The sequence below is a fragment of the Lynx canadensis genome, chromosome B4 (assembly GCF_007474595.2).
Source record: "Lynx canadensis isolate LIC74 chromosome B4, mLynCan4.pri.v2, whole genome shotgun sequence".
In the NCBI taxonomy this organism is placed as follows: Eukaryota; Metazoa; Chordata; class Mammalia; order Carnivora; family Felidae; genus Lynx; species Lynx canadensis.
Window position 1 is genome coordinate 141167408 of NC_044309.1, and position 140499 is coordinate 141307906.

The following is a 140499-nucleotide window of genomic DNA, read 5'->3' on the forward strand; positions in this document are numbered from 1 at the left end:
TTTTATAAACACTATTCAAAATAGAATTTGTCTATTTTTTAAAGTGTTATTTTTCCATTATAAAGAGCACACGGTCATCATGGGAATTTTGGACACTGCGGAAAATAGAAGGAAGATAAAAAAGTTCTCATATCAACTCAAAGACAACTATTGCTAATATTCTGGTGTATTTTTTCTAGTCTCCTTTCTCTCTCTCTCTCTCTCTCTCTCTCTCTATATATATATATATATATACTGAAGTACAACAAACATACATCCACCCTGGATTTTACATTCTGCATATAGAGAACACAGTTATTTTGGGATGTCAATGAAAATATTTCAACAATAGATCATATAATAGGTGTGATGCAAAGCATTCAGCTCTAAGAGAAAATACCAGGGAGACCGATCTGATCAACTAGGGTACGAGGTGTGGAGGCTGGCTTGGCTACTAGAAGAAGGCTACTTGGAACATAGCAGGCTCCTTCCCTTGGTCCTGGTCTTGGGTGCTTGGACTTTGTCCTCATGACTGCCTGAAGGCTGCTGTGCCTCCTGGCGTCGTGCTCAATTTCATGCCAAAGAAGAGCGCGGACAAAGGGGCAGGCAGCTGGTCTTGCAAGAGCCCCACTGAGTGCCCTGGTGAGGAGTGGGAAGGGGAGAGGCACTGGGGGGAGGAGAAGCTGGTGGAGACCCAAACTCCAGGCCTCCCTGAACCATCACCTGAAGGTTGGGGAACAGGAACATTTACCTGCTGGCTCCTGGCCCCCACCAGTTGAGAGCTGCCCCAGGAGTGTGCAGCCCACAGGCAGGCTGAGAGCAGAGTGAAGAAGCAAGTCCTTTTGGGATGGCCCAGCCAGCCACAGCTGAGGTCAGAAGGCCTGCCCCCAACTTCTGAGCCTCTCCAGCTGAGCAGTGTTTCTGACTTCCTCAAAAGAGGCACAGAGGGCAAACCCCATGACCAGGGAGCCTGGCGGAAGACCCCCCTCCAACTGCCAGGTGGGGATCCAAGACCACCCCCGAGGATGAGGGCGATGGGACGTGGATGGCACTCTCTCTGCAGAGGTGATGCTAAGGAACACCGCCTTGGTGCTGAGCAGAGCCAGGGCACCGGGCTCCTCGTCCCCAAAACCGCCGCCGTGAGCTGGCCTTGCCTGGCTTGCAGGTGTGGACACAGGTGTGGCGGGACCTGCACGAGTGTGAGGTGTGTGGGGGTGGGAATTGGCACATAGCATGGAATCTCTCCCCGAACATGCCCCCCACCCTGCGTGGATCATGTCCTGTGGAATTGGCACATAACCCAGAAGACAGGACCCGGCACATGTCTAGCTTCCACTCCCGAGGTCACACCCACCAAATCCAAGGTCAGCTGCACTGCTACTGCTCCCTCACACCTGTGAATGAAGTCCTTTCATGCGCAGAACTTCGCAGCGAGGAGGATAAAACGGGCTACCCAAAGCTGTCTCAGCCTTCATTTGAGTTGGTGGCAAAAAGGAGAACTTTGCTTTTATTTTTTATTTCTTCATGAGATTTGGAGCAGACAGGAGCGGCTGGCTCCTGGCCCCTGCCCTGTGCAAGGCCCCACCCCTGCAGAACCCCACTCACCACCCGGTGGGCCCAGGACTAGACATCCTTCATCTAGACAGAACATGCCGACCCTGGAGGGCACGACCTGCGCTCCTTTGGGGCATCCTGCATGAGGCTTACACGCAGAGGAGGCTGACCACCCTGCACTTGTGGGCAGCAGAGGGGCATGGAGGAAGCTCCTGGGAAGGGGACCAGCCACCAGGACGTGCCCCGTTCTTCCCCAGGGACCTCCAGGTAGGGACTGGACTGTGCAGCCCACATGGGGGGCGGGGGGGCGTCTCAGGGGAGGTGACCTGTCCAGTCGGCGTGGCAAAGGAGACGGAGGAGGTCAGGCTGTTCAGACACAGCTCGTCTCCCAGGCAGGCCCCCCACCCAGGGGTGGCAGGGTGGGCACAGGTGGGCCCCCAGGGCTGTGCCTCATGTCTCCAGGAAGCAGTGCCCCGTCTGCTACCTCAAACACAGCACATTATACTGAATCTCTGGCAGGGACCTGGATGGCAGGGACCAGTCCTCTCTCCGCCAGCCCACATTTGCTGGGATTATGGGGGTGGGGGTTAGTATTTAACTTCCTTCTGTATCAGTTAGGGTTTTGTGGTCACAACCAAACTATAAAAACTGACTCTTGATAACTTAACCAAAAGGAAATTTATTGGTGGGGGGGGGGTGCTGGAGACTCCCAGGGGAGAAAGGAAGGCAAGACAAGGGGTGCCCCAGAGGGTCAGGGGCTACCTCGGGAATGGATGGGCAGCAGCTCTGCTGTGGGCAGATGGACCGACCCCTTTCTCGTGTTCTGTGGGTTTCCCGCACCTGGAGACCCATGTCTGAGTGGGGCAGGGTCATTGGACTGACTGTCCTTCCCTTGGGGTTAGAGGGGGCTGCAGTCCCAGTAGGGCATTGGGTATTCGCTGGGGAGGGGAGGGCAGACTCTGGGCATCACGTTACAGGGTTTGCAAAGTGATGAGAAAGTGTTTCCATTCTTGCTGTGGAATCCTGGGCCAGGCCACCCCCCACCTGTTCCCTCCAGGGCCCTGGTTGCGTGTCAGCTCAGATGGCACCCTAGACCCCTCTTTCTACCTTGGGTCCCTTTCTTCTGAGACCACCTGAGGAGAGAGACTCCGTCCTCCCTCCTTGCTGTGGGGTGTGTTGTGCTGGGGGCAGGGAGAGGTCAGACCTCACCCCGGTGGCTGTGACCACTCAGAGGAGGAACCAAGGAGGCTGAGGGGAGGCATAAATAAATGCACCCCTCCCTCTGTTATTGCTAACCAGCCCTGGGGTCAAGGACAGGACACACTGGACAGTGGACAGGCACTGTCAGGGTGCAGCAAAGTGAGGTTACACTTAGTGTTACGGTTAGAACATGATTTGTGTGAGCACAGAGAGCCTGATAGTGTTTCTTACCTTGGACTGTGGCTGCAGGCATTGCCTGGGGAGCTCTAACAAGTGCACGGTCCTTTTGTGATTAAAAACATTCAGGGAAGAGGCGAATTTAAATATTAGTCCACGAACTGTCACTTTTGCTCCCCCTTCTGGTCACTTGGGGGACAGGCGAGTAAGGAGTGGGTGATGGAGGGGAGGGGTGGTCTCCCTGAAGGCGCTCCTCTGCTCCAGACACCTCCTCTTCCTTCCTAACGCACCTGACGGGAAACTGCAGCACCAATGTGTTTGTTCTGTTGGTTCCAAGCACACATAGCTCCTTCCAGAAGAGACTGGGTTGCCTGAGGAAGTCACTCTGTGGGAATGGAAAGCCGCCAGCCTGGTGAACGGATGAATCTTCAGCTCACAGGAAAAGGAGCTGTTTTTTTAATTAACAATAGCAGAGAAGAATGGGAAATGCAGGGATGGTGCAGACAGCATTTGGGGCCATGACAGGTGTGTGCACGAATATGTGTGCAGGCCTGTGTGTGCTGTGTGCTCACATGTATGTGCTAGTATGTGTGCGTCTCTGTGCATGTGTGCATGTTTGCAAGTGTGTGTGTACAAACATGGGCATGTGTGTGCACAAAGACTGTTATGAGGAGGGTGCCTCCCACTAAAGCAGCGGAAACGATGCCAAACAAGCATTTCTGCAAAAGCATCAGAGCAAAATCAAAAGTAGGGACCAAGTGAGTGAATCTGCTTCTCTCTCAAGCCTTGGGTGCAGAGGGTGGGTTTCAGCACCCTCCTCAGATCTCCGCCAGCAGAGAAGCATCCCTGATGTATTCAATTATCTCTGCATCCTCTCATGATTATGCTCTTATAGGACCAAGTACTCTCCCGTTGTGCTATTTACCAGCTAAATTCTCATTTCTCTCAAAGTATAAAAAACATGTGACAACGGAAGTGTGCACCATGTTTCCACCCTCAAGTTAGAGAACACCTGTAGCTCCTGAAGTTTCCCTAGTGTCCTTTCCCAGGCAGTAGCCCACATACCCACCCTCCCCACAGGAGGAGGGATCCTCTCATGCTGGAAATCCAGCCTGAGGTCTCAGGGTTGATACTCATGTCCCTTGGGAAGAGGGGTGGGTCCCCTCTGGCAATCTGCACCCCAGCACTATGCACAGCCCTGGGTGGCGGATAAACTACAAAGTGTGCTCCTCACCCAGGTGGGCGGCAGGCCTGGTGTCGTGCCTGGGTATTAGCATTTCTGTGGTTCTTGTTCAGTGTTTCGTCTTCGGATGCCATGCACAGAAGGTGCCTGCTTCAGTTCTCAGTCCTCACTCTGAAACCAAGGCACCTGGAGGTGACCGTGTGTCCCACTGGAGGAGAAGCTGCAGGCCGCAGGGGTGCGGCACGCCTCGCCCATCTGGGGCCAGTGCCTCCACTCCGACCACACGTGCACCTGGGCCCTCCTTATGCCGGCGTCAACGGCTGCAAGGGCCCCCAAGGAAACCACTGCCCTGAGGGGGCAGCCCTAAGACACTGTGGGATCTGGGGCATGGTCAGTGCAGCACCAGACCAGACCAGAAGTGATGGGAGGGCCACATGGAGAACACAGAGTGGGCCTCAGCGCTCTGCAGCCGACACCATAGGCTCACTCTCCAGGTCCCGTGCACTCATACGCGTGGCTGCCATACATCCCACTCACTCGTCTCATTCCAGCAGGACCTCTTTTGGCTGAAAGTAACATGGCCCACACACACTGGCTTTAACAGGTAGGGTTTATTATACTGTGAGTTCTAGGAGGTAGGTGGCTGGGGACACTGGTTTAGCAGCTGCACGATGTCTGGTCAGGGGCAGCGATAGCACTGCTCCACCCTCACTGCCCCAGAGTAGGAATGCTGGAGGGGACCCAAGGATCCTGACAGACTGGCCCCGACCTTTCACTGACCAGGACTCTTAGTTACATGCCATTCCTGGACCACTCACTGCATTGGATTGTGACTGGCTCAGACTGGGTCAGGGAGAGCCCGTACGTACCTCCTACTCAATGGGTCTCTGACCACCACTGGAACGGTGGGGGTCTGTTAGGGAAGGGGACGGCTGCCTTCTGGGCCTTGGCCACCCAGACAACGCTCTTCTCTTTGAGCCAACAGTGAGGGAGCATAGGCTACAGTGCGGCTCTGGAGGCACACGGGACCTGACGTCGGCAACACACAGGGTGATTCTGCACGGGCCCCACACTGCTGCGTGAGTCCTCTCTGCTGGCCTCACAGGGGGACAGCCAGGCCAGCATGCCAGGCTGAGGGATGAGGGGTACTGGGTGGGGAGAAGGGCAGACCTCAGAGGGTACAGGACCACTCTAAGGGAGTGAGTTTGAATTTAATTCTGAGCACGATGGGAAGTCTGCAGAGTTTTGGGCAGGAACCAAACCTGATGTCTGTCTTTTCTGGGTGGAGAACGCTTGTCTGAAGTCAAAGGAGGAGGAGGGAGACGGGAAGTGTGTGGGAAAGCGGAAAATGCAGAGCTCTGGAAGGGGCAGAGGCAGGGCCCGGGGTCCATCTCAAGAGCTTACCTCCCCTGATCTGCACCTGGAATGTGCACCTCATCACCTGCCTTCAGACAGGCTTCTCCTAAGAGCCCACGGTCCGGTTATTGAGCCTCCAGGTACGCTTCCTCCAGGGGACACCTGGTGCTCACGGTGGCTTGGCAACTTCAGGGTCTTCTGCCCACCACACCTCACACCCACCCCACCCTGTTCCTGGCACACAAAAGCACTCAGCACAGCTCTGCATGAAGGGATACGCTCACACTCAGGACCCAAGCTTGCATGCACTAACACATACAATCACAAAGGTTGTGGGGCAGCTCCCGGAGGCAGGATGTTTGGGTTCAGATCCCAGCCCAACCTCTTACTGGCTGGGTGACCTCAGACAAGTCGCTGGATCGCTCCATGCCTCAGTTTCCTCATTTGTAACACGGGCAGAACAGCACCTACCTCGGGGTTATCGCGAGGATTAGAGGAATTATCACACCTGTAAGTACCAGCTGGTGTTATTAGCATTATCAGGTACAAACTGCCTCCACACACCCGCACCACAGCAGTCAACCATCGCGTGCCCGGGTCAGGCGAGGGGCCCCCCCTCCCCCGGCTGGCCTGCACCAGTGCTGTCAGGGCTGGGGCTCTGGGCAGTGGCAGCAGGATGGCCGGGGGGTGCAGCTGGGCTGACAGCAGATCTGCAGGGCAGGGTCCTCGCCCCGGGCCATCTGGCTGGGGCTGAAGGTCAAGGCAGCATCAAACTGGGCCTTAAGCAGCTGAAGCTGCTTTAGTGCCTGCAGCGCCTCGGGCGTGACCTCAGCCACGCCTCCCAGAAGGTTGTAGTTCTCACCAGGGTCCTCAGACAGGTCGAAGAGCAGCGGGGGCTCGTGGGCAGTCAGAGGACTAGAGGCGTGGCAGGCAGGGTCCGCAGTGGTGTCGCTGTGGGCAGAGCCTGGGGAGGGGGGGCATGTCTGTGCAAAGGGCAAGGGCGAGAGGAGGGACCAGGCTCTGGGGCAACAACAGGGTTGGCAGGGTTGGGGGAGAGGAAATTACCCTGGGTGAAGAAGTGCGCTTTGTACTTCCCACTCCGCACAGCAAAGACCCCGTGGACCTCGTCTGGGTAGGCCGAGTAGAAGAAGAGAGACTGCCGGGGGCTCTGGGGGCAAAGTCAGGGATCACAGCGTGGGCGGGGCCCTCCAGCACTGGTGTGCACGTACCCAGAGCCATCAGCCTGGGCCCCAGATGCGTTGCTGCCCCCTGGCCCACCCGGGAACACCACTGGCAGCACCACTTGGAGGCCACTCGCCAGAGGGTCTGTGGGGTGGAGCGGGGGGGCCGGGGTCTCAGCCTTGCTGGCCCTACCTTGCCTGTACCCAGCAGCAGGGGGCTGAGGTCAACACCGTCCAAGGTGACGTTGGGCAGAGGGGCCCCGGTCAGGGCTGCCAGGGTTGGCAGCAGGTCCAAGGAGCTGGCCAGCTCATGGGTCACACCTGGAGGCAGAGGATGACCGCTCCATGTGCCACCAGGGTGGGGGAAGTGGGGCCAGGGGTTCGTGGGGGGGGTGCCTAAGACTGACCGGGAGCGATGTGGCCTGGCCAGAAGGCCAAGGCAGGCTCTCGGACACCCCCCTCAAAGGTGGTCCCCTTCCCGCAGCGAAGAAGGCCAGAACAGCCGCCATGGGACATTCTCATGGTCTCAGGCCTGGGACACACAAGGAGGTCGTCAGTGACGGGGAGCTCAGTGACCCCTGGTGACCCCAGCCCCAGAGTTACATGCTATGCATAAAAACGGCCAGCGTGTGCCCGTCCCCTCTGTGTCCTGCCAAGACCAGCACGTGGCCCCTAGCCTCCCACGTGCCCTGTAGGTCACCGTGATACAGCCAGCATCTCCCCAGACACCCTTATCCTACCACGTCCTCAGCCAGTAGTCAGGATGGGAAGACCCCAGTGACCCGCGGCGAGGGACCAACCAGTATTTCCCCACCCCTTGCCCCCCTGTCAGCAAACCCATTGTCTGCAGTGAAGATGACCAGTGTCTCTCCGAGCAGCCCCAGGTCCCCCACTGCTGTCATCAGAGCCCCCACCGCTGCATCCAGTTCCATCAGGGAGTCCCCAAATGGCCCTCGGCCTGAGCGCCCCGAGAAGCTCTGCCCGCTGAACTGGGGGTAGTGGGTGTGCTGTGGGCAGAGACAGGAGTTAGCACTGGGTAGGAGTCAGGGGCAGCCCTGGGGGGTGGGTCAAGGTCACTCACGTGAGAGGCGTAGTACAGGAAAAATGGCCGGCCCTGGCGCTGGGCATCAGCCATGAGGTCACGGGCGAAAGCCACATAGCGGGCCTCAAGTCCAGGCAGCCAGGGGGGCTGTGCCTCCACGGACAGGTTGGCCAACAGCGGGATAGGGACCAGGCCCTGGTCACAGCTGCCATCACAGGGGGTGGATGGCGGAAAGCAGGTCAGGTTCTGGCAAGGGCCCTGGCGGAGCAGTTCCATTGAGGAGTCTGGGCTGTGGGGTGGGGCTCAAGGGGTCAAGGGGAAGGGGATTGTTAGGAGGTAGGTAGGAGGGTGTCTGAGGGCCCTGGAGGTTCCTACCTGATCATGGGAGTATGGGATGCCCAGGAATCGATGGAAGCCCTGGTGGGGGGGCAGAAAGGCCCCCTCAGGCCCCACCCCAAGGTGCCACTTGCCAGCTATCCCTGTGAGGTAGCCCCGGGCAGCCAGGACCTCAGCCAGGGTCACCTCCTCCAGGGGCAGACCCCCTCGGGAGCTGGGCTCCAGAACTCCAGGGTACAGGCCCATCCGAACTGGGAGTCGGCCGGTCAGGAGGGCAGCCCTATAGGACAAGTCACAGACTCCGTGAGACAGAGAGAAACTAAGGCTGAAGTGGACATGTGGAGGAGGAAAGACAGGGGAGAAAGATCGAGAAACGTGAACTTCTCCAAAGAGACAGAGCCTTTTGCCTCCCCCACAGGAGCCCAGAGTGAATTTGGGAGATGCTGTATGGGCTCCCCTGGCCCCCTCACTTACCGGGAGGGTGTGCATAGAGATACGGGCACATAGAAGTCGGTGAAGCGCAGCCCCCCCGCGGCCAGCTGGTCCAGGTTGGGGGTGGTGGAGCTAGGATGCCCGTAGGAGCCCAGGTCCCCATATCCCAGGTCATCAGCAAAGATCAGCATGATGTTAGGTGGGCCAGCAGTGGCCAGGTCTATGGCGAAGGCCAGAGCGAGGGCCCACAGTACCACCATGGCACACAGCACAGATGGGCCTATCACAAGAGACCCTTGGGAAGGAAAGCAAACTGGCTCCAGAGAGCTCTAACCCAAGACCCCTAGATCCAAGCACTATCTTCCCCTGAGAACCCAGATCTCGGTACTATCCTCCCCTGAGACTCCAGGCACTGTCTCTCCTGAGACCCCAAATCCAGGCGCTATCTTTCCCCTGAGACCCCAGATCCAGGTACTATGCTCCTCTGAGACCCCAGGCACTACCTCTCCCCTGAGACCCCAGACCCAGGCACTATCCCCCTCTTGAGACCCCAGACCCAAATACTCCCGGACCCAGATAACTCCCTTCCTGAAGTCCCAGAGGACTTCCGGACTTTCCGGAGACCCCTGACCCCAACAGAACCCAGGAGACCGTAACCTGGGATATAACTCCCTGGAGACCCTCGGGGACCAGGACACCTGATTCTCAGGCGACCTGACCCTCTTCACCAGAGGTCGCAGGCTCAGGCTCGTGGTCAGAGACAGAAGTCACATGACACTGACCCGCGGGATCTGGCGCGGCTGGACGAAGGCAGTACCCGGCGGAGGAGAGGCGGGTCGGGACCGCTGGCAGCAGTGCCCTCCGCGGGCGCTTCCGCCTCGGCCCCGCCCCGCCCCCGGTCCCCGCCCCCCGCCCCGCGTCCCGTGACCCTCTGCGCGCGGCGGCCGGGGACCTCGCGGGGCGGGGACGGGGCGGGGCCTCGCGGGGCGGGGACGGGGCGGGGCCTGCTCACGCTAAGACGCGCTCCGGGTTCGGCTTCGGGTCGGGGTCGGGGTCCGCGTCTGGGGCGCGGGGCGCGTACTCGGTCCCCCTCTGCACCCCGAGGCCGTTGGCGGGGTTGGCGCGGGTCAGTCTGGGGCGGCGCGCGGGTACGGGCGGGGCGAGGCCCCCAAACTCCGGGACTGGGAGACTCGGGGTCCTTTTTGAAAGGACCCGAGCACCTGGGTGTTGTGGGCATCGCTGGATGAGCAAAGCGAAATGAAAGCCGCGGAGTCAACCGTCTGCTGCTGACTTTTCCTTCAACGTTACTTTTGGTGCTTTTTCGAAACACGAGATTGCAAATTCTTTCAGACCCTTTCCCCTCCGTGCATGTGTCTGCGTGTCAGTGTGTGTGTGTGTGTGTGTGTGTGTGTGTGTGTGTGTGTGTGTGTGGTGTATGTGTGTGGTGTGTGTGCATGTCTGGGTGTCGGGTCTGGCCTGCCTCCCGCTTACACACTGGGAAGAACCTGTCTGCGGAGATGACTAAGCTCCATCACTGGATCGCCTTGGACAGATGACTTCACCTTTTTGCTCCCCAGTTGGTTTAGCTGTCTCAGTGAGAGGGAGCGTCCGAAGAAGGCTAGGCGGGTGTCACTGGGTGTAGTAATGGGGGCCCCCCAGCCAGCAGTTGCCCCCCGACTGCCAAGGGCAGCCTTCCAGCCTCAGGTTCCCCCACAAACTCATGTCATCCTTGTGGGACCTCTGGCCTAAGGAAGACTAGGACCTGGGTTTCCGGTTGGGGAGGCTTTCTGTGCTTCCTGACCCTGGAGCCAGCGGGACAGTGGATAGGGCCCTGGCTCGGCCTCTGGGGACTGGGGTGGGGGACCAGAACACAGCTTCCTTCCACTGGAGCCCAGCCGCCATGAAACGTAAAAGCTCAAGACCGGGGAGGGTGTGGGGGAGCAAAACTGAAAGGGTAAGAACTCTCAGAGATGCGGCTGGACACTGGGTTGGGGTCAAGGCTCTGCTGACGTTGTGGGGAAAGGAAGGGGCCAGTCTCTGGCCACCCATCCCCTTGGTGGCACATTCCAGGGTGGTTTCTGGGCCTTTGCGTGGGAGCGGTATGGGGTCCGGTGGCCAGGACAGAAAGTTTTTCCATGGCCCAGAAATCTTTGAACCTGTAATTGGAGCTATCACAGCTGGTCGGCGCTGTGAATCGGAGTTTAAAAGGAGTCGACCAAAAGCACTTTCTTCCCTTTTAACTGCAAGCTGGGAACTACCCCAGGCAGCTGAGGACCTGCCCTTATTCTTGGGAAGAGCCTGCCTGTGGTTGTAATGTTATGCAAATGACTGGCACTTTCCCTGTGGTTTCCGGAGGCTGCTCAGGTGTGCGCACACGGGACCGCTGAGCCAGCCCAGCCCTGACCTCTAGGTAGGGGGAAGGTCTGTGTGCTACCAGCTATGTTTGTTCAAAGCCAAGCCTCTGCAGGCGTCTGAGTCTTTTGGAGATGTGAGTTCTTTTTTGGCATTGCTGCAGGAGCTGGCAGGAGGGTCAGCTTGGGATAGAGCCCTGATGGGGGGCAGCCTGCCAGCGCGCAGGAAGTGGCTCTGGACGCCTGGGACATTGCTAATTTGGAACTGACGCCCACAGTTAGGAGAGGGGCCTTGCAGTGAGTGGTGCTGGTCTTGTCTTTCTGTACCTAGGGATAAGAGGCCTCCATCTCCTGGGCCTGCGTGGGGTGGGTGGGGTGGGGGAGCGGCTTCAAGTGCGAACACCCAAGCTTGTATGAAGGAATTTTGTGGTGGTTTCTGGGACTGGCTGACTGTCGGGCCCCGGACACCGGAGGCCATCTGTGCAGGCTCCTTGCCCTCAGCTGTCGCTGTTCCCGTTTGCTTCCCCGCAGCCACCCTGAGGTAGTGTGATTGGTCCTAGTTCCAGAAGGGCACTGCTGGTGGGTGCATGTCTCAACCAAGGGGCTGAGCTTTGGTTTGCTTGACCAAACTTTAGTCAGGCCCCTGAACCTTCTTCTAGGCCCATCTGCTAAACCCAGTTTTAGCAAGAACCCTCCCCCACCACCCCCAGCTGATGTCTGATCACCTGGCCTGTCTGGCAAGAATCCTGGTAGATGGGTTTAGCCAGAACCCCTCTCACCCCTGATTGCTTCTTCTTAGTGACTTTCTGTCTACTGGCCCCCTCCTACCCTTTGGCTATTGTAGGTCAAATTTTCCTTGACCCTCATAGGGTCCCTGGCTGGGTCTGAAAATTAAACGGACAAAGACAGATTAACTGGAGAAGCCCACACATTTGTTTAATTTTATAAGTTTTACCTGACATGGGAGACTTCATACGGAAACGATCCAAAGAAACAGTTAAACTTGAGTATTTTCTGCTACGTTTGATGAAGACTGGACAGCTGTGGAGGAATACGACAGGTTAAGGAGTATGAGGTTAGTATAGTAAACTGAGGAAACTCAGCAAGGCCAGTTTGTTGGGATTCTTTCCTTTGTATGTGGCATAAGGATGCTCCTTTTCTCCTGGCATAGGGAGGGTACCTCTCACAGGAAGGTTTGATGGCCTGTTTCAGGGGGGAAGGGAGAGAGAGGTCAGAGTGACCGTCTCAGTTCTGCTGTTTTCTCAAATACCTTCAGCTTCAAATATTCATTTTGCTAAAGTGTCGTACTTTGGGGTAGCATGTTCTGAACCCTATCACTATCAGGTCCCACTTGCCCATGCTGTAATCAGAGTTGAGCCCCTGCCACATAATTTTATCACAGTGGTCTGGGTACCTACTGAGATGGTCCTGAATAAATGAAGTCTGCTTTGCCACTTTCTTTAATTGGTTAAATGTATTCTTTAAAAAACAAACAAACTGTAGTTAGCTACCATACAGTGTTATATTAGCCTCAGATATACAAGATAGTGATCTAACAATTCTTTTTTTTTAGTGTTAATTTATGTATTTATTTTTATTTATTTATTTATTTTTTGTTTATTTATGTATTTAGACAGGAAGAGAAAGTGTGAGCAGGGGAGGGGCAGAGAGAGAGGGAGACAGAATCCCAAGCACGCTTCACGGGCTCATCATGACCTGAGGCTAAATCAAGAGTTGGTTGCTTAAGTGACTGAGACACCCAGAACCCCTAACAATTCTTTAAAAAATGTTTTTAGGGGCGTCCTGGTGGCTCAGTCAGTTGAGCGTCTGACTCTTGATTTAGGCTCAGGTCATGATCTCACATTTTGTGGGTTCGAGTCCCACATCGGGCTCTGTGCTGACAGGGTGGAGTCTGCTTGGGATTCCTTCTCTCTCTCTCTCTCTGCCCCTCCCCTCTCTCAACATAAATGAATAAGCTTAATTTTTTTTTAATTTTAGAGAGACAGAGTGTGAGCAGGGGAGAAGGGCAGAGAGAGAGCGAGAACCTCCATGCTGAGTGTGGAGCCTGATGCGGGGCTCAATCTCACAACCTTGGGATTATGACCTGAGCTGAAATCAAGAGTCAGATGCTTAACTGACTGAGCCACCCGGGCACCCCAGTGACCCAACAAATCTATACATCACCCAGTGCTCATCATTATAAGTGCATTCTTAATTCCACCCATCCCACCTACCTCCCCTCTGGTAACTATCAGTGTGTTTTCTATAGTTAAAAGACTATTTCTTGGTTTGTCTCTTTTTTATTTTTTTGTTTCTTAAATTCTACACCTGAGTGACATCATATGGTATTTGTCTTTGACTCATTTCTTTTTTTGTTTTTCTTTCTTTATTTATGAGGGGGCGGGCAGGGGCAGAGAGGGGAGGACAGAGGATCCAAAGCAGGCTCTGCACTGACAGCAGTGAGCCCGATGTGGGTCTCAAACTTACGAACCACGAGATCACGACCCGAGCCAAAGTTGGATGCTCAACAGACTGAGCCACCCAGGCGCCCCTCTGACTGACTCATTTCACTCAGCATTATACCCTCTAGCTCCATCCATGTTGTTGCAAAAAGCAAGATTTCATTCCTTTTTATGGCTGAGTAATATTCCATTATATATATCCCACCAGCTATATAATATATAATATCTACATATCTATATCTATATGTATATATATCCCACATCTTCTTTATCTGTTTGTCAGTGGACATAGGTTACTTCCATAATTTGGCATTGTGAATAATGTTGCCATAAACAAAAATGTACGTATATCTTTTTGAATTGGTGTTTTCTTATTCTTTGAGTAGGGGAATTACTGGATCATATGGTGTTTCTACTTTTAACTTTTCGAGGAACCTCATACTGTTTTCCATGGTGGCTGCACCCCGCCAACTGCTTACCCACCAACTGCTTACCATTTTAACAAGTGTCATGAATAATTCTTTCTTTTTTTTCTCACTGTTTTTATTTATTTTTGAGAGGGACAGAGAGACAGAGTGTGAGCAGGGGAGGGGCAGAGAGAGAGAGGGAGACACAGAATCTGAAGCAGGCTCCAGGCTCTGAGCTGTCAGCACAGAGCCCGACACAGGGCCTGAGCCCACGAGCCGTGAGATCATGACCTGAGCTGAAGTTGGATGTTTAACCGACTGCGCCATCCAGGCGCCCCCAAATAATTCTCTAACAAGGTGCTGACTGGGAGGTTCTCATGGCATCCACTGGAATGGAGCGGGAGGCAGGAGGGCTCCCAGGAAGGGGGTGCTGTTCTGGGCAAATAGGAGAGGGGTGCCCAGGAGTGCTGTGGCTGGCATGAAGTGGTATAGCTTTGGATGGCGCTGTCCCTCGGCCCCCTGCCCTTGGCATCTTCTAGTCTTGCACCTCTGACCTTGCTCCTCCCTATCTGAAATTCTTGACCTTGTATCAGCATGGCTGGCTCCCACGTCCTTCAGGTCCATTGGGGTTTCTCTTTCAGTGAGGCTTTCCCTGGTGTCTGAGCTCCCTCTCCCACCCCTCTGTCTAGTTGTGAGCTGCTGCCCTTGGCCTCTGTTGGTGGGGGAATAAGCTAATTGACACAGGCAAGGCTTAGCCTCAGCTGGCATGTAGCAAATCTGTATTATTATTCTTACCATTATTGTCCTTATGTAGTGGTGCCTGGCCAGGACTATGAGGACTTTGGCAGGGAGGGTCTTTCACAGGGGCCACAGGGGGCTAGGGAAGATAAGGCTTATCTGGGTGACAACAAGGTGGAGAGACGAAGACAACTTGCATCCTTAATGCCTGAGACCACTTCAAAGATCCACTCAGGGCAGGAAGGAGAATCACCACACTAGTCACACTAGATACAAAACAACCTCTGGTTACAGATCACTTATCCGTGAATGACACTCAGCTGGGCTAGTGACTGGTTTCAGAACAAATTATGCCATCAGTAAAGTTCATCAGATCATTGCATGTGCATATTTCATCAGGAATGATGATTTCTTCCCAGAAGGAAGTTCTGCACAGACCAGGTGGGGGACAACTTTTCCTTGCCAATGCTTCCAAGGAACTAGATGAAGCTCAGAATGAACATCTTCCAGAGCAGATCCAATACTTAGCAGCAGACTCTAGACCCCATGTGTATGGCAGCTGGGACACCCACTGCCTGGTGCAGGTCTGGCTGTGGGGCTGGGAGGCAGCTGCTCCTGCACGGGTCCATGGGCTTGAGGGGGATAAGGTTGATGTGTGAACTTCTCAGTTGGTCATAGTGTAGCCTTTCAGAGCAAGACAGGGGCAATTTAATGTAAACACAGGAACAGAACACTTAGGCACCAAGATAATTGCACCATTTTGCACATCTTCTGCAAAGTCCTGATGGATGGATATTGGAGGAAGATGACCCTAAAGCCGGTGGGACTGACAGTGAGCATCGGTTCTGGATCTGAGGGGCTGGGATGGTGTCGACTGTGCACTAGTAATTAAAACCAGGCCTCACACTGGCCCATGTGATGGAGTTGAGATGCTGCAAACTCCTTGGTTTAATGGTGTTGAAAAACAAAATTCAACAGAATAAATTTAAAGATCTAATGATCTTTGTTCAGTGATTCTTGGATGGGGCAGTATCCGATCCAGTAAGTAGAAAGGAGCTCCAAGGAACTGTACAAAATGGAAGGATTTTATAGGCAGAAGGAAGGGGGACAAGGAAGTTAAAAGAGTGGAATGCTTTAGGTAAGGTCACCTTTCCTTAGGGAAGGCAAGGGGTCTTATCATGCAGATGATCTCACTGTGCTGACTAGGAAATTGCAGATTCATTGGTTTGAAATTCCACTCCTGGGAGAGGCTGAAACTGCCATTAGGTTAGGTGATAAGTCTTGCTGGGGCTTAGCAAAAGTGACTCCATCTTGGGGCCTGCTGTTTCTTTTGAGCAATGGAGAAAAAGGCATCCAAAGACTGAGACAGGAAGGTATTGTGCTTGAATTGCTCAGTTGTCCCCTAAGTGTGTCCTCTGAGGGGGCCTGGAGGACACCCTGTCAACAAGACATTAAGGAGTGTAGTTTGGAGTAGACAGGGGAACAGCAACACCCTTGAAAGGTTCTGGGAAAGTTGGCTGCTGTAGGGAGGAAAAGGAACAAGGTGAAGAGATATTGGGGTGGCAGAGGCTACATGGCCAGGCAGATGTGGTTATCATGATGATCAAACAAAATGGTGTGGACTCAGAGAACATTGCCTCATTGCCTTGGAGTCACCCTCCAGGACACAAACAGAGGGCAGTGCCAGTGGAGGCTTGGGTGGTGGTGGAAAGACCCTGGGTCTCAGGAACTGGCCTGTATTGACTCACAATGCAGGAAAGTCCCTCCAGCTCCTCTTCCAATTCCTGGACATGAGTCATTCAGAGACCTTGAGCCTTCTGCCAGAGGGAAAGACCTGGCGGAAACACCCGAGGCCATGCAAAGTCTTCCCTGTGGCCTCCCCTGCAGGGAGGTGCAAACTTTTGCCCAGATTGCCATGCACTGGCGAGTGGGGCAGGGGGTGGGCTGGGGAGGGACACTTGAGGTTTTCAGGGATTGTTAGGTACTGATTCTGAGCTAATGCCAGACACTCTGATGCCTCCAAAGTCTACTGATCAGCAGGGTGCTTTGGAGGTCAGGTGAGATATGCATTCTGGACCAGTTCATCTTACAATGGACACAGTGAATATGTGACTTTATCTTGTATTAATTTCCCCAGTTCTCAAAATATATTGAGCAGCCAATGTAACACTATTTGCTGGTCCAGGCAAGGACTTCCAAGGCAGGAAGCCCATATGGGTCATTGGGAGGCCTCTAGGGCTCCCCCCTTATATCAGTTGAGGAAACATCAGCCACATTGATAACTGAATCTCCAAGTCTCAGAGACTTAATGCAACAGATGTTTATTTCTTGTTCACAGAAAGTCAAGTTTACAATATTGGCAGGGACTGGGGAGTCTCTGCTCCATACAGTCATTTAGGGACCAGGGCAAACGAAAGGCTGCCATTCTCAAAATGTGGATTTAAGGTCATCTTTTTTTTTTTTAATTTTTTTAACGTTTATTTATTTTTGAGACAGAGAGAGACAAAGCATGAACAGGGGAGGGGCAGAGAGAGAGGGAGACACAGAATCTGAAACAGGCTCCAGGCTCTGAGCTGTCAGCACAGAGCCCGACGCGGGGCTCGAACTCACGGACCGTGAGATCATGACCTGGGCTGAAGCTGGACGCATAACCAACCAAGCCACCCAGGCGCCCCTTAAGGTCATCTTTAATGCCTGGATCCTGGATGCCTACACCCAGCAAGCAGAAGGGTGAAGAGAAAGCATGCAGGCTTGAGCAGGAGGTATTTACAGGTCAGGCCTAGAGCAGCACATATCATTTCTACCCAGATCAGTTCCAGAACTCTGTGACATGGCCCGACCTAGATACAAAAGAGGCCGAGAGGTGTGGACTATTGGTGTTGGGGCACCAGCTTTTTGACATCTCAGTTTGCCAACTGTGGCAAAAAAGAGTAACTCCTTAGGAGACCAGTTCTATGGTGCTGCTGGGGGAGAGTATATCTCTAGAAGTTCAGACTAGATGCTTCTCTTTCAGTCCTTCCAATGACTTTGTAGGCACTAATTCCGGTATTAAATCCTTCTCTGCTCTAATTAGCTGTACACAAGTCTATAATCTACATCCAAACTCTAGCTTTTACAGTCAGTGAGATCAGAGGTAACTTAAGTGAAAGGCTACTTTTCAAAAAAGAGAAATAAAAGATTTTGTAACAATTTTACCACAGGATGGAAATAAAATCTTTCCTCAGAATTCATGAAGTATAGACTACCTTCAAATGAGTGTGTGTTTTAAATCTAGACTACCTGGGTGGTTTGGGATTGAGTTGAAGTGGTTATAGTTTGGCAGCATTGGGGCACCTAGCAGGAGCAAATGCAAATCATCAGTCTGAACTCAATTTCTCCAGGTTCCCACAGGTTGGATTAGCCAAACATGAGATCACAATCTAAAATCACAAACCATATAAGTATGCTAAAAATGTTCACAGAGAAAAAGCAGTTGAAAACCTAAGTAAGAGATGAGAAACAATCAGAAAAGATCAGAAAAAAACAGGGAAAGGGAAAGAATCTGATAGATCTGAAAATGAACAGAATATAACTTTAGAAAACTGTAATTGAAATTTCAGTGGGCAGATTAAATAGCAAACTAGACACAGCTGAGAATTATTGAACTAGAAGATGGGCCTACAGAAATTACCCAGAATGCAAAATAGATTAGGAGATGAGAATATTTCAGAACAAGAGGGTCTAACATATTTAAAAATTTTTAATCTTTAAAAAAATTTCACACTTTACAGTTTCATTAGATATATTCACAATCTTGTGGGAATCATTACCATTGTCCATTTCCAGAACTTTTTTATCATATAAAACAGAAACTCTGTACTGTTTAAATAACAACAACCTAGTCTCTCCTTCCCCAGCCACTGGTAACCTCTAGTCTGCCATCCGTTTCTATGAATTTTCCTATTTGAGATACCTCATACGAGTGATCATATAATCGTTGTCCTTTTATGCATGGCTTATTTCACTTCATGTTTTCAAGGTTCATCCATGAGATCTAACATATTTTTTAATAGAGGATACCAAGGAGACACAACATTAAAAAAGATAAAAGTAGTGAATTTCCAGATTTGATGAAAGATATAACCCCTAAATTTGGGAATCATAACAAATCCCAAATAGGACAACTAAAACTAAAATAACACCTACACATATATTGAAATTGAATTATATTAAAGACAATAGGTTCTTAAAAGCATCCAGAAAGAATAATCTACAGAATAAATAACTTAAAACAGCATATATTTCAATGTCAACATAGAACCCAGATGACAACAGCATAGGAGGTTTAAAACGTGGAGTGTACATAACTGTTAACCTAGAATTGTATACGCAGGGTGACAGATTGCTAGCTGCCTATTCTAATATCCATCATGTTTTCTTCCTTATTAACAGAGCCCCGATTTTGTAGGGGATCAACAATGTGTTCACCTAAGAAAGGACTTCACTTCCTAGGCTCACTTGCAGCCAGACTCAGTTCTAGCCAATGAGATGAAGCAGAGTCATCAAGCAAGATTTCAAAAAAGTTCCTTAACAAGGTCAGACATCTGTTCATGGTGAAAACTCTGCAAATGATGGCTAGAAGAGGACCTTCTAAATCTGATAAAGGCCACCTCCAAAAAAACGTTCAGGTAACATCGTACTTAATGGTGAAATATCAAACATTTCCTCCTATGACAGAAAAACCAGGGTGCTTGCTCTTACCACTTTTATATAACACTGTACTGGTGGTCCTAGCCATTGCAACAAGGCAAGAAAAAGAAATAAAAGGCCTGACAACTCAAAAGGAGAAAATATTTTGCTATTTGCTGTTGACCTGATTCTTTATGTAGAAAATCCTAAGGAACCCATAAAAATGCTATTAGGAGAAACCGGGTGGCTCAGTTGGTTAAGTATCCAGCTTCGGTTCAGGTCATGATCTCACAGTTTGTGAGTCTGAGCCCCATGTCGGGCTTTGCACTAATAGCTTAGAGCCTGCTTCGGATTCTCTGTCTCCCTCTCTCTCTGCCCCTCCCCGCCTCTCTCTCTCAAAAAATAAATAAATAAATATTAAAAAAAATAAAGATGCTATTAGAACTAAGTGAATTTAACAATTTTACAAACTACAAAGTTTATATAAAAAAATCAGTTGTATTTGTGTATACTAGCAATAAACAATTATAAAATAAAATTAGAAACAAAGTAAATAAACAAAGGAAAAAAGAGACCAACAAAAAACAAGAGTCCTAACTGTAGAGAGCAAATTGATGGATACCAGAAGGGAAGACTGTAGGGGGATGGGTGAAATAGGTGACAGGGATTAAGAGTACACTTATCACAATGAGCACTGAGTAATGTATAGAATTAGTGAATCACTATATTATACACATGAAATTAATATAACACTACATGCTAAAAATAATAATAATGAATTCTAAAAATAAAGAAGTGAAATTAAATTTTCATTTGCAATAATGTGAAATAACAAAATTCTTAGGAATAAATGTGACAAAAATGTGTAAGAACTTTACACTGAAAACTACTAAGCTTTGCTGAGAATTGCTGAGATAAATTAAGGACGACCAAAATAAATGAGGGGATTTACTGTGCTTAAACATTGGGATATTCAATATTGTTAAGAATCCATTCTTTCTAGATATATATTTTAAATGTTTATTTATTTTTGAAGAGGGGACAGAGAGAAGATCTGAAGCGGGCTCTGTGCTGACAGCAGAGAGAGCCTGAAGTGGGGTTCCAACTCATGAACCACGAGATCATGACCTGAGCTGAAATCAGACGCCTAACTGATTGAGCCACCTGGGTGCCCCTTTTCTAGATATATTTATAGATGTAATGCAATATCAGTCAAATTCCTATCAGGTTTTAAAAAAATTTTTGTAGACATTGACAAGTTGATTCTAAAATTTATACAGAAATGAAAATGACCTGGAATAGCCAACAAGATTAAAACAGAACAAAGTTGTAGGGTTTATACTACTTGATTTCAAGACTTTATAGAAATTAAGACAATCTGGTATTGAAGAAAGTATAAATATAGATGGAAGGAAAAGAACAGAAAATCAGGAATAGATAGGCATATATGTGATCAACTGATTTTCAACAAAGGTGTAAAGACAATTCAGTGGAAAAGGAAAGCCTTTTCAAAATGGTGCTGGGATGCCTCTAAAGCAGCAAAATCTACAGAGGCAGAAGACAATAGTGGGGCTGAGGAGAGAGGAATGGAGAGTTAATGTGTAAAGGCACGGTTTCCATGCGGGATAATGAAAAAAGTTCTGGAGATAAATAGTGGTGATGAGTGCACAACACTGCAAATGTACTTAATGCCACTGAACTGCACACTTAAAAATGGTTAAAATGGTAAGTTTTATATTATATATATATGTATATATATATATATATATATTTTACCACAATAAAAATATGTTGAAAAAAATTTTTTTTTTATTTTTTTTTTCAACGTTTATTTATTTTTGGGACAGAGAGAGACAGAGCATGAACGGGGGAGGGGCAGAGAGAGAGGGAGACACAGAATTGAAACAGGCTCCAGGCTCTGAGCCATCAGCCCAGAGCCCGACGCGGGGCTCGAACTCACGGACCGCGAGATCGTGACCTGGCTGAAGTCGGACGCTTAACCGACTGCGCCACCCAGGCGCCCCTGAAAAAATTTTTTTTTAAAGCTTATTTTTATTTATTTTGAGAGAGAGATAGAGAGCAAGCGGGGAAGGGACAGAGAGAAATGAAGACAGAATCCCAAGTTGGCTCCATACTGCCAGCACAGAGCACAATGTGGGGCTGGAACTCATGAACCGTGAGATCATGACTTGAGCTGAAGTCAAGAGTTGGAGGCTTAACTGACTGAGCCATGTAGGCGCTCTCTGAAATAATTTAAAACGTGGCCCGAGGGGTACCTGGGTGGCTCAGCCGGTTAAGTGACTGACTTCGGCTCAGGTCATGATCTCAAGGTTCATGGGTTTGAGCCCGCGTCAGGCTCTGTGCTGAACGCTTGCTCAGAGCCTGGAGTCTGCTTCGCATTCTGTGTCTCCTTCTCTCTCTGCCCCTCCCCTGCTTGTGCTCTGTCTCACTCTCTCTCTCAAAAATAAATAAATATAAAAAAGAAAAAAAAAGTGGCCCGAAGCAATTGGACATCCCAAAATGGAAAACACAAACAAAATCTAACTTGAAATTAATTGTAGACCTAAATGTTACAACTAAAACTTCTAGATGAAAACATAGAGGTGGGGGGCACCTGGGTGGCTCAGTCCGTTAAGCATCTGAACTTAGCTCAGGTCGTGATCTCACAGTTCAGGAGTTTGAGCCCCATGTCAGGCTCTGTGCTGACAGTGCAGAGGAGCCTGGAGCCTGCTTCAGATTCTGTGTCTCCCTCGCTCTTTGCCCCTCCCCCGCTTGTACTCTCTCTCAAAAATAAATAAATATTTTAAAAAATTAAAAAGAAAGAAACAGAGGAAAATTTTTGTGATCTTGTGGTAGGCAAAGATTTCTTAGGACAAAAGAATATTTTTGTGTCCAGAATATACGAAAAGATACTAAATTTCAGTAATTCTAACTACCCAGTTTTAAAAAAATGAGCAATAGACTTGAACAGGCATGTCACAAAAGAAGACACATGAATGGTCTATAAGCATATGAAAAGAGGCTCAGTATCATCAGGGAAATGTATATTTAAACACACAAGGAGATACCGCTGCACATCTATTAAAATGGGTAGGATTAAAAAAAAAAAGTCAATGCCAAGTATTGGCAAGAATGTGGAGGAAAGGAAAAAGTTGGAATTTAAAACGATACTACCATTCTGGAAAAACGGCTTGCCAATTTCTTAAAAAGTTAGCATACATACATCTACCATAAGACATAGCCATTCTAACCCTACATATTTACCCAAGAGAAATGAAAGCAGAAGTCCACACAAAAACTTCTACACAAATGTTCATAGCAGTTTTATTCATAACTGTCCCAACCTGGAAACAACCCAAATATACATTTCAACAGATGAATTGACAAACAAAATGTGGTATTTTCATAAAATGGAATATTCCATAGAAAAGGATGACCTGAGTGAAGTCCATCCCTAGAAGGGCTTCCCTTCAGGACAGAGGGCAGGGATGAGCAGGTGGAAGGCTACTCTGGCAGAAAGGAGGCCAGGGCTGCCCTGTCATTGAGGAAATCCAGAAGGGGGGGCTGGGAATCACTTTTTAAATTAAATTAAATTAAATTAAATTAAATTAAATTAATTTCTGTTAATTAAAAAATTAATTAAAAATTTTTAATGTTTATTTTATTTTTAAGAGAGAGAGAGAGAGAGAGAGAGAGAGAGAGAGAGAGAGACAGAGCATGAGCGGGAAAGGGGCAGAGAAAGAGGGAGACACAGAATCTGAAGCAGGCTCCAGGCTTTGAGCTGTCAGCACGAAGCCTGAAGTGGTTCACTCCCACAAATCGTGAGATCATGACCTGAGCTGAATTCAGATGCTTAACCGACTGAGCTACCCAGGGGCCCCTAGAGACTCCTTTAAACTACTATTCCATTTACAATCCATGTGCCTGTCTTCCAATACTGGGATGGATTTATGATTTAAAAATATACATCATTCTTTTTAACACTACTGTATTGTATACCTAAAAATGATTAAGATGGTAACTTTGATGTTATGTATTTTTCACCATAATAATAAAAAAAACCTACATAGTTCTTGATTTGTCAGTGATCTTTGGTTAGGGGGAATGGAGCAAACATGTGAGCAAAACTCAGTCTTGCAATAAAATGTCATTGGAATCCTAATTGTGAAATTATATAGGCAGATATTTCTAACTTTTAATTTCACTATTAAAATGCTATTTAAAATCTAATGCTCTTTCTAAGATTATACAACAAAGATCAGTCATCCCCACACATCACTCTGTTTTGCCACTATGTATGAAAATGTTCACTAGGATGCATTCCTTGGGTTGAAATGACAGAAACCAGATCTGAACTCGCTTTATGATGCTAATAAAAACTCGAGTGTTTATGTTGCACCACGCCCATGGTCAGCACTTCACGTCCATTTATCCCATCTAGTCCACACAATGGCCCAGGAGGCCAGAAGCCAACAACCTGTGAGCCTTGCCTCATACTCAGCAACTTGAAACAGGACCTGGCATGTAGTCAGAATGAATGAAGGAATGAAATAATTCCTACCATTGTCCTCAACTTACCAGAGCATGGAGCTGTGCTCTGGAGACATAGGAAAGACATAGGAAAGCCAGGCCTACCCAGCTAGGCCACCCAGGTGTTTGGAGGCAGAACTGGGACTTTAATCCAGGCACCTGCTATAAGGACAGCCCTTCAACCCGTCCATTATGTGGACTCTCAACCCAGAAGGGAAGTGTATTGGGTCTCCAAGAGAAGCAGAAGTGCTTTCAGATTTCAGGCACTGTTTAGGGACTTACCCTTCAGAGCCTTCCTTGTCTCCCGTATCTATATTTCTCTCAGTGTTGTTGTCTTCTCAAGGCTGGAATCTTGGTCACCAGTAGCTACTGAGTTCAGATCTCTCTTATGTATCTCAAGAGTGGAGAAACAGTTATAAGAGGTAAAATCCCAGGGCAGGATTGTCACTTGCCCTGGTGGATCACATGTACACTGCCATGGTTCAGGTCCTGGTTTCTACTGTCTAGCCATACGTGACTTTGGACAAGGTAAGTTACTTAGTCTTGATGGCTTTTGTTTCCTCATCTGCTAAATGAGAACAATAACAGGGGCTGGCTAGTGAAGGACATGTAGTGCTCAAACACCTTAGTAAGTAATTTATTTTCATAATTCTTGTTACATATTTCCTTTTTATTTAAGCAATTTTCATAAAGCCTTGTGGTGGTCTCTCTGTAGAAAAGTCTCACTGTGAAGTTGTAACTATTGCCTGACCCCATAAGCTTTGGAGTTTGGGTTATTTCATTCTTTGTAGTCCCCAGGACCACCAAGCTAAGAAATTACCACCAAGCTAAGAAAGTAGTCCTGGAACATTAAAAAAATAATAATAAAAAAATTTAAAAAAGGGGCACCTGGGTGGCTCAGTCAGTTGAGCGTCTGACTTCGGCACAGGTCATGATCTCTCTGTCTGTGAGTTCGAGCCCCGCGTCGGGCTCTGTGCTGACAGCTCAGAGCTGGAGCCTGCTCCAGATTCTGTGTCTCCCTTGCTCTCTCTGCCCCTCTCCCACTCATGCTCTGTCTCTCTCTCCCGCAAAAATAAATAAACATTTAAAAAAATAAATAAAAAAAAAAGTAAAAGTAGTCCTGGGATAGGGGCACCTGGATGGCTCAGTCAGTTGGGTGTCTGACTTTTGATTTTAGCTCAGGTCATGGTCTCACAGTCATAAGGTCAAGCCCTGCTCTGGGCTCCGCACTGATTCTTGAGCTTGCTTGGGATTCTCTCTCTCCCCTTCTCCCCCTTTTCCCCACTCAAGCATGCACACATGCACATGCTCCCTCTCTCTCAATAAAAGAAAAAAGTTAAAAAAAAAAAGGAGTCCTGGGATAGTGGCACTTCTCTGAAGGGACACATTTAGGCTGCTTAGGATTCCCTCATAAATACAGGCCCAATTGAGTTCATGGCCCCAAATTACAAAATTTTCACAGAAATAATCTACCATGAGTGACAGTCAGTAGACACCACAAAGAGCAAGATTAGACCCCCCAAAAAAGTCATACAATGGAACTATTGCCTAGAAATTTAAAAATAAATAGTTCTAAATGATTAAAGATAAGAGAAGACATTTTTTAAGTTGCATTAAATAAAAAAGAAAAACCCATATAAAGGAAGAGAAAGCAGATTTGATAATGCACCAAACTGAACTTCTAGAAATAAAATCAATAGTCATTGAAATAGAAAACTATATGGAAAAAACCCCCAACTATATGGATAGAATTAACAGCAGATTAAACACAAAGAGAATATTAATGAGGTGGAAGTCAGAATTGGGAAATTATCCAGAATATAGCACACACAGAGGAAAAAAAGGTACTGAGAGGAAAATAATTGTCAATTTCAACTTCTACATTGCTAAATTTTCATTCAAGAAAGAGGGCAAAATAAGAAATTTCAGAGACTGAAAGAATTTATCACTACCAGACATTCATTAAAAATATCTGAAGTGTGTGCTTTCAGGAAAAAGAAACTTCAACCTAGAAGGAAGAGTGAGTGAAGAAACAGGTTCACATATGGCCAAATCTAAACCAGTGCTGACGGCTCCACAGTGAGAATAACAATGAAAAACATTAATTTGGAGGTGAAATGGCAGGGACAGGAACCTAGAGGATGAGGGAAATGATTGCAGCTAAAGCGTTCTAGTTTTATCATTACACAGAAAAGAGATAGAGATAGTAAATGACTTTAGAACTTGTTAATTATGCATGTTGAAAATTTAAGTGTATTTATGAAAGTGATAGGCAATGCATAATTTCCAAACCAATGGAAGTTGAGGGAAAGGGAATTATAGAATACTCGATCCATCCAATTCAGGACAGAAAGGGAGAAAAAAGAAGCATAGAGAGAAAAGGTAGACAATACAAAGGAAGGCGGTAAAAATGAATTAAAGCATATCATCAAACATAATAAACACACCATTAGAGGTTTAAAATTGTAAAATTGATTTCAAAAATCTAGCTACACAGACTGTACATCAAATTCATACCTATGATATAAGGAACATAATGGAAAAAGATATATGAGGTCAACACTCACACACAAAAAGGACTGTAGTATACTAATTGGTGGAAAAAACAAAATTAAGGCCAAAAGCGTGATTAGGGATAATGAGGGGTACTGTATAATGACAAAAAGAATAATTTATCAGGAGGCTATAATAACTCTAAAGCTGTTAACAGTTAAAAATAGTCTCAAAACATTTAAAACCCAAACTGGCAAATTTCACGGAGAGACCGCTAAAACCACTATCATAGCAGTGCGATTTTCACCCATTTCTCTTGGTAATTTATAAATCAAGTAGACGCAAAATTAGAAAAGGCATAGACTACTGTAATAATGCAATTAACAAGCTTGATATAATGGAGATTATATATCTCCATGCATCCAACAATTCCTATTAAACAGGAAACTTGGGGCGCCTGGGTGGCGCAGTCGGTTAAGCGTCCGACTTCAGCCAGGTCACGATCTCGCGGTCCGGGAGTTCGAGCCCCGCGTCAGGCTTTGGGCTGATGGCTCAGAGCCTGGAGCCTGTTTCTGATTCTGTGTCTCCCTCTCTCTCTGCCCCTCCCCCGTTCATGCTCTGTCTCTCTCTGTCCCAAAAATAAATAAACATTGAAAAAAAAAATTAAAAAAAAAAAAGTTTACCGTCTTAATTCAGCTTTGGCTTAAGCCAGAACAGATGGTAAAACTTAAAAAAAAAAAAAAATAAATAAACAGGAAACTTGCAGGGCATGTATACCACTATAAAGAAAGTCTTCACAAAATCCCCAAAGATCAGTATTATGCAGACCTCCTCCTTCTCCCACCATAATGCAATAAAATAAGAAATCAGCAACCAAAGTTTAGTCTTCCCTCCAAAAAACCTAGTATACATTTGAAAATGTAGGGGCGCCTGGGTGAAGTGTCTGACTCTTGATTTCAGCTCAGGTCATGATCTCAGGGTTCATAAGTTTTAGCCCCAAGTTGGGCTCTGCACTGGTAGGGTGGCGCCTGCTTGGGATTCTCTCTTTCTTTCTTTCTTTTTTTTTTTTTTAATTTTTTTTAACGTTTATTTATTTTTGAGACAGAGAGAGACAGAGCATGAACGGGGGAGGGTCAGAGAGAGAGGGAGACACAGAATCTGAAACAGGCTCTGGGCTCTGAGCAGTCAGCACAGAGCCCAACGCGGGGCTCGAACTCGTGGACAGTGAGATCATGACCTGAGCCGAAGTCAGATGCTCAACCAACTGAGCCACCCAGGCGCCCCGGGATTCTCTCTTTCTTCCTGTTCTTCCCCAATTTATGATCTTTCTCTTTAAAATCAATAAAAATGTAATTTTAAATAAATAAATAAAATAAAATAAAATAAAATAAAATAAAATAAAAAATGGGGGGCATCTAGCTGGCTCGGATCAGTGGAGCATGCAACTCTTCATCTCAGAGTTGTGAGTCCAAGCCCCATGTTGGGTGCAGAGATTACTTAAAAAGTAAAAAAAATCTTGGGGTGCCTGGGTGGCTCAGTTGGTTGATCATCCAGCTCTCGATTTCAGCTCAGGTTATGATACCACAGTTCGTGGGTTTGAGCCCCGTATCGGGCTCTGTGCTGACAGTACAGAGCCTGCTTGGGATTCTCTTACCCTTTCTCTGCCCCTCCCTCCGTCTCTCTCTTTCTCAAAATAAATAAATAAACATAAAAAAAAGAAAATGTAAGTGAGCATACTTTCAGCAATTCCCAAGCCAAAAAAATAATTGATATTATAGGATCAGAACAACACGAAATTAAAAATACTACTTATCAAGACTTAAGGGACATAACTAAAGTGGCACTTGGAAATGGACAACCTTACATGCTTATTGTGAGAAAAGAGAGAGACTAAATGTTGAGTTAAATATCCACTCAAAAATTGGAAAGAGTCATAACACAATAAAAAAGTAGAGAAATATCACAGAATAAAACAAAATAGAAAATAGAGATGATTAGCAAAATAAAAAAAAAAAAACTGATTCTTTAGAAATAGCTTGTATTCCCAGAAATTAAAGTGAACAAATTAGACTCAGGATGAAATGGAACCTAAATATACTGATAGACATTAAATAACTAGAAGCAATAAAAAACCTACCCACAAAAAATACACCAGATCCAGACAGTTTTACAGTCAACCCAACATTCAAGGGTTCCTGCCTCATGTGTCCTGTGCTGGAGTCTGGGAGAGGGTCTGATGTGAAAACAGAAAGGTGGGTGTGAAGAGCCTGTGGGTTGAAGCTTTTATTTATCCACTCGGCAGATATACGCTGCACATCTATGGGGCACCAGGCACTATTCCAGGGCTGTGGACACACCAGTGAACCACAGGAGCCTATGTTCTCATAGGGCAAGACAGACACTAAACAGTAAGGAAGTGAGTACGTTAGAAGAGGTGCTGCGGAAGAAAGAGTAGATCAGAGGAAGGGGCGCAGCAGTGAGGGGAAGGAGGGTACATTGAAGAGAAGGGCAGTCCGTGGAGGGCTATGAACAGAACACCCCACCAAGTTGTCATGGAAACCAAGGGGGAGTCTGGGGAGCTGGGAGAGGGCCCCACAGGAGGGCAGGGTTGGGATTTGGAAGCGGGCCCCAGGAGTGTAAAAGGAGGGAGGGGCACAGTCGAGCTGAAAGGAGGCAAAAAACTTTGTCAGGAGAGAGCCTGCCACAAAGGCCAGGAAGGTGTGGACCACCAATGCTGGGGGGGGCTTAAGAATGTCAGGGTTTGGAGTACCAAGTCAAAGGTGACAGATGATTGATGTTTGGGAGGCCGAAGGAGCATGTGTGGTGGGAGTGGGGGACGGGAGGCGGCATGGTTGTGGGCAGGGGCCCATACCAGAATGAGTCTGCCCCGTGCCAGGCATCGGGCCAGGCGCTTTGCCTACATGAATTCCCCCAGGCCTTATGAGGCCTGTTTTGCATCTGAATATGTGTGGTGGGAGAATGTGGGAAAAATATCTTTCTGGAATCTTGGTCTGGATGGAAGGAGTGGGAAGCAGAGGGCTATAGGCCTGGTGACCCCTCACCTTCGAGGACAGACATAGGCGTGCAGAGGGGGCTCGGCTGGGCTGTGGAGGGGGGCAGTGGCAGGCAAAGGGTGGCCCTGCCTGAGAGGTGGAGTCAGGTGGAACCCCGGGCTGCTCGGGAGTCTAGGGGAGGTGGTGAGGGGCCTGGTTCTTTTATTCTCAACGAAATGAAGGGCAAAGACACCCACTGTCCTTTGCCTTCCTTCTCGATAAACCCATCATGTTGCGGGGATGGAAGGACATAATGTGGGTAACGTGCTTCTGGGTATTGTTATTTTTGCTGTTTGCTGGGGTGGTGGCAGAGCTGGGGGGATGTGCAGGCTTGGAATTCATTCATTATGTGCCCACCCCAAGTGCCAGGCACTTTGTGGAACCAGCACAGAACTGAGCAAGGCTCTGGTATCTCCCGGGCAGTGCCAGGCCCAGCCGAGCCTGGAGACCATAAATCTGTTGGTTGCTGATCAGCAGATATGAGGTTTTCTCCCCAAAGGTTTGACGGCCACGGTGCAGGACTAGAGTGGGACTCACCCTGGGCAGTAGGTTGGTAGAGGGAGGCCTGGGAGGGGCTCCTGTGAAGTCCAGGCTGGGTGGGCATGGTGGCAGGGCCAGTGCAGAGGTCTGGGGCTGCTCCTCTTGGGCTCCTTCCTTCATCCACCCAGAACTAAGGGCTCTGCTGAGCATGTTCATGGCCTAGCAGCCAGCCACAGCAGGATGAAAGGCTGGGAGCAGGAGTGAGGGCAGGTGGGGGTTGTGGTGGGAGGGCTGGGGAGGGCAGGGTGGGCAGGAATTGTGGGCCTGGATTGCTTGGTGGTGGGGGGTGGGGTGGGGCAGGAAGATAGTGGAGACAGGAGAGGGGCTGGGAAGCATTAGTTTCCTCTCTCCAGGGCTGGGCCACAGGAAATCCAACCCTCGCGCTTCCCAAGGTGCTTCCTGAAGATAAAAAGTAGGCTTCTGACTGCCCCTTCCTGCTCCCCCCTTTCCCCAGCCCTCCCATCCTGCCCCCAGCCCCCAGGGGACCATCAGCTCTAGCACTCAGGCCAGACCAGTGGCCTTGGGAAGAGCCTGGACAGGGGGGGTGGGAGGTCTGGGCATCCTGGGGCCACACTTCCGGGCAGCGTGGGTCCGCCCAGGCTTGAGGAGAAAGCAGGACCGACCCACAGACAGCGCTGGATCCTGCTCTGTGGGGTCAGTGGGGAGTCCGGGGAGGCAGAGATTTTTCCTAAAGGGGTAGTAGATGAAAGAGGAGAGAGCCAAGGCTTGTCCTTGGGAAGAAGGCCTTGCTCTGGCTTGATCAGAGACTGTTCTGGGGGCAGAGAGGTGGGTATTGGTGGGGAGGGGGCTTTGTGGTGGGAGACAGTGGTTACGGTGGCTCTGTAAAAAGGGGGTCTGTTCTTGGAGGGGTGCCATGCACTACTCCTGTGGGGTCAGGAGGTTTCCAAGTTGTGGTGGGGAGGAGTAGGGAGGTTTTCTGTGTGTGTGTGTGTGTGGGGGGGGGTTCATTCAAGTTTATTCCTGGGACGCTCAGGGGATCTAAGGCTGTTGTTCTTGGAGGAGGTTTAGAGAGGCTGGTGGGGGGGGTGGTGGGGTGCGGGCAGGGTCTCTTTCCACCAGGGAACAGAGGGTATGCCCATGTTTGGTTGTTCTGTGAACATAATCAAGTCTGTTCAGTGAAAGGGTAAGCAGTTCCGCTATGGGGGTCAGGGCCTGCTCTTTGGGGGCATGGTCAAGGCATGTTGGGGAGTTCTATGGAATCAGGAGCTGTTTCTCCGGAGATCAGGGATATTTCTACATTTAGGGGCTGCTCTTTGCTCTCGGGGGTCTTGGGGGCACAGGTTTTGCAGCACTGGGGTAGTTTTGGGAGGCTTATCAGTGTTGGGGGGGTGCCATGCTCCAATGGGGCGGTGGTGCCTGAGCTAGTTTCTTGACTGCGCTCCCCTCTTCTCCGCCCACTCATCACCCCCTCCCGCGTTGCCACGACAACGTGTAAAACTAAAATTCACTTTCCCGTCGCAGGTGGAGACTAGTAGCGCCCCCTCCCCTAAGCCTGTCCTCATAGGTCGCGCCCCCATCCTGTCGTCGCTAAGGTGACGGGGAGGGGGCGACAGACATTGGATCTAGGCAGACCAGGGGGCCTGGAGAGTGGGGAGGAGGAAAGGCGGCCTCGGAGTCCGGAGCGAACTCCCCAAACTCGGCCGGGGATGCGGGAAGCCGCGCTGAACACTATTCAGCGTGGTCGTAAGGGTTAAGTCGGAGGGTTAATTGGCTCCGACCGTGGAAGAGCCCTTGGTCCCTCCCTGGCCCCGATGTCTCCTCCGTCTCACCCCCCAAGCCTGGGGCAAGGCTGGTCACCGTCTCCCCCGGGCCTTGAGTGGGGTGGAGAGGTCGGTAGAATGGGGGGGACGCTGCCACCCCCGGAAATTAATTCTGTTTTTTCTCTCCCCTTCCTGCCTCGTCTCTGGTCCTTGTGCCCAACGCGGACCCCACCCCAGCTTCAGGACCCCCTCCTCTCAGAATCTTCTTCGGTGGTCCGCGGATGCTCGCCCGCAGCCGAAGGGCGGCGCGGCCCTCGCGGTTCAGCCACTCCCCCCACGCCGAGGCCTAGGATTTCCCCCCCCCCCCCCCCCCCCGCCGCCAGCGAGCAGCCCCCAGGGCCCCCGCCCTGTGGGGCGGCTCAGGCCCTCCGCACGACCCCTCCCACCTCACCCCAGGACCGGCACGGTCCCCCTCGCCCCCGGTCCCCGACTGGCCCCGAGCCCTCCCGGCCCCCGCCTCCGGCGCAGCCCCCTAGCCACCCCCGCTTCCCTCCCGGCTCAGGCCCCCTCCCCCCGCCGCCCCCGCCCCCGGGGAAGGCAGGCGCCGCGCGGAGCCGGGGCCGATGCAGCTGAGCCGCGCCGCCGCCGCCGCCGCCGCCGCCGCCCCTGCGGAGCCCTCGGCGCAGCTGTCCCCCGCGCCGGCCCCGGCCCCGGCCCCCCCCGGTCCCCTCCCGCGTAGCGCGGCCGACGGGGCTCCGGCGGGGGGGAAGGGGGGGCCGGGGAGCCGCGCGGAGCCCCCGTGCGCTCCGCTCCCGGCCGCGAGCCTCCCGGGCCCCGGCCGGGGCGCGGGCACGGGCGCGGGGATGGACGGCCCCGGGGCCAGCGCCGTGGTCGTGCGCGTCGGCATCCCGGACCTGCAGCAGACGGTAAGCCCCACCGCCCCGTCCCGGTAGCGCCCCCGCCGTCCTCGCCCAGCCCCCCACCCCTCCTTACACCCACCCCACTCCCCCACCGCGCGCTCCGAGGCGGGCGCGGGAGACCCCAGGCCCGCGGCTACTCACCCCTCCCCCGCCGCCTCCGCGGAGACCCTCCCCACCGGCCGGGCGGGGGCGGGTCCCGGGGAAGCACCGCCCTCGGGGCGGGTCCTCGCCCGCCGGCCGCGGAGGCGCGGGGTCCGCGGCTTGGGCTGGGGAGCCCGGGACTCCTGCGTGGGGGGTGGGGGGGAGTTGGGGTGGGGGGGGTCGGGGGCGCTCCCGGGACCTGGTGCTCTGCGCGGGGTCGGGCCGGGCCGCGCTCACGAGCTCGCTCCGCTGCAGAAGTGCCTGCGCCTGGACCCGGCCGCCCCCGTGTGGGCCGCCAAGCAACGCGTGCTCTGCGCCCTCAACCACAGCCTCCAGGACGCGCTCAACTACGGGCTCTTCCAGCCGCCCTCCCGGGGCCGCGCAGGCAAGTTCCTGGACGAGGAGCGGCTCTTGCAGGAGTACCCGCCCAACCTGGACACGCCCCTGCCCTACCTGGAGGTGAGCGGGCAGGGGCGCGCGCAGGGCACCACCACAGGGTTCCGTGGCAGGAGCAGCGAAGGGCACGGTAGCGACGGACGCGGACGGGAAGAGTTAGTGTGGAGCTGTGTGTGTGTGCGGGGCGGGGGTGGGAGGCTGTGTGTGGCCAGCGCAGTGAGCGGTACGTGCAGTGTGAGTGCGGTGCGCAGTGTGGTGTGTGTAGCGTGTGAGGTGCGAGCCTTGTGTGTGGTGTGCAGTCAGCATCTGTGCGTCGGGGGCACACCGTGGTTCTGCAGAGTGGGGTGTGAGTGTGCAGAGCGGTGTGTAGAGCGAGCCGGCGCGTTACCTGTACGCACATCTGCCCCCTCCCCTTCCAGGGGGTCTCTGAAGGCAGACCCGGTCATAATGGAAAGGATATTGTATGCGCCGTCAGGCGTGGGGACGCAGGCTTGTAGTTTGGGGCGGTGGTGGCAAGTGCCATGAGCATTAAAATATGCATTATGGTGGCTGAGCACGAAGTGGCTTGGCCTTTTTGGTGTCACAGGGAAATAGGGTTTGTTCTCCTCAGAGAGGACATATCTAGGAAGGTAAGCCTGGAATCAGGTCTTGGGAGAGGAGCGGGATTTTCCAGGGGATCCTGGGGATGGGAAAGAGAGGGAAAGGGTGGTGCAGGACAGCAGGCATTCATCCCATCTGAACTTGGGGTTGGCTCTGTGTCACTGGCAGCATGAGCTTTGTGTGGCTGGCAGGGTGAGTAAGCAGGGCTTGGTTTTGTCGGTGCATTTGCTCACTCAGCCCAGGTGAGTGCCTTTTCTCTGCCTTTTTTTTCACCTGAGCAGTTTCGATACAAGAGGCGAGTTTATGCCCAGAACCTCATCGATGATAAGCAGTTTGCAAAGCTTCACACAAAGGTAAGGAGGCAGCCACGGAGAAGGGACTCCAGAGTTACCTCCTGACCCCCACGAGCAGTGTTCTCTTCACCCCAGCCTTGGCTGGATTTCGTGATATTGAAAATGTCCTTTAAAAATTCTCGAGAGCCCTCCTTCTGCTCCTAGCACCCTCCACCCTGGCTGGGGGCTGAGCACAGTCTCTCTAGTTTGCCTCAGTCTGTTTTCTCCTGTGTCAGGGGTCCACAGCATGTGCTGGGGCTGCTGGAGGGCTGGGTGCAGCTGTTGTGTGGGTGGTCTGGTGATGGGCTCAAGTCAGGTCAGATTCTGGCTGACCCCTCTGGTGGGCTCCTGCGGGGTGATGGTGGTGGGATATGACAGGGCATGGTGTCTTGGTGGGAGCCTGGGTGGGGTGAAAATGAACAAGCACCAACCAATGTTCTCATTTAGGGGAACCGGGCGGGGGTGGGGGAGAACAAGGGGCCTAGCATTTAGTGGTCGCCCAGTGCTGGGCACTAATAATTGGGCATCTCATTAATTTTCTCCTGGGAGGGACTATTATTATCCCACTTCCCAGATGAAGATACTGAGTCCCAGAGAAGTGAAGTGACTTGCTCACAGGTGTGTAGACAGTGAAGCTGGGGCTGAACCCTGGTCTGTTTGGCTCTGGGTCCCTGTGCCTAGGCACACTTGCTGAGCACCATTGCTAGGTAGGCCTGACCCTGAATATTCTCTGAGGGGCACCTCACTGCCTTCTCTGAATGTAGGAGAGGCAGTGTGGGTGCCGCAGCCCCTACCCACAGGCTGACTCTCTCAGCTCCCACCTCAGGCTCCAGTGACCAGCGGGCATTTGCTTTCTGGACACTTCATTGACAATCCCTGGAGCCTGTCTCCTTCTAGGAGAAGGATCTGAGCACTATCACCCCTGTGTCCCAAGGACCCCTCTGTGACCCTCGGGCCTCCATGCCAGGTCTCTCTGCTGCCCCTGGGGCACACAGGGGTCAGGGGCCATGACTCCGGCTGGGCAGAGACTGTGGTGGAAAGGTCTCCCTCTCTCTCCACTCACCCCAGTGTGACCCTGTCGCTCTGGGTTCCTCCCAAAGTGCTTACCTCTTCTCTAAAACTGTCCCAAGCAATCCCTAGGACATTGGTGACTATTGGCCTCCAATGAGTCCCACTTGCTTTTAGAGCGAGTTTCAACTCCTTACCCCAGGCCCGTACCTGCCTGGCCTCTGACCACCCCCCACCATCATACCATCCACCCTGGGCCTGGCTGAGGTCTCTCCCCTGTCAGGAGCACCTTTCCTCCTGTGTCATTGTCCAGACCCACCTTGGTTCCCATTTATGATGTACCCTGATTGTTTCTAGAAGACCTGGGGCCTCCAGCCAGGGCGCCGTGCCTTGTGCGTGCAGCATCTGTAGCACCAGCCTCAGTGAGGCTTTGGATGAGTGAATTTTGCTGAGTGAATTGATGCATGACTAGGTGAATGAATGAAAGGCAGTCAAAGTCAGGAGGTGCCGCTTATGGGTGCGGAAGGGCCTCTGGGGTGGCGGTCTGCCTTTGCATGATCTCATGAGGAAGAAGGAGCAGGCTACCTTGGGGGTGATGGGGACTTGGGGGTGACAGGGACATGGGCTGTGGTGAGGGTAGCTCCTGCCTGGGAGCCTTGGGCTGTTCCGGGCTGGGCAGGTTGGCGCACCAGGGCTGGGGGGAGGAGCCAGGGGTGAGGTTGGGGTAGGGAACTCTCAGGGGGGCATGGCCAGGGCAACGTGGCCTTGATGAGGGGCTGGGTGGGCTGAGACTAATCATTGCGGTGGGTGTGGGATGCAGGGAGGGACTTCAAGCAGCAGGAGGGCCCGGTTGAGCTGGGAAGGGCCATGGTGGGGGTGTAGGGCTTGAGGTGGTATGAGGGGGCGACAAGGTCATGATGTAGGCTGACAGGTCAGACTGGGGGCATGGGGCAGTAGATGCTCCACAGGTGGCCTGAGGCCTCCTGGTGGAAGGTGGGTGACAGAAGATAGTAGCTGTGGGGCTGGGCTGAGTAGGATGGCTGCGTGTTCCAGGCAAACCTGAAGAAGTTCATGGACTACGTCCAGCTGCACAGCACGGACAAGGTAGCCCGCTTACTGGACAAGGGGCTGGACCCCAATTTCCACGATCCTGACTCAGGAGGTAAGAAGCAGAGCGGGAAGGGGCATGGCCTTGGAATGGTTGGGACCTTAACCTTCATCTGTCCCTTGAACCCAGAGTGTCCTCTGAGCCTTGCAGCCCAGCTGGACAACGCCACGGACCTGCTGAAGGTGTTGAGGAATGGTGGTGCTCACTTGGATTTCCGCACCCGCGATGGGCTCACTGCCGTGCACTGTGCCACACGCCAGCGGAATGCCGCAGCTCTGACGGTCAGTGTGGGTGGGGCCCTGGCCTGGAGGGGCACGTGGCCCAGCAGGGGGAGGAAGCTGGGCCCCGCATGAATGCTGAGGCTCCTTGCCCTCAGACTCTGCTGGACCTGGGCGCTTCACCTGACTACAAGGACAGCCGCGGCCTGACGCCCTTGTACCACAGTGCCCTGGGGGGCGGGGATGCCCTCTGCTGCGAGCTGCTCCTTCACGACCATGCTCAGCTGGGGACCACCGATGAGAACGGCTGGCAGGAGATCCATCAGGTAGGCAGGGAGTGTGAAGGTGGGGAGTGTCTGCTTCTGTCTGGGGGTAAGGGTGAAGTTCCTGGCTCCGTCAGGGAGTGGGGGGGGAGGGGGTTTCCCGGCCCTATCTGTAGGATTGAGGGTCCTCTCTGTTGCTCTGTTCGGGGACCCAACAGCACCTCCCTCATCCCCCAGGCCTGCCGCTTTGGGCACGTGCAGCACCTGGAACACCTGCTGTTCTATGGAGCTGACATGGGGGCTCAGAACGCCTCAGGAAACACAGCGCTGCACATCTGTGCCCTCTATAACCAGGTGTGACTACATGTGTATACGTGCATGTGCGTATACAGGTGCCCCGGTACAGTGCTTACGTGTGGACGCATGTTGGGTCCTGTGTGCTACTTCCTGAGTGCATGTCCTGTGTCCCGCCGTGAGCTGTGGCCTCGTAGGCCTATGTGTGCACATCTGTTCCCTAAACGAACAAGTCACATGTCTGAGTTGTGCACATCCGGGCTTTCTGGGTCAAGTGGACTTGTGTGTGTTGTGTGTACCTGATCTGCCAATGCCTATGCTATGCACATGTGCACGGGACGTGGAGGTGTGGGTGTATGTGCCCTGCACCCCCGTCTGTGCCCTGGTGTGTGTGCATGCTGTTGTATCCTGACCCCACCCTCCAGCTGCCCAGTTGTGACCCCCCACTCCGACCCTCCCAACAGGAAAGCTGTGCTCGAGTCCTACTTTTCCGTGGAGCTAACAAGGATGTCCGCAATTACAATAGCCAGACAGCCTTCCAGGTACAAGAGTGATTTACAGGAACATGAGGCTGACCGCTGGGTGTCTGTCTCTGCGTGACTTGATCTCTCTGGGCCTTGGTTCTTCCCCTGTAAGGCAATAGCAGAGCTCCCCAGGATTGGCCCAGGGTGAGGTAGAGGAAGAGGGTGGGCCAGTGCAGTGCCCAGTTCATGGTGGGGGGAGGGCTTCACTGTGGTTGGTTTCCTTGTCTTCCTTCCAGGGAGAGAGGAGGGTCATAGGGCTCTGGGGTCAGGGGAAAACCAGTGTGGGCTTGACCTGCCAGAAACAGGCCGGGTACAGAGGCCAAACCAGGGGTGAGAGGATTGGTTCCAGTCCCTGACTTAATTCAGGTGATGTTTCTGAGCCCCTTCTCCAGTTGGGTTTGGTTCTTGGCACTGGGATGACCACATGGGTGGGTCTCTGTATGACCTGGAGTTTGTGGGTGGGGGAGACTTTTGGGCCATGGAGAGAGCTGGGATTCTCTTCTCAGCGAATGTGAGGGCCTTCAGAGGTCTTGTCAGAGATGTGAGGAGAACAGGTAGGTCCTCCCTGGGCATCAAGTCAGGGGGCAGACGCAGTAGCAGAAGAGCCTGGTAGGTTTGAAGGAGTCTGGAAGGGCCTGTTAGGTGACTAGATGCAGGGGTGGGGGAACGGAAGACGGAGGGTAGCAGGTGTGAGGCCATGGCTGACGCTTGTGCGCTGGTGTGTGCAGAGGGGCTGTGACGAGGATCACTGGGGTGACCTGTAGGCCCGGACTGTCCTAGTTTTAGCTCTGAAAGTTTCATGTCCCAGGAAACCTCTCAGTCCTAGGCAGAATAGGGTGGTGGGTTAGACAGGGGCCACAGTCTGAGCCTGGGGACCCCAACCAAGGAAGATCCCACACAGCAGCCCAGGCAGAATGCACAGGGGCCGAGGGGGGCAGATTTGGCATCCCTGAGCCCCCCTCGCCCTCCCTCCTCAGGTGGCCATCATCGCAGGGAACTTTGAGCTCGCAGAGGTCATCAAGACCCACAAAGACTCGGATGTTGGTGAGTTCTGCTCAACCCAGGTCCCTGTTGGATGTGGATTTGTGGGGGTTGTCGGGGCTCCCACAGGTACAGGGGTCAGTGGGGATGGTACAGGGGAGCCCTTCATACCCTGAACCTCTTCCTCCCGGCTCTACTTTGGTCAGCGGTCCTGAGGTGTGGGGACTGTGCTGAGGGAGGGGCCTGTGTAGAGCGGACAAAGGGTCTGAATAAGAGTCGAGAGTATGGTTAGGGTGGGGACACTGCTGGGTTTAGGGATCGATTCAGGTTGAGAGTGGGGTTGAAGTTAGGGTCAAGATTCTTCTCCTGTTAGGTCGTACAAAGGGCCAGCAGGGGACATGGGGCAGTGGATCTCAGTCATTGACCCTCAGTGTGTCATTGGTGCCTGGATTAAGAGGCAGTTTAAGTGGCCCATGGTGTGCTTCAATATGACAAGATCACGTAAAGAAAACAAAACACAGTGGTGGGGATGCGCTGAGTTCTGAACCAGTATGCCAAGGAGATCCCAGTATATGCCTGACTCATGGTCTCAGTAGGAAAACCAGGAGATGCCACCGGTGGCAGAAGTATGGGCAGAGCCATCACATGTGATGGGTGTGGAGCCGCTCTGGGACCTGTCCTTAGAATCCTGCCTGCTCTATCCTGTGTGAAGTGGCTGGGGCTATGGGAGAGGGTAGGCCTCCCCTCTGGAAAGGCCACCCCTCCAGCTACCTGGCCACAGAGGGGCTCCCTTCTCAGCTCCCTTTGTCCTGGGTGGACCAGGTTTTCCCTCCCATGGTTCTCTGTGGAACACAGACTCCCAAGCTCCCCTTTTTGCGATGGGTACAGTGTCCTCATTTAAAAAAAAAAATTATAAGTGACGTTGGACAGCAAAGGGCTAGGGTTGGCCTTGGTTCTATTGTGAGGTTACAGTTGGGGCTGGGGTTGAATTTGGACTGGGGTTAAGATTAAGGTCAAATTCATGTTTAAGAATTCTTCCTTCTGTAGTGTCTTCCCTGAAAAGACCTTCTCAAATGAGGCTTGGTTATGAGCCTGTCATGTCCCAGGCAGGCCAGGGGACCATGATGATGGACCAAGTCTCTAAGAGGGGAGGGGTGGACTCAGCAGCTGCAGAAGCTCAGTGCAGCGAGCATCAGTAGGTGCTTGTTGGAGAAACGGCTGGGCTGATGACGTGGTGGAGAATTTGGGTCCAGGTTCTGGTGGGGAGAGAACCCCGATGAGCTCTGAGGTTTGAATTAGGGACAAGAGACAGAGTGAGGGCTCAGTTATAGTCTGGCTGGGACTGGTAAGTGTTTTGGAGGTAGTTGTTAGCCTGGGAGAACCGTGGTTTGTGGACATGGGGATCCTTTCATATTCTCGTGATTGACCATGGGAGAGCTACTAAGTAAGGCCTCTGTGCCTCAGTTTTTCTTAAGTAAAATATGGTTATTTGCATACCCTTCCTATCTCTGACCTCCTGTGGGATTTGATTCTGTGTGTCTGGACTCTGGCAGGTGGCCTTGGTCCATCTGACTAGAGGGAGGGGGGTGTCTGGTCCTGACCAAGAGAGAGGAAGGCTCCAGCTGCCTCTCATTTTCCTGATGTGGACAGAGATGCTAGGGTCCCTAGGGTCACCGTTATTATGATTTACTGTCCGGCTGGCCCAGAATGGGATCACCTGCTTTGCGTTGGGCACACTGTTGCTGAGCTGATGTACAGAGCAGGCAGCCATACCTGTTAGTCCCTGTGTGGGCACTGGCTTTGCTGGCCACGTACCCTAACCTGCTCAGGCATCACATGTATGCTCAAATGGCATAGCCGGATATCCTTGAGTTACAGGTAATATATCCATTAGCATTTACTATAAGCTTTGTTATCTTAGGCCACTCTCTCAACAACCCCTCAACAAGTGATTATTATTAGTCTGTTTTTACAGAGTTGGTTAAGGGCAGAACCTGTCTTTGGACCTGGGCAATCCAGGGGTTTGTCCTTGTCACTCCTACTCCCTCTGCACACCTTCACTCCAAGGACACTCCCTCAGTGACACTCACAAGTGGCCATGTCTCACCCCAGCTTGGGGACCCTGGGTGGGTCTGCATACAGAAGAGCTGGAGGGAGGCTCTGCCTATCCACCCTCCTTTTTCTTCCTCAGGAAAGGAGCCCTAGTGGAGGGTCTGGTAGGCTGGGTCCTGTTACCCTTCAAGGGACGTGACACATTGAAGCCTATTGGGAGGCCTCTAGCCCTTAGACTGATAGGTCTGGGAGCAGTCACCTCTGCCTCCTCACCTCTGTCACCTCAGGCCAACTGAGGGTCCACATTCTCCCCTCCATCTCTCCCATACATGCTTTCAAGGGCAGGTCTCACTGACTTGCTGTCCCATAGTGCCTGAGGGAAGTGCTTCTAATGCTATAGCCAGGAATCTCGTTAAATTTTTTTTTTTAATGTTTATGTACTTTGAGAGACAGACACAGAAGCGGAGAGGGGCAGAGAGAGAGAGGGAGACACAGAATCTGATGGTGGGTGGGGGGAGGAAGTGGGGGGCTCTGAGCTGTCAGCACAGAGTCTGACACGGGGACGCAGGGCTCAAACTCGTGAACTGAGATCATGACCTGAGCCGAAGTCTGACGCTCAACTGACTGAGCCACCCAGGCACCCCACCAGGGATCTTGTTAAATGTACATTTTGACTCATTGGGTCTGGGCGGAGCCTCAGAGTCTGCATTTCCAATGAGTTTCAGCTCTGAGGTGAGGCTGAGGGTTTGTTGCCCACACTTTGGTAACGGGAGTCTAGAACAGGGCTTGGCCAATGAGACCTTGCAAGCTAAATTCAGCCCACAGTCTGCTTTTTTGTTTGTTTGTTTTGTTTTTAAATTGAGGCTTTAAAATTGAGGATTTAAATTTCATTTAAAGTTGAATTCACACAACATAAAATTAATTATTTTAAGTGGAATTATTCAGTGGTATTTAATATATTCACAGTGTTACACAACCAGATCTATTGAATTTCAAAACATTTTCATCACCCTAAAAAGGAAACCGAGTATACATTAATTATTCCACATTCTCTTCTCTTTTAGTCCCTGTCAACCTTTAACACATTCTCTGTCTTTACAGATTGACCTATTCTAGATATTTCATATAAATAGGATCATATAATATGTGACTCTTGGTTTTTGGCCTCTTTCACTTAGCTTGTTTTCAAGCTTCATCCATATTGTAGGATGTATCACTACTTCATTCTTTTTTATGGCTGAATAATATTCCATCATTTATATTTATAAAATTTTGTTAATCCATGCATCCTCCCGCAGGACACTTGGGTTGTTTGTACCTTTCAGCTATCATGAACATTGCTGCTGTGAACATGTGTGAAATATATTTGAATATCTGTTTTCAGTTATTTGGGGGTATAAAGTTAGGAGGGAATTGCTGGGCCATGTGATAATTCTATATTTAACTTTTTGAGAGACTACCAAATTGTTTTTCATCATTTTACGTTCCTACCAGCAACATATGAGAATTCCAAAGTCTTCAAATCTTTGCTAACACTTGTAATCATCAGTTTTTTTTTTTTTTTTAATTATGGCCACTCTAGTCAGTGTGAAGTGGTATCTCATTGTGGTTTTGATTTGCATTTCCCTAATGGCTAATGATGTCGAGCATCTTTTCATGTGTTTATTAGCCATTTGTACATTTTCTTTGGAGACTTGTCAAGTCCTTTGCTTATTTTTTAATTGCTCACAGAACAAGTTAGGAAGTTTTCTTTCCTCTTCTGGTTTTTGGAAGAGTTTGAGAAGGATGGGTGTCAATACTTCTTTAAGTGTTTGGTAGAATTCACCAGTGAAGCTGTTTGATGCTGGAATTTTCTTTGTTGCAAGATTAGTGATTGTGGACCCATCTCCTTGCTTGTTATAGGTCTGTTTAGATTTTCTACTTCTTGAGTCAGTTTTGGTAATGTCTGTTTTTCTAGAAATATGTTCATCTCATCTAAATTATTTAATTTGTTGACATACAATTGTTCATAGTGTTCTTTTTTAATCCTTTTTAATTCTGTAAGATCGGTAGCAGTGCCACAGTTTCACTTCTGATTTTAGTTGATTGTGTCCCTCTTCTCTTTTTTCTCTATGCCAGTCTAGCTATAGGTTTGTCAGTGTTGTGGATATTTTCAAAGAAACAACTTTTGTTTTCATTGATTCTCTCTATATTTCTGTTCTCTTTTTCATTTATCTTTGTCTACCCTTATATTTCCTTCCTCTGCTAGATTTGGGTTTTGTTTGCTCCTCTTTTTCTAGTTCCTTAAGATGTGCACTTAGGTTATTGATTTGAGACTTTTATCCTTTTTTGATATAGATGTCCACAGCTATGAATTTCCTTGTTGGCACGGCTTTTGCTGCATCCCAAAAGTTTTGATGTTTTATGTTTTTGCTTTCATTTTCTCAGAGTGTTTTCTAACTAAGAGTGTGTTGTTTAATTGTTACATATTTGTGAGTTTTTCCGTTTTTTTTTTTTTTGTTATTGTTTTTCTTGAATTCTAGCTTCATCCCATTGTGATTGGATAAGATACTTTATGTGATTTCAGTTGTTTAAAATTTATTTAGACTTGTTTTGTGGCCCAACATGTAGTCTACGCTGGAGAATGTTGCATGTGCACTTGAGAATAATGTATATTCTGCTCTTGTTTTCTGTAGTGTTCTAAACACACATATCTGTTAGGTCTAATTGGTTCAAGTCTTCTATGTCCTTATTGATTGTCCTTACTGATAGATTGTTCTATATATTATTGAAAGTGGGGTGTTGAAAGTCTTAAATATTATTATAGAACTGTCTATTTCTCCAAATGTGTTAATGTTTATTTCATATATTTTGATGCTCTGTTGTTTGGCACATATATGTTAATAATTGTTAATCTATTTGATGAATTGACACTCTTTTGTCTATATGCAATGTCCTCTGTCCTTGTAACACTTTTTATCTTTAAGTCTGTTTTGTCTGATATAAATGTAGCAACTTAGCTCACTTAGTTACTATTTACATGAACTATCTTCCTTTATCCTTTTACTTTAAACCTACTTGTGTCTTTGGATCCAAAGTGATTCTTTTGTAAATAGCATATAGTTGGATCATGTTTTTAAAAATCACCATCTGCTTTTTAAATAAAGTTTTATTGGAACTCAGCCACACCCATTTGCTTATATATTGTTTGTGGCTGTTTTTGTGCTAGAGTGGCAATGTTGAGTCCTTGGGACGGAGACTATATGGCTTGCAAAGTCTGAAATAGTTACTATCTGATTCTTTACAGAAGTTTGCCAACCCCTTGTCTAGAACATCTTTTACGGTTTTCCTTGTTAGAGTCACCTATAGATGGTCCAGTATAGCAGTAGTGTAGTGAGATTTATCACATGTGGCCTGTTCTGTCTCTGCTGAAGCCTGCGAAATGGGCAGTTCCAAGAGCAGGTCTGAGCACACTCAGGACCTCGTTTGGCTGACAGGAAGAACAGGCTTCTACCCCTGAAGCTAGAGTTAGAGGCAGTTTGGGATGTGATCCCTAATGGTAGCTTCAGTCATAGGCTGGCCAGCTGTCCTGGCTGCCTAGGACTGAGGCAGTTCCTGGGACATAGGATTTTAGTTTTAAAATCTGGAAAGCAAACCAGGGTGTTGGTCACCCTATCTGGTTGCCCAGAGTCTCATCTGTGCCCCCCCCCCCCACTCCAGTACCATTCAGGGAAACCCCCAGTTATGCAAAGCGGCGGCGGTTGGCTGGCCCCAGTGGCCTGGCCTCCCCTCGGCCCCTGCAGCGCTCAGCCAGTGACATCAACCTGAAGGGTGAGGTGCAGCCGGCAGCTTCTCCTGGACCTTCTCTGCGAAGCCTCCCCCATCAGCTGCTGCTCCAGCGGCTGCAGGAGGAGAAAGACCGGGATCGGGATGGTGACCGAGAGAATGACATCGGTGGCCCCACAGCAGGCAGGGGCAGCCAGAGCAAGATCAGGTAGGAGGGGTCTGGGAGGCCCTGGCAGGGTCTGGGTGGGTGGGGTGCTGGGACGCGAGCAGGAGGAACCGGCACGGAGAGGCCTAGTGGTGCCCGGCACCTCTACAGTGATGGGCTGAGGCTTGGGGTGGGGGGCTTGCAGGCCCCCAGATGGGCCTCCCGGATGGGAAGCGGAAGAAGGTGAGGCCCTGTCCACGCTGATCTGGTTGGATCTGGACTTGCTCCGAACAGAGCTCAGGGAGCATGTTGGAAGGAGAGCGTTTGGCCAGCTCTGTGCTTTACAAAGTTTCTTGCAGTGCTAGGAGGGCAAAGGCTGAGATGAGGCAGGGCTGGGTGGTGTGGGGTTAGGGGTCAGGGAATGGAGTTTTATCTCCATGAGGGCTTGAAGCCTATGAGTGACCCCTATCCCTGTCTCCAGGGGGGAGTCTTTGTCTTTCCCCCACCCCTCCAGCCCTATATAACCACAAGACTCTGCTTCTACTCTTTGCCCCTTACCGTTAGCACTGGGACCCTGAGAAGCAGGGATATGCGGGGGGGGGGGGGGGAGGGTGTGTGGGGGGGTGGTGGTGGGGGTTTTGGCATCTCTGGCACTTAGAGGAAGAAGCCTGGGCTGAAGCCCCACCGGCTTTGGTGGGCACTGGTTCTATAGATGGACAGTTGTAGACCTGGCATCAGTTGACTGGGTGACAGCTAACCACTCCATGCTTAGGTTTCTCATCGGTAAGGTAGAACTAATTCCACACAGTGGTTTCCTCTGGGAAGCCTTCCAGAACCTGGGCAGGTGATGGGTCCCTCCTGGGATCCCCTGGCCCACAGCACAGTCCAGCCACTGCTGGTTAAGGCATCTCTCTTCCCAGCACTTCAAGGGCAGGAGCCGTCCTCTTACAGCTTCCCCAGAGCCAGTCACATAGGAGGTGCTCAGGAGACACTGTTCAACGAGTTACATAAACAGCACTTTGTTTTCAAGATGACAGCTGGGCTGAGCAGCATATGTGTATCGTCTCACTTCACCTTGGCCATACGTGAGGCTCTGCTCTATTACTGTTTTACAGATGAGGGTCCTGATGCTCAGATGGGGTAAGTGACTTGTCTAAAGTCACAGAACTAGGAAGCAACATAACCGGGCGGGCCCCAGGTAGACCTGGTTCCCAAAGTTTGTAAGCCTGAGTGTTCAGCACAGGGCTTGGGGTGCAGCATGAGCTGATAGAAACCATTTCTTCCTCTGCCTTTGTCCCTGCTCATGCAGCTGTGACCTGTGATGTCTCCTCTCTTTCCGTGTCTCTGCCCAGACTCCAAGGCTGTCTGTCCTGCTCCAAATCACCTTAATTCTCCCCTGGAGCTTTTGCATGTCCCATGGATTTCTTAAGGGTAGGATGGCCCAGTGGCGAAAGGAACGAACTTTGGGATATTTCGGTTTTCCAGAAACAAAAAGCTATAGATGCCCTGCTTTCATTTATCTTTTTGTATATTCGTTTATCTTTTCAGCAAGCATAGAACTGAGACCTGCTCTTTATGGGGCTCTAGCTCACTGTTCTGTGGGGATGGCAGGATTATTATTATTTTTCTACAAACATTTAGTAGGTGCCTGGAGTGGTAGGAGCAAATAGCAGGGAGTCCTAAAGGTGTCAGAAGGACACTGGCAACTGGGGCCCAGGCCTAAGAAGCAGTTAGGTGGGCAGTGATTCAGGTAAGGGGGCCTCTTGGTGAGTGGCCAGGAGGGGGATGAGGAAGTTTGGTGCACGACGGGAGGGAGAAAACCTCATGGGAAGAGATGGCCTTTGGTGAAGGGAGAGAGGATGGCATTTGAGCTGCGGGCTGGGGTGGAGAGGTGATGCAGAGGGATGCCTTGTCTTGGGTTTCCCCTCCCCCCAAACCAGCACCCCCTATTGGTAGAGCCTGGCAAGGAGCCTTTAGCCCCCTGCAATGTGTGACAGAGTTCCCCCCCCCCCCCCAGCATCCCAGAGCAGGACAGAAAAAATTGGGGCTGTAGCTGAGTGACAGTGACTTAATAGCTGGGAGCATGAGTGGGATTAGAATGAAGTGCTGGGAACAGTATCATGAGTAGCCCAGAGGAAGAAAAGGTCCCTAACCATGTGACTGGAGTGTAGCTGACTCTCACATCCCAGAGAGCCGGGCTATTGCCTGAGAATGTGGACCCGGGCTGCCTAGGTACTAGGGAGCCAGTGCAGGCTTCTTAGCAGCGGGAAGGTGGAGGGCCGAGGCCTCAGGCTCCGTGCCCAGGTCGGGGGAGCTGTCCGGGGAAGGTGGTCAGCATGGAGTGGGCATGGGCATCAGAGGCAGGTATTGCGGAGGAGAGGACACAGGTCTGGGGGAGGATTTGGGCGCCCGGCACGTGGCAGGGGCCAGGAGGAGGAGAAGGCCAAGGCCTGGGCAGGCGGGCTGGGGGCGGGCCGCTGGGGGAGCCGCTCCCCCAACCCCTCCCCAGCTCCCACCCGGCTCTGCCCACCGCGTCCCCCGCCTTCCTCAGCCGACCCCTCCTCCGCCCCCTCCGTGCGCTGCAGTGCCCCTCGCCCCGTGGCCTCTCCCGCCGCGGGGGCCGCGGCGGCGAGGCGGCCGCTGGAGGGGAGGGAGGAGGGCCGGCCGCCGCCGCCGCCGCCCGCAGAGGGAGGAGCCGGGCCGCGGAGGAGGCGGGGCGCGAGGAGCGGCCGCGGCATGGAGCGAGCCCGGCGCGCCCGGGAGCGCAGCCCCGCGGCCCCGGAGCCCTGAGCGGGCGCGGCTCGTGCGCTGGCGGGAGCGGGCCGGGCGCGGCGGCGCGGCCCATGGAGCGGCCCCGGGCCGGGCCCCCGGCGGGCGGGCGGGCGGCGGCGGGCGGCGGGCGGCGGGCGCTGCGGCGGCGGCTGCGGTGAGGCCGGCGGCGGGGCCGGGCCGCGCGCCATGGAGGCCCCGGGCGCCGGCTTCGCGTGCCCGCTGCCCCCCGGCATCGCGTCCGTCACCTACGTGTTCGTCTACAGCCCGAGCGGGCCCGGCGGCCCCGGCGGCCCCGGCCCCGCGCCCGGCCCCGGCCCGGCGCCCCCCGCGCCCCCCGCGCCGCCGCCCCGGGGCCCGAAGCGGAAACTTTACAGCGCCGTCCCCGGCCGCAAGTTCATCGCCGTGAAGGCGCACAGCCCGCAGGGCGAGGGCGAGATCCCGCTGCACCGCGGCGAGGCCGTGAAGGGTGAGGGGGGCGCGGGGGGCGGGGTCGCGGGGCGCGCGGGAGGAGGGCGGGGGGCGCCACTCCCGGGTGCGAGGTTGGGGTCCTCCGCGATCGTGGAGGGGCTGATGCCATTTTCAGGGTCTGTGTCATGGGGGGGGGGTGTCTCTGGAACTCTGAGCCGCTGTGGTCATTATGGGATGCACCTGCCACTGGGGATTCCTTGTGTCACCGTGAAGGGCTCTGTGTCAGGGAGGGGTGCCTGCCTTTACAGGGGGGTCCTGTCATGCGGGTCCCTCTCTGTCCTCTGTCACTGTGGGTTCCCTGTTGTCACCATGGAGGTTCCTCTCGTCATGGGGGTGTTTCTGTGTCATGATGGAGGTTGGTGTCATTGGGGTTCTGTGTATTTGAAGGACCCTATCCCATCAGGGACCTTCCTCGAATATGGGATTCCTGTGTCACTTCTGGGACTCATTCATTGGAAATCCTTGTGATAGGTGGGGACCCTGTCCCATGGTGGGGGATATGTGTGACAGTTATGTGGGTGTCTGTGTATTATGAAGGTTTCTGTCACTGATGCTTCCTGTGTTTTGGGGAGATCCTGTGCCATGACAAGCTCCTCTCATCATGGGGGCCTCTGTCATTACTGGGGTCCTATCCTTGTGGGTGCTGTATGTCCAGGGAGCCTGGGAAGGAAACAGTTGTGAGGTCGGCCCTCCTTTGGTCCATCATGTGGCCTAACCCTTGGTCACAGCACAATGACCCTGAGTTTTTGGCAGTGACCTTTGGGGTGGGCGACAGAGCAAGGATGGGGGTTGGTTCAAGGAGTAGGAAGAGAAGGGTCAGCCGAGAGGACAGGAGCAGGATTGTGGCCCCTGCCTCTGCTTCCTGTCCCCCCTCGAGTGTGTCCATCTGTGTGTCTCTCTGTCCCCCACATGCCTGTCCTGTGCTGTGTCCATCTGTTCCTTTCTGTCTTCTGTGTGACTCTCAAAATCTTCCCAGGGAAAAATCCAGGAGGATGAAGGGGAGGAAGGGAACAGAAGGGGAGAAAGGGTGAAGGAGGGGTGTGTGTGAAGGGTCAGGGTAGGCAGAGCCTGAGCCTGAGGTGGTGGTGGGTGAGGTGGGTTCCTGAGTGTCCTGCTCTATGCTGACACCCTATCTGGCTTCTGTCCCTCCAGTGCTCAGCATTGGGGAGGGCGGTTTCTGGGAGGGGACCGTGAAAGGCCGCACGGGCTGGTTCCCGGCCGACTGCGTGGAGGAGGTGCAGATGAGACAGTATGACACACGGCATGGTGAGTGACCCCCCATCCCCTGGGTGGCTACTGAGGGGTACTGCCCCTTCTAGCTCCCCTGTGGTCTTGCTTGGAGTTAAACCCGCAGATATTCACAGAGAAAGGACTAAAGTAAACTCAAACACACATCCGAAGTGGACGCAAACTTGTGTACGTGACAGACACAGGGTGCACACACCCTGTACGTACTTAGGAGCACATGTGCAGGGAGCCGGGCACTTTACAGCTGTAGAGACACACGTGACCTGCCCATAGGACACGTATTATGAATGTGCATCTGTATGTGATCCCACATGTGGCTCCCAGTGACTATAACCCCCCGCCAGACACACACACACACACATACACACACACACACACACACACACACACACACACACACGTAGTCGTCACAGAAATACTGGGTGTTTGGGGTGTGAGATTTCTGTGTGGCTGGCAGATAAGTAAAGAGGTCAGTGTGAGAAAAGAGGCGTCTTTCCAAGGTGGACAGATTGTCCAAGTGGGCAGTGCAGGGAAGCCTGGGCCAGCCAAGAGGAAATGAGGCCACTTGGACCCGGAGGGGCTGTCGTGGGTACCTTGGGGCCAGGATGGTCCGAGGGTAGCAGGTGGGGGACGGCTCCATCCTCGGCCTGCAGGGAGGCCGTGAGGGCAAAGGCTGCAGTTCTTGAGGCTGGTGGACGGCTTTAGTCAGACCTTGCTGACTGCCTGGGCCTCCAGAAAGCACCCCTCTGGGTGTTGGGATCTGAGGTGGTCCTGCCAGTAGAAAACAGTGGCTGTTCCTTCCATAGCTCCCAGGCCCCCGGACCCATGAGTGTTGTTTCTGCCTTAGAGAGTCAGTGGGAGAAGTGGTGGCCAGTGATTGTTACCAGTGTCGCGTCTAGACCAAGGGTGCACGCATCCCTCCCTCGGCACGTGAAGGGCTTGGGCCCAGGGTTGCTGTGCTCCGTTGCCCTGGGTTGTGAGTCTCTCAAGGGGACAGCCCCCCTCCTCCCCCAGCCGTGTGGCCTGGACTTCTGCTCTGTGTGGAGCATGGCAGAGTCCCACGGAGGCAGGGGTGCAGCTGCTGGCCTGTTCCTGAGCAGATGCCTTTAGTACTTTACTCAGCCATTCCCTATCTTGCCCTGACGGATCTCCTGGTGGCTGAGTGCCTATAAGGGACATGGCCCCCTGTTGTCTGCCCGTGGAGGGTCGTGGGGGCCGTGTGTCCAGGTGGGGAATGGTTTCAGAAGTTTGGGTCCTGGTGCCAACTTCATGGAGGAGGGTGGGGAAGAAAGGGCCTCTGGCCTGACAAGTAGGGACGGGGTCCTGTGCGCCCCTGTGGGAGGACAGTGAAGACTCTGGTTTGAGGACTGTGTGGATCCAGAAGCCGATCTGAAGCTGGGAAGGGGCTGGGGAGGTCTGGACTGGAGCTGGGATTTGAGAAGAGCAAATGTTCACTAGGTGTTTGATGTGTGCTGGGCCCTGTGTTGGGAGCTGGGTTGCGGAGGCCGGCTCTCTGCCTAGAGAGGAACAGGCACGCACAGCAGTTACAGCAGATATGCTGGCGCATGGCTGTCATGATGTGAGTCCAGGGGGGCCCCCGGGGTTGCCCTGAAGGAGTTGGAGAGGAGCCGCGAAGGAAGCTGGGGGTCTGCTATGCGGTTGGTTAGCTGATGGGGCCGGGGGCCGGGCCTGCTGTTGCAGATCTCCGTGTGCTGGCATCTCGCATGCTCCTAGCAGTGTCTGGACGTGTGGTATAGTTTGAAGCACTTGTATAGATGAGAACTCACTTACTCATCCCGGCAGGTCTAAGAGGTGGAGGCTGTTGTTAGTTCATCTCGAGGAGGGCAGTGGGCTGCAGAGTCTGCTATAGCTGCCATGCTTCGGGGCCTCTGAGTGAGTGAACTCAAGTGTGTGCGCTGAGAGATGGGGGGGCTTTACTGGGGAGTGTGAGGCCGGTCAGGTGGCTGTGAGAGCAAGTGGAGGAACTTTCCAGTTTGCTGCAGCATTGCAGGAGACTGGGTCGTATTGTCTCGATTCTTCAGGTCGTTTAGGGTTAGGGTGAAGGCCCAGGCAGAGCAGAGTGAGAGGTGGAGAGGGCTAGGGTGGGCTGAGAATCCCGAAATGGGAGAGTGTAAGGGGTGACCTGGAGAAGGAGTTGTAGGCCTCCGGACAATTGCAGGGCTCCTAGACCAGGGTGGCTCTGGGGTCTGTCACCTGAAAGAGTCAAAAGGGACCTAAGTAGATGGGATCCTTTCATGGGTAGGCAGAGGGAGAGAGGCCTGTGGGGTCTGCCAGCTGGCAAGGCGTGGGAGTGACCTCTGTCCTCATCTGAAGACCAGCCACCAGCTGCTCTGATCTGGGACCCAAGTGCTGAGTTCTGCCGGAGGCCAGAGGGCAGCTCAGGAAAGGGAGTCTGCTTCTAACAGGCCCAGCTTTCTTTCCAAAGACAGATCTGTTTCTGAGACTGGAGATTGGGACAGAGAAGGACTTACAGGCCAAAAAGGGGCCACTGCTGGGGGCCAGGCTGATGCCCAGGGTCATCAGAGAGTGTACCTCCCAGGCACCTGTCTGGGGCAGAAGGGGTAAAAGGAGCAGTTGCAGGCAGAGAGCTGAGAGCTGAGGTGAAGCCCTGTGTGCTCAGAGGGTCTGTAGGGCACCTGGAAAGCTCTGGCCAGCTCCTCCCTCCCCTCCCCTTCCTCCTTCCCTCCTCTCCCTCCATCCCTCCTTCCCTGTCTTTCCAGTACTTGGGGGGTCATGCTGTGTATTTTCACTTGAGCTGGCTTTTACATGTCAGATTAATAAAACTGGAAGATGAATTTTTTTATGTAATTAGGATAATTTGTTTGACAAAATCTAAAAAATGGAGGTTAATGAACTGTGCAGTTTGAGGGGGTCCTTCTGCAGGCAGGTACCATGAATGTTCCAACATTTTCAAACGTTGGGTCAATGTGAAGAAGGGTGTGATGGAGGCAAGAAGGGGTCTGATGCTCCCCCTCCACCAGCAGTGATGAGACTTGGCCTGCTCTGGCCTTGGAAACGGCAGCCACATTACAGAGGGTCTTAGGACAGGCAGTGTGTGGGAAGAGGAGAGAAGGGAGCAGATGAGCTACTGGGTGGGTTAGGGTTAGGGTGACAGGTTACAAGCCATCAGAACCTAGAGGACCCTTCGAGGTAAATTTTTCTGCTCTACAAGGAGAGGCTTCAAAGGGGTCTGTTGACTTACTGAGAATCATACTAGTGGCAGGATCCTGCAATTTGGACCAGTACTTTTCCTGACACCTGTGTCTTCTTGTATTAACAGGAATTCTTTCTTTGTTCTATCCAGCCACTGTTCCATCTATTCTTATATTCATTTATCCCTTGACTCACTATCCTTTCTTGCCATCCGTCTACTCTTCTATCAACCCCCCCAGCCAGCCCCTCCTTGCATCCATTCATCTACCCACCCACATATGCACCCACCCAACCATCTATCCATCTATCGATCAATACATCGATCAATCCACCAATCCAGCTATCCCCCTCTGTCGACCCACCCTGCCCACCTATCCATCCATTTACTTATCCACTACCGTTTGTTCCATCCATTCTCCCTGCACCAGCCCATTCTCTTTTCTCTCCATCCACTTAAATATCTATTTACCTTTGATCTGATCTATCCTTCTGCTTCTCTCTTGTTCCATCTATCCATCCATGTACTTATTCAGCCAGTTGTCCACCCATCTATTCTTCCAGTTAGCATTTGCATGGCCTGTTATATGCCAGCTGCTGTGCTAGGTGCTGGGATCACAGAAATAAATAAGAGGTGGTCCTTACCTATGAGGAGCTCACAATCAATTGTAGCTTCCCTCTCTGATCTCATTTCCTCTCTCTCTCTCTCTCTCTCTCTCTCTCACTCACTCACTCTCACTCCCTCTGCTTCAGCTGTATGGCTGCTCACTGTCCCTTGAACACCCAAACCCAGCCCTGCCATGTGGGTTTTGCCCTGCGTGCCCCTGCTCCCTGGAAGCCCTTTGCCCACAGAGTCTTCAGGCTGCTCCCTAACGTTCTGTGCCTCCCAACTATCCTTTCCTGATGAGCCATCATGTGACCACCCTAGAATTGCAGACTTTCTCTGTACCCCCACTTTGCTCCCTTCTCTCCTAACATTTGCCAGCAGTTGACATGTTATGCATGCACCTGTTTCCTGTCTCTCTGTTCTCTCTCTTCCAATAGATTGTAAACTCCACAGGGTAGAGGCTTTGTTCTGTTCCCTACTATATTCTCAGAGCCTAAAACAAACAGTGCTTGGTACACAGTTGGAGCTCAATAAATACTTGTTGAATGAATGAATTAATCTTGAGAAATTCTAGAATGGTAGGGAATGGGAGAGGAGCTGTGGATGAAACATGAGGTGGTGGTGGAGCCACGTTGGGAGCCCTCCAGGGTCCTGGAGAGCTGGAAGCCAGGAGGGCAGGAATGGGGGCTAGAGTGTAAGAGAATCTTAACTTACAGGCAGCTGGAGAAGAAAGCCTGGAGCACAGGGGCTGTGGCTGCAGATGTGGACTGGGGTCTGCACGCTTGCAGGAAATCAGCAAGGCCACGGCCGTGGGCGGAGTAGCAGGTGGACAGCCGGCTAGCCCTGCAACAGCTGTGAGGGACTTAGAGATCAAGAGTACAGATGGGGGCAGGAATCTGTGGGATGCAGTGACATCAGCCCCACACCTGGACCTCCTGTGCACTCAGAGTCAGGCTCTGGAGGAAGGGACCTGGGAGACTGAGCATTGGTGGGCTCTCATGAGAGTCTCAGTGAGGACACAACGCCACCTCCATGCCAGTGCGCGTTGCCTGCAGCATGACCCTTGCACGTGACCACAGTCATATGCACACACGCCTATATGAGCACGGCACTTACACGTGACTGCAAGTTACACACACACCTAGGCCTACACATGTACACAGCTTCTTTGCTCCTGGCTTTGGGGCTTGCTGACTCTTTCTGAAGATGGCCCGACCTTGCCCCTGGCTGTGTGCAGCCACTCCGTAGAGAGATGGGCCAAAGCTCCTACCCTATTCTGGATCCTGACCCCTGGAAGCCAGGATTTCCAACATGGTCCCCTCAGCCTTCTTACCTTAGGACCTTTGGGCCCCTCACTTCCACGTGGGTACAACCAGGCCAGGGGTGTGTGTGTTGGCAGAGGCTGGTGACCAGCATGGTTGAGGGGCAGTTCAGGTCGGTTGGAGGATGTGGCCCTCCATCAGCTCCTGAAACTCCCCTCAGAAACCCGGGAAGACCGGACGAAGCGCCTTTTCCGTCACTACACTGTGGGCTCCTATGACAGTCTCACTTCACACAGGTACAGGTGGGGGCCGGTGGGCAGGTGGGCAAGGGTAGGCATGCATGCGGCTGGGATATCAGGCGTGGAGGGAGGACCAGAGCTAGTTGAGGAGGCCTGTGGATGAAGGGGTCAGAGGAGGCGAGGTGGTCCCCAGCCCACCTCTGTCTTCTGCCTTCCTCCGTCAGCGCAAGGGTGACTTCTGGGGTGGGCCATGCCCATGGGATCCTGTTTGGGGCATGTGTGGGGTCAGCCTGGCCAGCTGTACTCTCTGGCAGGGCTCTCCTCACCCCTCCCTGCTTTCCTCCACCAGCGATTACGTCATTGACGACAAGGTGGCTGTCCTACAGAAACGGGACCATGAGGGCTTTGGTTTTGTGCTCCGGGGGGCCAAAGGTAAGGAAGGGTAGACAGCACCGAGAGTGGGTGTGGGGCTGGCTGCCAGACTGCCAGCATGTGTCTTGTCTCTGCTCTCCTCCCTGCCTCACCCCTGCCCTATCCTCTGCCCCTGACTCCCCCACTGCCTCCCTCGCTGCTAGTTCGGCTCCCGTCCCCCTGCCTTGCTCCTCTGCTCTGACTCTGTATCCTTGGTTTGGAATATCTCAGTACGAGGCAATCCCTTCCCCCTGTTGATTTCCAAGATCTCTGCTAGAGCATGTCTAAGGGAGGGGAGTCCTTTCTGGTGGGGCCGAGGGGGGCAGTTTCTTCCCTGGGTGGCACTGCCTGCTGCCCCCCAGCCCCAGGACACCCTGACATGCTGCCTCAGTTGTCCTTTGTTTGGCGTGCGGAGCCACTTGTGGGAGGTTGCTATGTGGCAGCTGCCTCCACCTGGACCACGCAGGTGAAGCACCTTCCTAACTGCCCTCCCCCATTCCCAACCCCTCCCCTCCCCCCCCCCCCACCGCAGCAGAGACCCCCATCGAGGAGTTTACACCCACGCCAGCCTTCCCTGCGCTCCAGTATCTTGAGTCGGTGGATGTGGAGGGTGTGGCCTGGAGGGCCGGGCTGCGCACAGGAGACTTCCTCATCGAGGTGAGGCTTGTCCTTACCTGTGCAGCCAGGTGGGGTGCTGACCTCTGAGCCCCAAGGAGGACACACTTGGAACACCCCCACCACCCGTCTGTCCCAGGTGAACGGGGTGAACGTGGTGAAGGTCGGGCACAAGCAGGTGGTGGCTCTGATCCGCCAGGGCGGGAACCGCCTCGTCATGAAGGTTGTGTCTGTGACGAGGAAGCCAGAAGAAGACGGGGCTCGGCGCAGAGGTGAGGGGCCGGGCTTCAGGCCTCTGTGCTCAGACCTTCCCCTCTGGCTCCTGACCTGAGACCTTTGACCCCAGGCTCACTTTCCTCTGCCCACGCCCTGACCCCAGACTGTGGAGGTCAGATGCCTAAACCTAGGTGAAATACCCACGTTCATGGCCTGGGTGGCTTCCCAATCCCTGATGTTAGCCCACCAACCCTGGCCCCCAGCCTCTGACCTCTGACCCCTGACCCCAGGGTGCCCCTCCTCAGATCCCCACCCCCTCCTTCCCGGCGTCCCCCCAGCCCCTGGCGTGGAAGAGCCCTCCTCCCGACACTGCCAGCAGCTGCCTGGAGGCCGGGGTTGCCATAGCAACTGTGAGGTTGACGCTGCCGCCGCTTTATTGTCGGAGGGAAGGGGGAGGCGGCACCTGAGGGAAGAGGAAAAGCGTCTTCTCCCCGCGACGTCGCGGCACAGCCTGGGCCCAGGAGGCTTTGCCAGCTTGGGCCGGCCCAGCCCAGATCCTGGCTCTGCTGCCCACACCCTGGTCCCCCGAGGGGCAGCGGCCTCCAGGGCCTGGGGTGGGGGGGCCCTGGAGCAGCAGGAGCCCAGCCTGCCGGGAGACCCCTCCCAGCCCCCACCTCATGGCTCTGGTGCCCCCTTGCTCAGCCCTCGGAGCCTACAGGGTGGGCATTCAGGTGGGAGCTGGCCAGCACCGTGACCCCCATTGGGGCCCTTGACCACCTACCTCCTGAGGCCCCAACTACCCCGGCCCCGCTGGGCCCTCAGCAACCCCCTGAGCTCCCAGCGCCATGAAGAAGTTTGCATCCAGCCGCAGCCTGAACAAGATCCTGGCGCAGTGCGACTCATCCTCACGGGAGTACGAGGAGATCCAGGCGGTGGAGCGCAAGTGGCACCTGCACCTGGCCACGCCGCGCTGCCTGCTGCTGGACAGGAGGTCCAAGGCCTCCCTCTTCTTTGCAGCCCCGCCGCCCCCCAAGAGGGCTCCCAGCACCACGCTGACCCTGCGCTCCAAGTCCATGACGGCTGAACTTGAGGAACTTGGTGAGCAGTGGGGGGTGGACGGCAGGCAGACAGTCCAGGGTGGGAGGCCAGGCAGAGTGAGCTGGGGCCAAAGCCAGGTAGAGAGAGGGGAGCGGAAGGACAGACGGACGGATGTATGAATAGGTCAAAGATAAATGGGTGGGTGCTGGAGTGGTGGGGAGGGGTACAACACATGGATGGCATGAGGGCTGGATATAGACAGTGGGCCAACCGGGACTGATAGGGTGCAGGGCCTGGCCTCCCAGTGTGTTTGCATGCATGTGCACCTGCTGCCTCTGGCTCTGTGTACTTCCAGTGTGACTTCTCTCCTCCATTTCATCCAGGTGAGGGAAGAGCAGAAGTTAGGGGACCTAGGCTCTGCCGTGGCTCTGCTGACACTAGCTCTCTGATCTTTGTGCTTATTTTGCCCTCCTAACACCTGTTCACTCGTCAGTTAAGCATGGGTTACAGCAAGCTGCTGACCTCATGGGGCTGTGTGAACATCACTAGTATGATGGTGGGACAGGCCCTCGTAAGCTGCAAGAGGCAGATAAGAGTACGTCAGGGCTTTGGTATGGCATGTTGTGAGCACGATCCTGGGATGACCCCCAATAGCTTCGTTGTAGGGCATGTCTTGAAATATGTGACGGTTAATAGCCTCAGCATAGGCGTGTCCAGATATACATGACTGTGTCCTGACATATGTGGCAGTTAATAATGGGCATATCCCAATATACATGACCCAGTTCTAGTCCCAGACTTTTCTATGGCTCTAGCCATAGAAGGAATGCTGACTCTGGTCCTAGGCTGAGTTCTGAGATAGTCCTGTCTACAGGAAAGGCCCTGATCCTGGTTCTAGACTGATCCCCAACCTTGGCTTCAGGCTTTGTTCATTCCCAGCTATAGAAGGAACACTTACCTGGGTCTGAAAATTGTTCCTGATCTTACAAATAGAGTGACCTCTGACCTTGTCCTGGCCACAGGTTGAGCTACCCCCTCCTTTCAGGCAAACACTCTTGACTGCAGTGTCATTTAGTGTGGACTTCAGCCACCAAGATAGGTCAGGCTGACATGGTCATACTTTTCTTCCCCATAAATATTCTGAAGAAAGTAAAAGCCAAAAGGATATAGCCAACTCAAGACAAAGGAAATTTCCCAGACCTCAAGAATGAAAAGAGAAGTCAGTTAAGTGAGAGGAAGCTGATGATGCTTCCATAGTCCATGAGGGCTTGGGACAGTGTTATAGACCCTAATGGCAGGGGATAGGGTTCTGTTGCTCCCACAAAGCCAAGAGATGAGGCTGTGGACCCATGAGAAGTGGGAAAACTAGAAGCAAGCCCAGGAACCAGCATTAGCATCAGAAGAACTAGAAATCAAAGAATATGAAAGAGGCAAAATAAGGTGTTTAAATACAAAGTTTAAGGAAACTAACAGAACTCATAAGGAACAGGACAGTACAAAAAAAAAACAAAAACAAAAACAAAAAAAACAACAACAAAAAAAACAAAACCAAAAAGAAAAAACCCAAAAACCAAAAACCAAAAGATGAATAAACAGATTTTAAAAGATCCCTAAAGAACTGTTATGGAAACAAAAGGTATAGTCACTGAGATTAAAAAATCCATGACTAGGATAAACAAGTGTACTAGATTCAGCTGAAGAAAGAAACGGTGAATTAGAAGATAATTCTGAGGAAATTATCCCAAGTGCAGCACAGAAAGATAGGGATATGGAAAATATCCCTAGAGATAAGAGATGATGGAGAACAAATGAGAAAATCCCAGTCTAATGAGAGTCCCAGAGGGAAAGATTAAAATGGGGAAGAGGCAATATTTAAAGAGTACATGGCTAAGAATATTCAGAAATTGAATAAGGACATGAAATTCCATTTTGAAGAAATATAAACCCCAAGCAAGGAAATAACAAATCTACATCTAGAGCCGTCATAGTAAAACTTCACAACACCATAGACAAGAAAAATCTTAAATACCAGAGAAAGGAGCTGGATGACATAGAAAGGAACAATGGTTAGACTGACAGCAGACTTCTCATCAGCAATAGTAGATGCTAGAAGACAATGGAACAATAACTACAGTCTTGAATTAAAATGCCTTTCCACCTAGAATTCTGTCCCCAACTAAACCCACTCATTGAAGAGTGAGGCAGAGAAGCTGGCAGACTTTTGGCCCCAGGGTCACAAAGGTCCAAGACTAGTTATGGGGGAGCTGATCTGTCATACTGATTGAGAATGGAAACTGATTGACAAACCAGTACCCGTAGGCACCTGGGTCCGGCTGGACTCCAGACCAAGGCTTTGGTGGGTGGGTCCCAGGAGTCTCCTTCCAGAGGCTGTCACATAGCCATGATGAACTGCATGTTCAGAAGGGACCCTCCTAGTTCTGCATGAAGAGGTGCATAGGCAGCCCGAGATCTGTAATCCAGGGGCCAGGGGACTGAGCTCTGCGGAAACAGAAGAATTGCCTTCTGCTTTATGGGATGCTTCTGTCTAAAGAAGCTCCTTCCTCTCTGCTGTGATCCGGGGCCCTCCTGCTGCTGTGTGACAGGGTCGTTCCGTACACCCTTGTCTTTCAGAGGTGTTCTCTCTTGCTGCCTCAGGTCAGCATTGTTTCCACCATTTTTTTCCTGAGCAGAGTCTGGGGGAGGACAAAGGGACAGCTTAGCACAGAGCCTCCATGCACATTGCTGAGTGAGGGCGGGCTCACAGCTTATGTTGAAGCTGGACCTAGACTCTATGTAGCTCCATTCAGAGAGGGAGAAGCTACTCCTGCCTCCAGAGGACAGCTGTCGGGGGAAACCAGACTGCTTGCTTACTTTCTGTAGGTTTGAGGAGGCCAGGCCAGCATCAGGGTTTCCCTAGGTACCTAAGGGGTCATCCCATGATTCAGTGTTTGTGCTTTTATAAGATAGAAATAAGACCTGTAGGCTCATTGGCAGCATAAATATGTCAGTTCTCTGTCACACTGTTAAGAACTGATAGAACCTGTTAGGATGCTGTGGTCTATTGAGAAGACGGCCTGAACACCTGGGAAGAAAGGAAAGTGTGAGGCCGCAGAAAAAGCAGGTGGCAAGGGTGGGGACTCACGCCCATATGGCTCCTTGCTCCTTGGTGGGTGTGGGGGAGAAGCAAGGTCATGCAGGAGGGAGAGGAGGTAAAGAGCATACTGTGGGGGATGGTAGTGGCAGTGTCCAGAAAATGAAGGCCCGAGGTGACTGGCGGAAATGGGGTTGAGAGGAAGAGGTTGGGGTAGGAGCCCTCCTCCCAAAGCAGGTGGTGGGAGGAGACGGAAGGGTGGGGCACTCCCAGTGCCCTTCAGCATGGTCAGTGGTCACCACATGTCCGTCTGCCTGAACCAATAATGAGCCGGCTGCACAGAGCAGTGGAGACTCAGGCCAGGGAGGGCCTTGGTGGGTCTAAACCTCTCCTATTTCTCTGCCTTCCTGTGAGAAATCTGGGGCTTTTGGGTCCCTTTTTCTTTCGTGATGGGAATGTTAGAGCAAGTGCCGTGCTTGAGTGTGATATCTGATTAGCCGTGGTCTGGCAAACACATTGACCTGCTCTTTGATACTGTACGGAATACTCAAGGGTGACCACTGCAACTGTTAGTGGCCTCTGAACTTTTTTTTTGGGGGCGGGGGTTGCCTTTTTTCTGAACAAACATTTGATTGAACTGAGTATGATTAAGTTGTGTGTGGACATCTCCACACGTGTGTGCATGCCTGTGTGTGCATAAGTGCAATTATGCATTATGTGTGAGTGGAGGTGCATGGATGTGTATGTGTGTGTGCATGTGCATGTGTATGCATACACACAAGCATGTATACCTGCTTGTGGTTGTTTCCACCTTGAGTTTCAAGCTGGGTACCAACTTGGCATTTGGGCACGTTTGCCACTTGGGGTCTGATAGGGAGGGTTAGGCCAGGGTTGTACAGGACCTGGGAGGTCCCGGTTGTTGGAAGGGGTGGGAGTTGGAAGGGGGCCCAGATGCCGATGGATGAAGCCTGCCTCTTACCCCTGTGCTCTGTTTCTTGATTGCAAGCCTCCATTCGGAGAAGGAAAGGGGGTGAGTCATCTGCTGTGTCCCCATGCCCCCAGCTTTGTTTGACCCTGTCCAGGGAAGTGCTGATGTGTGAAGAGGCTCCATGTCAAGTCAGGGTGCTCTGGAAGCCTGGGCTGTACCTTCCTGTCGGCCTTCTCCCTGGGGATCTGGTGGGGGTGCAGTAGAGGGAGCTGGGGAAGGATGGATGGGGGGGTCCGGGGGTGTGGCTCTGTGGGGGTGTGACAGTGAGGCACAGCCATGGGCTTTGGGGGCTCAGGTGAGTGTCGGGGCAGCCTAGTGAGGCAGAGCTGGGAAAGCCTCCCGGTGGAGGCCACACCACTTGCCACGTTCTGGAGCTGGGTAGGGGGAAGGTTCAGAGGGCTCAGCTGTGGGTCTCCTCAGGGAGCATGGTGACTGGGCCAGTGTGGGCAAGAGTGTTGGGTGCTCAGCTCTGGCCCATTTGTTTCTTTCTGCCTGTTTTCTGGGGGCTCCTTGTGCCTGGTGTGTGGGTCCCATTTCTGTGCTGATCTGTTGTGGGGTCTAGTCCGGTGCTGATAGTCCCTTCAGAACAGGAGTCTAGGCCCCACAGCATTGGGGAGGGAGCTTGGAGCTCCTCTGCCCAACATAGCCCAGGCTGTTGACTTCACCACCCCCTGCTCCTCCCATCAGGCCTCACCTGTTTGTTTGAGGCTCCTTCCTGTATGTTCTGTGTGTCCAGCCTGGCTGCAAAGAATGTAGCTTCCATGGTGGGGGGGACAGAGTCTGAGGTCCAGCACCTGGTGAGATCTCGGGGCCTGGCCTCTGCCAGTCTTCTCCATCTCTCAAGTGGACGGGAGACTCTTTCTGCTGAATAGGAGTCAGAGCCAGAGGGAAGCCTGAGGTGGCTTTGTGGCCCCAGGCCTGTGCGTTTGCCCATTTGTCCGTGTGCCTGGTGCCCACCCATCCCTCACTCTGGGATCCACAGGGCCTTCCCTGTGCTGGGGGCACACCAACACCATCTGTCTGGGCCCAGGCTCTCCAGCATGGCCTGTGGTCCGGCCCTCAGAGCTCTCCTGTTGACCCTTGCCCTAATCTCAGGTGAAGTGCTTTCCTTGGTGTCTTTTCAGGTATTAAAACTGGGTGTCCCCTAGGGACGCCTTTCTTCACTCTATGAGGCAGACACAAGCTACTTCTGGAATATTTTGGTTCTGTCCTAAGATCATTAGCGGAGCTCCCAGGGTGCCATGCTGTGGCCTGTGCACTTCTTCCAGTTGTAGGGGAGGTGACGGGTGATTCCTCACCCCTGGGGCCCATCATACCTGCTTGGGTTCTGGCTGTTTAAACAGCTGCACATCGAGCTGTGTCGCCAGCACATGTGGAATCTTGATAACCAGTGTGTGTGAGGCTGATGGGAATGTGCGGTTCCCAGTGCCCCAGACCTGGTTCCTAGAGGGCTTCATTTTCTTTTTTGAGTATCTAAATAATTCTTAAAATAATTTAAGAATATATTTTCTAATAACGGTGGGGATTGGTGTCAACCTCACCAGCTGTTAGTTCGGAGAATTCTTGATTCTTTCTCTTTTGGAAATAGTTCTTGCCTGGCCCCAGCACCATCACCTTACCTCCAGCAGTATTTGCTTTGCTAACTTCATGTGCACTCTGCTTCTGGTCTCTGGGATTGAGTTCTTCTGGAGCTAGAGATGCAGCTTCTAAACCCGCAGCTCGGGTGAGCACATGCTCACTTTTTACTTCACTCATGTCTTTATGTCTGAGGTTTCCGGAAAATGTGGTTGTTAAGTCTGACCCCTAACTTATTGAATCTATGATCTGGAGCACTCAGATCTCTCAGATATTCAGTTTCTTTTTGGGTAAAATGAGGGCGGTATCAGTATCTTCTTTGTGTGGTTGTGAGGAATGAGAGGAGAAGGCTCATCAGAAGCTCTTTTCACTGAAAATCACCAAGGACTGAACGCAGGGTGGTGATGGTGGTTTCAGCTTCCAAAGGGGGATTATTTGCTTCATTACAAAAACAAAGAAGATGAGCCCTCTAACGAGCCCTTCCTGGTGTGCACCTGGGCCCAGGTACCAGTGGCGCTGGGAGCTACACCCAGGACCGGTAAGCTAGTCTGTAGAGGGAGCACGCTCTGGTGAGTTGTAACATTTGCTGAGCTCCTGTGTTACTCAGGGCCCAGGCTGGACACTCAGGGCAGGCGGGAGATGGTACTGGCTCCTTCCTCCTGAGAGCTCACGGGCTCTCTGGGGAGAGAAGGCACACCGTGTGTGTTCAGTGCTTCCCCTGAGCCAGGCAGGGCAGCACTTGTCGCGTGTAGACACGGACAGTAGGTGCAGACAGTAGACACTGAAGCAGCCACCATTTTCGGGCTGTTTTATCAGATAAGGAAACTGAGTCACAGAGAGGTTAAGTCAGGACAGAGGTGGTACGCGATGTGGGTCTGGTCCGGGTTGGGTGCCGGCCAGCTCTGACTTCTTTCTCCGTGGCAGTTGCCGAGTGGGTTGCAGAGGCAGAGCCAGGAGGTGCTGGTGGGAGGTGTTGGGGCTGACTGTGTCCTCTGACAACAGGCACTTGGAGAGCGAAAGCCCGGGCGTGACCAGACACATGGCCCTCTAGGGTGGCACGGGCCCTGAGGGCTTGGGGATTCAGAGCCTGAGTGACGAGTGGGGCGAGGTCAGCGTGGCAGCCATGTGGGCACGGGAGCTGCCCCCAACTCCTGCTGCAGCCCACATCCGGCCCCGAGTGGACCACAGCTGCCAGTTCTCAGACACATGCGTTTAACACAATTTCCAAGTCATGTTGATAATCAAAAACACCACTTTAAAAAGTACTAAACAGCTTTAATAAAAACAAGCAAACAAAGCTTTTCTTTATGATGGATTTGAAAAGAATGCTGCCTGAGGCCTCCTGGTGCCTTTCTCCCTTCTAGGGCCTCGTTCACACATCAGCTCCCCACCCCTCCCACCCCCCATCTTCCTTACCCTCCTCTCAAGGGGCCCGTGGAAGCCCCTTCAGCACCATCAGCACCTCCCACCCAGGGTGGGGCTGCTTTTCCAGGAAGGGAGGTTCTTCGGCCTGCTCATCTGCCTGGAGCCATATTTTTAGGTCCCTAGCCTGGGACTGTGAGTTCTGTTTTCAGGCAGTGTCCCCTGTTCATTCATTCGTAGCTCATTCACACCTTCCATGGGCACCTGCTGCACACCAGGGTCTGTCCTAGGGCTGAGGTCCACCAGAGGCAGCTTAGCTTTTGGTGCAGCAGCTGCAGACAGATGAGTAGTGCCAGGTGTTGAGGAGAAAAGGGACAGGGCCAAGGGCAACAAATTCAGGAAGACTTGAAACTCCAAACAGTGCTGTCCCTGTCCTGGTCCTCTCCCGAATGGTCAGTCAGGCTTTTCCTGGAGTGGGCTCCGAAGGGTGACCTGGACCACCCTTGGAGGACAGAGCGGCCAGGCGGGAGTGGGACTCAGATGGGATGCATGTTACTCGGCTTCTGGCCCCCGGCCTCAGGTCTGGAAGAAGGGACATCAGGCGGGCAGGGCTCAGTGGCTCCGTTAACATCAGGAGGACTCAGCATGGGGTGCACGAGGGTGGAGCAGGTTCAGGGTCCAGGTGGTTGAGATGGTGCCTCCCTTGGCTGTGCAGAGAAGCTGGATGAGATCCTGGCAGCCGCCACGGAGCCCACGCTGAGGCCAGACATCGCGGACGCTGACTCCAGAGCTGCCACTGTCAAACAGCGGCCCACGAGTCGGAGGATCACACCTGCTGAGATCAGTGTAAGCCACCCCAGCAGCTGGGGGGGGGGGCATGGGGAGGGGAGAAGGCAGGGAGGGGCGCGGGGGTCAGAGCTCCATGTCCCCTACTGTGCGTTTGTGCATTTTTCTGGGGTGGGAGTCCGTCATTTGGACCCTCCTCTCCAGGGGTGAGGGTGAAGGACCCCATGGCTTCTCCTCACACACGTGGGGAAATCTTGTCCTCCCAGAATGGCCACAGTTTAACAAATGCTGAGTGCTCACTCTTGGCCCTGGGTCCCAGTGCCTCCTGCATAGCCACACCCAGGACCACCTAGAGCACCCCAGCCCTGTTGAGGGTACAATGCAGTGTCTCTGCACCCCGCCCCCCGACTCCTCTCACTTGGCATCTTCTGGGCTACTCCCCCAGCCTTGTCCATGTCAACCCTACCCAATACTCTGTGCCCAGGCCCCCACTGGCTATGCCCCTGCTCTCTTGAGTCTCTGCGCCTGGGTCTGAGTCTTGGGTGAGGCCCCACCAGTGCCAGCACCATTGTGATTAGTGTGTGGGGTGTTTGATCTCAGGCTTAGAAGGATGGCTGGGGCTGGATGGAGACCTGGGACCCCCAGTGCCCTAGAGCCTCCTTCTAACCCCCCAACTCCAACAGTCTTTATTTGAGCGCCAGGGCCTTCCAGGCCCAGAGAAGCTGCCCGGCTCCCTGCGGAAGGGGATTCCACGGACCAAGTCTGTAGGTACGGCTGGGCTGGGGGTTGCATGGGGCTGGGGTGGATGTGGGGCTGGAGGACCCTGTCTCTCCCAGCCCTCCAGTTGGGGTTTTAAGGTTTCCTTAAGGTTTCCTCTGAGAACCCCATCTCCCTGGTCATAGCCCAGGAATCTCATTTGTTTGTGGACACATGTGGGATCCGTCCTTTCCCCAAATCCAGACAAACTGCCAAGAGAGACCCTTGAGGCTTCCTCACTCCACCCACCACTTCCTCTCCATTGTGTCCCATCCCTGCTCTGGTCCACTATTGCCCCCCCATCCGCTCCTCCCCGTCCAGTCTGCGCCCCCGACATTCCTCCCCGTCCAGTCTGCGTCCTTCCATCCGCCCCTCCCCGTCCAGTCTGCGCCCCCGACATTCCTCCCCGTCCAGTCTGTGCCCCTCCATCCGCTCCTCCCCGTCCAGTCTGTGCCCCTCCATCCGCTCCTCCCCGTCCAGTCTACACCCCCCACACTCCTCCCCGTCCAGGCTGCGCCCCCATCCGCTCCTCCCCGTCCAGTCTGCGCCCCCCCATCTGCTCCTCCCTGTCCAGTCTGCGGCCCCCCACACTCCTCCCCGTCCAGTCTGTGCCCCCCCGTCCGCTCCTCCCCGTCCAGTCTGTGCCCCCGACATTCCTCCCCGTCCGGGCTGCGCCCCCATCCGCTCCTCCCCGTCCAGGTTGCCCCCCCATCCGCCTCTCACCGTCCAGTCTGCGCCCCCGATATTCCTCCCCGTCCAGTCTGTGTCCTTCCATCCGCTCCTCCCTGTCCAGTCTGTGCCCTCCACACTCCTCCCCGTCCAGTCTGCGCCCCCAACATTCCTCCCCGTCCAGTCTGTGCCCCGCCATCCACTCCCCGTCCAGGCTGCGCCCCCATCCGCTCCTCCCCGTCCAGTCTGCGCCCCCGACATTCCTCCCCGTCCAGTCTGCACCCCCCCCATCCACTCCTCCCCGTCCAGTCTGTGCCCCTCCATCCGCTCCTCCCCTTCCAGTCTGTGCCCGCCATCCACTCTTCCCCGTCCAGTCTGTGCCCCCCACACTCCTCCCCGTCCAGTCTGCGCCCCCCCACACTCCTCCCCGTCCAGTCTGTGCCCCTCCATCCGCTCCTCCCCATCCAGTCTGCGCCCCCCACACTCCTCCCTGTCCAGTCTGTGTCCCCCCATCTGCTCCTCCCTGTCCAGTCTGTGCCCCCCACACTCTTCCCTGTCCAATCTGCACCCCCCACACTCCTCCCCATCCAGTCTGTGACCCCCATATGCTCCTCGCCGTCCAGTCTGTGCCCCCTCACCTGCTCCTCCCCGTCCAGTCTGCGTCCTTCCATCCGCCCCTCCCCGTCCAGTCTGCGCCCCCCGACACTCCTCCCCATCCAGTCTGTGCCCCGCCATCCACTCCTCCCCATCCAGTCTGTGCCCCCCCATATTCCTCCCCATCCATTCTGCATCCCTCCATCCGCTCCTCCCTGTCCAGTCTGTGCCCCCCACACTCCTCCCCGTCCAGTCTGTGCCCCACCATCTGCTCTTCCCTGTCCAGTCTGTGCCCCCCATCCGCTCCTCCCTGTCCAGTCTGTGCCCCCCACACTCCTCCCCGTCCAGTCTGTGCCCCACCATCTGCTCTTCCCTGTCCAGTCTGTGCCCCCCATCTGCTCATCCCCGTCCAGTCTGCGCCCCCCACACTCCTCCCCATCCAGTCTGTGCCCCCCACCAGGTATTGCTCTGTATCTCTCTTTTCCTTCACAGCCAGTCTTCTCCAGAAGTCACTTGCAGTTGCTGTCTCTGTCCTCATCTGCTCCTCAGCTTGGGGCAGCGTAGCTCTGTCCACACCTAAAACTGACTTTGCTGCCACCAGGGTCACCAGTGGTTTGCAGGGCATTCCTTCCAGCAGACACATGACCAGCCCTTCTCTTGTTGACCTCAACTGGCATTTGATTTTTCTGCTCACCTCCCCAGAGCTTTAGGACATTTCCTGGTTCTTTCCTCTGTTCTCAGGCTGTACCTGTTCAGGACAAGATGTAAACCTAAAAAAGACCTCCACACCAAATGTGGGTCCTCTCAAGGCTGTGTTCTTAGCCTCTGTGCCTTCTGTACCTGTCTCTTTGGGGCCTCATCATGCCTCACACTCGCTGTCACGCCTCTCATGTAGCCATCTCTCTCGACCCCAGACTGGGGCATCTCACAAGCTCCACTCACTGCCCTTCCTTCTAGACATGTAGTCCCCCCTCACCTGCCCACTTCTCCATCCATTCCTTCACAGACCTGCCCACTTGTCCATCCAGCGGTCTGCATACACTGCAGCTCCCCCATCATCTGTTCATCATCAGAGTAAACACCACAGTGTTTATGCACACTGGTTCATTTCATACTTACAGTAACCCTGTTGAGGTAATACTATTAGTACCTCTGTATTACAGGTAAGGAAACTAAGGTAAAGAGGTAAAGTGACTTGCCCAAGGTCTTACCTTGTCTTCTGGTAAGACATCATGCCAGCCATCTGCCCAGACCTGCCCAAAGGGGGCTTTCTGCAGAGCAGATACCACCCCATATCCCTCCAGTTCACCCGTGGTGGGCTCTTCATTGCCTTGGGGCCTTGGGGACCAGTCTCAGCCTTCTCCTACTTCATCTGGGGGCATTTGTCTCCATTTCCTTCTTACCTGGGTGTACCAACACTCGCTATTCTGCACCTGGCCTCAGTCTGCCTGGATGGCCTGTCGCTCAGCCCAGCCCAGTCCCAGGACTGACCACCACAGGTCCAGATCTCAGTGCCTTCCCTGCAGGATGTGAGCCTCTTGGTGGGTATTCCTCCTGGACCCTCCTGTGCTCATTCTGTGAGTGAGTGAGAGGGGTTCATCTTCAGGCTCCTTGCCCTGGCCTGCTGCCCATCACCAACGTGAGTGTTGGTCAAGGTGTCAGATTCCCAGAGTCCCCCACCCACCCTTGTCCTGGGCACATGATTCAGTCCTGGAAACCTCAGCGTCCTGGTCCATAAACTTGAGTCCCATCTAGTACTTGCCTCCAAGTCTACGATGTGGCTCACCCAGTGGGCTGTACTCAGAGGCTGAGTATAGGCATCAACCACTGATACTGTTCCTAGATGCAGGTCCTGAATCTTGAGGCTGGAACACAGTGTTTGAGAAATGTTTGCTACTCTTCATTGGACAGAGGTCCCCACCCCACCTTGGGTGGTATCAGAACAGATTCCCCACTTCATCCCAGGCAAGTGACTTATCTTCACCCTAAGTTAGAATTTGGCATGCCAAATCTCCTGCGTCTTCTAGGAGCACAAGCTTTTCCCCATGTAGTTTGTCTCATAAGATAAGTTGTGCAGCGGGGAGGAGGCCCCAAAAGAACCTGGCACAAATCTTGTGTCCAGCCATGGGGGTGGAAGGCAGACCTAAAAATGATGATGATGATGATGATGATGATGATGATGATGATGATGATCTCGGCCTCCTTCCTGGGATGCTTCTAGGTGCTCAGCCCCATGCTGTAGGCTTTAAATGGCTCCAGCTGTGGCAGCCCCACAACAGGGGCCAGCATTTCGCTTGAGATTAGGAAACTGACCTGCTAAGAGATTAAGTAATGTCAGACAGTAACTTCCAATGCTAGAATTCAAGCCACACGAAAGCCCACCTTTGCTGTGCCCGGGGTGAAGAGCTGTCATGCAGGACAAGATGTAGATCGTGCAGTGTGGGAGGCCTGGGGAGACCACCTTGGCTAAAGGAGGAGGTGGTTGGGAACAGGCAATCTGCATTGTAGTGAGTTTGTAAAAATGCGAGCAAGTACAGGGTGAAGCCGAGTGTAGATTCCCAAGGCACTCCACCAGAGACCTGTGCGTATCAACATGGAGGAAACATTCATCCACTGTCCTCCGGTTGGGCCGTCGAACACTTGCAGCCTAACTGAACATGCGTATGGTACAAGTGTCCATATTGTGCCCACAAGGACACTTGGGAGATCTTGCCAGGCTCTAGCCAGGCAGCAGGACAATGAGGGCCCTGAGCATCCCAGTCCTGCTCTTGCACAGACCCTAACTCGGGCAGCAGAGCGGGTTTCATTTTAAGCCTGTGTTGCCCATGAGAGAATTGAGATTCAGGGGGGCCCAGGGCCCGGCCTGGGGCCACACAGCCCATAGGGAGTACAACTGACACATGGGTCAGGTGCTTAGTCTACAATTCCACTTTAGCTCTTCCTCCTTCCCTTCCACCCTCCCTCACTGAAGTTCAGCCTTTGAGGTTATAGCAGTGACCGGGCAGTGTGTCCAGTCCAGTCCACTTGGGTCTCTGGGATGGAGCCTCTCAGGGCTTGTCTTTTCACAAACACCTTCTCACCTGGGCGCCAGCCTTCTCTCTGCCAGATGCATGGCTCAGCTGGCCACAGTCCTGCTGCCCCTGTGACTACAGTCCGTGCATCACTCCTACTCTGGGAGAGCGTCCCCCTAATTTCTGACCATCTCTCTTCTTCCCGTCTCTGGTTGCCACCAGGGAACTCCCGGTGACACCTGCTTGTTCCATTGCTGCAATGTGGCCTCACTCAGTCTTGGATGGAAGCCATGCACCAGCCGCCCCTACCTCTTCTGTGCAGTTGTCTTCACCACTCCACGTGGGGGGATGTGTAGGGGCTGCCCCGATTCTCCCTGGGTGTCTTCTTTGGGCCCTCTCAGTGTGATGGGGCTTGGGCAGGTCTTGGCCCGAACCCAAGACTTTGGGTCCTTTCACAGTCTGTTGGTGGGGCCCTCCTCTGCCTTATATCTGAAAGAATACCTCTCCCCAAGTCTTTCTAAGAGCCCCCTCCCCCCAACTCAACACTGGGCTTGGGGTGCAGAGCTGGCATCCAGGGAGGAGCCCAGACTAGGGGCCTCGCTCAGATCTCCTGCTCTGGGCTTCCCTGTCCCCTTTTCTCTCAGACCCCAGCCTCCGTGCCCTTCTTGACCCCGTCCTCCCCGGCTGGGTATCGCTTCCCGCCAATTTCTAAGGGGGTGGCTTCGCAGTCCTTGCATCTGGGGCCATGGCTGCCCTCAGGTGGAGTCAGGGCAGGGCTGGCCCCTGCACAGGGCCGGCGCCGGGGTCTCACCAGGGCCCTTCTGTCCGCAGGGGAGGATGAAAAGCTGGCGTCCCTGCTGGAGGGGCGCTTTCCGCGCAGCACGTCCATGCAAGATACGGTGCGTGAGGGCCGTGGCATCCCGCCCCCGCCGCAGACCGCACCGCCGCCCCCACCCGCTCCCTACTACTTCGACTCCGGGCCGCCCCCCGCCTTCTCACCGCCACCCCCTCCAGGCCGCGCCTACGACACAGTGCGCTCCAGCTTCAAGCCCGGCCTGGAGGCGCGCCTGGGCGCTGGGGCCGCGGGCCTGTACGATTCTGGCGCGCCCCTGGGTCCGCTGCCCTACCCGGAGCGGCAGAAGCGTGCGCGCTCCATGATCATCCTTCAGGACTCGGCGCCGGAGGCGGGCGACACCCCCCGGCCTCCTCCGGCGGCCACCCCACCGGAGCGTCCAAAGCGACGGCCGCGGCCGCCGGGCCCCGACAGTCCCTACGCCAACCTGGGCGCTTTCAGCGCCAGCATCTTCGCGCCGTCCAAGCCTCAGCGCCGCAAGAGCCCGCTGGTGAAGCAGCTGCAGGTGGAAGACGCTCAGGAGCGCGCAGCCCTGGCAGTGGGCAGCCCTGGCCCGGGTGGCGGCAGCTTCGCCCGGGAGCCCTCCCCGACGCACCGTGGGCCTCGGCCAAGCGGCCTTGACTACGGCCCTGGGGAAAGCCCCGGCCTCGCGTTCGGGGGCCCAGGCCCGGGCAAGGACCGGCGGCTGGAGGAGCGGCGCCGCTCAACCGTGTTCCTGTCGGTGGGAGCCATCGAGGGCAGCACACCTAGCACAGACCTGCCCTCCCTGCAGCCCTCCCGCTCCATCGATGAGCGCCTGCTGGGGGCTGGCGCCGCCACCACCACAACCGGCCGAGACCTGCTCCTGCCCTCCCCCGTCTCTGCTCTGAAGCCATTGGTCAGCGGCCCGAGCCTTGGGCCTTCAGGCTCCACCTTCATCCACCCACTCACTGGCAAACCCCTGGACCCCAGCTCGCCCCTGGCCCTCGCCCTGGCAGCTCGAGAACGTGCTCTGGCCTCCCAGGCGCCCTCCCGGTCCCCCACGCCTGTGCACAGCCCTGACGCTGACCGCCCTGGGCCTCTGTTCGTGGATGTACAGGCCCGCGACTCTGAGCGAGGGGCGCTGGCCTCCCCAGCCTTCTCCCCAAGAAGCCCCGCCTGGGTTCCTGTGCCTGCTCGGAGGGAGCCGGAGAAAGCACCCCGGGAGGAGCGCAAGTCGCCAGAGGACAAGAAGTCCATGATCCTCAGCGTCCTGGACACATCCCTGCAGCGGCCGGCCGGCCTCATCGTCGTGCACGCCACCAGCAATGGTCAGGAGCCCAGCGGGCTGGGGGCTGAAGAGGAGCGCCCGGGCACCCCGGAGCTGGCCCCCGCCCCCGCACAGTCAGCAGTGGTGGCAGAGCCCCTGGCGAGCCCCCGGGCTCAGCCCCCTGGCAGCACGGCTCCGACAGACCCCGGGCCGGGCCAGGGCAGCTCCGAGGAGGAGCCAGAGCTGGTGTTCGCCGTGAACTTGCCGCCCGCCCAGCTGTCCTCCAGCGATGAGGAGACCAGGGAGGAGCTGGCCCGCATTGGGCTGGTGCCGCCTCCCGAAGAGTTTGCCAACGGGGTCCTGCTGGCCACCCCACTTCCTGGCCCAGGTCCCTCACCCACCGTGGTGCCAGGCCCGGCCTCAGGGAAGCCGAGCAGCGAGCCGCCTCCTGCCCCTGAGTCTGCAGCTGACTCAGGGGTGGAGGAGGCTGACACGCGCAGCTCCAGCGACCCCCACCTGGAGACCACAAGCACTATCTCCACGGTGTCCAGCATGTCCACCCTGAGCTCGGAGAGTGGGGAGCTCACCGACACCCACACCTCCTTCGCCGATGGACACACTTTTCTACTCGAGAAGCCACCAGTGCCTCCCAAGCCCAAGCTCAAGTCCCCGCTGGGGAAGGGGCCGGTGACCTTCAGGGACCCGCTGCTGAAGCAGTCCTCGGACAGTGAGCTCATGGCCCAGCAGCATGCCGCCTCTGCCGGGCTGGCCTCCGCTGCCGGACCTGCTCGCCCTCGCTACCTCTTCCAGAGAAGGTCCAAGCTGTGGGGGGACCCCGTGGAGAGCCGGGGACTCCCAGGGCCTGAAGATGACAAACCAACTGTGATCAGTGAGCTCAGCTCTCGCCTGCAGCAGCTCAACAAAGACACACGCTCCTTGGGGGAAGAGCCGGTTGGTGGCCTGGGCGGCCTGCTGGACCCTGCCAAGAAGTCGCCCATCGCGGCAGCTCGGTGAGCAGGGCAGTGTGGGGAGGGTCCTGTCCCGTGTCCATGGCCCCCCCCCCCCACCCACCCTGTGTTTTCCCTCTTGTCTGTCCACCATCGGAGGTTTCCTCCATTCCCCTCCCCAGTCCATTCTATCCCACCCCTTACCTGTCCGTGGCATGCCTCTCTGTCCACTTGTGTCCTTTGTCTGCCCTTGCTTTGTCTGTGTGAGACAAGTCTCATTCAGGGATCTGAAATCTTGGGGCCGCTGTTCTCTCCATCCTGTTGGTGCTAGGAGTGGGGGCTGGGCACCCATCAGAGACCCAGCGGGGCCGAGCACCTCCACAGCCCTCCTGGAGACGCCCTGCCTCGGCGGGGGGGGGGGGGGGGGGCGGGGAGGTTCTTGTGGGCTCTCACTCTTTTGCTCCCGACCAAAGCTGCCTCTCCTGTTACGGGTTGTTCTGTGCTCCATCCTGGAGTTGCAACCCGCTCCCCTCCCCCCACTGTTCAGCTTCGCTGTGAGCCTGTGGGCCCCCAACCCCATCCTCCCTGTGGCCACATGGCTGGTGCCACCTTTCCTGTAGCTGCCTCCTGCCTTGCTTCCTTTTGAGGCTTAGAGTACACAGACTCCTTTTCCTTTTGGGACGCACCAGCAGCTCCCTGTGTTCTGCCCCAGAAAAATTTGTCTCTCTGCTCTGCCTCAGAGCCCCTTAAACACAGACTGCAGTGCATTTTCAAAGTGCATTAAGAAGCCATTCTTAGGGGGAAGTCACAGCATCCCTCCATACTCCATCTGCCCTCTCGCCTTCTCTGTACCTTCCCTGTTCCTCTGTCTGTCTGCTCGTCCCACCTCTTGCCCAGGGTGAGGACTTGAAGAGGCCACGTTGTGCCCTGGAAATGGGGGTGGGGGTTGCTGAGCAAGGGGCTGGGGTGCTGCTCTGGTAGAGCTGCCAGAGCCTCTGGGCTGGTCCCTTGGATATTTCCTTGAGGACCCCATTCCCGAGGCTTTGCTCCTGAAGGGGTCCCCCTTGGGCCTGTGGGCTCCATGGATGTTGGTGGGAGAGCTGGTTCCTGCCCACTGGTGCTGGTCTGAGGCAGCTCTGGTAACCCCCTGGCTGGCCCTTGTCTGCCCTTTTCAAGCTGCCTTTGCCTTCTGTACCCCTTTAGGCCCTCCTCCCTCTTCTGGCTTTGTCGGGGGGGGGGGTGGGGTGTGAGGTGCCACTGCCTGGCCTCCTTCTTGCTCCCTGAAGACCAGCCTATTGGGCCCTTTCCTGTCAGCCTTGGAAGGTACAGCTCACAAAGTGAGGGATTCGATCTTATTCACAAGGGCTTGTCTGATTTACCTTCTTCCAGTTAAGGGTTCAAAAGATATGTGGGGGCTTGGGAAGCTCACGGTGCCTCCCCTAAGTGGTCCAGGAATATTGTCCTTCAGCTCCTGTCATCTCAGGGGCTCGCTTTGGGGCCCTCTCCCCTTTTGGCCTCTTCCAACTCCCAGCTGAATGTGAAAGCCCTCTTTCCAGCAGGGCAATGCCAAAGGTACCCTGAGAGTGGGCGTTATGGGCATGGCCAGGGTATCCATTTGGGATGAGTAGCCCAGGTCCTGGGCCTCTGCAGGACCTAACCCCGGGGGACGGGGGGTTCCCTGACCCACCCTCGACCAGCCCCTATCTTCATTTCTGCTTCTCCTCCCTTGCCAGTCCCTCTGTTCTCTATGTCCTTTGGTCCCAGTGAAAATTAAAGCCATTTAAAGTGGGAAGCACAGTTCCTGATACAGTGCAGGCCCTCAATAAACGTTTGCTCAACAGACGAAAGAACTAAGCTAAATGTAAGCACTGTCTTTTGTGACCTGTAATCTAGGGAGGGGGCTTAGGATAAATATCACTGAAGGACAGACACATGATTCAGATGCACTGGTTGTTGGACCCCATGATCAGGCTCAGGCGAGCCTGGGTCTTGTCATTTGCTCTGCTGGCTCCCATGGGGTGGCTGGGCACCCTGAGCATTTCTCCTCTGTCAGGGTAAAGGTCTCTTGTCCCATGGCTCTGGGTTGTGCCAGGACCCTGTGTTTGTGTTCTGATTTGGACATGGGATGGGGCAGGGCAAGACCCACAGGTGCCAGCTTTGCACCCCACCTACCCCACAGGTGCACTGGAAAGGGAGCCTCTTTGACTTGGCACTTTTTGCAAAAGTCCAGCCTCTGATTGGCTTCACATGGGTCCCCTGCTTTCCCCTGGATGAATCAGCAGGGTCAGGGATGCTGTAAGGCCTCCATTGGCCAGGCCTGAGTCCTGTGCTCTCCTGGGAGCTGGGGCACGGGGCCAGCCCACCTAGCAAACAGGTGCTGAGAGTGAGGGAGGGTGGGTCTCCAGAGGAAAATCAGCTGCTGTTACGGGGGTCCAGATGCTGGAAAACCTAAAACAACACAAGTCCCTTGTGACATGTTCTCACCAATGTCGGCAGTTTCTTCATTCCCTGGCATCAGCTTGGGGTCAGAGGGCCCTGGATATCAAGTCTCAGCTAGTTGCACCTGAGCTCTGTAGTCTTGGACGAGCCACTGTGAACTTCAGTCCCTCCCCTGTGAGATGGTGACGGTGACACCCTGAAGCACCAAGCTCAGGGCTGCAGCATGGTGGGTTCTCATGAAGTGGGCACTCAGCCAGGTCCTTCGTGGGAAATAAAAGGGCCGGATATTGCACTAGAAAATGCCAGGTCATATTATTTCACTTCTACAGCCATTCTCTCAGATGGATAACAGCATACTCTCCATTTTCCAGACAATAAAACTAAGGTTCTAAAGAGGTCTATTGCAGCTGGTAAGTGGTGGTATCTGTCTGGCCCCAAGCCCCACTCTCTGTTCACTGTACTCTGGGGGCTGTGTCGTTAAGCCCCTTCTGGTGACGGATGCTGGGTTTCTGTGCGGTAGCCTCTCACACAGAAATGCGCACCTGTTCACTGGGTAGACTGACACCGTTATCTATCAATTGCGTATATCACAAATAGCACGTGTATTCTGAAATCGCTTATCCTCGAGTCCTCGCAGCGCTACCTCATCAGCCCAGCTACACGGAGCCATCCCTCTGCCCTGCCTTCCTATTCCCACTTCCCTCTGCACCCCCTTCTCTCGTTCACACTTCCTTTGGCCCTCTCTGCTTCCCCTCACTCCTCAGATCTGGGTGAAACCACAGTCCCCAGTGGCGTGGACCCCACTGCCCACTCTTGGCTTCTGGCCAGAGGCAGGGGGCTGAGCGGAGGATTCAGTGAGCGTGTGGAGTCGGCCCCTCCGTGTGGCTGGCAGGAGCTGTGGTGCCCGCCAGGGCTGCTGGGCAGCTCTCGTTTGCAGCTCACTGTGGCTGGAACCTAGCACTCCTCTCTCATTTAGTGATGAACTGCTAGTGATACGGTCTCTAAGAGAAACGTTCAAAGTGCGGGAAGTTCTGGTGTCTGGGTGGGGCTCTTTCCTTCCCGGGGCCATTCTTGGCAGAGGCCCCAGAGTAATTGCCTTGGCCACCTGGAGGGACCTCTGGCTTTTTGCGACATTGATCCTAGACTATTCATCCGCTCTATGCTTCTAGCTTCGGGTCTAGCCCTCGTATAGACAGGACGTCCATCTTCTCAGAGCCCCACCATGGTCTTTGAGGCTCACATCTGTACCCAACTCCACTCGCCTTCGGATCGGAATCCCACATGTCGTCTGAAGTCCATGGTGTCTCTGAGCACCGCAGAAACACTCAGCTCTGCTGTGGCTTTCAGTTTTACATCTGTCTGACCCTCACCTCTGGTTTCATAGAAGAAAGTTCATGGTGAAATAGCTGTGGAAATACAAAGTGAAAGGGGTGTCTTTCCTGCATCTTCTTAGCCCCTTTGATGTGCTTTGCGCCATGGCCTCGAACCTGTCAGGTCTCAGCTTCTCTGGCAGATCGTTAGTAAGTGTCTTGCAGAAGACGCACATTCCTTATGATGGGGTAGACACCCTGCTCTGGTGACTTTCTGTGGACCCCGTTCTACTAACATGTTTGGCTGGGATCTGGATACCACCTTGTGTCACCGCAGGTATCTCAAGGCCGGTGGGGCTTCTTCTGAAACCTGGGCTGACACTTGTGGTGTGACGGCCGACGCAAGAGCACTGGGGCCAGGATGTGCTTTGTCCTTGCAGGCCACACGAAACCGGGTCACATGCTTCAGGAGCCCTGAACTATGCTGGGGGAGCAGGAAGTGCTCACAGATGAGGGGATGTAGAGGCATTTGGAGGGTGCTGAGGTTGGGCGGTGAGAAGGCGAAAGGCTGGAGACGCCCTGAGCGGAGAGTGCGCTTTGAAGCTTATGAGTCTGTATCCAGTTTTGCCCTGCTGTTGAGGGTTCTGTCCCTGAGTGGAGCTCCCAGACTGCAAAAGCCCACAAGGCCTAGACCTGCCCTGCATGAGTGCACTGGCAGAAGGCCCAAGACAGAGGCCAGGACCAGAGCTTGGGCTTTTCCTTGTCTGTTGGTGCCAATGGGCCAACAGGCAGTCGAGCCTGGGAGGGACACGTCCCGTTATTTTTGTTGGCTGACATTTAGCTTTGTCAGTGAGGAAGTGAGGTGAGAGGTGCTGAGTGAAAATGTCTGGACCCTGAGGTGGCCGGGAGGGTGAGGATAAGGGCCTGGGTTAGTGCTGGGAGCCCTCCATGAAAAGGAGGAGGAGCTGAGGGTGGCTCCCGGTCCCTGGTGTGGGGAGGACTGGGGGAAGGGAGAGCACGTTTGGAGGCCCCAGTAGAGGTCTGGAGCTCAGGAGAGCCTGGGCTCACATGTAGCATTCTTGGGCACGTCAGCCGTAGCCAAGGGTGGGAGTGGACTACCTGGCCCAGGAGAAAGTGTGTGTGCCGAGAGGAGAACCCACAAAACCCATCTAGGAAGGAAGGGGTCCTGCCACAGCCTGGGTAACTGCAGGGGTGTGGGGCAAGGGGCAAGGGGCGAGGCCAGACCCCAGTGGCTGAGGAATCACCAGGCAGCAAGACAGTAGCAGATTCAGACGTGGTGGAAGAGACGTCCGGGGCCACGGAGCCTTGCGGAGCCATCTGGAGGAGGATGCTGACGGCATTCAGGGGTGCCCGGTGAGGTACCGCTCGTTAGGGGGCGGGTGGCCCAGAAGCCCTTTGGGAGGCTGGCGGGTGCTGTGATGTGGCCACACCGTGGCTGGGGCCCGGCTGGGGCGGCGTCAGTTGAGAGTGGCGATGGACGGTGACGGCTGTGCCGCAGTGGCGTGGAGACTTGGCTGTGGACGCTGCTGGGGTTCCTGCTCAGGGGACGACGTGGGCGGTTCCCTGCTCCCCTGGAGGAAGGGAGGAGGGGCAAGCACTTGGGCCGTGGGTACCCTTGGCCACTCCCTGCTGTGTCCTGGGGCCTTGGGAGGCCACAGACTTCCTTATGCTCTTCTTGTAGGCCTCCTGCCATGTCCACCATGGTTTGGGCATCCTTAGGACTGGCTCTCTCCCCACTTCCCCACCCAGTGCAATACGGCTCTTCATTCCCTCACTCATGGCACCTCCTGGCATCAGCCGCATTTTCTCCGGCAGGTGCCCATCTCCTGGCACCCACCACCTCTCCTCAGGAGGTCTGCCTGGGTGCTGCTAGAGCCTGCCTCACCCCTCTGACAGGAAGGAGCGCTTCGGCACTGGCCAGAAGGGCGTCCTGGAGCCCAGACCCTGCTCTGGGCTCAGGCCAGGCATCTCCACTGCACTCCCCAGCACCCGTCCAGTTCTCTCTGCCTTCACAGCTTGGCTGTGGTCCTGCCAACTTGTCAATATGCTTCTGTCACACCGGAGACCCTGGGCACACCCACATGGTTCCACTGAAACTTAACCCTCCGGGTAGGGCTGAGCAGGATCCCCTCCTGAGACACGAGGTCCTCAGGCCTGGGTCGCTGTGTGAGAGTCGTGGTGGAGCTCTACTGGGACCATCCCCTCCGCACCTTACCCTGCACTGCAGCCCCCACCCTAGCATTTCCCTAGCAGTCACCGCCACCTGGGCACCCACCACCCCCTTGCAACATCCCCTTGGGTACCCTCCCTCTCTCCTTCACTGCCGACCCACTTTGCCCCAAAGCCCAGGTGGTGCCAGGAAGATCAGGTGTGGTGGGAGCAGGGAGGGTTTCTTCTGGCTGGTGCCTGTTCCCTGAGCCCACCCCAGGTGTCCTTAGAGCCCCTCGCCATGGGGGGTAGGGCAGAGGGAGGCCTGGTTTCAGGAGGCTCTGCTGTGGGTCTGAGCACTGGGGGGAGGCAGCGGGGAGAGCAGCTGAGGGGAGAAAGCCGGTGGAAAGTGATGGAAGCTGGAAACTGGAACTGAGGTCAAGCGGGAGGGACAGACAGAACTGGATCTTTAGGGAGAGGCTGGTCTTGCCCAGGTGGGAGATGAGAAGACAAAGCCTGCACGGAGGGGCGGAAGGACGCCCAGTGTGCCCTGTGCGGTGCGAGACTGGCACCAGTCAGGATAGCGCAGAGGTGGATGGGGGCACCCAGAGGAGGCTCCTCAGCCTGGCAGGGGCAGGGGCAGGGGCAGGGAGGGGGTATGGCAGCTGCAGAGGCCAGTCAGGCCGCAGAGAGTATAAGGGGACATGAAGTGTCACCCAAGTGCCAGGTGTCTGCCGAGCACTTGCCACACAGTGTCCCAAGGAAAGCCTGTGGAGGTCACACAGGCAGACCCGGAACCCACCCAGATCTGCCCACGTGTGGCCTGCAGGTCCCTTTCCCCAGCAGCCCCAGATTTGCTCTCTCCCATTGTACCTGACTGAGTTCCTCCCCCAGTGGGTGTCTGGCCAGGGAGACCTGTACCTGGCTGCCATACTGTAGCTGTGACTGTGGGCCATGTGCCTGCTGTGTGGGCCTGGGCTGCTAACACTCTTTCTCATTGCTCTCTCCTGCCCATCTGCATGTGGCTGCTCTGTCTAGCTGCGCGGTGGTCCCGAGCGCCGGCTGTGTAAGTGAGCATGCCCATCCCATGCCTCTCACTGTCCATAGCTGCACCTGGTCACCCTGGTCTCTGCTCTGCTTGGCTTCGTGAGGCTTCTGTGCCACCGACAGCCCCCTGAGGCTTCCCCCGGGTGCAACTGGGGATAGGGACCGAAAGGAGGGGGTGGGGAGGGGAGTGGGTTTTCTCTGGAGGTGCCCCCAGGTAGGCCTCCCACCATGGCCATGCTGGAGAGGGGCTGCAGGTCTGGGGGTCCTGTCAGGTGATGTTGGGAAGAGAGGCATCATTTGTGTGTGTGTGTGTATGTGTGTGCGTGTGTGTGTGCACACGTGTGCTGCTGTGTCCCTGTCACGAGCAGGCTGCTGCCATTCCTGCCGCTGCTGCTGCATGTCTGTGACGCGTGTGGGTGCCGTCCTGTGCAGGGAGGCCGACTGTCATGGGTGTGTCGCTGCCTGACACCTGCACATGCTGCTGCTCTGTGTGGGCATGAGCGCTGTCTGGTGTCTGTCTCTGACTCATGGACTTGGTCAGTCTGTGCAGCCACCAGCCTTCATCACGACTCAGCCGTCCCTGAAGCCTGCCCAGGTTTCTCTGGGTCTCCTCAGGAGAGCAGAGCTGTGTGTGGGAGTGGGGAGAGGTACTGCCAGTCTTACTGTCCAGGACACGGGCGGATGGGGCAGTGCCCAGAGCCTGTGTCGGAGGCTGTCAGGGATGGGGCAGTCGGCCCTTTGCCACGAGAGGCTCTTTCCTCTGGTGGGCTGCTCTTGGATCCCCATGGAGGGAAGGGGCCCTCTGTTTTTACTCTTTATGTTCCATTCAGTTTAGGCCCCTTCTCTCCCGGCAGGGCCCTGGCTCTGACCCTGGGGGCCAGACAGAGGGGCCCTATCGTGACCACAGGACCCCACCCTTCTTTCTTCCTGTGGCCCTAAGGCTACCCCCACCCCAGCCCCAGTACCCACCCGACCTGCGTCCTCCTGGCCACTGGCCCCTCTCCCCTCTGCCTGCCCCCACATCTCCTGGCGCCCCTCACCTGGCCTTGACCCCCTCTCCCTCCGCAGGCTCTTCAGCAGCCTCGGTGAGCTGAGCTCCATCTCAGCGCAGCGCAGCCCTGGGGGCCCGGGCGGCGGGGCCTCCTACCCGGTGCGGCCCGGCGGCCGCTACCCCGTGGCGCGGCGCGCCCCGAGCCCAGTGAAGCCCGCGTCGCTGGAGCGGGTGGAGGGGCTGGGGGCGGGCGCGGGGGGCGCGGGGCGGCCCTTCGGCCTCACGCCTCCCACCATCCTCAAGTCGTCCAGCCTCTCCATCCCGCACGAGCCGAAGGAGGTGCGCTTTGTGGTGCGCAGCGTGAGCGCACGCAGCCGCTCGCCCTCGCCGTCGCCGCTGCCCTCGCCAGCGCCTGGCCCCGGCCCCGGGGCCCCCGGCCCGCGCCGGCCCTTCCAACAAAAGCCGCTGCAGCTGTGGAGCAAGTTCGACGTGGGCGACTGGCTGGAGAGCATCCACTTGGGCGAGCACCGCGACCGCTTCGAGGACCACGAAATCGAGGGCGCGCACCTGCCGGCGCTCACCAAGGACGACTTCGTGGAGCTGGGCGTCACGCGCGTGGGCCACCGCATGAACATTGAGCGCGCGCTCAGGCAGCTGGACGGCAGCTGACGCCCCCTCCCCACGTCCCAGCCGCGCCCTGCCGGCAGGGCCCCCCACCCCCACCCCCGGGCCGCGGGCTCGGCCTGCCCCCCACAAAGGCGCCCGGGCCAGGAATGTTGCATGAATCGTCCTGTTTGCTGTTGCTCGGAGACTTGCCCTGTACATTGCTTAGTGCCCTCCCCGGCCGGCGAGTCCCACCCAGCACACGGTCAGGAAGGGCGAGGGCCAGGGAGGCTGGAGCGGGAGAGGGTTGGGGGTGGGGTGCTCCGGCCTGACCATCTCCCGCACAGCTCCTGGTGGCTACTCTCCCAGAGGGGGGGACCTAGTCCAGCATGCGAGGTCAGGACACACCTTGGTGACTCGGGGGGAGGGGGGAGACTTGGGGTTCTCGGTTGGGGGCCTAGGAGCCCCCCCCTGTTTTGCATATTTTAATCCACTCTATATTTGGAACGAGAAAAGGAACAAATATCTCTGTCCTTAATAGCTTCCCTTCCCCTCCCCTACAGCCCCCCCCCCCCCCCCCACTGGTTCCGCTGCTGCTGCCCAGTCTTCCATCTCTGGCCCCTCACTGCCACTGCCACCCCACATGGGGCGGGGGACGCTCCAGCTGGTCTGGGGTTGGCCAGGGTCCTAGTAGCCCGCCCTGGGGCCCCAGCTCGGCCCTCTCCCCTCGCTGAGCTATAGTGTGCCCCACCGACCCTTCAGGTGCTGCGTGGAGGAGGGGCGGCAGGCAGCGAGTCCTGCTGGGCACTAGCCAGGTCAGGTGGCCTGGGAGACCATTGCCCTGGGGAGGGGCAGGGCCCTGGCATCCGCCCCAGCCAAGTCCCTCACAGGGTCCCTTCCCAGGAGGGGTCTAGCCTCCTCCCCACACTGTTGGGCAACCACAGCAGAGAAGCCTCCCTGCCTCAGACCCCAAAGTCTCCTGTTCCTGCCCTGTGTGTGTGTGTGTGCGCGCACGCACGTGCGAGTGTGTGAAACTCTGGGTGCGGCTGAGTGCGTCGGAGCCCTGTGTGTGCCTGACTGGAGTGTGGTCCCAACGGGCCACTCTGGACTAGTGTGGGGGCTTCAGCAGTGTGCACAGGGTGCATGTATGGGTGTGTCCCTGTGAAAGCACCCCATTTCCACTTCCAAAGAAAGTCAGAGGCACCCTAGGACCTGCTGTTTGCCCAGCCCGTCCTTCCAGAGCCTCGTCTAGCCTGAGCGGGCCTCCTTGGTGAGGCTCTGCTGCTTGGACAGGCTCCCAAGAGCCCTTGGAGGCAGTGCCCCGCCCCCCACTGGGCTTCTGGGGAGGGGGGATCATAGAGGACCCCTAGAGTCAGGCCACCGCAAGCCCTGGGGAGAGGCAAAGACCCCAGAGGGCACCCCAGCCCCCCTTACTGTGACTCCTCACACTCAGCAATGACCTGTGGGGTGGGGGGCCCTGGGACGTTTTTAAACCTAGGGTTTGGAGTCTGGACTAAGCTCCATCCACGTCACTCACAAGTTTCTGTTTATATTTCTAGCTTTTTTTAATAAAAAAAAAAAACAGAAAACTGAAGTTTTCACAGCCCAGGGGCCTGGCACGCCGGTCTGTGCCCGCCTGCCCCGCCCTGGCCCACCGGCCCCATTCCCTGGGCAGAGTCACACCCAGTAACCCTCTCACCGACAGACCAGGTCACACACAGCAGCAGTCACTGTAACAGACTGCCACATACACCCTCAGTCTCACACTCACCTGTGGGTTTTTGGTTCCGTTCAATTTGGGTTTTTAACTTTACAGGGTCAGTCCCGCTTCACCCCTCCTTTTGTATGGAGTTCCATCCGGGGGATTTCACCCCTGCTCCAGTCCTGAGGCCTCCTGACCCTGACGTTGTGATACACCCCACAGAGATCTATGTTTCTTATATTATTATTATTGATAATAATTATTATAATATTATTATGTAATAAATTTATAAGAAATGAAGCCGTCTCTCAGTCGCCTGTTTGAGGAGGTATTGGGAGCACAAACTGCTGTCCCCTGAATGGGACGAACCTCAGCCTTGACACGAGCATTCGGCCACATGCACTGGTGACTCTCAGCCCTGTCTCAGTCTCCTTGCTGACCCCACGTCCCCATGCCAGGCTTCTCTCCGCATCTCTTCCGGACTCCTGCTGGGCCTCAGCTCATGCTTCCTGTCTGGGAGCTTTTCTCTCTGCCCACCAGCTCACTGAGTGTAGCCCTCCTGAGGTAGGAGTCCAGTTGTCCTCTGTCCCCCTGCCCCACCTCCCCCACTGTGTCCATTTGTTTCTGAATTCTTTGATCCTTCTCATGTCTGTGCCTGCTGTCCTGCCCCCATGGCTACTGCCCTTGTCCGGGCTTTACTACCCCCCGCCCCCACCCGAGCTGACAGTCATGTGAGCAGCTGGCTGCTACCAGCCAATGATGTGGCAAGGCTAGTGTGGCACCGGGTGGGGCGTGGCCCACCCACAGGAAGGGCAGAGGCGCCTTAAGGGTGGAAGAGAGGGTGAACAGTGTGGATGGATGGATATCTTCCCACAGAGTGGGCACAGGAAGCCCAGCGGGAGTTGGGAGAGGGCTCCTCAGGCATCAGTCACCTGACGGGGTCTTGGCAGGGGCAGTGCCTGCAGATCCTGGCCCCGCTGGGTCAAGGTGGAGTGCAGATCTGACAGAGTAATAAACGTGGACCTTGACTTGGGTTATCGATGGTCAGGGGTGGGACCAGTGGGAGATACCACCGGAAAGTGTGAAGATCCCAGAGGGAGTGAAGTGGCTGGAAGACGGACAGACTCCAGTGTCTTCACCCAGAGGAGGTGGGGGCAGGCAGAGGTGCGTTGAGGGAGCAAGTGCAGGTCTGGCTGGCCTGGGAGGGAGGGTGAGGCCCTGTGAGGCTTGGACCTTGAGAGGCTTGCAGGCTATCTAGAAAGCCCCACAATTTCAAATTTTCAACTTTTTCAAAATTTTAGTTTTCACTTTCAAGTCAGAAACTGTGGTCAGCATACAGAAGAGGCCATGAAGGAAGTCAAGGAGTAAGGAACTGGGAGGGTCTAAATGTGGGGGCAGAGGTGGGACCCTGCCTGACTTGCTGTCTGCCTGAGCCAGGGTGTTGGGGAGCCGGTATCCTCTGCACGAGGAGCCCTGGGTCTCTCTGGGTCTGGGTCAGAGCTTGGGGTAAGTACAGCTTTTCAACAGAAGAGAGGAGGAGGAAGAGGAAGACAACAAGCCTTCCATAGAAAGGGCATCACCCACTCTGGCTCCTAAGGGGTTTGGGGGAGAAAATGAATACCCCCCACCCTCATACCTCAGAAGACAAGTCAGAAGCTTCAGTGCCTGTGAGAGCAGACGTGGCAGAGGAAATCCTCTCTGCAAGTTGAGGACTAGGGGAGCTGCAGCCCCAAATGCTTTGGGGCAAAGACATTTTCACTCAGGGCTAGGGTCTCCTCATGACCTCAACGTATCCTTTTGGGGGCCCTAAGCAACTCACCAACACTCTTTCTGGAGTCTGCAGCAGAGGCTGCAGCCCCAACTCTCCCTCACCCCAGCCACCACTGCCTGAGGTCCCGTGAACAACTTGGGCTGGATGGACGGACGTGTCTGCTCTGCAGAGGGTCTCGCTGGAGAATGGGTGGGGTGGGAACCTCAAGGGTTAGAGATAAGGGTGAGGAAAGATGAGGTAGGAGTTGGACTGGTCAGGGGAGCAGGGGTAGGAGTTCAGAAGTGAGGGGCAGGAATCAGGCTGCAGTAAGCAAGGGGGCGTATGGGGGTGGGAAGGGAAGGAGGGAGGTGAGTTGGGGGGGGGGATGGGGAAGCCCTCATCCTGCTCCCTGTGCTGGGAGCTTCGTCTTGGTTTGAGTCAAGCCTCTAGTAACCATTGGGACCCCCTTTTTTGAAATAAAAATTTTTAATGTTTATTTATTTTGAGAGAGAGAGTGAGAGCGAGCAGAGGAGGGGCAGAGAGAGAGGGAGACACAGAATCTGAAGCAGGCTCCAGGCTCCGAGCTGTCAGCACAGAACCTGATGTGGGGCTCGAACTCACGACCCATGAGATCATGACCTGAGCCAAAGTCGGATGCTCAACCGACTGAGCCACCCAGGCACCCCTGGGATCCCTTCCTCTGGCCCCAGACTCCTACCGTCTGGTACCTTCCTGCCTCTCTCCCTTGTGCTTTGGAACAGCGTGGAGAAGTCACTCTTATTTGAGATGTTTGCTTCTTCTGTTAGGGTTAATGACAGAATTAGACCTGGTAGGCCATGTTCCTATCCCTCATTACTGTGGCCATGGGGGCAGGTATGGACTGGCAGCCCCTTCTAAAATCAGGAGTGAGTGTTACTCTGTGGAGTCAGATAGTAGTTGCCCTCTAGAATCTAGACATTGGGCCTTCAACTTTGTTACTGCATAACCCTAAATGTTTTGAAAAACTAGGTGCTACTTTTCATCTTGAATCTTATAACTAACATTTTCGTCATATGGTTAAATACTTGCAAAGGTTGTGATTTCTAGAAAATTGTACATATTAGCATTAAAATTAATGTTGACATCATTCCGTTAAATGATTCTCATGGACCTAAATACCATATCAACTTTATACCCATCAAAATCCTATAAAAACACCTGAATAGGTGTTTTCTTAAATAGTCAAAACTTCAATGATCACTTGAATTCTTGCTGCAATGTCTTGAGGTATAATTCCAAAGCCTTTTTGGTTACTTTATCAGGCACAATCTGACACTTGGCTAAAATAAGCGAGGACTCCTAACACTCAGTAGGTGAATTGTAACTTAGGTTTGTGAAATAGGACTTCCTGAACTTCAGGTAGAGGAGGAGAGATCACCTGATATGAAGGCTTAAAAAAAAAAAAAAAAAAAGAAACTTAAACACAGGAGCAGAGTCCTCCTGAAATCAGGCAGAAGAAATATGTTCTGTGACACTCAGGTCTGAGAAGAAATCCTAACAGTCGGGTAAGTGCACAAGGGCCCTGAAACTCTCCTAGGAGAGATGACTCCCTACACTCAGGTGGAAAAGAGAGCGCCCCACTGACATGCAGGGGGCAGTGATAAAAATCTTGTGATACTCACATAGTTGATGTTATTGAGACCCAATTACATTCCTCTGGGGGAAAGAAAACCTGTTGCTTGTCAGGAAGATAAATAATGCATATCAAAACTCAAGTGGAATCATTCTGCCACTAATTGGGGGGATATGGCCTTGTCACTCCCTGCTAAACAAAGATAAGATGTCCTGGGCCAGTGTTAGAAGACGGAGGAGGAACAGGAAAGTATTCCCCAGAGAAGGCACTTTGAGACTGGAAAACCAAGCAAGCCACTACATACTGTTTACTCTGAGTTTGTTTTTGTTAAGATTTAATTTTGAGTAAGCTCTACACCCAGCATGGGGCTTGAACTCACAACCCTGAGATCAAGAGTCACACGCTCTACTGACTGAGTCATCCAGGCACCCCTGTTTACAGAGTTTTATTCAGGTGGATTGGGCAGAGAATGACTGCACAGTTGAAAGATTTCATACGATGAGGCACATGCAGAAGGGCAGTAGTGAGATTGCACCTAATGGACAGCCGACCTTTAATTAGCTCTTGTGTCACCACCTGTGCCTCAGCAAGGGGAAAGACTATGTTATCTCCAACAGATTCTTGGGGGAGGGGGTGAAAACAAGCCTTCCCCCATCCTGGCCTTGGCAGGCATTCCTAAGGTGTGTATATCAATCTCCAAGGTGCCCGGAACACATGGCCCCAAGGGAGGTCACTGAGCAAACAGGAACAAGATGGAGGGCCAGAGATGGAGTCAGTATTGTCAGCAACCCTAACCCAGTAATAGGAGAGGGAAGATCTTCTGGCCTGCAAGAAGAGTAGACTTGGGGACACTCTGTATAGAAAATGAGAGCTTCCTGACAATTGGGTAGTGAGATGAGATGTCCGGACAATTGTCTAGTGGAAACGAGACATCTGACAATTAGGGAGAAGAGATGGAAACACTGGACATGCAGGTAGGGAAGGCAAGGCCTTGTTACACTCAAATAGGGAAGAGGAGACCCCTTGGTTGCTAAGAGAAAAGAGCTGGAACCTCCAGACATAGCAGAAGAGGTGAGTGACAAGATCTCCTGACTCTCAGGTGGAGGAGAGCTCCAGATGCCCTGGAAGGAGACAGAAAACCTTCAGGTAGTCAGAGAGTTGAGACGAGAATATCAGATATTTACTGAGCAAAGGAGACCTTGTGATATTCAGGCGGAGAAGATGAAAGCTCATGACTTTTAGGGAGGGAGGGAGACTTCCTGGCAGCCAGGTGGAGGACATGAGAGTTCCTGGCACTTGAGCATGGCAGGCGAAACCTCAGGGCACTCACAATCAGTGAGATGTACTTCCTGAGCCTCAGATAGGGGATATAGGACCTCTTGGTTCTCAGGTAGAGAAGATGCAACAAAGTGACACTCAGGCGGTCCAGACGAGGCCTTTGGCCTTGAGATGGAAGAAGAGAGACATCCTCACATTCAGGAAGAAGAGATGATAGCTCCTGATACTCTGGTAGGATGTTCAAGACCTGCTGGACATTCAGTTGAGGGGGATGTGACCTCCTGAAAGTTACGTGAGATGAGAAGGTATGACATTCATATGTAGAGGAATAAAGATCATCTGGAAATCTGAAAACCCTTAATACTCAGGACACGAGGTGTCCCGACACTCGGGTAGGAGAGGTGCACCCTCCGGACATTCAGATTGACTAGTGGAGAACTTACACTCAGGTCGAGGATGGGAGACTGCCCTTCATGCAGGTAGAGATGTGATCTCTCACACTCTTACAGAAGAGGTGAAACGTGTTAACACGCAGGTATGTGAGGTGAGCCTTTGTCAACCTCTGGTAGGTGAGACACAGTCTCCTGACAATCAGAAGAAATGAAACTTCCTGATATTCAGTTAAGTGTAATGAGAGTTCTTTACACTTAAGTATAGGAGACACACCTTGTTGCACGTAGGTCCCAGAGGGCAGGCCTGGAGACACTCAGGTAGGAAACACCAGAGCTTGTGATACTCAGGAATGAATAGAAAGGTGGGCTTTGAAGTACTGAATTAAGGAAATTCAGAATGGCTCTCTGAAAAGTGTGCTGATAGCATGTACTTGGAAGAGGAAAGACAGTTTTCCCCACACAGTATTAAGGATCGATTAATCTGACCTGATTAACCTGACCCCTTGTAACCACTGACATGCGCCATCTTGACACAGAGGGACAGAGCTGCCCTTCAATCCATGTTTGGAACAGGAAACGTGCTTACAGCCTGCATGAGGGGCAGACCCTGAGCTTGCACAAAGCTAGAACCTCAGATGATATGGGACCTCAGAAGGGTAACTCGGAATGAAGATCCTGGCCTTGGGACAGAGGGACGGGGCTGCACCCAGGAGTCAGGGGGAGCCCGAACAGGAAGTTGGGAACTCCTCTGAGCCTGAACCAGTTAAGCGAAAGGGCTCCTGCCTGGCCTGATGCCTGGGGGGGGTGGGGGTGGGAGGTCGCACTGCTGATTGGTCAGGAGGCCACAGGGCTTTGTGAAGTCGCTAGGGTTCCAGGCCAGGCTGGGGCAGGAGTATGGTGGAGATGCTGCCAACTGCCATCCTGCTGGTCTTGGCTGTGTCTGTGGTTGCCAAAGATAACGCCACGTGTGAGTAAGTGTCAGGGACACCTTTGGGGTGTGTGTGGAGAGAGTGTCTTCTGAATAGTAAGCCCCACCCAGACTCTCCGTCCAGGGCGAGGGAGGAGGCCAAGTGCGGGCCTTAGTCGTTGCTGGGTCTCACAGGTGTGACCCACACCCCCCACTCAGACCGTCCTTGTTCCCAGCTTCATCAGCCCATGGGCCCCAGGGCTGACCCCTGGGTTCCTGTGGCTCCCACAGCACAGACACTGGGACCTCTTCCTCACCTGGAGACTGGCCTCACTGCCTCTGGAACATCAAGTCTTACTTTTTAGGAGGCCTTTTATTCCCACAGATACTGAGGTGTCCCCACCTGTGTATGACTCCTAAGGCCCCAGGATACCATCACGCCATGCCTCTGGGATCCCCCCTCCAACTTAGACTCCTACAGCCTCCAAGATACCCCCAAACTATTGTGGCCTCTCCCCAGCTCCCAGAATTCCTGTCCCTGGACCCCCGCGGCTCCCCATACCTGGGGCCACTGGACCTGCCTTGGCTACTCTGCCTCCTCTGCCACCACCCACCCCCGCCTTGCAGCCTCGACACCTCTAGCCTCCCCGTCTGCCTAGGGCGCTCCTACATTTCTAGGGCCCTTACTGTCTGTCCTGCTTCCCGTGGCCCTTTCTTTCCCCCAAACCATTTCCTAGACGCTGTAGCTCCTTGGCCTCGCCACCACCCTGACAGCGCTTCTCCTCAGCATCGTCCCCCCTGGACTCTACCTACTCTGGGCCACCCCACTTTCAGCAGACCCCTAGCCTTACCTCCCCCATTGTGCAGGTAGGACAGGCTGGACCTGTTCTCGGTTTGAACCGTGCCCCTGGTCTCTCCTCAGTGGCCCCTGTGGGTTACGGTTCAGGCAGAACCCACAGGGGAGTGTCCGTATCGTCGGAGGGCAGGATGCGGCACTCGGGGCCTGGCCCTGGATGGTCAGCCTCCAGGTCTTCACTTCCCACAACAACCGAAGGTATCACGCGTGCGGAGGCACCCTGCTGAACTCCCACTGGTTGCTGACGGCTGCTCACTGCTTCGGGTCCAAAAAGTACGTGTGGGAACGCGTGGAGGGAGGTCTTCAGGAAGGCTGTTCTGGGGCAGGGACTTTCCCCAGAGCTCTCTGTGCAGTCTCCCGGGCCTAGTGGCGACCAGACCTTTGACAGGGGAGGGCTCTGAGGGTCACCATCACCAGAGGTTTCTGTCGAGCCAGTCCCTACTGAGGATAACCTGGCTTGCCTCTGTGCCCACAGAAAAGTATATGACTGGAGACTGATTTTTGGAGCAAGGGAAATTGTGTATGGGAGCGATAAACCAGTGAAGCCGCCTCAACAGGAGAGATATGTCGAGAAAATCATCATTCATGAGAAATACGTCCCCAGTTTAGAGTACAATGACATTGCTCTCTTGAAGATCACCCCTCCAGTTCCATGTGGGCAGTTCATCGGACCCGGCTGCCTGCCCCAATTTAGGGCAGGCCCACCCAGAGTCTCCCAGGCCTGCTGGGTGGCTGGCTGGGGATTCTTAAGAGAGAATGGTGAGTATGGAGGGGACTCTCAAGGGGGGACACTGCTGGTCATTCTCTTGGTGGTCTCTGAGGGGAAGGGGTAATATGTGCTGCCTGGTGGAGTGACACCCAGACCCCACCAGAGTCCTGTAAGTAGGTTCCGTTTTATAGCTGGAGAAACTGTTCAAAGCCTCACAACTTATGACTAGTGTGGTCGCCGAAGGGAAGGCTGAACACAGGCACAGGAGAACCTTGGTGCTCTTAGCACGGGGTCTAGCCTGTGTCTGTATCTGGGCCTGAGGCCTAGCTGCTGCATTCTGGAAGTGGGTGCTCCTGAAACTTGGAGAAGAGCTCTGGATAGGGTTTTGGGGCCGTGGGCCAGTCCCTCTCCTCTCTGGCCCTCCATTTCCCCATCTGTGAATGGAAGGGGCCGGTCACGTGGTCTCTGGGCTCTGAGCCCCCTGAGCCCAGCCCTCCTGGTCCTGATCAGTGCACCTCTCCTCCCCACCCTTGGTGGTCACAACGCCAGAACCCACCCTGCCCTTTGGAGTTACTTCGTTTTCACTGTAGGAGAGGTTTTTTGCAGGTCAGCAGTGGGCAGCAAGGGTTTGACCAGCAGGTTAGGCCTTTCGGGTTTCCAAAGGTGGTCTCATGGAAATCTTTACCCAGTCACACTGGGGATGTGAAACAAGACTGAAATCTCTTGTGTCCCTTGATAATGGAAAACCGAGGGTTCCCAATTCAAGGCACTGCAGTCGTTTGGAGTCAAAACTCAGGCTTTCCTGGTGACAGAACCTTGGTAGTTTCAGGGTGCTTCCTGGAACTCTTCTCTCTTAAGGCTGGTTCCGCTCTCTGGCCGGTTTGCTGTCCGTTCTGTCCCTCAGGGGAGGGCTTCTCTTCCCAGGCACCCTTGCTTTCACTGGCCTCTGCTGGCCCGTGGCCTTCCCTCCCTGGCCCGGGGTGTCACCCTCTGTCTGGCTGTTGATGTCCATGGCTCTGCCGTGGCCTCTAGAGCATTCTTTTTTTCCCACTCACCGGCCTACCCTGCTCTGCCCACCCACTTGGACATGGGCACAGCATTCCGGGGTTCTTGCTGTCCCTGGGGGGACTGATCTCAGGGTTCCCATCTGCACCCCCACCCCCACCCTCACCTTTGCTATCCTTTCGCTCAGAAGGATTCTAGGCTCCCAGCTACACCCTGGACATCATGCAAAGTCTCTTTTGTTCTAGAATTCCCCTCAACGTAATGGGTTTTCTATTATTTTTTGATGAACACTCCCCCACCGCCAAGGCCAAGTCTCAAAGAAATCTCCAGCCTCCAAAGTTCTGTGACATTCCTTCAGACCTTTCTTTTTCTATGTCCTCCTTGAACCCATACGCTCTGGGGCTGAAAGAGCACTTTGGGGGTGGTCTTCCTTTTCTACTGAATTTTGAATGCTTGCAGACCTTTTTAGCCTTTTTCCTGTAAAGCCAAGGTGTCGGGATTGAGAACCCCCTTTCTGTTTCAGGACACCTGGCTCTTGACAATGAAACTTGTGGCTGTCCAGACTCTGTAGGCTGTGCCATAGATTTAAAAGGTCACCTTAGGGGCGCCTGGGTGGCTCAGTCGGTTAAGCGTCCGACTTCGGCTCAGGTCACGATCTCACGGTTCGTGAGTTCGAGCCCCACGTCGGGCTCTGGGCTGACAGTTCGAAGCCTGGAGCCTGCTTCAGATTCTGTGCCTCCTTCTCTCTCTGCCTCTCCCCCACTTGTGCCCTGTCTCTCTCTCTCTCTCTCAAAATTAAGTAAAAAATGTAAAAAAAAAAAAAAAAAAAAGCTCACCTTAAATGAGCAGGCTTCTTGTGGCAATTTCAGTGTCACCCCTGTCTCAGGGACGGGGCACATGCAACACTCTCACTGCTGCTTGGATGGTATGCAAAGCTGAGCTAAAGGGACCCGAAACATGTTGAAAGCCACAGAGACGCACATTCAGCTGTTTTCCGGGTGCCTACTGTGTGCCTTGCTCCCTCCCCCCCCCCCCCCCCCCGCTTGCTGCACGTGGCTCTGGCTTCACGTTGGCCTGCATCGCCATGTTCCAGGTCTGACTGCCACCTCGCCACCTGTATGCAAGCAATTTCAGAGTCCCCCGCCAGGCGGTGGCTGGGCTGTGGGTGATGCTGTAGGGGGGCCCTTCTGTTTGCGGGGGCCACTGGTGAAGGGGGAATGGCTGCACCTATTCTTGAGCTCTGTCTAAGCCAGATGCGAGGTTGGCTGATTGAGGCATCGCCTGGGCTGGACCTTCCTTAGCCCGAAGGTCATGATGGAGCATCTGGGGCTGTAAAGGAAGTTCTGACTTGGCCTCAGGTCGTTCCAACCACCTGCACCCCTGACAGGTCTGTCTGTGTGTGGACACGACCCCACAGCTCTTCCCTTTATAGAATCTCCTCAAAGCAGAAGGGAGGCACGCGGGAGAGACTCCTCCCGTCCACAGCTGAGCAGAGGCATCCGGGTGAAAAGCAGGGAGGGTGACCCAGAGCTGTGCTATGGGGGATGAGACGTGTGTCTTGGGCTTAAGTGTAGAGGAAAACCTTGGTCTGAATCCCGGCCTCACCACTCCCCCGCCAGGACGAAGTGGAGGAAAGGCGAGTCACAGCGCTCCACGCAGGGGGTTGCTGTGGGCTGTAAATGAGGTGACACACTCTGGCTGTTAATCTGCCCTCAGCACACACAGCCCTGGAGCCGCATCTGCATCTACCGACTGCACACGCCCACCTCCACCCCACACCCCGCCTGCTCTTCTCCTCAGGGTTATGTGAGGAGAGGCCAGGGGCATTCGTTCCCACGGGTTTAATGGTTTGATTTCATGGGTTTAATCAGAGCATTTGGGGGCGATGGGGTTCTGGGGGGGGACAGGGCAGGGCTTTCCCAGCACACGTCTGTGCTCGCTGACCACTGAGCCAGGCGCCTGGCTGCAGCCTACAGGACGTCACCTACACTGCAGGAGGCACTCGTGAACCTCATCGATCTCGACTTATGTAACTCCACCCAGTGGTACAACGGGCGCATCCGGTCCACCAACGTGTGCGCGGGGTACCCTGAAGGCAAGATTGACACCTGCCAGGTAACTCCCCTTAGGTGCCCACTTCCAGCCGACTCCTCTTGTTTGAGTCCCTCTTGTTTGAGCTACACTACCGCTAGGGCCCTGCTCCAGTGACCCCTTCCCTGGCCGCATTTTCCAGCAGTGAGGGTGGGGGGAGACACTAACCTGCTGCCCCTACAGAGGACCAGTCGCCACACCGAGAGCTTATTCTGCCATGGCACAGGGGTCAAACCACCCAACCGCCACCCCTGAGGAGAATGCTTGCCTCTCTTCGCCAGAAATCAAAACCTCCCAATCCACGTGTACACAGGCCCATGTATGCGTGAAGCCACATGCATGGACGCATGGGTCGCTTACTCCCTCCTCACTGGAAGGAAACCCACGACAATCCATACCCTTCTCACATTCCAACCGAAGATGTTGGTACCAACTCAAACTTTGCCACAACCACTGTGTTCATGGCAGCAGGAAGTCATGTGACCCAGAGACTGTCCTTCCAGAGCCTATGGCCCTTCTGGGCAGGGGAAAAGTGGCTCAGGCAGAGAGTGACTCCTGTGTCCTTCTGGGCAGGGGGACAGCGGCGGTCCTCTCATGTGCAGAGACAACGTGGCAAATACCTATGTGGTCGTGGGAGTTACAAGCTGGGGGGTAGGCTGTGCCCGAGCTAAGCGCCCTGGAGTCTACACGGCCACCTGGCCCTATCTGAACTGGATTGCCTCCAAGATCGGTTCTAATGTCTTGCACATGGCTCAAGTGCCCACCCCTCCCCCTCCCACTACTCCAGCACCCCCAGTCAGACGCCCCTCTGCCCACCCTTCTGCTCGCCCTCCTTGGTACTTCCAACGCCCTGTTCAACCACTTCCCGCGCATCCCCCTGCATCTCAACCTCCACCCCTACCCCGACCCAAACCCCCAGCCCCGTCCCTGCCTCCACCCCCACCCCCACCCCCGCCTCCATCCCCATCCCCACCCCCTCCCGCACCCCCACCTATCACTAAACCTCCCCAAGTGCTTTCTTTTGCCAAGCGGCTACAGCAACTCATAGAGATCTTGAAGGGGAAGACCTTTTCTAGCGCAAAGGGGTATTATGAAATGGAGACCACAGACCTCCCCGAACTGACGGCTGCTTCCTGATCCAACCCCATTCCCAACAGACCCAGTGAGCCCCTCACTCTTGAGAAAAAAAAAAGATGAAATAAATAACTATAACTATAACTATAAATACATATCCATGAAGAGATGCTTTCTGGAGTTCTTCCTACCTGCCCTCTCCAACTCAGTCCAAACCCTCCCACATCAAATCTACCCTCCCTCTTTCACCCTCCAACAAGGTGGACTTGCTTATACGTTAACATCAGTTGTGGTTTTTTAAATTTTGATTTTTATCTTTATTTTTATAAAGCCCTTTTTTTTTTTTTTGAGAGAGAGAGAGAGAGCACAAGCAGGGGAGGGGCGGAGAGAGAGGAAGACAGAGGATCCGAAGTGGCTCTGTGTTGACAGCAGTGAGCCTGATGTGGGGCTCGAACTCACGAACCATGAGATCATGACCTGAGCTGAAGTTGGGTGCTCAACCAAGTGAGCCGCCCAGGTGCCCCTAAATCTTGATTTTTAAAGTTGGAACAAGGTGACCTGGGGCCATAGGCCGGTTATGGTCTTTATTTCACACTCAGTGTCTCTGTATATTAAATTAGTAGGGGTGGGTGCTGGCAGTACTCCTGTGAGCTGAACTGATTCAGAAGGAGGAGTGTGCATCTGAATCCATTGGAAGAATGACCCCAATCTGAAGTTTTGTAGGGTGGCTGACCAGTGCTCAGTCTGCACGGCCGACCCCAGGCAGGAGTCTGCCCTCAACCAGAATTGCTCATGTCCATTTGTCAATCCTGAGAAAGATCTTGATGGGCTCAGGTCAACTGCCTACTCTGGTCTGGGCATAAACCCAACCTAAATGCTGGATTAACCACTTCAGAATTAAAGACGGCAAGCTCCAAGGGCGCCTGGGTGGCTCAGTAGGTTAAGTGTCCAATCTTGACTTCGGCTCAGGTCATGATCTCATGTTCATGGGTTTGAGCCCCGTGTCGGGCTCTGTGCTGACAGTGAGGAGCCTGCTTGGGATTCTCTCTCTCTCTCTCTCTCTCTCTCTCCCCCTCCCCTGCTTGCTCTCTCTCTCTCTCTCTCTCAAAATATATAAAAGTAAGCTTAAAAAAAGAAAAGATGGCAGGCCCCAGAAAGAAACCCTCTTGGCTCCTGGCTGGGCAGTTGCTGCAAGAAGCATCCATTCTCTTCTCTGTTCACCAAACTGTCTGTGCACATTTCATGTGCGAGATGGTCCCATGTGCTGGTTGCAAAGACAGATGGCAGAAGGTGCAGGAGCATGAGGGAGGAACCTGGGGTGAGGAAGACCAAGGACCCTGTCCTCTTCCTGCTGGGGCGGCAACAGAGACGGATGAAGCAGCACGCGTCTTCGTTTTCAGGATTCATCAGTCTGACTGGGTTCAAACAAACACCCTGCTTTACCCCTCCTCAGCTGTGTGGCCTTGGGAATATGGCCAGACGGTTGTGTGACAATGAAATTAGGACAGATAGGAAGCATTCAGAGCAGAGTTGACACGCTGTAAATGCTGTAATTTAGAGCCAACTGGCGAGGAGATGCTGGGTAACCTCATATTTATCTGCAGGGGCGCTCTGGTGCATACCATCTGCACACTCATGATCCCTGAAATGCTAGGCTACAAAGGAAAGCTTGCAAATTGGTCTGGGCGGCCCATAGCTCTGTAGTGTAGCAATGTTTGATTAAATTAAAACCCCACATTTTATCTGCCTTGGCTAAGAACTGACATTGCTAAGATTGTCCATTATTCTTTTTGTTGGCTTTGGTCTGTCTCTTCTAAAGCCAGTTTCTTACTCTCCCTACTGGGTACATAAGCTTCGTACCCTGGTATCAGATGCTAGATATCCTCTAAACACTGAATAAAACTCAGAGTCAGTCACACAGCGAGACAGAAACCAACTATGGGCCACGTGATCCAGAACAGAAACAGTCATGGCAGCAGCTCCGGACCTGCCCTCACCCTTCCTGGGCAGTCCTGAATCCTGAGCCAGAGCCCCGTGGATCTGCAGGTGGGAGTGGTGGGGCAAGGTGTGCTCAGGCTAGGGAATGGGGGTGGGTGTGGAGGGTTTGGGACAAGTTTGGAGGAGCTACAGTACCAGTGGTTTCCTTCCACCTTCAGATCATCCCTCCTCCTCAGAGCCTCCCAGGATCCAGAACACAGGAGCACTCTCGCTCCTTTTTTTTTAAGCATTTATTTTTTTTATTATTTTTAAAAAATTTACATCCAAGTTAGTTAGCATCTAGTCTAACAATGATTTCAGGAGTAGATTCCTTAATGCCCCTTACCCATTTAGCCCATCCCCCCTCCCACACCCCCACCAGTAACCCTCTGTTTGTTCTCCATATTTATGAGTCTCTTATGCTTTGTCCCCCTCCCTGTATTTATATTATTTTTGCTTCCCTTCCCTTATGTTCATCTGTTCTGTGTCTTAAAGTCCTCACATGAGTGAAGCCATATGATACTTGTCTTTCTCTAATTTCACTTAGCATAATACCCTCTAGTTCCATCCACGTAGTTGCACATGGGAAGATTTCATTCTTTTTGATTGCTGAGTAATACTCCATTGTGTGTGTGTGTGTATATATATATATATATATATACCACATCTTCTATATCCATTCATCCATCGATGGACATTTGGGCTCTTTATATACTTTGGCTGTTGTTGATAGTGCTGCTATAAACATTGGAGTATGTGTGTCTCTTCGAAACAGCATACCTGTATCCCTTGGATAAATACCTCATAGTGCAGTTGCTGGGTCGTAGAGTAGTTCTTACTTTTTTGAGGCACCTCCATACTGTTTTCCAGAGTGGCTGTACCCATTTACATTCCCACCAGCAGCGCAAAAGAGATCCTCTTTCTCCGCATCCTCGCCAACATCTGCTGTTGCCTGAGTTGTTAGTGTTCGCTATTCTGACAGGAGTGAGGTGGTATCTCATTGTGGTTTTGATTTGTATTTCCCTGATGATGAGTGATGTGGAGCATTTTTTCATGTGTCGGTTGGCCATCTGGATGTCTTCTTTGGAGAAATGTCTACTCATGTCTTTTGCTCATTTCTTCACTGGATTATTTGTTTTTTGGGTGTTGAGTTTGATAAGTTCTTCATAGGTTTTGGATACTAACCCTATATCTGATATGTCTTTGCAAATATCTTCTCTCATTCCATTGGTTGTCTTTTAGTTTTGCTGATTGTTTCCTTTGATGTCCAGAGGCTTTTTATTTTGATGAGGTTCCAATAGTTCATTTTTGCTTTTGTTTCCCTTGCCTCTGGAGACGTGTTGAGTAAGAAGTTGCTGTGGCCAAGATCAAAGAGGTTGTTGCCTGCTTTCTCCTCGACGATTTTGATGGCTTCCTGTCTCACACTTAGGTCTTTCACCCAGTTTGAGTTTATTTTTGTGTATGGTGTAAGAAAGTGGTCCAGGTTCATTCTTCTGCATGTCACTGTCCAGTTTTCCCAGCACCACTTGCTGAAGAGACTGTCTTTATTCCATTGGATATTCTTTCCTGCTTTGTCAAAGATTAGTTGGCCATATGTTTGTGGGTCCATTTCTGGGTTCTCTACTCTGTTCCATTGATTTGAGTGTCTGTTTTTGTGCCAATGCACTCTCTCTTCTTTACACGCTCGAATCCTCATCCCTCTCTCCTCATTGGGCCTGTCATCTGTCGCTGACACTTGGGTCTCCTCCCTGGAGAGACAGAGCCTATGCTTGGGGAATACTCGTGGGAGGCCATGGATTGGGTAGAACCTGCAGAATCCACGTGATGGTTTCTTGTGTATCTTCTGGAAACTTTCCATGCCCATGAATATATTTATATATAATCTAATCCCCTTATTTATTCGCTGTTTATGCTACTCTGACTTCCTTTTTCATGTAGCAAATTAGGCATATTTCCATCTTAGCACATAGGGACCCACCTCCTCTAAATTATGTTCTGCAGTAGGGCTCCACATTTCCTTCCTGGGAAGGAATATCTAGCCTTCCGCTTTAGCCTTCCCTCAATGTGCCCATTTCCCCATATGTAAGCCAACACTGGTTTATATCAAACTCACTGATGTTTGCAAAACTAACAGATATTCTAATTTACATTTTAAAAATTATGAATGAATTTGTTTATAAGTGAAATGAGACTCTTCTGATAGCCTTCATGTCCCTGTGGATATTGTAACCCTGAAAACGGCTCCCAGATCCCGGAGCAGGTACTGCTGCACAGAGATGGAAAGAACAGGGGCGAAACACACAGGCTGCATGATGAGCCAGCACCAGAGGGCATCAGGGCATCTGAGGGATATGCTCACTGCTTCCTTGTAAGGTGGTTAGGCAAATGATAAGTATTTTTAAAGAATAGAATTCATACTGAACTTTATTGCTAAGAACAGTAACAAAGTGATTTGACAGTGGCTAAATCTGTGCACATGGTAAAACCCTGACTCCTGAGCGTTCGGGGGTGGGGGGTAGACGTGCAATAATGAGTGTAGGTACAAGTTCTAATTGTGAATTTGATACATACATAAAATTTTATATTTTCAAGGAAAAAAATGATCCCAATTAATATAATTTTGGTAAATTAAAAAATTTTTTTACATTGATTTATTTTTGAGAGAGTGAGATGGTGTGAGAGTGGGGGAGGGGCAGAGAGAAGGAAACACAGAATCCGAAGCAGGCTCCAGGCTCTGAACAAGGTGTCAGCACAGAGCCCCACATGGGGCTCGAACCCACAAACTGTAAGATCATGACCCCAGCTGAAGTCTGACACTCAACCGACTGAGCCACCCAGGAACCCCTAATTTTGGTAAATTTTAAGTGGAAGCAGAAAAAATGGAGGTAGTTCATTCTTTTTTAAAAGTTTATTTTGAGAGAGAGAGAGAGAGAGAGAATCCCAAGCAGGCTGTGCACCATCAGCACAGAGCCTGACCTGGGGCTCGAACTCCAAATCATGAGATCATGATCTGAGCCAAAATCAAGAGTCAGACACTCAACTGACTGAGCCACTAAGGCTTCCCAGTTGTTCATCTTTAATGTGTAGAAAACTGTTCAAGAAACAGAAATCAGCTTAATGTAGTTTTCTGCAGAAAGTACTCTTGGACCAAGAATCATCAGTGACCTGCTTCTGGTCACTATAGTTGAGCCCATATACGTCTCTTGGGTAAATACTCAGACTGTGCAATGGCTGGGTAGTATGTCAATGTAAATTTTGACATATGAATGCACCCAGGGCACCAGCACCACAGTCAAAATAGTGAACCTGCCCATCACTTTGAAGGCTCCCTTCTGGCGTTCTGTCATCCCTGCAGCCCCATTGGCCCAAGCAACTTCTAATCTGTTTCTCTCATTGTGTATTCATTTGCATTAAAAAATTATAAATGCAATCATACAGTGACTGCCCTTTTTTTTGTCTAGCTTCTTTCATTCAGTGCAATCATTTTGAGATTTGTCTCTGTGGCAGTGTGTTCCAGCAGTTTCCTGGTCACTGATGAGTGCTCCACTGTGTGCCGGAACCACAATTTGTTGTTCTGTTCACCAGGCGATGGACTTTCAGCTGTTCACAGTTTTTGGCCATTGCAAATAAAGGAGCTATGAGCATTTGTACACAAGTCTTTGTGTGGGCATATGCTTTCGTATCTCTTTGCTAAGTACTTATGTGCTGGATCATGTGGTAGGTGTGTGGTTAGCATTTTTTTTTTAAAGATTTTTTTTTAAATTTTTTTACATTGATTTATTTTTGAGAAACAGAGTGAGACAAAGCGTGAGCGGGGGAGGGGCAGAGAGAGAAGGAGACACAGAATCTGAAGCAGGCTCCAGGCTCTGAGCAAGCGGTCAGCACAGAGCCTGATGCGGGGCTCGAACTCACAAACTGTGAGATCATGACCTGAGCCGAAGTCGGACGCTCAACCGACTGAGCCACCCAGGCGCCCCTGGTTAGCATTTTTAAAAATTGCCAAAATGTGTTTTCAAGGTGGTTGCCGTATTCTACATCCCCATCAGCTATGTCTGAGAGCCTGTACCTTTAACGCCTTGCCAAAACTTGGTGTGCTTGGTCTTCTCATTTTAGCCATTCTTATAGGTTGTGTGGTAATATGTCATTTGTGGGTTTCCCCCACAAATGTAGTTTATAAGTAAGTTTGAAGTATTATCAGTGAGGTAATAGGGCAAGAATATTTGACAGTAGCAAAATGTGGGAGGGCACCTAGGGAAAGAAGGAAGCAGAGAGAAAAAGGCATAAAATTAAATTTGTCCAAATAGAATTTAAGTTTTTCAAGCATCATAAACATCAATGGAAAACATGTGAAGGGCATACGATAGCGACAGCCGTTAAGTTTCGCCGTTAAGATCCTGCTAACGTCTTTGCTGCATCAGTTCCAGGCGAGGCTTGATGAAGAAGCTGGCGGTCTGCCTCCCATGTAAAGATATTCCAGTTTCCAACCCCCCAGAGCCTCCCTGAGGGAGAGCAACACTTTGTGTTGAAAACAAAGTCCTCAGGGCACCTGGCTAAGCTCAGTGTAGAGTGTGCCACTCTTGATCTTGGGGTCCCGACTTCAAGCCCCATGTTGGGCATAGAGATTACTTTTAAAAAATTCAAAACAAAAACAAAAACAACCAATAGTAAACAAACACACACAAGTCAACAACTTAGCCACAGTTTATCCCCCACTTTTAGGGTGATGAGAGGTTTGTCCTTCACAAGAAGCATTTCCTGTGCTGCCTTATTGACCTTTCTGTTGTTCGTTTAGTTCCAATGTATGCTTTGGTCTTGCTCCGCAAAGTCTTTCCTTCTCCCCAAAGCTCTAGGAAATCCCAGTTTTGATCTGCGTGCTCAGTGAGAATTCTTGCATTTCCATGATATTTTCATAAAGAAGAAGATAAACAGTGCAGAGAGAGCCCAGGGCTGGGACCTAAATTGGCCCTAAGTTCTCCTGGGTGGCTTGAGCTGTTGCTCAATTGACCTTGTTAGGCAAGTGTGTGCCAGTGTGTCAGATTCATGCTACATATCAGCCCAGACAGATCCGGGAGTGTGGTTAGGGTAAAATGATTCTTCAGGCTGTATACTTCAGGAATGTTTATAAAATTTAACCTAATTCTGGGTTTTTAAATTTGTGAGATAAGAATCCAAGCTTCAGTAATTTTCACCTTGATTAAGATGACTTAACTGCTGCATTATCTTAAAGCAGTTAAAGTGTTCTTGCCGTACAGAATGGGATCGTGAAGACGGCCTGGTCATGGTGATGTGGGGTCAGTGATGGTGAATGGGCTGTCCTACCGTTTCAGCTTCTACTTTGCTCTCCAGTCACCGAAACACTGTCTACTCACAGTAAATGTATATATTTTTCACATACACAGCTTGGTTCAGATTACTTTGTAGAATATAGGCCACTTTCAAAATTGTAATCAACATTCCTAAAAGCAAACAAAACAAAACAAAACAAAAATTCTACACATTTCTTCTTCCAAAGCCTTTGAAAACAAACCTCAAACATTCCGAAAAGTGGTGCTCTGCATTTATGCAAGATGCAGCTATTAGAAAGTAAGGAAGGAGCAAATTAATAATTGTGGCAATACAATAATTTGAAAATTATACTTGGATCCTGTGAGTTCAACCAAATGTTAGCTTATGGCTGCACCAAACCAAGATTTAATGAACATTCTAATCAGTTTAAACTTTGTATTATTGCTCTTCTTTTAAGGAAATAAATTCTCTAATACCAGTGCCATATCCTCTAGGTAATTTGTTTAGTGTGATTCTACCCAAGACTGGTGATTGTTACCTCCTAACTACGCCCCAAGTGCATAGGTACTCTGTGAGCTATACAGGACAGGATGCACTTTGGGAAGATTAGACCGCACTTCTCTGTTAAGTCTTGTTCAGAAGACCATAGAATGCACCCAAAGTGACCTTCCGGAATGTTCTTCCACACTAGAGGTGATAAATAGAACTCATGTGATCACAAATTCTTATAGAAGCCAGCAAATGTTAGAATAAACTGGCTCTTCAATTTAGTGTTTCATTAATACCTAAAATCTGTTTTTGTTTATTAGTAAAATTAGCATTACTTCATCTGACAAAAGAATAAATATACTTATAAAGGTATAACTCACAAGTTAGAGTTTTAAATAGACTCAGAGCTTCTTAGATTCTTTTCTTAAATCAGCAAATCTCTCTGATGTAGAGGGGAAGCCCCTATGCAGTTTGACTTTCTTTAGCTGTCTAAGGATTAAATTAAATGCTTAATTCATATTCAATGCAGGATACAGTTTCAGTTCACACCAGACCCTGAGAATTCACTGAGAAATCTGACAAGAGGAGTGTCGCTATTATTGTTTTGTTTAATGAACGTCATAATTGTAAATACATATAATAAACTTACACTGCACCAAGAGCATCTTTTTTTTGTTTATTTTGAGAGAGCATACACGTGCATGTGCGCATGAGTGGGGGAGGGGCAGAGAGCGAGAAAGCGAGAGAGTGAGAGAGAGAGAGAGAGAAACAGAGAGAGAGAGAAACAGAGAGAGAGAGTCCCAAGCAGGCTCCGTGTTGTCAGCACTGAGACCGATGACTTGGGGCTCAATCTCATGACCATGAGATCATGATCATGAGATCATGACCTGTGCCGAAATCGAGGGTCGGATGCTCAACGGAGTGAGCCACCCAGGTGTCCCCACACCAAGAGCATCTTTAACAGAGGTGCTGACGGCACATATTGTAACACTGTTTTAAACTACAAATGCTAAATACCTATTTCAAATACTCTAATTTGTAAATATCTGTGATGTAACAATGGCACTTTACCACAGTGAATGGGGAACAATGCCACTTTTTTTTTTTTGCCCACTTTATGATTTAATTTCCTTAACCAACAATTACATTAACACTTATATGCCTTTCAAAAATGTGCAATACACAATCACAAGACTATGGAACTAAGTTTAATCATACTTTAATTAGAAAACTCACTTTTGTATTCTTATGTTTCTGGTAAAGGAAGAACAAAGTGTTAACTATAATACTTCTAATGTAATGACTTTTGTTCAAGATTATGAAAAATTTGAATATTTTCCCTCAAGACCATTTCATTTCAAATTTATGCCGTTTGTTTAGTCACCTGACCAAAAAGAAAGGAAATAAAAGGAAAAAAGATACTTGTCCAGATTCAATAGAGAATGCTAACAAGCATTCAATGCATAGCTTTCTTGGTTGATCTGCCCCACATACCAGTGCAAAGTACTGTCGCACTGGGGCATACCAGAAAGGAAGACCCGATCGTCTCACTCTTAACTAGGCTCAAAAATTTTCATTAAAAAAATTTTTTTTTAATGTTTATTTTTTAGAGACAAAGCATGAGCTGGGTAGGGTCAGAGAGAGAGGAAGACATAGAATCCGAAACAGGCTCCAGGCTCTGAGCTGTCAGCACAGAGCCCGCCGCGGGGCTCGAACTCATGAACCTGAGCTGATCATGACCTGATCATGCATGACCTGAGCTGAAGTCAGACCCTCAACCGACTGAGCCACCCAGGCACTCCTGGGTTCAAAAATTTTTAAATCAGAGCTTTACTAAGTTTCTTTAATCCTTCTTCCAATAAGGCACTGTCACCCTGGTCAGGAAATACCCACAGCTCTGATAGTACTTTATGTTTGGTTCTGTCCTGCTCATCCAAGCAGCAGCAACACAGCCCTTTTGAGAAGTAAAGGTAATCACCTGGCTGTTCTGATTTCTCAGGAGGCTGCTGCTGTCGTATCCAGTGCTAATGTCCTGTACCTGCACTATAACAAGTATCACACAGAATTGTGGATAGTCTTTTGGAGAATAAAAATTGTGAAACCTTTCAAATTCACTTTTGAGGTTAGTTGGAGCATAACACAAGAACTGAGAAGTCTTTTAAACTTTTTTTTTTAAAGGGGTGCCTGGGTGACTCAGTTAAGTGTCTGACTCTTGCTTTCAGCTCAGGTCATGATCTCGTGGTTCATGAGATTGAGCCCCTTGTGGGGGCTCTGCGCTGACAGTGCGGAGCCTGCTTGGGATTCTCTTTCTCTCTCTCTGCCCCTACCCTGCTTGTGTGCGCGCACGCTCTCTCTCTCTCAAAATAAATAAATTAACTTAAAAAAAGGAGTCTCTGAATTTGATAACCATATTTTCATAACCCTTAATCAGTCGCTGTTTCAATGTTGTGTTCATGGTTTCCAGGTATGATGCCACCTTAGCAGCAACAATGGCTGTACTCACCCCATCTTTATGCAAAAGGAAGTTCCACATGGAAAACCAATGAACTAAAAGGACTTCTTTCCCATTTTCCAGGAGGCCTTCCCACCACCCACCCCTGTTTTACTGAGAAATAATTGGCGTATGTTACTCTATACCTTTAAGGCATGCAGCACGATGGTTTGATCTGCAGCTATTGTGAAATGATTGCCAAGTAGATTCAGCTAGCATCCGTCTTCTCATACAGATATAACAACAAGAAAAGAAAAAAGGAAAGAAAGGAGAAACATAGTTTCCTTGTGATAAGAACCCTCAGGCCCTCCCCTCTGTTAGCCCCCTGGCTGTGCACCACGCAGTTGCTTCCTTTTATTCTACTCCCAACCCACTTAAAACCTGCTAATGTTTCTTCACAACGAAACCCTTCTTTAGGTGCAGCTGGCTTCAGATTTTTGGAAGATTTGTGGTGGCTAACATATACACATCCTTCACATCGGCATTTCTTGACGTAGTTTTCCTCCCGCAATCAAATGCCCACCCCCAACACAGCCACCGACGTGAAAACTCTCCAGCGGCCGTCCTCCTCGAGTTCTGCCACTGCCGTCAGGGTCTGCAGTATTTAGCCGTAGACGAGTGTGGAACAAGTCCTGGATTCAGGAATTGTAGGCTTAAAGCCAAACATGTGAAAGGCCACCTCCATGGTCACATCTGCCCCCATGAAAAGATGCATGTATAGCATTTCAAGGTGGTCTTTGAATTCAACTCCCTGTGCAAACAGGTCTTTTTCAGACCCTTCATGTACCTCTTGCAAGTGTCCCACAGAGGATCTCTCTTCAGTGGGTTAGTACCCACTACATTTTCATTCCAGCGATCGTTGCAGGGCTCCACACAGTTTCCATACATTTCAGGATTTCTTTATCATGAGGAGCTGTGAACACCAGTTTCCCGATAACCCTTGTATCTGTTGTCTTGCCTGCAGTTGTGAGAGGTGCTCCTGGGCTGCATCTGACAGAAAAGGTGCAGGGGTTGTACTGAGGGAAGCAAGAGGCAGGGACAAGGGCAGCCGGCGCAGCGAGCTGAGCAAGTCTGTAGCTGCTGGTTACTTGACACCGGTGTCCTACGTTCCCAAGACGAAGTCCCTGTGAAGTCTTAGCAACAGCCCTGAAGGCATTTGTGCATTCTGTTTGTGTTGGCGTTTCACTGTAAGGCCATTCATACAGCAAAACCCTGCCCCCATGGCAGCCAAGTCCTGAGGTTCTAGAAGTCATTTGGCGACAAAGATGATCTCGAAACTTCTTGCTTGTCCCACGCCAGAACAGAGCTTCAATTTGCTCTTTTGTTTTGGGATTGTTCAGCGTTTTATTTAAAAGGGTACGATCCAGGGGCGCCTGGGTGGCTCAGTCGGTTGAGCATCCGACTTCGGATCAGGTCACGATCTCGCGGTCCGTGAGTTCGAGCCCCGCATCAGGCTCTGGGCTGATGGCTCAGAGCCTGGAGCCTACTTCAGATTCTGTGTCTCCCTCTCTCTCCGCCCCTCCCCCGTTCATGCTCTGTCTGTCTCTCTCTCAAAAATAAATAAATGTTCAAAAAAAAAATAAAAAAAGGGTACGATCCAGGAAGAGCCACGTGGAAGAGATGAATAGGGCAAAGTATGTGGGGGGACGCGCTGTGGAGATCTGTGTTGTCTCAGGACCCCACGCTCCCAGCACTGCTATGAACTCACCAACCTGGAAATCGCCCGGTTTCAATGTGCATTTCCCTAAAGACTAGTGATGTGAAGCATATTTTCATGTGTCTACTGCCATTCACGTATCTTGTTTGGTGATCTGTTCAAATTTTTGCTTTTTTAAAATTTTTTATCGTCTTTTTTTAGAGTTTTGAGAGTTCTTTTTATATGCTGCACATAAGTCCTCTATCACATATATGGTTTGTAAATACTTCCTCCCAGTCTGTGGCTTGTCTTTTAATTCTCTAAATAGTGTCTTTTTAAGAACAGAAGTTTTACATTTTGATTAAGTACATTTAATCAATATGTTCTTTTATAGAGCATTCTTTTTTAAAAATTTATTTATTTTGAGAGAGAGCACATGTGCAGGCCAGGATGGTGGTGGCAGAGAGAGGGGGAGAGAGAGAATCTCACGCCGGCTCCGTGCTCAGCGTGGAGCCCAACACGGGGCTCGATCTCACGAACTGTGAGATCATGACCTGAGCTGAAATCAAGAGTCAGATGCTCAACTGACCGAGGCACCCAGGCACCTCTGCAGATCATTTTTTTTGCATCATATATAAGAAATTTTTGCTTCACTCAAGGCCTCAAAGACTTTATTTCATGTTTCCTTTTGGAAGTTTTAGAGCTTTAGGTTTTACATGTAGGTCTGTGGTCCATTTTGGGTTAATTTTTGTGTATGGTAAACTATGGATCGAAGTTTGTTTTTTGGTGTGTGGCTATCCAGTTGTTCCAGTGCCACGTGTAGAAAAGACTTCTTCCTCGAGTGAATTGCCTTTGTATCTCTGAAGAAGATCAGTTGTTCACGTATGTACGGTTCTACTTTGATCTATTCGTTTACCTTGATGCCAATATCACACTATCGTGCTGAGTACAGCTTTACAAGAAGTCTTGAAATCAGGTAGTGTACATCTTCCAATTTTTTTTCAAAGCTGTTTTGGCTATTTTAGGTCCTCAGTATTTCCATATGACTTTTAGAATCACCTTATTGATTTATACAACGAATCCTGCTGAAGCCTTTATTGTGATTATGTTGAATCTATAGATCAGTTTGAGGAGACATGACATCTCAACAATATCGAGTCCTCTGAATCATTAATGCAGTATATCTTCCCAACAAAATTTATTTAAGACTTCTTTAATGTCCCTTAGCCATGTTTTGGTCTGAGTGTGCAGGGCCTTTTGTCAGTATTTTGTCAAAGTTATTCCTAAGTATTTCACATTTTGATACTACTGTAAATGTAATTTTCAATTTTCAGTTGTTCATTGCTAATATACAGAAATATAATTATTTTGTGTGTGTATATTAATTATGCATCCTGAAACCTTGGTACACTCACTTCTTAATTCTAGCAGCCTTTTTTTATTGATGTGTAGTTGACACATAATGTTACGTTAGTTCAGGTATACAACATAAAGGTTGGACAAGCCTAGAAGTTATGCTGTGCTCCCCACAAGAGTAGCTGCCACCTGCCACCATATATTACTATTACAATGCCACTGACTGTGCCCTCATGCTGTACCTTTCATTCCCGTGACTTATTTATTCTGTACTGGAAGCCTGTGTCTCCCACTCCCCTTACCCATTTTGCCCATCCCCCTACCCCTAGCCCTCTGGCAATAATGTGTTCTCTGTATTTATGGGTCTGTTTCTGCTTTTGTTTGGTTTGTTTTGTTTTTAGATTCCACATGTAAGTGAAATCATATGGTATGTGTCTTTCTCTGACTTATTTCACTTAGCATAATACCCTCTGGGTCTATCCAGGTTGTTGCAAATGGCAAGATCTCATTATTTTTTATGGCAGAATAATATTCCATTGTGTATATACACCACATCTTCTTTATCCATTCTTCTATTTATTTTATTTAAATTGTAATAATATTACAATATTTGCTGTAAACAAAGACAGCATGGAGCCTGCTCAGGATTCTCTGTCTCCCTCTCTCTCTTCCCCTCCCCCCAGTTGCACTCTCTCTCTTTCTCTCTCAAATAAACTTAAAAAATGAATGTTGGATTTTGTCAAAAGCTTTTTCTGCGTCTATTGAGATGGTCATATGGTTTTATTTTGTTAATCTGGTAAATTATATTGGCTTCTTTTTAAAAATAAACTTTCATTTCAGAATAATTTTAGATTACAGAACAGTTGTAAAGTAGTACAGAGTTCCCGTATGCCCCTCATCCAATTTCAGGTTCCCCTGTTGTTAATATCTTTATCATCGTGGTATATATGTCAAAATTAAGAAATAAACATTTGTATGTTACTATTAGCCAAACTCCAGACTGTATTCAGATTTTCCCAGTTTTCCCATTACTGTTATTTTTCTGTTCCAAAGTCCAATCCAGGGCACCATGTTGCTTCTATGTGTCAGGTCCCATTAGTGTCCTGTGGTCTGTGACAGTTACTCACATTTTCACTTTGATTTTATGTGGCCTTGACAGTTTTGAGGAATACTGGTTAGATATTTTGTAGAAAGTCCCTCAATTTGAATTGTTCTATGTTTTTCTCACGATTATTTGATTATGAGTTTTCAGAAAGAATCCCATAGAGATGAAGTACCCTTCTCATCACTCCTATGGGGAGTCCATGATGTACACGTGACATCAGTGGTGATGTTAACCTTGGTCACTTGGGTAGGGTAGTGTTTTCCAGGTTACTTCACTATTCCCTTTCCATATTTATTCTTCGGAATTGAGTCACTCCATTTAGCCCACTCTTGGGGGGTGAGTGGTGGTGATGAAGTGTCAGCTCCTGCAAGGTGTAGTATCTATGTATATTATTTGGAGTTCTTCTGTAGGGAATATTTGTCTCTTCCTATTTATTTATTTATTTATTATTTTAGCAGTTTTAGACTATCATCTATTTTATACTTTGGATTATAATCCAACACTATGTTATTTAATCTGTCAGTCACATTGCTCTAGCTTTGGCCATTGGGAATTTTTTCACATTGGCTACTGTGGCCATTTCATGTGACATTTTATTTTTTTGAATATATCCTTACTTTCTGATACTACAAATACTCCAGGCTTATCTTGTATTTTCCCTCAGTCTTGTTATCAGTCATTTCTCCAAGATGACCTAGTTCCTTTAATTGGAGAATGTTATTTGGAAACCAAGATCAGGACACAAGGCTTGTTTGTTGATACTGAGATGTCATTGCTTTCAGAGCCTCTAAGCTAGGTAAGACAAAACTAGATAATGTAGGCGTGTATCTTAACCCTTAACTTTTGAATGTTTAATAGACATTGCATTCCTGGAATAAACTCCACTATGATTATAGTGTATTATCCTTTTTACATATTGTTGGATTTCATTTGCTAAAATAAAAAAATGGTGCATTTATGTTCATGAGGAATATTGGTCTTTAGTTTCCTTTTCATGAAACATCTTTGTGTTAATCTTGCTATCAGGATAATGCTGGCCACATAAAATAAGTTGGGAAGTGTGTCCCATGCTTCAGCTTTTTGTAAGAGCTTGTGTAAAATTCATATTATTTCTTCCTTGAATGGTACAATTTGCCAGTAAAGCTATCTGGACCTGGAGTTTACTTTGTGCAAGGGTATGAAATTGGGAATTTAATTTCTTTAATATGTATTTGTGGGCAATTCAGGTCCTCTGTCTTCTTGAATGAGCTTTAGTAGTTTTTATCTTTCAAAGAATTTATCCCTTTCATCTAGCTAGTCAGATTTATAGGCATAACATTGTTCATAGTATTCACTTATTATCCTTCTAATGACTGCCTTTGTGCTATATTTCTACTGATGTCACCTTTCTAATTCCTGATATTGGTAATTTTGAATCTTCTCTCCTTTTTTTCTTCTTGATTAGTCTGACTGGACTAAAGTCAGCTTTACTGACTTTTTTTTTTTTACTGATTTTTTTTTTTAATTTTGAAGTTTGAGAGAAAGAGAGAGAGAACGAGAGCGAGCATGAGTAGGGGAGGAGCAAAGACAGAGAGTCCCAAGCAGACTCCGTGCCCAGAGCACAGCCCAACGCCAGGCTCAAACCCACAAAACACGAGATCATGACCTTAGCCAAAACCAAGAGACTAAGCCACCCAGGTGCCTAGCCTTACTGATCTTAAAGAGCCAGCTTTGGCTCATTAACTTTCTCTATTCCCCCCCTCCCTTGTTTTCTATTTCATCGATCTTTTCTTTTATCTATGTTATTTCTTTTCTCCTACTTGGGCTTATTCTTTTTTTAGTTTCTTTTTTAAATTTTTATTAAAAAAAATTTTTTTTAATGTTTATTCCTGAGACAGAGACAGAGCATGAGTGGGGGAGGGACAGAGACAGAGGGAGACAGAATCTGAAGCAGGCTCCAGGCTCTGAGCTGTCAGCACAAAGCCCTACATGGGGCTCAAACTCACAAACTGTGAGATCATGACCTGAGCCGAAAGTCAGTAGCTCAACCGACTGAGCCACCCAGGCGCCCCTCTTTTTTTTTAGTTTCTTAAAGTGGAAGCTGAGGTCATTGATTCGATATCTTTCTTTTCTTCTAATATAGGTATTTAACACTATCAATTTCTCCATAGTATTGCTTTAGTGACATCCTACAATTTATATATGTTGTTTCATTTTTAGTTGGTTCAAAATACTAATTTCCCTTTTTGATTTAATATTTGATGCATGAGTTATTTAGAAGTATGTCATTTAGTTACCAAATAGTTGGGACTATTTCTGTTATTGGATTTATAATTTAATTCCATGTTATGGTCAGAACACATATGTTGATAGCTGATTCATTTTTAACTTTCTGAGACTTGTTTTATGGCCTAGATATAGTCTATAGTCATAAATGTTTTGGCCTGTACCTTAAAAAAAGATGTATATTATTCTGTTTTTGGTAGAATGTTCTATAAATGTCTATTAGTTCAGGGTAGTTGAGAGTGTTCACATTTTCTATATCCTTACTGGTTTTCTGTGCATTTTTTCTCTAAATTTTTGGGAGGGGTTATTGAAATCTCTGAATATAATGGTAAATTTGTTACTTCTCCTTGTAGATCAGTTTTTCCTTTGTATATATTTTTAACAGGCATATTGATAAAATAATTCACATACCGTACAGTTCACCTCTTTAAATTCAGTGGCTTTCAGTATATTCACAGAGTTCTGCACATCACCACAATCAATTTTAAAACATTCTATTCCCCTAAAGAGAAACCCCACACCCCCTTAGCTGCTAGGAAGGCAGCTATGCTCAATACTATACAACCAGTGCTTCCTTAGCTGCTAGAAATGTAAAATGGTACATTCTCTCTGGAAACAGTTGTCATTTCTTCAAAACAATTAAACATAGAATTATATTACCCAGGAATTTCCACTCCTAGGTATATACCCAGATTACTTGAATGGGGATCCAAACAGATACTTTAACACCAGCACTATTTACAATAGCCGAAAAGCAGAAACAGCCCAGGTGTCCATCAACAGATGAATGAATAAACGAAATGTTGTGTATATGTACAATGGAATATCATGCAGCCATGAAAAGGAATGAAGTTCTGACACATGGTACTATATGGATGATCCTTGAAAATATTTTAAGTGAAATAGGCCAGATACAAGAGGACAAATATTGCATGATTCCACTTATATGAGGTAGCTAGAATAGGAAATTCATAGTGACAGAAAGTAGAATAGAGGTTACCAGTGTCCAGGAGTGGGTGGAATGGGGAGCAATTGCTTAATAGAGTTTCTACTTGAGGTCACGAAAAAGTTCTGGAATTGACAGTGGTGGTAGTCACACAACTTTGTATGTTCTTAATGCCACTGAAAATTTTTTCATGTTTATCAATTTTTTTTATTTAAAAAAAATTTTTTTTCACAGTTTTTTATTTATTTTTGGGACAGAGCGAGACAGAGCATGAACGGGGGAGGGGCAGAGAGAGAGGGAGACACAGAACGGAAACAGGCTCCAGGCTCTGAGCCATCAGCCCAGAGCCCGACGCGGGGCTCGAACCCACGGACTGCGAGATCGTGACCTGGCTGAAGTCGGACGCTTAACTGACTGCGCCACCCAGGCGCCCCGTTGTTTATCAATTTTTGAGAGAGAGTGCAAGCGAGGGAGGGACGGGGTGGGGGGGTGGGGACAGAGGATCTGAAGCAGGCTCTGTGCTGCTAGCAGTGAGCTTGATGCAGGGCTCGAACTCACAAATCATGAGATTGTGACTGAGCCAAAGTCAGTTGCTCAACCAACTGAGCCACTCAGGGGCCCCTTAATGCCACTGAATTGTACACTTAAAAATAGTTAAATGCTAACTTTATGTTACTGTATTTATATTTTAATACTAAAGTGAAGAAATTTACACTACACAAAATCAACTAAATACAAAAGAATTCAGCAGTGGAGAAAAGGAGGGACAGAAAAGTAGAAGAAAGGTTTGTTATAGGTGTCGTCCCCTGCACTGTGCGCCAACCCATGAGACTGGCCAAGTTCTGCTGGTGGAGCTGGGGCTGCTCCAGACGCAGGTCAGGCAAGCTGCTCCAAGTAGCTAGGCATCAACAGAGTTAACTTTCCTGAGTGAGTAGTAATCTTGCAGTTTATGCATCCACTGGCATTCACTGTGATTGAGCCAGTGTTGGAAGAGGAGACATCCATGGATGGTGGTGAGCAGAGGATAGCACCCAGAATGCAAGAATAGGAAAACTCTTTGAAAATGATGCCAAGAATACCCTCAAAGTGGACTTCCCTGGGAAATCTTCAATATGTCCGCTTCAGATTGGAAAAAGGACTTTGATTTTTAGGTTACTTATTTCAGCAATTTAAGGTGATATTGAGTAAGCTAAGAAACAACTAAGTTTACTGGAACATTTGAAACTCAAAGAAGACAATGTCTTCCAGGTTCCTAAAAGCAAACTAAAGAATGACCTCTGGTGAGAAATCATCTATTTTATTCATTCACTGCTCATAACTATGCAACCTCACTTTGGTTATATTCCTAAAGCTGTGAATTGTTTTAATGTAGTTACCATATTATGCTTTAATTATTAAGTTAAACCCATCATGTGACAGTACTAAAAAGAGTCATCTTAAAAAATCAAGATTTTGAAAAGTGTTATGTTAATTAAAAACTCTTCCAAAGCTTTGTAAAATACATAACTAGAAAAGTCTTAAAACTGTTGGAAATAAAACCTACATAAGTATGGGTAAAAAGGCTAACAGTTATTAATTTGAGTTGAGAACTGTAATTCTCACAATAAAATCCAGCACTTGTATAGCACGTGCTGTGAAACAGAGAAGGCTTATCAAAGCTAATGCACTGAATAGAGGTTTCAGGTTTATTATAAACCTAAGAGGAAAAATCCAGACTTTATATGTTTTTTTTCATTTTTTTAAAAATTTAAATTCAAGTTAGTTAACATACAGTGTTGTCATGCCTTCAGGAGTAGAACCCAGTGATTTATCTTTTACGTGACACCCAGTACTCATCCCATCAAGTGTCTTCCTTAATGCCCACCACCCATTTAACCCACCCCCCACCTCCCGACTCCAGCAACCCTGCTTGTTCTCTGTATTTAAGAGTCTCTTATGGTTTACTGCCCTCTGTGTTTTTATCTTATTTTCCTTCCCTTCCCCTATGTTCATCTGTTGTGTTTCTCAAATTCCACATGAGTGAAATCATATGGTATCTGTCTTTCTCTGAATGACTTATGTCACTTAGCATAAGACACTTTAGTTTGCACATTATTGCAAATGGCAAGATTTCATTCTTTTTCATCACTGAGTAGTATTCCATTGTGATATGTATACATACCACATCTTCTTTATCCATTCATCAGTTGATGGAAACTTGGGCTCTTTCCATAATTTGGCTATTGTTGAAAGTGCTGCTATAAACATAAATTCAAAATGGATAAAAGACCTAAATGTGAGACAGGAAACCATCAAAATCCTACAGGAGAAAACAGGTAGCAACCTCTTTGACCTCAGCCACAGCAACTTCTTATTGGACATGTCTCAAGAGGCAAGGGAAATAAAAGCAAAAATGAACTATTGGTACCTTATCAACATAAAAATCTTCTGCATGATGAAGGAAACAATCAGCAAAACTAAAAGGCAACCAATGGAATAGGAGAGGATATTTGCAAATGACACATCGGATAAAGGGTTAGTGTCCAAAATCTATAAAGAACTTACCAAACTCAACAAACAAAAAACAAATCCAGTGAAGAAATGGGCAGAACATGAATAGACATTTTCCCAGAGAAGACATCCAGATGGCTAACAGACACATGAAAAGATGCTCAACATCACTTATCATCATGGAAATACAAATCAAAGCCACAATAAGATACATCCTCCCACCTGTCAGAATGGCTAAAATTAACAACTCAGACTTTGTGTTTTTTTTAATGTTTATTTTGAGAGAGAGAAAGAGAGAGAGAGAGAGAGAGAGAGAGAAGGTTGGGGGGGGAGGGGCAGAGAAAGAGGGGCACACAGAATCTGAAGCAGGCTCCAGGTTCCTAGCTGTCAGCACAGAGCCCAATGTGGGGCTCAAACCCACAAGCTGCAGAGATCATAACCTGAGCGGAAGTTGGATGCTTAACCTACTGAGCCACCCAGGTATCCCTTTTTTGTTCATTTTTTTAAGACAAAGTAAAATGAGTGTTTTTTGTTCTATAGGTCTCATTTTTGGGTTGGGTAACACTTCTCATTCCTTTGTCAGAGTACATATTTTTTTCGTCAACATTTTTCTTGACTTAGGTTTTTCTTTCCTTTATTTTTTGATTCTTTCCTTTAAATGACTGTGTCAGTTTTTTTTCCCCATGTAGAATATTTTACAACTATATTTACAGGACATTGAATCTTTGATACCATTTCATACTTTCACTGTATTAACATGATTATCATGCATATCTGTATTGTAGTTTTAGAGAAAAACCTTTGTTGTTAGGTTTCTTCAAGGTTTAAATAATACATAGCAGTTCACTTATATATCCAGTTTCTCAAAGAACACAGAATGCTTCTTTTGTCCCTGGGAAAACTATTTAAGAGCCAATTAAATTCTGAAATATTTAGAACGTTATTTATTTTAATGTAATCATATGTTCCTAAGCAAGTTTAAGCTGTTATAGGTGTGTATGCACTATAATTTATTGATCATTTAAAGAGAGGTTGTGCCTTGGAGGAAAGGCATAATAAACTTATAGTTAAATAATCTTCATACTAATACATTTTTCTTTGACTATATGATTTTTGATTCCTTGAGTCTTTTGTTTGCATGGGCAGAAATTTGAGATCATTGCATATTTAGGAAGCTAAGGTCACAGATTGCTTTGGGCTCCTCAAACAGCTGATTGCATCAGTGTTCACCTCAGCTACAGATCTGGTGGGCATGTTGGAGGGAAGGCATATACAGAAGATAACTTTACAGATGGCATTATAAATCAGTTTCCCTAATTTACATAAATTAGAGCTGATTGCAATAAAGATATTACAAAAGCATATAGGAAAATATCAAAAACTGATGTTGGAGAAGTGGGGCAACGTGGATAAATGCAGCTGGATTGTGTTTTCCATCTTGGTGTAGGAATTTGTGACAGAGTAGCTCGTGGCAGTTTCATTTCTTCTTTGTTAAAATATTTAGAAATCCTGTACTTGAAAGAAAGATGCCTCGATTGTCAGTCGCTTTATGAGGTGAAGATTAAAAATAAACATGAATAGTGTAAAGACAAGTTTGGTTTGGTTTGTTTGAATAGCTTGCTGCTGATTATGTCCTCATTAACTACCTGGAAGTTCTTTGCTGTATTATTTTGTTGTCACCTTCCATGACTCTTACAATGTGCCGTTAGGGGTTAGGTCATTGTAGGTCATTGTGCCTATGTTTGAAAATTTCCATGTTAAGTATTAAAGTACTATAAGAAATTACGTAGCACCAGTTGCATATAGTCCAAATGTTTCAAGGTTTGAAATAATCCTTGACTAAAGACATAATAGAACACAAACAAACAGGAAATGCATGAAGGCAGTTCCTTCCTTAATTAGCAATTACTTCTAATGGAAAGGAACTGATCTCTCTCTCCAATTAAAAGGCAAGAGCTTGGCTGACTGGCTTAAAAGACAGATCTGGCTATATGCTGTCCATGGGAGCTTCACTTTAGACTCTATGACACAAATAGGTTTAAAGTGAAAGGCTGGAAAAGATAGTCCATACAAATAGCAGTGGTGGAGACCTGGTGCGGCCATATCAATATCAGACAAAATGGATTATAAGTGCAAGCAGTTGAAACTGTTGTAAGAGACAAAGAAGGACATTAGGCATTGAAAAAAGGGTCAATTCATCAAGAAGATAATTAGAAACATAAAGGATAAATACAGATACTCTAAGAAACATATATGCATATATGCACCAAACAACAGAGCCCCCAAATAATGAGGCAAACATTAACATAATTGAAGGGAAAAACAAACAGTGCTACAACAGTATCATTTGAAGGCATCAGCATCCCACTGTCAATAATGTACAGAACATGTAGACAGGAAGTCTATAAGGACATGCAGGACTTTAACCACACTGCTCATCAACTACACATAATAGACATATATAGCACACTCTACCCAATAGCAGCAGAATACACATTCTTCTCAAGCCCACAGGAACATTCCTTAGGACAGATCATGTTTTAGGCCACAAACAACTGTCAATAAATTTAAAAGGACAAATCATACAAAGGATCCTCTCTGACTACAGTGGTTGAAGCAGAAATCAACAACAAAAGAAAAACTGGGAAATTCACAATATGTGGAAATTAAAGAAATGCTCTTAAACAAACAATAGATCAAAGACTACATCACAGAGAATACAGAAGATACTTAGATACTTACAGACAAATGAAAATGAAAACACAACATACAAAAACTTATGGCGTGCAGCAAAGGCAGTGCTCAGAGGGAAATTTATAGCAATAAATGTCTGTTAAGAAAGAAGAAAGATCTCAAATAAGTAACCTAACTTTATACTTTTAGGGAGTGGAAAAAGAAGAGCAAACTGAACCAAAGCTAGCAGAAGAAATATAGAGAATAGAGAAGCCACAGAGGGGCACCCAGGTGGCTCAGTCAGTTAAGTGACTGACTCTTGATTTCAACTCAGGTAATGATTTCAGGGTTCATGAGATCAAGCCCTGAGTCAGACTGCATGCTGAGCCTGCTTTGGATTCTTTTTCTCCCTCTCTCTCTCCCTCCCTTGCTTGCACTCTCTCTCAAAATAAGTAAGCATGAGAGAAAGAAAGAAAGAAAGAAAGAAAGAAAGACAAGAGTAATTACACCAGAAGTTAGTTTGAATAGATCAACAAAATTGACAAAATTTTAGCTATGACAAAGAAAAATGAGAAAAGGTGAAAATAACTAAAATAAAAAATGAGAGTTGTATCATTAAGACTAATTATACAGAAATAAAAAAATAGGAAAATCTATAAATAAGTACATCTTCCAAATTATGAAACCTAGATAAAATAAACAAATTCTTAGAAAAACACAAATTACCAAACTGATTCAATAAGAAATAGAAGAAATGACAAGTTGAACAGCAGAGCCGAAAAAAGAAAAAAAAAACCTTCCTACAAAGAGCAATGATTACATCAGTTTGGAAAAAGAGAGAGAAAAAAGACCTTCTAGGAAGAAAGTTCAGAACCAGATGCTTCACTGGTGAATTCTGAGCAATAGGTCAAAGACTTGATCTATTGAATTCTGAGCAATAGATCAAAACATTAAAGAAGAATTAACCCATCCTTCCCAAACTATTCCAAAAACAGAAGAGCAGCCATTTCCTACTCATTCTAGAGGGTAGCATTATTTTGATATCAAAGCTACATTGCAAGCAAAGAAAATTACCATCAAAATTCCCTAAAATCCCTTAAGAATTTACCTAAAATATCTCTAAAATCCCTTAAGAATACAGATGCAAAACCTTCTGCAAAAGACTAGCATATTCATATCATATTAAAAGGATTATATGCCATCAACAAATGGGTTTGTTACAGGAATGCAAGGGTGGTACAATATGCAAAACTCAATCAATGTAATTATGACATGATAGAATGAAGTGGATAAACACACAGTTATGTCATTTGATGTAGGAAAAGCATTTGCCAAATTTCAAGTCTTTGATAATAAACACACTCAGAAAATTAGCAATGGAAGGGAACTTCTACGACATGATAAAGGTCATATGAAAAACCCATAGCTAACATCATACTCAACAGTGAAAAACTGAATACTTTCCCCCTAAGATCAGGAATGAGGCAAAGATGCCTGCTTTCACACTTTAATATGATATTGGAAGTTCTAGTCAGAGCACTTAGGCAAGAAAAGGAAACAAAGGCTTCTAAATTAGAAAGGAATCAATAAAACTTTTTCAGTATGCATATATGATTCTATTTGTACAAAATGTACAAGTATCCACAGAAAACTACTAGAGTTAATAAAATAATTCAGCAAGGTTTCAGGGTACAAGATCAACACACATAAGTGATCTGTGTTTCTATAACCAGCAATGAGCAATCAAAAAAAATAGCTTCCACAGAATCTGGAAATAAATGTAAACAAGAAGTGAAAGATTTTTACATGAGAACTACAAACACTGCTGAAAGAAATTAAAGACCTAAATAAACGGAAAGATCCCATATTCATCGATTGGAAGACTTAATATTGTTATCAAAACAATCTTTAAAAAGAACAAAGTTGAAGGACTCATACCTCCCAAGCTCAAAATTGTGCTATGAAGCTACGGTAATTACAACAGTGTGTACTCACATAAGAATACACATCTAGACCAACAGAATAGAGAGTCCAGAAATAAATTCATATAATCATGACCAATTGATTTTTGACAAAGGTGGCAAAACCATTCAAAGAGAAAACAATAGTCTTTACAGGGGTGCCTGACTGGCTCAGCTGGTGGAGTGTGCAACTCTTAAATCTTGGGGGTTGTAAATTCGAGCCCTATGATGGGTGTAGAGATTAGGAAAAAAAAAAAAAAAGAATAGTCTTTGCAAAAATGATGCCAGAACAATTGGGTGTCCACATGCACAGGCATGAAGTTGGACCCCTACCTCACACCATATACAAAAATTAACTCAAAATGGATCATGACCTAAATATAAGAGCTGGAACCATAAAACTCTTGGAAGAAAACATAAAGGTTAAGTCTTCATGACTTTGGAATTGGCAATGGATTCTTAGGTGAGCAACAAAAGGAAAAAAATTGGACTTTCATGCATCAAAGACATTATCAAGGAAGTGTAAAGACAATCTATAGACTGGGAAAAAATAGTTGTAAATCATAAATATGATGAGGATTTAGATCCAGAATATATAAAGAATTCTTATAACTCAACAACAAAAAGACAACCCAATTTAAAATTTTTTTTTTCAATGTTTATTTTTTTTTTGGGACAGAGAGAGACAGAGCATGAACGGGGGAGGGGCAAAGAGAGAGGGAGACACAGAATCGGAAACAGGCTCCAGGCTCTGAGCCATCAGCCCAGAGCCTGACGTGGGGCTCGAACTCACGGACCGCGAGATCGTGACCTGGCTGAAGTCGGACGCTTAACCGACTGCGCCACCCAGGCGCCCCAAGACAACCCAATTTAAAAGCAGGCAAAGTATTTGAATAGATATCTCTCCAAAGAAAATTTACAAATGGCTAACAAGCATATGAAGAGATGCTCAACATCATGTCATTAGGGAAATACAAATCAAAACCACAATGAGGTACCACTTTACAACACTAGAATGACTAAATGTGTCTTTAAAAATGGAAACTAACAAGTGCTAGCAAGGATGTGGGGAATTGGAACCCTTGTCCATTGCTTGTAGGACAGTAACATGGTTCCACTTTGAGAAACATCGGAAGTTCCTCAAAAGTTTAAATGTGCAATTACCATATGATCCTTCAATGCCACTCCTAATTATGTACTGTACCATGGTCTGAATTATGTCCCCTTGGAATTCGTGTTGAAGCCCTAACCCTCCATGTGACGGTATTTGGAGTCAAGGAATTTAGGGAGTTAATTAATGTTAAATGAGGTAGGGCCCAATCTGGATGTCAAAGGATGTATGGTCTTTTAAGAAGGCGAAGAGAAAGAGATCTCTCTGATCACAAAGAGGTCCTGTGTGCACACAGTGAGAGGGCAGCTGCCTACAAGCCAAGAAACAAGGTTTCAGAATGAAACCAACCTTGTTGGCGCCCTTAGAGTACCCAGGCTGCAGAACTGAGAAACAAGCATCTGCTGTAAGCCTTCCGGGCAGTGGTAATTTGTGACAGCAGAAGCCTGGTGCTCATGGAAGTCCACGTACAAGCCTGTTTGTAGCAGCACTACTCATATAGCTAAGAGGTGGAAACGGCCCAAATGTCCATCAACGAATGGGGTGTGGTGGTGGTGGTAAACAAATGGTGGTAGATACATACAATGGAACATGATTCTGTCCTAAAAAGGAATGAAATATTTAATACGTGGATGAATCTTGAAAACATTGTGCTAAGTAAAAGAAGACAGACACAAAAGGTCACAGTATATAATTCCATTTATATGAAATATTCAGGATAGGTAAACCCATAGACAGAATACAGCTTAGAATTTGCTAGGGGCTGAAGGGAGGGGGTCTGGGGGAGAAACTGCTTGATGAGCAAGGGGTTTTACTTTTGAGTGATGGAAATATTTTAGAACTAGACAGAGGTGATAGCTGCACAGCATTGAAATTGTACTAAATGGGACTGCGTCGTTTACTTTAGAATGGTTAATTTTATGTTATAAAGTTTCACCTCAATAAATTATTTAAAAAAAGATCCAGGGGTGGTGTTCCCTGTATTAGTCAGGGTGGAATGAACTTTAAGCAGCGGGTGGGTCTGAGCGTGTGAAGGTGGGTGGCCATGGGTGCTTCTGAAACCCTGCCTGAGCACTCCTCCCCTGGCTGCTTTAAGTGTTGATGGATAACCCTGCCCTTTTCTCCAGAGAACTGCCCTTTGCTGACTCGCAGCAGGAGCCACTTTGCTTTGGAGGCTGGGGGCCACCACCTGCACCCCCCTCCCTGACCCACAATAGCTGACCTCCACAAAAAGCTCCTGGTCTCTAAGTGGGACCAACTCGGAGGCAGAGGAGACTGAAGCTGGCCTCCCACCCTCTCCTGCTCCCCTCACTTTGGAACCTGACTCCAAATGGTTACATAAAACCAATACTGATGGTGAATTCTATGGTCTTTGAATGATATCTCAATAAAGCCATTATGTTAAAAAGATAGTTACGAGTCATTTACAGCACCAAAGGTTTTTTGTTTTGTTTTGTTTTTGACATTCTTAAAGGCCCACCTCACCAGGGTAACACATTCCCCCAAATCCCAGGTCAAGTTACATCTTTTCAGTTGAAATTGTAAGAATTAGTAATTTAAAGGCAAATAAGGTTTGTTTTTGTTTCTTGTTCTTCCCAAATACACACTCATTCTTTTTAAAATGCTGAATTCCATTGAAATGGTCAGTAAAGCTGACCAGGGCTGCCCTCGCATGTCAGGTCAAGGCAACCTTCCTCCTAATCAGCTGATGATCACAAGTTCTTTCTGTGGGTTTTTGCTCAGTGAAATCCAGACCCACAAGCATGCACATAACGTGTAATGTTTGTGTTAAGTCAAGCTTTACTATAAAAATGAAAGCAATGGAAACAATGCACAGGATGATCATACACACACCAGTGAGCCCCAAGTCCAGGAGAGAAGTGGGAAAGGCAGTAGGGCAGCCCTTCTCCCTGCCCCACAAAGCAGTGCCCAAATAGTCTCAAAAAACAAGGGGGGGGGGCGGCTACGGGAAGCTCTTCTAATCCAAATAGGTGAGCCATGGTATTAAGTGTCGTTAGACATGTCACCTGTTTCCCTAACTTTAATGGCCAACCTGTCCTGTGATCTAGACCTCGGTTTACCAGTGTGCTGGCAGTACCCAGGTACCCTGAGAAACATGTGGGATGAACAGCTGTCTGCTCAAAACCATTTCTAAAAAAAGTTGTTTGGGAGACTAAAGAGGAAAAAGAAGGGAGCACCCCCCCCCCCCAAATCTGTAGAGGTGGGAATGGGATGGTAAGGGATTCGAAATAATTCCCTTGGTGGAAAGGCAATGAATAGGCCCTGAGGTCAGTTCTGGGAGAGAAAACACACCTCAATTTCCTTTTGTTTGAGAGATACACAAAGCATGTTCCCTGAAGCTCTTCACTGCCCCCACACAACATAGGGAGGCTTCGGGTACTGATCTCTAACTCTGCTGGACGCTCTGCTTGGACTTCTCATACCTGTCGAGGGCGCTTGCTTGTGCAGACCCCATCCCTGTCCCTGAGTACGGGGGTGGGGGTGGCAACTGTGGAAAGGTCAGGTATCATGGGCCATGGAGGGGGGCGGGGGGGATGGGTGGGCTTGCAGGAGGTAGAGAGGGGGATGGCCTGCAAGAGTTTTTCAATTCAGAGCTGGAGGGTTGTTGAGGGGAGGGTATTCTGAAAGAACCCCCACCCCCCAAGTCCATGAAGAGAGGCTTCCTTCTCTCAGGAAGGGGAGAGGCTCTCAAGACTGCCACGCTGCACTTGGTCTGGCACATCTTCTTCCTTGCTCCAAATCAAAGTTCTGTGAACAAGGTTGCAGGTGAGGTCTGGCCCTGTACATGCCGAGCACAGCTCTGATAATTCTAGGGCGCATGCATGATGGGCATGTGTTGCCTGAAAAGGCTGGGTTATGTTCCACATCCCTCTGAGGAGAAGCTGCTTTCCTTATCCCACCCAAAATTTTGGCCTGACCTACCTCAAGCTCCTGCAAAACCTCGTCCATGAAGTCCCGGGAGTTGTGTTTGTACGACACAGCTAATCGAATTGCATCATTGAAGAGCTGGGGGTGAGGTGGAGGTGGTGGAAGGAAGGAAAGAAGGAAGGAAGACATGGCCGTGGGTGCCAATGCCCTGTCCGTGTCATATGTCCACCCAATACTCTACCCCTAAAGTCGGCAAGGTCACCCCTCAATTCACCTTCTCCCCATCAATGTACTTTTTCTCGCCAAGCTCAGCCCATTACCTCCCTTACTGTCAATACAATGACCCCTTCCTATTCTATTGCTCTGGATTGCCCACTCATAGTCCCTGCAATACCTGTCCTCTCCACCGTCCCTGTGGCCAGCCCTTCTCTTTGCAGCTTCCCTGGTCCCTTCACCATTTGGCCTTCCCTAACCTCACTAGACTACCTCTGCAGTCCACCATTACCTTCACAACATTGGTACCATCAGCAGCTGAGACAAAGTACAGGGGAAGGGAGAACTTCCTGGCAAAATTGAAGCTCTTTTGGGTCATCTTTATGTCTGCTGTAGAGAGAAGGTAAAACACTGGCCTGTCTATCAAGCAACAAGGACAGGAATTGGCAGGACAGGTCACTGGAGGCCCCCATTCCAGAAAGTGGGGCAGGCAGGGGCAATCAGGGGACATGTCCTAGAAAGAGTTCATTTAAAGGGATTTGTGTCTCGGGGAGAGGGAAGATTGCCTCAGTTGGTATCTTTACTGGCAAGAGATTGATGGCAAGCAAACAAGGGAAGGAGGACAGATCACTGAAGGTTCCCTGCCCCAGGAATGGAGGAGGAAATGTGTGGTGGTGGGTCCCCCACGGAATGCTGACACGCAGATGCAGGGATGGCCCCACCATCAATTTTATTGGCCACCACGATGCACGGGATCTCTGGCCTGAACTCCCGAAGCTCTGTGTACCAGGTGCTCAGGTTCTTGTAGGTGACTTTCCTCTGCACATCGAACACCTGCAATGAACACAGGAGGGGAGAGGGCTCAGGGTGTCGGTGTCTGCACCCCACCCACACGTGATGTGCACATGCAGGCAAGCGGCCCTGTGAAGAAAGGCTGCACTTGTTCCCGCCCCTCTAAGGGAAGTCCTCAGAGCCTCAGATCCAAAAGTGGTTTTTAAAATGCTTATTCCAGGGATGCTTGCGCGGCTCAGTTGGTTGAATGTCTGACTCTTGATTTCAGCTCAGGTCGTGATCCCAGGGTCATGGGACTGAGCCCTTCGTTGGGCTCCGTGCTAAGTGTGGAGCCTGCTAAGAAGTCTCTCTCTCCCTCTGTCCCTCTCTCCCGCACTCTCTAAAAATAAAATAAATCTTAAAAAAAAAGTTATATTCCTTTTCTGTTGTCACCTAATTCCGTTTACCTATTTTAACCAAGTTGTATCATTGTACTAATCAATAGTCTGTTACAAATTGTAAATTTTTGCTTTTTCTCCCCCTTAGTCTATTCTTATTTTTATTGCTTAAACTTTGTCTTAAAATTTCTTTGTGATAATTTTAAATGCTTGTAAAATTCCCTTTAGTTACTATTGATGTACTTTTAATTTTAAACTTTTGTTTAATTTCGTATTCATTTTGTATTTTAAACTTCCTAAAAGTAGTTTCTATCCATCATCATCATCATCATCATCATCATGAGGCAGCTGGCATCTTTCCTGCTTTGGCGGAGGGGGCAGGTGTGTCTTCGCCGCCGCCAGGCTCTGGCTGCGGAGGACTGCGCTGGCTCTGGGAATCGCAGTGGTGCTTGTTCCTGCAGATCCTGGGCCTGATGCTGGGAAGGTCGTCCAAGCGTTCTTGTTGTCGGGAGTGGTCCACACGCAGGAGGCAGCGGGTGTTCACCGCCAGGTCTCCACTTCACAACCACCACTAACCACCACTAACCCCTGCTGGGCCGCAGGCTCCTCCTCACAGTCTTGGGGAGAATCCGCCAGTTGTAGCGGAAGGAGCTGCGAGCCCTCAAGTGACGGGGCCGGTGCTGTGTGTCCGCTTGTCCCTCTGGATCAGGAAGCTGGAGCAGTTCCACACGACCATCCGTTGTAGGTGGCCGGAGATGGAAAGACTATCTTTTATTATTTTGTAGCTTGTAATTTGATTACCAGTTTACAAGTTACAGTTTTTTACCTATTTTATTTAAAAAAAAAATTTTTTTTTTTAACATTTATTTTTGAGACAGCATGAATGGGGGAGGGGCAGAGAGAGAGGGAGACACAGAATCGGAAGCAGGCTCCAGGCTCTGGGCCATCGGCCCAGAGTCTGACGCGGGGCTCCAACTCACGGACCGCCTGATCATGACCTGAGCCGAAGTCGGACGCTCAACCGACTGAGCCACCCAGGCGCCCCTACCTATTTTAAAATATTAGCAATAAACATGAACACTGCAGACTGGCTCAAAGGACAAGGGAGGCCAGAAGTCCTGAGACGCTTCAAGTTGCTGCTGCAGGGATGGAGTCCCTCCAACCCCTGTGGGAGCTCCTCAAAGGCCATCCTCCAGGATGGACTCAAAGGCCCCGGCACACAGTAGATAGAGCTGGACAACCCTGTAACCTGCTGGAATGGCTGCTCTTACTTCCAAACCACCCAGTCCTGCATGGGACCAAACGGATCTCACCCGGGGCCAGGGGCTTGCTCTGCATGGCAGTGGGCATGGGTCCCCACCCTGGAGGCAGCAGGAGGTCCCCCGGAGGTTGGTACCCACAGGCCCCATTTCAACAAATGACCATGCTGTCTTGAATTTAAATGACACTTGTAATGAGTCTTCTGCAATCGGCTTCACATCAGGCTGCCTCCCATGATCACTGTCGATCACCTTTCATCCAGGTCTGGTTTCCTGAGCTGCCTCTCCTTGTTTTGAGAGCTGAGGAGGCTGGCTGGGACGAGGCAGCCCCATCAAGACTTCAAGGTGGTTCAAGGTGGAGGGTGGAAGCCTAGCTCCCTCTGGGACTAGCAGATCCCCAGGTGCTCATCACCAGGTGAGCGCTTTCTACCTGCCTGGCCCCATGCAGCAGGCACCGGCAGATACAGGCATGCAGGAATGCTGGCAGGACAGACATCCCCAGGTTTCAGAAGACAGTCCAAATGGAGCCAATGGAGAGGGGTCAGAGGCAGGAGGAGTACGCTCCCAGAGAGAAAACGGAGGTGGGCTCAAAGCCCCAAATGCCTGAGCAGAATCAAAACAAATGGCTGGGCCTTGCCCTCCCAGTTCTCCAAGGTCAAAGATGTTGACTATGTGAGCCTCCAGGTGAGACTGCTGGCCTGCACTGCCCCCATCTGCCTTTCCCAGTCACCTCCTTGTTCTGTCCCCTTAAAGATACTACCTAGTATTACAATTTGGAAAATTTCAAGAGATTTTGTGTTACGGGATAGTGGAACCTGTGAATGGAGCCAGGACTCTGGGCAGGAGGCCCTAGAGACACAGCCTTGCACAGCTCTCCTGTGCTTCCCTAGCCCTCCCTCAGGCCCTCTTATGGCACTTTTTATCCTGTGGCTCTGGGGGACCTCTGAAGACTGTGTTCTGGACACCACAGAGGAAAGGGGCCACTTGGGAGCAACACCAGCTGGCAGTCAAGGGGGCCTCGAGAGCCTATCCGAGTAGGTGGCTCCATCAGGAAAGGATTGCATTTGCCTTAGATGGCATGCCTGATGCTGAGGCCCTGGGTGTGTTCCTCCCCTGGACGGGGGTTCTTCATCCGGACCCACTTGAAGCGAAGCTCACCTGGGCCTGCTCACACTCAGAACCTCTGGAAGCACGTGTAGTTTGAAACCTCCCCAGGCTTCCCTGTTCCCCTCTCCCCCAGCACCCGGCCTTGGTGAGGAGGGCTCAGCACTGCCGGGTCACCCCTCAAGCTTGCCCAGAGGGCAGCCTGTCCACTGCCCCGCTGGTTTCATACCATGATGCAGGCGTGGGCCTTGTGGTAGTAGGAGGCATGCATGCTCTGGAACCGCTCCTGGCCGGCTGTGTCCCAAAAGTCTGCAACATGAACACAGCTCTGACTGCCTCATGGGCCGGAGGGCAGAGAGACCCGAACACACTGAGCATCTCTGTGCAGATCTCTGTGTGCAGAAACAGAACCTGCGGGGAGGACAGGGAGGAACGAAGACCACACAGCGCGCATGTGTGCGTCATCAGGACACAACGCACCTGGGTGTGCCGTGGGAGGTGTGTGTATGGGGGCATGGGTGGGTGAGAAGAAGACACATGGGCAGGCCAGGAGGAAGGAGAACGCAGACAGGAAGTCCCAAAAGGGAGAAGGCAGGTGTCCCCTGTTCTCCCACCCACAAGATGCAGGACCTTCCGAGGTCAAAACCAGGCTGATTTTCCACGTGTGTTGACCACAGATGGCAGACACAGTCAGGCAGGGTGCATGGCCTAACCAAGCAGAAGGCTATGACCCCACAATCTTAAAAGCTTTTGTGGAAGATGATATTCAGACCACAACTGTTATTATTCTTTATATGCTGGTTAAATTAGAATACCAGCTCAGAGGCTAGGAACGGAGGTCTTGAGTGCCTGCCTCCCACCCTCCCTAGGCTCCTCTCCCGGTCCTTCCCTAAACCCTTAGTCTCTGTCTGGGGTCTCATTTGCTCCCTGCCGGACTCTCTCCCAGGGTGACTTCCATCCCCTCCCCTTTCCTCGCCCTTGAGAGTCTATGGCTCGGCCCTTGTGCTGCTCACACCACAAGGACAGTCTTGCCGTCCACCGTGGCCGTGTGCTTGTACAGGGTCAGGGCATACGTGGACAGCTGTTGCGGCTGACTGCATTCAGGTTAAGGAAAAGAGATGAACGAAAAGGAAGGCAAGGAAGGTGCTTGGGGGGGAGGCACTGGTGTGATGAAACTGGCCCTCTCCTTTTCTTTTTGGAGTTCTTTAGATTTTAAGCTGAATGAATGTGGCAGACAGGATCACTTTCCAGTAATCACTGGCACAAACTCCATGGAAAGGCGAAGGGCCGGAGAGGCTGGGAGACATCCCGGCCATCTAAGTACTCAGGGACGCAATGGAATGGAATTTTACAAGAGAAGCATCATAAACAGCTCACTTACTTGGAAAATGCTACCTGGGGGCCCCAGCCTCTTCATGGCGGGGCTCTTGCAGGCCAGAGAGGAAACCCAGCCTTAGGCAGCAACATGACCATTCCAGGGAAAATTAGTCTCTACAAGCTAGACAGCTGACAAGCTGTTTGTGAACTGCCTGTACATGAAACCCCACAAAAAGCCTGGGAATTACTTCCTGAAGCTGCAAGATGCAGGGTGGTCGAACCAGCAAAGCTGGGATGATGCAGGGGCAGCTGCAAGAAGCACCTTGGTAGAAGGTGAAGCAGATATACTCAGGCTCCACCTTGGGGGTCAAGGCCTAGGGCAGGAAGCAGGACACTCCAGGGCTCTTTTCTGCCACAGTTCTTAGTAGATTGACGTGGGAAAGCTTTTTAAAACCATCCCAGTTGCCAGGGAGTGTCTCACTCCAAGCCTAGACCTTGTGACAATCCATAGGAGGGAGCAGTTCCTGTTTTACAAAGTTCATTCATACCAGAGAATTTTAAAGCATTAGCCCAAGCTTTGAGGTCAGAGAGGTTAAGTGACTTGCCCGAGGCCAGAGCTACTAAGGAGGAGGAGGTGGGGTTTGAATCCAGGCACGTGACCAGGTACTGTTAGCCATTCTATTGTCTTTCTGATGTAAAGCAAATGCAAATAGGACACTGGTGAGAACAGTCATGAAGGAAACCTATGCATTCACTCACCTAGCCCTCCTCCCCAGAGCAAAGGGTGAACGGTGAGGTTGAGTTGGCATGAGGGGAGAAGGGCCCCAGGAACAAGGAGCACTTCAAACTTTGAAGGATACAATCCATCCATGAGAAACCTCTCCATAAGTCTGTAAGGACAGTGTGCAAGGTGATCAGGGTACATCCTTCAACCTTCCTCCTCCTTGCCCCGCGTCATAACCCCTGTCCAGGCTGACAAGCTGGGGCCATTCATTCCACAGCCACACAGTTTCCTTTAGGACAATGCCCAGGAAACTGCCCCCCCAACCCTCTTCTTGACTCCCCTTAAGTGCCCGGCATCCCTTAGTTGTAACACCGATCCAGCCACCCACAGCTGCTTTGCCGGAGGGCAGGGACCCCCACCTTTCCTTCTTTTGGAGCACCACAACAGCTGGTAACCTATATTAGTTGAAGGGATAAAGACCGATCTTTGCGAGCTCTGCCATATGTCTACACTGGAGAAGTCCTGTGTGAACCATGAACTCAATAAATTCTAAAAGTGAGTTTGTTTAACCCACTCATCCTGTCCTTGTTCCTGAATTATCTAGTTAGTGGCATCACCCCATTCTCCAAGTCTGGAACCTGGAATCAGCATTACCAGCCCCTCAGAACAAAAACAGGCTACATTACCACAAGTTCATATACCAGTCCACGCAGGCTCTCAGACCCACTGTTCCTGCCTCTGCACACTACTGACAAACACCATGATCCCTGCTTTATTGCCTAGGAAACTGACACCAGGCAGACTGTGCCCTCTGCCCAAGAGCCATTCCCCTAATATTCTGCAGGTCCTCCAGGGCTTTGCTCAAATGTCACCTGAGCAGTGGGACCTTCCCTGGTGATCTTACTTGTGATAGGCAAGTTCTATCTTACCTTGTACTCTGTCTTACCCTGTAGGTATACCAACAGAAACACTCAGTATTTTACTTATTGACAGTTTACCTCTCTCGACTAGAATTGGGAGGCCACGAAAGCAATTTTAGTTTATTGCTGCACAGCCAGTGCCTAGGACAAAAAACATTTAGACTATGACTAGCAATGCAAACACCACAGGAAAAACTGTAGCCTCAGTGGGGAGCTTAGATTTCCACCCTTGGGGGGGTACCTCAACAACATTACCAAGCTGTCCTATAGGGAGCTGGAACTTTCTTCTCTACCATATGGCAATGAACACCCTCCCGCTGCCGCCACCCAATAGTGCCAGTGGAGACCGCAGGTGCTGCCTCCCCCCTTCTTCTACTGAAGCAATTGCTTGCAGGAAGCCAGCTAAAACAGAAGGTTCAAATAAGATTCAGAGTCTCATAACATGATCTTCAAAATATCCAAGTTTCTTCCAAAAATCATTCATCATATTAAGAATCAAGGAAGATCTCAAAGTGAATGAAAAAAAGATAATCAATAAATGCCAACACTGTGCTGATACAGATGTTCAAATTATTTGTCAAAGTTTTTAAAGTAGCTGTCATAATGAGCAACTATAGATGTGCTTGAAATAAATGAAAATACAGAAAGCTTCAATAATAGGGCCAATTCCTAAAAGCACAAACAAGCAAAACTACCTAGTAAGAAAGAGATCATTTGAATAGCTCTGTAACTATAAATCTCTAGGCCCAGATGGTTTCAGGGTAGAATTCCTGCCAAACACTGTAAGAATTAATATCAATTTTGCACAATCTCTTCCAGAGAACAGAAGAAGAGGGAATTCATTTTATGAAGTCACTTTATCCTGATATCAAATCAGTCAAAGACAGTACAGGAAAAGAAAAACACCCTACAGACCAATATCTCCATGAATATAGCATTCAACAAATTATTAACAGAATTCAGGAACATACAAAAGAAGTTATACACCATGACCAAGTATGATGCATTTCAGGCATGCAAGGACTAGTTTGATATCTGAAAATCAATGAATGCAATCTAACATATTAACTGCCTAAGAAGAAAATCACAGATCATACTGTTGATGGAGAAAATGCATCTGCAAAACTCAACATCCATTCTCGATAAAAAAAAAAAAAAGAATCGAGGGGAATTAGTATGTTGAAAAGTACAAAATACTGATGAAAAAAAATTAAAGATCTGAATAAATGGAGAGACATACTATGTTTATGGATTGGAAAACTCAATAAAAAAAACGATGTCAATTCTCCTAAAATTGATATACAGGCTTAACGCAATGCCTATTAAAATTCTAGCAAGATGTTTTATAGGTATCGTCAAGATTGCATACAACTTATGTAGGCAGGCAAAGGAATTAGAAAAGCTAAAACAAATGTGATAAGAATAAAATGGAAGAATCAGTCTACCCAATTTTAAGACTTACTATCGCTACTGTAAGCAAGATGTGTGGTACTGGCAGCGGGACAGACACACAGACTAATGGAATACAAGAAAGACCCAGAAATAGTCTCACAGAAGTAAAAGCCAACTGGTTTTTTCCCAAAAAGTGCAGAAGGCAATGGAGGAATGACAGTCTTTCAACAAATGATGCTGGGCCAAGTGAGTATCTACAAAGGAAAAAATAAACCTTTACCCCAAACCCTCATACCTTAAACAAAAGTTAATTCAAAATTGACCACAGATAGGGGCGCCTGGTGGCTCAGTCGGTTAAAGCGTCCGACTTCAGCTCAGGTCATGATCTCACAGTCCGTGAGTTCGAGCCCCGCGTCGGGCTCTGGGCTGATGGCTCAGAGCCTGGAGCCATGCTTCTGATTCTGTGTCTCCCTCTCTCTCTGCCCCTCCCCCATTCATGCTCTGTCTCAAAATAAAAAAATAAACGTTAAAAAAAATTAAAATAAACAAAATTGATCACAGACTTAAACGTAAAATGTAAAATACAAAGCTTTTACAAGAAAACACAGGAAAAAGATCTTTGGGACCCAGGGCTTGGTAGAGATCAAAGTCCATGACTTCAGTAACATCAAAAGCATGATCTATAAAAGAAACAAATGGACTTCATGAAAAGTAGAACCTTCTGCTCTATGAATAGCTTGTTACAAGACAGTGGAAGACAAGCTCTCAACAGGAGAAAATGTTTGCAAAGAGCACATCCAGCAAAGACCAGTACCTGGAAAAAATAATAGCCAAAACTCTACAATGAAAAAAACTGTCAATTAGAAAATGAGCAGAAGGCATGAAGAGACACGTAACCAAAGAGGAGATGTTCTACATCACCAGGCATTAGGGACATGGAGAGTAAGACCATGCTGAGCTATCACTACATGCCTGCCACGATGGCTAAGATAAAATTAGCAATAACACTAAATGTTGGCAAGGATGCAGAAAAAACTGCATCTTTCACACATTACTGGTGGGAAAACAGACATTTTGGAAAATAATTTTATTTCTTTTTTAAAACATTTATTTATTTAAATTCAAGTTAGTTAACACACAGTGTAGCACTGGCTTCAGGAGTAGAACCTAGTGATTCATCTCTTACATATGACACCCAGGGCTCATCCCAACAAGTACCCTCCTTAATGCCCATCACCCATCTAGCCCATCCCCACTCACTTCCCCTCCCGCAACCCTCAGTTTGTTCTCTGTATTTAAGAGTCTCCTATGGCTTGCTTCCCTCTGTGTTTTTATCTTATTTTCCTTCCCTTCCCCTATGTTCATCTGTTGTTTCTTAAATTCCACATATGAGTGAAATCATATGGTATCTTTCTCTGACTTATTTTGCTTAGCATAGTACCCTTTAGTTCTATCCACATTGCTGCAAATGGCAAGACTTCATTCTTTTTGAATGAAATTCTTTTAGTCTTCTTTAGTATTCCATTGTATATATACATACCACATCTTCTTTACCCATTCCTCAGTCAATGGACATTTGGGCTCTGTCCATAAGGTGGCTGTTGTCGATAGCACTGCTGTAAACATTGAGGTGCATGTGCCCCTTCAAATCAGCATTTTTGTATTCTTTGGATAAATACCTTGCAGTTTCTTAACAAATCAAACATATACTCACTGTATGGTCTAGCCATGAAATGAAATAAAAACTTACATCCGTGCCAAAACCCACACATGTGTTCACAGCAACTTCATGTGTACTAGCCAAGACCCAGAATTAACTGAAATGTCACTTAACAGGTGACTGGAAAAGTCTGGAAAACCACACCGTGGCCATCTACCATGAAATACTATTCAGCAACAAAAAGGAGCACACTATTGATAGTGCAACAACTTGGATGGGTTGTAAGGATATTATGCTGAGTGAAAAAGGTCACAGGTTGTATCATTCCATTTACACAATGTTGCCAAAATGACACGATTATAGAGATGGAGAATCAATTGGTGGTTACAGGGGTTAGGGGTGGTGGAAAGTGAGGTGGGGTGGGTGTGACTATAAATGGGTAGAATGACCAAAGTTTTGTATCTTAATTCCATTGATAGTTTCATAAATCTGCACATGTGATAAAATGACACAGAATTATACGTGCATCAAACCAATGCCAATTTTTCTGATTTTGATAATGTTCTATAGTAACTTAAGATATTATCATTGAGGAAGCTGGGTGAAGGGTGCACAGGCCCTCTCTGTACACTCTGTGCAACATCCTGTGAATCTGTATTATTTCAAAATGAAAAGAGAAAAAAAAGCAAAACAGAGAGGGACAAAAACCACAAGAGACCCTTAAATACAGAGAACTGAGGGTTGCTGGAGGGGAGGTGGGCGGGGGATGGGCCAGATGGGTGATGGGCATGAGAGAGGACACTTGTTGGGATGAACACTGGGTGTTATATATGTAAGTGATGAATCACTGGGTTCTACTCCTGAAACCATTATTACACTGTATGTTAACTAGCTTGGATTTAAATTTAAAAAAAAGGCAAACAAAAACCACAGGTTGGGAGATGTCTGCAATGCTAGTAACTGACAAGCATGAATACACAGAAAATATGAACAGCTCTGATACGCAAGTGAGAGAGCACACAGACAGCCTGTGCACTAAGAATACAAACAGGCGAATGGCTAATGAACATATAAAAAGATGCTCAGTGTTTTAAGAATTAATAACTTTAACCCAAATTAAAATGAAGTAGCTTTCACATCCCTTCAGACTGGGCACAATTCAGAAAGTCACATGACACTGAATGTTGGGGATTTTGTACTGTGCTGGCAGCAGCATAAATTTAATATAACTATTTTGGAGAGCAATTTGGATATCTCAATGTTTGAGGTAATCTTGAAACTAGGCCATTTCACCCCAGGCCTGAGTGTGTGCCCAAGATGGTAGGCACAAAAATACTCACGGCAGTATTGTATTTAATATCATAAAAATGATAACATTGGAAATGTTCTTCAACAGACGAGTAGACAATTTTAGTACAAACTAGTTAAAAACAAATTTACTAAGTGCTTACCACTTAGCAGATACTATGGTAGGTGTCATGACATAACACTGAACAAAACAGATGAAGATCCCTGTCAAGACAGACAATAAATAAGCCCTTAAAATACATGCAACCACATGTGTGGTCATTGCCCTTAGGACAAAGGCATCGCTATAGTTGAGTGGGGTTAACCGTTTCATCAATTAAGCATGTGGGAGCAATTGAGTATCTGTACCGGGAAGAGATGAACCTTGAGGCCGTTAATGAAATGGGGAAGTAGGAGGTTCTAGGGGGGTCAACCCCCGCCTGAAATATCCAGTAAACTGGAAAAGATGATCAGAACGAACCAATTCAGAACTCCGGAACCTGAGTGGACACACAGAAGCAGGACAGCACTAGGTGGCAACAGAGTGCTGATCCCCGTAGAAGGGCAACGTGTGTCAACCGGCGGCAGCTGCCCATCCCTCAGGCCTGCCGCACCAACTTGGTGAGCTATGCTCCAAGGTTCTGGCTACGGTCTGGGGTGCCGGAGAGATATTGCCCTCAATAAGTCTGGGTCACATGTTTTGCTCAATTAGGTCTCAGCTCTCTCAGGCTTCAGGTTTCCCGTGCTGGTGTATGTTGGTGATTTCAAGGGCTAGGAAGATCTTAGTTTTTCTTTCTATTTTTGGAGCCAGAAGTTTAAGGAAATCTTTGTCAGGTCACCATCTGACCACAGATAATAGAACAGAAACATCAGTGACCACACACAAGGAATACACACTTTGTGAAAATAGTCTGGAAAAATTACAAATAGACGACTCTAGCCCCAAACAAGGGGAAATCAGCAATGCCTGAAGAGTGGGAGAATCTGATTTTTAAAGTTGTCACATTAAAACACTCAGACTGTCTAATTCTCATCAAAACAACTCCAAAGCTTACAAAGAAATGAGAAGATATGACCCATTCTCATGAAAATAAGAATCTGACAGAATCAACCCCAAAAGAAATGCAAACATTGGAATTACTCATCAATTATCAAAATTGAGTATCTTAAATATGCTCAAAGGGCTAAGGGAATTCATGGACAAAGAATTAAAGAAATCAGGAAATGATACATGAATAAAATGAGAATATTAATAAAGAGATAAAAATTATGAAAAGGAACCCAACAAAACTTCTGGAGCACAAAAGCACATTAATTACAATGAAAACAAAACAAAACAAAATAACCTCACTAGAGGGTTTCAACAACGTATTTAAGCAGGCAGAAGACAGGGTCAGCAAACTTGAAGATAAGGTGGTTGAAATTATCCAGTTGGAGAAGCAGAAGAAAGAAAGAATAAAAATGAGCAGGGCCTAAGGAACGTGTGGGACAACACAAAGCAAACTAACATATGCATCGTAAAGAAAAGAGAGATCTGAAGAAACAATGGCTAAAAACTTCCTAAACTTGACACAAGACATGAATACACACACCCAGAAAGCTTCACACATTCCAAGCACGATAAACCCGGAGATCCACATTGAGACACATCATAGGCAAACTGTTGAACCCTAAAGACAAAATCCTCAATAAGACAAACAGCCCCTTTCTCATCAGACACCACTGAAGTCAGAAGGCAGTGGGATGACATATTTAAAAGGTCCTGAAAGAAAAAAGCTGTCAACCAGGATTTCTATATCCCGAAAACTATCCCTCAAGAATTAAGAAGTTAAGACATTCCCAGATAAAGATAAGCTGATGAAGCTCATTACCAGTGAACTTGCCCTACAAGAAATGCTAAAGTGAGTCTCTTTTAGGTTAACACAAAAGGGCACTAGATGGTAATTGGAAGTTGTATGAAGAAGTAAAGATCTTCAGTAAATGTAGCTATGTAGGTAAATATAAAAGCCAGTATTCTTGTACTTTTGGTTTGCAACTCCCCTTTTTCCTATATGATTTAAAAGGCAAATACAGGGGTACCTGGGTGACTCAGTCGGTTAAGCGTCCGATTTCAGCTCAGGTCATGATCTCAAGGTTCGTGAGTTTGAGCCCCGTATCAGGCTCTGTGCTGACAGCTCAGAGCCTGGAGCCTGCTTCTGATTCTGTGTCTCCCTCCCTCTCTCTGCCTCTCCCCGGCTTGTGCTCTGTTTCTGTCTCTCTCAAAAATAAATAAACATTAAAAAATTTTTTAAAGGCAAATACATAAAACAATAACTATAAATCTAAGTTAACGAGCACTGAACATATAAAGATGCAGTCTGTAACAAACCAAAACGAAGGTCTGGGATGGAGACATCTAGGAACAGAGTGTTGGTGTACTACTGTAACAAACTGGTACTATTCAAATAGGTTGTTATAAGTTTAAGATGTTAATTGTAGTCTTCAGGGCAACCACTAAGAAACAATTAAAGAATTATACAAAAAAAGGGAAAAGAGAATCAAAATAGCACACTGCAAAAAAAAAATCAATAAAAAAAATATTAAAGTAATTGAGGAAAACAACCAAAAGACACAGAAAACAAACAGCTAAATGGCAGAAATAAGTCCTTCTTTACCAGTAATTGCTTCAATTACTGTTGTTTCAAATGTCCATGGATAAAGCTCTCCAATTAAGAGTGAGGATACTGGCAGAATACATGAAAATAGCTGATCCACGCACGTACTATATGTAAGAGACTCACTTTAGACCCAAAGTCACAAAAAGGTTGAAAACAAAAGATGAAGATAATCCATGCAAACAGTATCTAAAAAGGAGCTGGGACAGCTGTACTAGAGTCAGACAAAATAAACTTTCAGTCACAAGTTACGAAACAAAGAAGGATATTACACATTGATAAAAGTTTTTTTTAATCTACCAAGGAAATATAAAAGTTATAAACATATATGCACCTAAAAACAGAGTCCCCAAATACAGGAAGCAAACACTGATAAAAGTAAAGGGAGCTGTAGCTAGCTGCACGAGAACATACTAAGATCTCAAACCCCACTGTCAGCAATGGGGAGAATGGCTGAGGCAGAACCACAAGGAAACCAAGGACTTGAAGAATAGCACACACCAGTCAGACCTAACACACATACAGAGCACACTACATCTAACAGCAGCAGCACGTCTCTCGAGTGAACATAGGTGATAACATAAAACAAGTCTTAATAAAATTAAAAAGACTGAGATCATAGGAAGCATCTTTTCCAACAGAATGGAAGGATACCAAAAATAATAGCAGGAGGAAAACCAGAAAATTCACAACTATGTGGAAATTAAACAACACAGTATTAAACAAGCAAAAGGTCTAAGAAGAAATCATAAGGACAATTAGAAAATGTCTTGAGACTTGGGGTGCCTGGGTAGCTCAGCCAGTTAAGTGTCTGACTTTGGCTCATGTCTGTGAGTTCTGTGCTGACAGCTCAGAGGCCTGGAGCCTTCTTCTGATTCTGTGTCTTCTTCTCTCTCTACTCCTCCCCCACTCACGCTCTGTCTGTCTCTCTCTCAAAAATAAATAAACATTAAAAAAAAAAAAAAGAAAATGTCTTGAGATGAATGAAAATGAAACACAGCAAACCAAAACTTAAGGATGAAGCCAAAGATGTGCCAAGAGCAAAATTTATACCCGTTCAGCACATACCTTAAAAATGAACGAAGATCTCAAATCAATGACAAACTACACCTTAAAACACTAGACACAAAAGAGCAAACTAAACACAAGCTCATGAGAGGAAGGTAGTAGTAAAGATTTCAGTGAAGATAAACAAAATAGAGACTAAAAAGACAATGGAGAAACCCCTGAAACAATAATTAGGTCTTTGACAAGATCAACAAAATCAATAAACCTTTAGCTGGGCCAAGGAAAGAGAGAGAAGGCAAAATCTGCTCAAAATCAGAACTGGGGACACTAACATCAATTTTACAGAAACAAAAAACATGATAAGAGAATCCCATGGCGACGCCTGGGTGACTCAGTCGCTTAAGTGTTGGACTCTTGACCTTGGCTTAGGTCATGATCTCATGGTTTGTGAGTTCGAGCCCCATGTCGGGCTGTGTGCTGACGGCATGGAGCCTGCTTGGGATTCTCTCTCCCCAACTCTCTCTTTCTTGCCTCCCCTGCTTGTGGGCTCTGCCTCTCAAAATAAATAAACTTAAAAAAAAAAAAAAAGAGACTACCATGAATAACTGTATGCCAACAAACTGGATACTCTAGAGGAAATGCACAAATTTCTAGAAATATGCAAACTACCAAACTGATATAAGAAGAAACAGAGAATCTGAATGGACTATACCAAGTAAGCAGTATCCAAAAATCTCCCATAAAGAAAAGGCCAGGACTGGATAGCTTCACTGGTGAATTCTGCCAAGCACTTAATGAATTAACACCAATCCTTCTCAAACTTGTCCAAAAAATTGAAGAGGAGGGGCATTTCCTAATTCTTTCTAGGAGGCCAACATTACCCTGATTCCAAAGCCAGACAATGACATACAAGAAAAACAAACAGTACCTTTAAACATAGATGTAAAAATCTTCAACACAGCAATAGCAACCAAATTAATATTAAAAGGATCATATATCGTGCTTGCTTCAGCAGCACATATACTAAGAAAAGGATCATATACTGTGACCAGGGGAGATTTCTCTTGGAATTTACGGGTGGCTCAATGTAGGAAAAAACACACCATATTAACAGACTGAAGGAAAAATCCTACCTATTCTCAATAAATGCATAAAAAGCATTTGCCAAAATTGACACCATTTCATGACAAAACACTAAATTACTAGCAATAGAAGGTATTTCCTCAGCAGGATAAAGGCCGTATACGAAAAAACTGTAATAAGTATCATACTTAATTGTGAAGGACTAAAAGCTTTTCCCCTAAGATCAGAAACAGGAGAAGGATCCGACTTTTGCCATTTCCATTCAACACAGTCGTAGAAGTTCCAGTCCAAGCGCCATGGGGAGAAAACAGCCCTTCTGAGCTGCTGCTCAGGCATCTGACAAACAGGACAAGGCTGCTCACACTGAGTCTCGAAATGCAGATAAGAACCTTAGCTTAGGATGCCGGCCCAAGTTCCCACTTTGTCTTTCCCTGCACCTTCTTTTTTTTTTTCAACGTTTATTTATTTTTGCGACAGAGAGAGACAGAGCATGAACGGGGGAGGGGCAGAGAGAGAGGGAGACACAGAATCGGAAACAGGCTCCAGGCTCTGAGCCATCAGCCCAGAGCCCGACGCGGGGCTCGAACTCACGGACCGTGAGATCGTGACCTGGCTGAAGTCGGACGCTTAACCGACTGCGCCACCCAGGCGCCCCTCCCTGCACCTTCTAAAACAACCACTTAGGGAGTGCCTGACTGGCTCAGTCATAGAGCACGTGACTCTTAAATCTCAGGCTTGTGAATTCAAGCCCCACACTGGGCATGGAGCCTCCTTCAAAAAATAAGTAAATTAATTTTTTTTTTTTTTTTTTAAACAGCCACTTAGATTTGAGCCTGCAAAAAGTGAGTGACCTCCACCCCCAAACACCTTATAAGTGCTTGCTGGTGACCCAGGATGGAGGGCTGCCCTTCCCCTGGCTCATTTCACTCCCACTTCTGGGATCCGTAAGTAATAAATCTTGGGACTTTTTCTTGTGGGTGTATTGAAAGTGCACCTTCAGTCAAAACAAGCCCAGGGCTTTCACTTCCCCAAAGTGGGAGCTCAGGGCTGGCTTATACCTCTCATCCACCCTTATCCATCAGGTCATAGCTGGTATATTCTTTTTTTTTTTTTAATGTTTATTTAGAGAGAATCCCAAGCAGGCTCCATGTTGTTAGTGCAGAGCCTGACGTGGGGCTCAATCCCATGAACTGTGAGATCATGACCTGAGCTGAAATCAAGAGTCACACGCTCAACTGACTGAGCCACCCAGGTGCTTAAGTCAAATACACCAGCTGCAAGAAGCCCCTAACACAGGCACCTTTGCAAGAAAAGGAAATAAAAGGCATCCAAATTGGAAAGATGGAAGTAAAATTATTTCTATTTAAAGATAATGATTTTATACATAGAAAACGCTAAAAAGTCCACAAAAACAGTAATAGAGCTAATAATTCAGCAAAGCTGCAAGATATAAATTCCACACACAAAAATAGTATTTCCATACACTGGCAATGAAAAGGGAATTTAACCAAGGAGACATAATACTTGTACACTAAAACTATAAAACACTGCTGAAAGAAATTAAACTAGACATAAATAAATGTAAAGATATCAGTGTTCATGGATTTGAAGGCTTACTGTTGTTAAGTAGATAACACTACCCAAACCAATCCACAGATTCAATGCAATCCTTATCTCAATCCCAATGACATTTTCGCAAAATAAAAGAACATATCCCAAAATTCATATGGAATTTCAAGGGATCCCAAGTAGCCAAAACAATCTTGTGAAAGAATAACAAAATTGAGGGACTCACATTTCCCTGAGGTCAAACCTTCACACAAAGCTATAATACTTAAAATAGTGTGGTACTGGCACAAATAATATGAACATACAGACCAACTGAATAGACACTTGAGAAATAAACCCTCACATACATGGTCAACTGATGTCTGACAAGGGTGTCAGGACCATTTAATGTGGGGGGAAGCATTGTCTCTTAAACAAATGATGCTGGAAAAACTGGATATTACCATGCCAAAGAATGGAGGTGAGTCCCTTCCCTC

At 50.1% G+C, this 140499-nt stretch overlaps 4 protein-coding genes and 1 pseudogene across 11 annotated transcripts in view; 2 read left to right on the top strand and 3 right to left on the bottom strand.

Moving 5' to 3' along the window:
* Nucleotides 1-4683: 4683 nt before the first annotated feature.
* Nucleotides 4684-9328, bottom strand: ARSA (arylsulfatase A). 5 transcript variants are annotated; one of them, XM_030321020.1, is made up of 9 exons: nt 9223-9328; nt 8483-8720; nt 8048-8288; nt 7712-7930; nt 7468-7637; nt 7038-7162; nt 6824-6951; nt 6515-6617; nt 4684-6413 (listed from the first exon to the last, which is right to left on the bottom strand). In XM_030321020.1, exons 2-9 carry the CDS (start codon nt 8698-8700, stop codon nt 6094-6096), a joined length of 1524 nt encoding a protein of 507 aa, XP_030176880.1. In that variant the 5' UTR covers nt 8701-8720; nt 9223-9328; the 3' UTR covers nt 4684-6093. The 5 variants fall into 5 exon arrangements, with proteins under 5 accessions (XP_030176880.1, XP_030176882.1, XP_030176878.1 ...); XM_030321022.1 differs by having other exon boundaries at nt 8483-8735; XM_030321018.1 differs by having other exon boundaries at nt 8483-8735; nt 9139-9328.
* Nucleotides 9329-32026: 22698 nt separating this feature from the next.
* On the top strand, nt 32027-82134 carry SHANK3 (SH3 and multiple ankyrin repeat domains 3). 2 transcript variants are annotated; one of them, XM_030321023.2, is made up of 22 exons: nt 32027-32329; nt 32720-32923; nt 33742-33813; nt 35854-35962; nt 36038-36189; nt 36285-36452; nt 36627-36743; nt 37148-37225; nt 38185-38251; nt 43940-44213; nt 47186-47388; nt 48543-48656; nt 53899-53974; nt 54267-54349; nt 54861-54985; nt 55083-55215; nt 56177-56257; nt 60295-60318; nt 63929-64059; nt 64683-64767; nt 69861-72120; nt 80091-82134. In XM_030321023.2, the coding sequence occupies exons 1-22, from the start codon at nt 32027-32029 to the stop codon at nt 80680-80682; spliced, it is 5451 nt and encodes a 1816-aa protein (XP_030176883.2). In that variant the 3' UTR covers nt 80683-82134. The 2 variants fall into 2 exon arrangements, with proteins under 2 accessions (XP_030176883.2, XP_030176884.2); XM_030321024.2 differs by lacking the exon at nt 80091-82134 and adding an exon at nt 79014-80056.
* Nucleotides 82135-88185: 6051 nt separating this feature from the next.
* ACR (acrosin) lies at nt 88186-94248 on the top strand. Its single transcript, XM_030321025.1, has 5 exons — nt 88186-88321; nt 89180-89386; nt 89589-89872; nt 92797-92942; nt 93492-94248. Exons 1-5 carry the CDS (start codon nt 88245-88247, stop codon nt 94053-94055), a joined length of 1278 nt encoding a protein of 425 aa, XP_030176885.1. The 5' UTR covers nt 88186-88244; the 3' UTR covers nt 94056-94248.
* A 9873-nt stretch (nt 94249-104121) lies between these two features.
* On the bottom strand, nt 104122-105225 carry LOC115518812 (annotated as a pseudogene).
* Nucleotides 105226-121557: 16332 nt separating this feature from the next.
* Nucleotides 121558-140499, bottom strand: part of RABL2B (RAB, member of RAS oncogene family like 2B) — a 22649-nt gene continuing 3707 nt past the window's right edge. The window contains exons 3-9 of one of the 3 annotated variants that reach the window (XM_030321028.1): nt 128587-128616; nt 127425-127503; nt 126639-126719; nt 123600-123711; nt 123170-123264; nt 122719-122802; nt 121558-122544 (exon numbers count right to left, since the gene is read on the bottom strand). In XM_030321028.1, the coding sequence (XP_030176888.1) occupies nt 122485-122544; nt 122719-122802; nt 123170-123264; nt 123600-123711; nt 126639-126719; nt 127425-127503; nt 128587-128616 (541 nt within the window). In that variant the 3' untranslated portion in view covers nt 121558-122484. Of the gene's footprint in view, nt 122545-122718; nt 122803-123169; nt 123268-123599; nt 123712-126638; nt 126720-127424; nt 127504-128485; nt 128617-140499 lie in introns of all 3 variants that reach the window. The other 2 variants (XM_030321027.1, XM_032594064.1) reach the window with 2 other exon arrangements.

Coding starts and splice junctions, on each gene's coding strand:
- ARSA (XM_030321020.1), bottom strand. CDS start 8,700: ATGGTGGTACTGTGGGCCCTCGCTCTGGCCTTCGCCATAGACCTGGCC. Junction 8,289..8,482: donor TCTCTATGCACACCCTCCCG/GTAAGTGAGGGG, acceptor CTTGTCCTATAG/GGCTGCCCTCCTGACCGGCC. Junction 7,163..7,467: donor ATCTTCACTGCAGACAATGG/GTTTGCTGACAG, acceptor TGTGTGTCCCAG/GCCTGAGACCATGAGAATGT.
- SHANK3 (XM_030321023.2), top strand. CDS start 32,027: ATGCAGCTGAGCCGCGCCGCCGCCGCCGCCGCCGCCGCCGCCCCTGCG. Junction 32,924..33,741: donor CGCCCCTGCCCTACCTGGAG/GTGAGCGGGCAG, acceptor TCACCTGAGCAG/TTTCGATACAAGAGGCGAGT. Junction 64,060..64,682: donor TCACACCTGCTGAGATCAGT/GTAAGCCACCCC, acceptor CAACTCCAACAG/TCTTTATTTGAGCGCCAGGG.
- ACR (XM_030321025.1), top strand. CDS start 88,245: ATGGTGGAGATGCTGCCAACTGCCATCCTGCTGGTCTTGGCTGTGTCT. Junction 88,322..89,179: donor AAAGATAACGCCACGTGTGA/GTAAGTGTCAGG, acceptor GTCTCTCCTCAG/TGGCCCCTGTGGGTTACGGT. Junction 89,387..89,588: donor CACTGCTTCGGGTCCAAAAA/GTACGTGTGGGA, acceptor CTGTGCCCACAG/AAAAGTATATGACTGGAGAC.